The following is a 143,710-nucleotide window of genomic DNA, read 5'->3' as shown; positions in this document are numbered from 1 at the left end:
GATTGAGGGGTTTTGTTTTTGTTTTTGTTTTTTTGAGACAGAGTTTTACTCTTGTTGTCCAGGCTGGAATGCAATGGTGTGATCTCAGCTCACTGCAACCTCCGCCTCCCAGGTTCAAGCGATTCTCCTGCCTCAGCCTCCCGAGTAGCTGGGATTATAGGCATATGCCACCACACACGGCTAATTTTGTATTTTTAGTAGAGACAGGGTTTCTCCATGTTGGCCAGGTTGATCTTAAACTCCCAACCTCAGGTGATCCGCCTGCCTTAGCCTCCCAAAGTGCTGGGATTACAGGCACGAGCCACTGCACCTGGCCAGATTGAGGTTTTTACTTGCCTTTCATTAGCCTTGATAAAGGGGCCAGGAAGTGGACCACATGTGGAGAGTATAGATCCTTAGTTGCTGATGTACATATAAAACATGCATTTTGGGCCGGGCGCGGTGGCTCAAGCCTGTAATCCCAGCACTTTGGGAGGCCGAGATGGGTGGATCACGAGGTCAGGAGATCGAGACCATCCTGGCGAACACCGTGAAACCCCGTCTCTACTAAAAAATACAAAAAACTAGCCGGGCGAGGTGGCGGGCGCCTGTAGTCCCAGCTACTCGGGAGGCTGAGGCAGGAGAATGGCGTAAACCTGGGAGGCGGAGCTTGCAGCGAGCTGAGATCCGGCCACTGCACTCCAGCCGGGGCTACAGAGCGAGACTCTGCCTCAAAAAAAAAAAAAAAAAAAAAAAAAAAAAAAAAACATGCATTTTGATACTGCCATGAAAATCAAAGTCCACAGGGAGTATTTCCTGGCAGAAATGTCATTATAAACATTTAAAAATTTTTAAAATTATAAATGTATTATAAAAATGACAATTTAGAACATTCTAAACCAGAATGACATTCTTTTTTCTTTCTTTTTTTTTTTTTTTTTTAGATAGAGTCTTACTCTGTCACCCATGCTGGAGTGCGGTGGCATCCTGTGGCTGCTCCTGCTAGGGTGTCACCATGTGTCCCCAAGCTGATGTGATGCTGTCAGTGTCCTGCCGGCACCTCCTTGGCCTGTACCATTTCGGGGCATGCTGGCTGACATTCCAACTGCCAGCTTCCATATCACTTGCCTGAGGCCTTTCTTTGCCTGCTGCAGCCTGCTTTGCCCACATATGTGGTAAACCAGACGTACCAGGGAATTCATGCTCCTAAAGCAGCCTTCAACCAATGACTGATGGGAGTTGGTATATAAATACCCCAGCTCCCTCCCCGCCTCAGGTAGGATGATTCAGAGGCTATTCAACACTTCCAGAATTCCTCAATGGGGGTGGGCTCTAATTCCCTTAGTAGGAACTAGCTTGGTAACACACCTTTCTGGGGGCTTTTTTTCCTTTCCTGTCTCACTTGCCCACTCTCCTACCAGTTTACTGGGATCAAACAAATGACTTGTATTTGAATCCCTTTTTCAAGGTCTGCTTCTGGGGGAACCCAAACTAAAAATGGATGGGTTATGCTTGGATCAAACTAAAACGATACAAGACTATTCTTTTGGGCTATTTTATCTTGTACCCTCATCAACAGGAGTCTTATTTCTGTAGGCTGTCAACTAAAGACATTGCCAATCCTGTTACTCAGCACTGCCTACACGAATTTCATTGTGAGAAATTTGTTCTAAAACTTACAGCTGGAAAACATTTTGCTTAGCCTGACAAGCTGGTATATTTCCTTCATTCTGGTAAAGAGAATTAGATTCCAGACATCTGTCTGTCTGTCTGTCTCCTTTTTTTCCTCTCTCTTTTCCTCCCCAGATTTGCCTTCAGGGAAGCTCAGAAGCCAATCTGGAGTCCAATAACAGTAAATATGCAGAACTTTATCCCCCATGTATGTGTGTTTCTCTTCCCTAGTCTTAATTTCATTTCATGTATATTTTCTCTGATCCTAGTTATTCATTCCCATTTGGACTTACTCGTGCTTTACTGCATGCATCTTTTTGCAAGCCGCCAATGCTCTGTGGAACTAGCTGCCATGTGAATAAGGTGTTTAAGAAGCACTTATTTAATGAATTATATTTGGATGCTAACTGTGCAAAGATACTGTTATGAAACTAGAGAAGTATAAGCCTCCCCTCCAGAGCACTTCTCACCTTGTAGGACAGTGCTTTTCCAACTCTCTGGGTAATTGTCTCCTCGGATGAAAACTTACATGGAAGATATGGCAAGTCAATAAAAAGAAGCTGCTCTGGTTGCGATGTGTGAGTGAGGGGATAGGCAATCCTTTCACTCAGCTTGGGAATCCTCTTCCCCTACACCCCCTACACCCTGTCTTTTGGTCCCCCAGGCACCAGCTTCTAAACTTGAGGTCTTCGTAGAGCACTGCTTGACCAACAACTTTAGAGACATAAGCAGGGTGTGGGCCTTTGATGCCAGAGCAGTGCTGGGGACAGCAGGTGCGCATGGAGCTGTTCTGCCGCCACCCAGAAAAGGGGGCGCTCACTGCTGCAGGCTGTCTACCCACTGAACAGGGCTGTTCTCCCCAAGTTTGCCTTATCATAGGCACTGACCTACAGGTCAGGAAGCAGCCTCGGCCAGGCACGGTGGCTCATTCCTGTAATCCCAGCACTTTGGAAGGCCAAGGTGGGCAGATCACAAGGTCAGGAGTTCAAGATCATCCTGACTAACATGGGGAAATCCTGTCTCTACTAAAAATACAAAAATTAGCTGGGCGTGGTGACACGTGCCTGTAGTCCCAGCTCCTCCGGAGGCTGAGGCAGGAGAATCGCTTGAACCCGGGAGGCAGAGGTTGCTGTGAGCCGAGATCATGCCACTGCACTCCAGTCAGTCAACAGAATGAGACTCTGTCTCAAAAAAAAAAAAAAAAAAAAAAAAAAAAAAAAAAAGCAGTCTCAGGGCAGGTTCCTCCCCATCCCCCTCTGTGTCACTCCATATCTCTCTGGACCCTCTTCTGACCCTCTTGACACCTTCTCAAGTCCCCTCCTCAAACCTGGTGTGGATGGGCAGGAGCAGGCTAGGACAGAGATGAAGAGCCAGGGGCTGGCTCGGTGGGGGAGGCGAGTGTATAAGGAGACAGGCCTCTGGCTCTGCCTCGTTTTCTGGAAGCTATCAGTCCTAAGCTTAGACACCAATATACCCCCCACCCCCAGCCCACACTGTTTGTCTAATAAGGAAACCTTTTTGACCTAGCCAGTTAAAAGTCCCGGCCCTTCACCTCATTACTGCCAAGCGCAGAACTAAAGAGGTGAAAGCTGGCAGCCTTGGGCTGCCTTCAACTTGGCAACTGCCCCTCCGGGTCTGTGTCTCAAAGTCCCAGCCTTTCAATAGGGTTGTGTTTTCAATCCTGCTTAAACAAAGCCGCACGGTCTCCCTCCTGGGCCTGAGCTCGCCGTTCTCATCTTTCTATGGGGGATTAAGGGCTGCTCTCTTGTTTGGGTGTCACTCTGCCTTTGAACCACTGTGGCTTCATCTGGTTTCAGGCTCAGCTTCCTGCCAGGAAGTGGATTTACCTCTGATTTGTTGTTACTCTCTCTGCAGGATGATGCTGAGGGGAGTGAGTTCCTTTCTCCCCAGACACAACGACCAGCTCCCCCCTTCCACTTCCCTCCACAGCTCTCCAGCTTGAGCCCTTGACATAGCTCACAGCTACCTCCTCTTCTTGTGGAAATCTCCTCTCACACAGGGAAAGCAGAGACTCTAAAGATAGGGGAGCCCCAGGTTGGCTCACTGGGGTTGCGGGGCAGGTTGGAGGTGAGGGAGCTGGAGCTGGAGCTGCCTGAGAGACTGAAAGTGCACCTGCCAGGGCTGTGGAGGAAGGTCCTGGATTGAGTCGGAGCTGCTTTGGGTCTCTCTGGGGTGGCAGCCTGGAGCTATTCTCACTCTCTTCCTGAAAACTCCAGAAAACAGATGAGAAAGATACTTCTGCCCTGGATGCTAAGCTTAGACTGGAAAGCAGATCTCTTGAATACAAACCTAGAGACATTTTTACCTTCTCTGTGGGGGGGGGTGTGTGTGTGTAAGAGATGGAGAGAGAGAGGTAGGAAGGAGAACAAAGGTCAGGTGATTTTAGGTGCACTGACATCCAGGCAGAGGAAGAAGATTCTTCCTGGAGGGAAGCCAGTTGCTCTGCTCTGAGAGAGATCAAGAGAAATACCAAAGTATAATTAGGTTGGCATTGGGCGCCATGTGCTGAAAGCAGTAGTTCGGTGGCCTACAAAATATCCTCGGTTTTATTAATAACTGGGGGAGGGTGAGTTGTGGTGAGAATCCACAGTGGCCCCTATTTCTGGAAATCCAGCTCAGGGGTCTGCGGGCGGAGTTGTTCCTGGATTCTTTCTAGATCTCAGGGGAGAGAAGCTAAAGAGCGGGGTGATCTTGCCCTGGGAGAGATACCATCTCCGGATGAAGACAGGTGTGTTCTCGTGTTTGCTTGTTTTATTTTATGTGCCATCCTCCTACACTACCAGTTAGAGGAGAAAACTGCGCTCCAAAACTGGGAGTCAAGAGTCTGAGGGGCACTGAGATTGAGCCAGGTGTGCATGGGTGTGGGGGGACTGATAGAAAAAGGCTCCAAACATCCTTACGGGAGGAGGAGGATGGTGTAATGCAGCTAAATGCCAATGGCGAAAGAGCTGAAAGGGAGGTGTAGCTCCAGCGGACAGAGGCAAAGAGAAAGCCCTTGGCCGGCGCCTGCAAACACCACCCTCCAGGGCCTGGCCCTCCCCTGTGTGCCCTGTTGTGGGCCTCAAAGGGCGCTGGCCCAGGCCCTGTCTGCCATTCCCCTCACAAAGCCCGGGTTGTGTTCTTGGCAGGGCTGGGCCTCCCTGCCTTTGAGATCCCGGCTGGGGCTGCCTGCCCTGGGAGCCTCCCTTCCCAGCCAGAGGCCCTGGATTTGTCCAAGTGCCAATACCTAATGAGGAGCTCATTTGAATCCATGCAAAGTACCAGGGAGCAAGGAGACATGCTAATTAAAGTGATTGCTGTTCTTTAATTAAGCAATAATTCCCCCAAAGAGGGCATTATCATGCAAATAGAGCCCTCTTGGGTGAGATAAGGGCTTTGGGCAACAGCTGAGGTCTGTTAATAAGGCCCCTGAGCATCAGAAGGCAGGCATCCAGAATGCCCCATTGAGCTGGGTGATAGAGCAAGGGAAATAATCATCCCTGTGCCGCGCTGCCTTTTGTCTCTCCAGGCTTTGGCTGCGGAGCTGTGGGAGGCAGGGACCCTGCACCCCCTGCTGTTCCTTTCCCTTCCTCTCCCTTTGCCTTCTCTCCAAGAAACGTTTTCAGAGCTGTGTGAGGTGGAGAGGTTTGTAGGACAATGTCTAGTTTGGCCCTTCACACAATCGATGTCCCAATTATCAGAGCATCAGCCCAGAAGGGTTGGAATGGGGCCTCCTGAATGTTCATAAACAAGGAAGATGCTGCAAGAGGCTGAGCTCGGTTGGGCCACTGTAATAAAACGGAAAGAGCACTGAAATGAGCCATCGACCTGGGTGACTGTGGACAAGCCACTTTCCCTCCTCAAGACTCAGTTTCCTCATCTTTAGAATGGGTTGCTAGTAACTACCTGACACAGTTATCATGTGAGTAAATGACTGTGAACGCGTAGGGTATTGAAACCCATGGTTCCCAACCTGGAATGATTTTTGCCCGCAGAGGAAGGCTGCCAGATAAAATATATTTTGATATCTTTATTTGCTAAATCTGACAGCCTTACCCCAGAGGACACTGGTAATGTCTAGAGATATTTTGTCACAACTGGAGGAGTGGGTGCTACTGGCATCTAGTGCGGGGAGGGCCAGGGCTGCTGCTAAACGTTCTCTACTACTCAAGAGAGTCCCCATAACACAGAATTATCTGGCCTGAAATATCAATAGTGCTGAGCTTAAAAAACTCTGACCTAGGCCGGTCGCGGTGGCTCACGCCTGTAATCCCAGCACTTTGGGAGGCCGAGGCGGGTGGATCACGAGGTCAGGAGATTGAGATCATCCTGCCTAACATGGTGAAACCCCGTCTCTACTAAAAATACAAAAAAAAACCCCACAAAACAAACAAACAAAAAAAAACTTCTGACAACTACCTGAGTTAGATGAAAAAATACATAAACAGATAGTAGATTTTCTGGAGCAGGACCATAGTAGAATGGTTCTAAATCCCCTAAGTTACTTCTCTTTTCTTGAAAGAAAAGGTTTTAAATAGGCTAGGCATCCCGTGGCTCAAGCCTGTAATCCCAGTGCCTTGGGATGCTGAGGCAGGAGTATTACTTGAGGCCAGGAATTTGGGACCAGCCTGGGCAACACAGACTCCCATTTCTAACAAAAATAAAAAAGAGAGAGAAAATTAGCCAGGCATGGTGGTGGGTGCCTGTGGTCCTAGCTCCTCAGGAGGCTGTGGCAGGCAGATCACTTCAGACCAGGCATTTGAGGCTGCAGTGAGCCATGATCATGCCACTGCACTCCAGCCTGGCCACAGAGTGAGACCCAGTCTCTAAAAATAAAATAAAATAAAATTTTAAAATAAACAAATCATGGAACAGACTGAGGCTCAGTGGCACACTGATACTGGCAGTCCCACTTGAGAAGCAAGACCAAAGAACACGCTGGCAAGGTCTAAGTTGGTTATGAGTCCAGAGACATACACAAAGCCAGCTGTGACATAAGGGGAAGGTGACTCTTCATGCAGAGAAGAGAGCCCTGGCAGAGGCACCAGGGCCCAGCGTTGAGGGCAGAGCGAGGCAGTTGAGAGCAGGTGTCAATGACTCGCGTACTGTGAAGCTGAGAGTACAAGAGGAAACTATACTCCTACTTTACCTTTGACAGTAACAGTACTCACATAACTAACACCTATGGTGAGCATGTTGCTCTAATTCTCACAACAGCCTAGGAGAAAGGTGCTATGATTATCCCCATTTTGAAGATAAGGACATTGCAACATGGGAAAGATAAATAACCTGCCCATGGCTACATACCTAGTAAGAGCCAGGATTTCAACCAAGGCAGCATCTGAAGGCCGCACAGCTGCGGAACCACGTCTGGGAAAAGGAGACTTCTCCAGTGATCACAGATCTTGATATACACTCATTCTGCAGCATGGGAGTTAGACCCTCAGCAAAGGGCCTGCTATATCTGCCTAGCTGTGGGGTAGGTCTCCAAGTGGTGTCTGCATTTGGGACATCCATCGCTCGACTTTTGCGTCCCTAGACAGACAGCTAGAGGGCAAAGCCACCAAGTGCGGAAGGGAGTTGCCAAGCCTGGCTTTGTCACTCACAGCTGACTCATTTGCTGAGTATTGGCTGGTCTTCTCCCCTGGCGCTGGGGTGGGGGTTGTTTGGTGCTTCCAGAGCTGCCTTTGTAATGGTCTGTGTCTTAGGTAAGGCTGGTGTGTGGCTCAGGGGGTGGCAGAGGCAGAAAGTCAACAAACCGGGCAGTCCAGCCAGGGTGAAAGCCAAACCTCCTGCTCCCAGGAATCTTGGCCCCTTTTCAATTTTGTGTTCACTCCCAGCAAAATAAATGTTTTGTGTTACAAGGAGACGGAGATAGTATCTCATCAGCCCTACTAGTTTAGCACTGCCTCTGCCAACCTCTCACTCTACATTTGGCAGGGGGAACGAGCGAGGAGAAAAACAGGACCAGGTTCTGTTTGCAAAATATTTTCACCAGTCAAAAAACTGCCGGGGTTGTGAATATTAAATAAACCCTGACTCATGCAGACATATACCTTGCTTTGCTTTGCTGATAGGTGGGGTAACAGACAGCGTTACGTTACTTAGAAGTGACAGCTCTAACATTCTGCAGACTTCTCAAAACTGCTCTGGCTTTTTCTGAACAAAGAACAATCCACAAAAACGCCCATGGATTGCAGTGCATAGGAGTCTGTTTACAGGATCACAGACTCGCCCTCTCTAAAGGGACCGGGTGAGATCATCCATTTAATCACCTTCCACCTCCAGGTGGGGCTGGGCGGCCCAAAGGTCTTCCGCCAGAGGGTTTAGTGAGAGCATGGCCCAAGTCTCAGGCCCCTGTAGTGAGTTCCCTAAGGGCCGGCTCCATTTTTTCCATTGCAGAATTTATAAGTGGGATTGAAATGAGAGCATAGTGTTGCTTTGCCAGGAACAAAGATTGTCAGTGTGTTTCAGTCACTAACCTAAGACACCATAATATAAGCCAGCCCCCCAACCCCCACCTCTAGCCAGTCCCGCAGTAAAACAGTTCACCTAAGAATGAAAATAGTAGTAGTGTAGTGAACACTGACATTGAGCTTACTACTTCCAAGACACTGTTCTAATCCTCACCGCCGCGAGGCAGGCAGTAGCGTTACCGTCATTTTGCAGAGAGGAACTTGCCTAGTTTCCCTATTCCTAACTCAGGCGAGGTTCCCACCCTACCCCTTAGCTTCCTGTGAGTCTATAGGTTGTCCTTCCCATTCTTCATGAGAACAGTTTCTTCCATTAGTCTTGAAACAGTGGAAACCAACCCTTTCTTTCTTTTTTTTTTTTAATTTGAGACGGAGTCTCGTTCCGTAGCCCAGGCTGGAGGACAGTGGTGTGATCTCAGCTCACTGTAACCTCCGCCTCCTGGGTTCCAGTGATTCTCCTTCCTCAGCCTCCTGAGTAGCCGGGATTACTGGTGCCCACCACCACGCCCGGCTAATTTTGGTATTTTTAGTAGAGACAGGGTTTCGCCATGTTGGCCAGGCTGGTCTGGAATTCCTGACCTCAAGTGATCCACCTGCCTCGGCCTCCCACAGTGCTGGGATTGCAGGCATGAGCCACCACACCTGGCCAATTTTATTTTTTTTTTACCAACCATCAGGCTCCATGACTTTGGGGACTGTGTGTACCCTGGTAGAGCTCATGAGGCCCATCCCCTGCCTCCATGCGTGAGGATGGTATAGAGAAGACTGGTCCTTATTCTACTTTTCCCTCTCACTTGTCAGCGTCTTGGCTCCTGGCCACAAGGCATGGAACCTTTAGGGCCCCCTCCAGATACAGAATTCAGCACCTGTAATCCCAGCTACTCTGGAGGCTGAGACAGGAGAATCACTTGAACCCAGGAGGCAGAGGTTGCAGTGAGCAGAGATCACGCCATTGCACTCCAGCCTGGGCAACAGTGCAAGACTCCGTCTCAAAAAACAAAAAAAGAAAAAAAAGGAAAATTATCTCACTCTGGAAAAGATTCCAAAGTCCCAATATTTCATGTTGGTTTGGTTTTTTTCTTAGTGCTCAACACCCCCACCTCCATTCCTCCCTCTAGGGTAAGGCCCCACTGCCTCCTCCCTCTGGCATTTGTGAGCACAGCATCTCCTCAGGCACAGTCCTTTAATCAAGGTGGAAGCCCTTTGTGAAGGGGCGGTGGAGAAGCTGGGCTGGTAATGGCTCAGTGGTGAGCTTTTGACAAATCCATGAAATGAATGGAACAGCGGGGTGGGAAAAGAGGTGTTCCTCAGTGCAGGCGGGGGTCTGAGAAGGATGGGAGGAGACATGTAAGCAGGCCCCTCTGCAGGTCTTCCCATGCCCCCTCCGACTCTGGGACCATTCACACAGGTCATAAGCTGCTACTCTCAGCCCCTAGAGCTCTTGCTGGTCACCAGGGAAATTACTGACTTTGAGACAAGCTGTGAAAAGTGGCTGGACCTTAAGTGTTAGTAGCACAGAGAGTCAAGTGCCTGCTGTGAGCCGAAAGATGAAAAGTCAAGATCCCCAAAATTGAGGGACCTACTAGAGTATCTGAAAATCTGCTGCTGCATAGGGATCTCCTTAGATCCCCGGAGAACTAATTCTAAAGCTTTTCTCCATTATTGACACCTTAGGTTGAATTCCTTCACTCAAGTCTTTTCAGTCTGAAAACATGCAGAAAAGGCTATGACCAGTTTACAGTTATGACCAGGAGAAACCGTGAGAAAATTGCTGTCTTTTCCTCCATTCCACTCCACTCATTGAAGAAGGCAATCCTTGATGCAAGGAGGCAAGGAATGGTTGGTAACAACTTTTGTTTTGTTTTTTGTTTTGTTTTGTTTTGTTTTGTTTTGAGATGGAGTTTCACTCTTGCTGCCCAGGCTGGAGTGCAGTGGCGCAATCTTGGCTCACTGCAAACTCCGTCTCCCGGGTTCAAACGTTGTCCTGCCTCAGCCTCCCAAGTAGCTGGGATTACAGGCGTACGCCACCATGCCCGGCTAATTTTTTTTTTTGTATTTAGTAGAGATGGGGGTTTCACCATGTTGGTCAGACTGGTCTTGAATTCCTGACCTCAGGTGATCCACCCACCTCAGGCTCCCAAAGTGTGGGATTACAGGCGTGAGCCACCATGCCTGGTGGGTGGGTAACAACTTTGTAACACCACATCCACGAGGAATGGATTGAAGGGGAAGGGAAATGGCCCTAAGTTTAAGTTTTCTCCATCCCTGCCACCTTCCCTGTAAACGTCCCTCATTCGGGTATCTCGTTCCTCTGTGTGTGTACTCTCCCTACTTAGTTTCCCCCCTTTTCTGACATAAATGTGAATGGAACGTCTATATCCAAACTACTGTGAGAAGATGTCTGAGTCCATTAGAGCTGCTACAACAAAATACCTTACACTGGGTAATTTCTAAACAGCAGGAATTCATTGCTCACGGTTCTGGAGGCTAGGAAGTCTACAATCAAAGCACCAGCAGATTTGGTGTTGGGTGAGGGCTCATGATCTGCTTCAGAGATGGTACCTCTTTCTGTGTCTTCGCATGGCAGAAGAGTAAAGAAAGCTCACTTGAGCCTCTACTCCTACTCATGAGGGTGGAGCCTTCATAGCTTAATCCCTTCCCAGAGGCCCTTACGTCTTCACACTATCACACTGAATATTAGGTTCTGACACATGAATTTAGCGGGGAACACCAACATTCAGACCATCGCAGAAGGGCAGGCCAAGGCAGGAGCCACTAGCTTCTTTAGTCTCCTACCCCTGCCCCAAGATGCCAGAGTTCCAGGCACTCCTCTCATGGTGTCCTCTTCCTGCCCATGCCCGGTCCAGCCTCTCTCTGGCCCCCAGGGAAGGGATACAGCTGAGATGGAGGCAGAGAGTCAGTAGCGTGGTTTCCATTTTTTCCAGGAAATTTGGTCCCCAGGACCCCCAGAATGGGACAGACAGTAACTGGGGAACAGGCAGGTAGTAAATAAGCTGGTCAAAGATCTGGCCAAGGGGAGAGAGAAGATGAGGCACAGAAGAGGGAAAGTGGGAAGCGTGAGGCTAGTATGAGGACATGATTTTGGGGAAGACACAGGAGCCTGACTCCAGAGGGCTCAGTGCAGAGCCATTGTCTTTTTTTATTCTTATTTTTTATTTTTCTTGAGATGGAGTCTCACTCTGTTGCCCAGGCTGGAGTGCAGTGGCATGACCTCGGCTCACTGTAACCTCCACTTCTGGGTTCAAGTGATTCTCCTGCCTCAGCCTCCTGAGTAGCTGGGATTAGAAATGCGTGCCACCGCACCTGGTTAATTTTGTATTTTTAGTAGAGACGGGGTTTGCCATGTTGGCCAGCTGGTCTCGAACTCCTGGCCTCAAGTAATCTGCCCACCTTGGCCTCTCAAAGTGCTAGGGTTATAGGCGTGAGCTACTGTGCCAGACCCAGAACCATTGTCTTTGAAGGGCTGTCAGCATCGATGCTATTTATAAGTAATTAATTTTTTTCTTTTTTTTTTTAAATAGATAAATAGAGATAAGGGTCTTGCTACATTGCCCAGGCTGATCTCAAACTCTTGGGCTCAAGTAATTAGCCTGCTTGAGCCTCCCAAAGTGCTAGGATTATAGGCGCCAAAGCGATGGGCCAAGAGAAGAGGAAACACTTGGTTAGAAAATGTAAAAGCAAAACTAGTAACAGATTCAAGAGATGTTCATGTTCTTTGAATATATGTATGTATGTGTTTATTTTGTTGACAAGCACTTACATAAGCATGGGCCAAGCTTATCTTAATCCTCATACATCTTCTAAAGCTATGGCATTTATGAATAAGTATCAATTTGTAGAACAAATATTCTCCATATTACTAATATGTAATAGATGACACTACAAATCAGTAATTCATGTGTGTTCAAACTTTCACTGCTAATGCATGATAGTTGCTAACAACTGAAAAAATAAGAGAAAATTTTGACCTATGGGGTAGAATTCGCAATGATTTTTACCACAATGATGATGGTGATGAGAAAAATAATAACAGTTGATTTTTATATTGATTATGCACTTGTTAAATGTATAATAAATAATTAGTTATTGTTGGTTATGTCTGGGCCAAGTACTTTATATGCATTATTTCACCTAATCCTCAGAACAGATATAGAAAATAGGTACTTGGCCGGGCGTGATGGCTCACGCCTGTAATCCCAGCACTTCGGGAGGCTGAGGTGGGCGGATCACGAGGTCAAGAGATCAAGACCATCCTGGCTAACACAGTGAAACCCCGTCTCTACTAAAAATACAAAAAATTTAGCCGGGCGTGGTGGCAGGACCTGTAGTCCCAGCTACTCAGGAGGCTGAGGCAGGAGAATGGCCTGAACCTGGGAGGCGGAGCTTGCAGTGAGCCGAGATCATGCTGCTGTACTCCAGCCTGGGCGACAGAGCAAGACTCCGTCTCAAAAAAAAAAAAAAAAAAAAGAAAAAAAATAGGTACTATTACGGTCTTTCTTTTTTTTTTCTTTTTTTTTGAGACAGGGTCTCACTCTGTTGCCTAGGCTGAAATGCAGTGGTGCAATCACGGCTCACTGTAGCCTTAAACTCCTGGGCTTGAGATCCTTTTGCCTTAGCCTCCTGAGTAGCTGGGACTACAGGTGCACATCACCATGCCTGGCTAATTTTGAAAGTCTTTGTAAAGATAAGGTTTCACTACATTGCCCAGGCAGGCCTAAACTACTGGCCTCAAGCAATCCTCCTGCCTCAGCACCCCCAAAGTGCTGGGATTATAGGCTTGAGCCACCGCTACACCTATTACTGTTTCTTAGATGAGAAAATTGATGCACAAAGCCCGTTAAGTGATTTGTCCAAGATGCGAGTTAGTTTTAATAGCATTCCTTGCTTCTGATACAGAAAACATTCACAATTGATAAGGAACTGCAGGTGTGGAAACCAAGCTGATGAATAATAATGATGCCCATTATGAGTGAAGCACAGTACCAGGTGCATTTTATACATCTTAAATCCTCAAAACAACCTGGCAGCCTACGGAGCATTTACACCTGTTTTACTGGTGAGGCAATCTGCCCAACTTCCTACAGCTTTTATGGACAATGGACCAAACAGAAGACCTCTGCTACCTCCAGGGACTGGTCATTATATCCAAATCTTGTTGGTCCAACCTGCACTAGGGCTGTTAAAGTTGTCAGAACTTGCTCTAACAATGCCAGCCCCTTAGAGACTCTGACAGACTGTAGTTCATTTTTCCTTTGGAGAGGAAGAAGAGAAATTCTACCATGGAGACTTAGTGATTGGCCCAAGTCCACACCGCAGACAGGAGGATAATGAGGGAGCTGGGATAAATTATACTGGACAGGTTCCCCAATTCTCAGCTTGGTTTTTTTTCTATGAGACCATCCAGCCTCGAATAACTCATTCGTTAGCTCCCTATCCTTTGCAAATATCCCCAACTCCTTGCCATTCTCTTTCAGGCCCTTTGCTTTCTTTCATATCCCAGACAGGGGCTTCTTTGCCACATGTACCCTAATGACAGGGAAGGTAGCATTGTGTCTGCTTAGCGCCGGGCTCCCGTACAGGCCTTTCTCTTTCTTGTAAAAGGATCTCCACATTCTTTGCTAGTGCAAAGAAGATGTGGAAAGTCACTTTCTCCTGACCTGGTATATGGGTAAATCAATCTAGCATCACAAACCCAGTAACAGAGTTAGGTGATCTGTGTGTAATGGGTTTAGGCAGTGAGTCTCCGGAGCTTAGCCAGTTCAGCATAAAAAAAGCCATAGAAATCCCTCTCTCCGTGAAATCCTCTTGCACACAATTCAGGAAATGTACAAGACAGTGAGAATACAGTCAACCTATTGGAATTTCTTTTTCAAAGACAAAAATAGATTGCAAAGGAAAATTGTTGATTGCCAACCTTCCAGCCTTGTCAGGAGAGTTATCCTGCAGTCAGTCACTAGATATAAAATTCCTAAGGCCTGGGGGATGGTCAGGTCATTTAATACCATGTCAATATTAAGTTACATCATAAATAATTGGAACTTCCTGAATATTTAACAAGAACTTTGTTGTGTAAATTTGGAAATCATCCAAATTGAGACAACTGACTTACGTTATTGTTTAGCCCTCTGGGTCTAACTCATTGTGGGAATTTAGTTGTTTTGAACTTTGGTCTTTTTAGCAGAGAGTAGAAAGAAAGGAGTTACACCAATTGACTTTTAGATAGTCAGTTTCCCTTCCTTTTTTGGTTTTAAATTGATTATTGCTTTTTTCTCATGTAAATAAGATCAAATAAAAATCCAAAGTCATAACCAGGAGAGAAATGTGTGAAATCGCTGTTTAGTTTGCAAGCCTTTAGCAGACTAAGTCAGCTTGGTGATGACCAACTTTGACCACTCTTGCAGTTGCTAAATGGGCACTTTCTGACATTTGCTACAATTGTCAGATCATTTCTAGTCCAAGAATATTCTAGAGGCTCATAATGCTCATTTGAGTTGGCATCAAATTCGAGACAATAAGATTTGAGTTTCTTCTGGATGGGAATCTGTAATTAAGGTTTCATAAACCATGAGACATAGTACAAATATAAAGATTAATTATTATTATTGTCACCTAAAGAATAAAATCCCAAGTTCTTATCTACCATTCAAACCCTCTCCCATGCAGCCTCATCCTATCTTACTAACACTGTCTCCCATTGCTTCTCCCAATCCCTCCTTGGCAATGGTCTCCACCTTTTTACTTCTCTCTCAGTATTTCCCAGCTTCTAGACTTAGGCTAAGTTCTCCTTCCTCCTTGAAGCCTTCCTTCCTCTACTTCAGTTGCAAGTTATTTCTGAAGCTACCATTTACTGAGATCCTACTCCATGTCAGGTACTGTGCTAGAAATGTGATGCATTATTTCATTTAACTCTTGAAAGGTAGATGTAACTTTCACATTAAATTTTTTGTTTGTTTTGGATAAGTAGCCTATTTGCATGGTTCAAAAATCAAGACAGTATAAAAATCTACACTTTTTTTTTTTCTAAGATGGGGTTTCACTCTGTCACCCAGATTGGAGTGCAGTGGCACCATCTCGGCTCACTGCAGCCTCGACCACATCAGCCTCCCAAGTAGCTGGGACTACAGCTACACACCACCATGCCTGGCTAATTTTGTATTTTTTGTAGAGATGGGATTTTGCCATGTTTCCCAGGCTGGTCTCAAACTCCTGGGCTCAAGAGATCCACCTGCTTTAGCCTCCCAAAGTGCTAGGATTACAGGCATGCACCACTGCGGCCAGCCAAAAGATTTAAGTTTAAAAGTATCTTATCCACCTTCCACTATAAGTAATCATTTTTAAAGATATTCTTTGAATAGCTGGGTATGGTAGCATGTGCCTGTAGTCCCAGCTACTCAGGAGGCTGAGATGGGAGGATCACTTGAACCTAGGAGGTAGAGGCTGCAATGAGCCGTGATCATGCCACTGCACTCCAGCCTGGGCAACAGAATGAGACCCTGTCTTAAAAAAAAAAAAAAAAAAAAAAAAGTGGAAAGAGGTCTTCTTTGGTTCCTTCTAGTGGTTGTTTACACACACACACACACAAAAATCAGTAAACACAAATATATACTCTTATTTTCTACCTCTTAGAAATTAGAGCATAATACTGCCCGTAAGATGTCCTGTACCTCTCTCTCTCTTTCTTCCTCTTTTCTTTTCCATTTATTCTAGAGTACCTTCCATAGCAGTTCTCTGAGAACTTCCCTTTTCTTTTCTCAGTGGCACAGTATTCCATTGTGTGGATGTAGTTCTTGATGGTGGACGCCTGTATTATTTCGAATCTGCTATAAACAACAATACAGTGAGTGGATTTTTCATATGAATGCAAGAGTATCCATAGGGCAAATTTCCAGACTCGAGCTGCAGGATCAAAGGGTAAAAGCATGCTACATTTTGATAAATATTGTCAAATTTTCTTCCCTGGAGGTCATACCATTTTTCATTCCCACCAGCAATGTATGAAAGTGCAACACACATATCACTATCTATAGTTTATATATGAGAAAACTGAGGCACAGAAAATACAAAATTAACTGGTTAATAACATTCAGGCTGGACCTCAAACTTGTGCCTGGCTGTATTCCTCTCATTTGGTGTATATCAGCTAGTGACTTGCACTGTTACTTGTTTTATATATACATAGGCCTAAACTTTCTAAAGCTTTATTATAAACTCTTTAGGTTTATAACAAAGAGTTTCTAATAAACAGAGGCTGGTCAATCACAGGTGAGAGTAAGGGAAAAAGGAAATAGCATAGAAAAAGTTGGGAAACAGATGCAAGGCGATGCACTGTTATGAGGCCATTGCATTTGACAAGTCACATGACACCCATCTGGGCCCTCAATAGGTGCTTCTGCTTGGCCACGAGGGATGGTTACAGACAAGTAGTGTGGACAAGCCATGCCTTGGAGCAGTCCATGGATAGAGAATGGGAGAAGGAGTTTATCTGTTGCCCTGCCCCCCTTCCCTCCTCACATAGGGGGGATAACACACTGCACTTTCTTTCTTCTTGTTTTTTTTTTTTTTTTTTTTTTTTTTTTAGTAGAGATGGGGTTTCTCAATATTGCCCAGGCTGGTCTTGAACTCCTGGGCTCAAGCAATCCACCTACCTTGGCCTTCCACAGCACTGGGATTACAAGTGTGAGCCAAAACGCCTGGTCTCACACTATACTTTTGAGTTGTGTTGCTCAGCCCTCTCAGAAGCTCCTGGAGGAGCCAGATTTCAAGCTCTGCAGTGCCTAGAAATGGTGCGAGGGATACTGAGTGGGTCACTGCAGGGTCTTGGAGACAGGTGAAGCTAAGAGAGTCTGATGAGGCCACATAAGATGTTTTTCTTTTTCTTTTTTCTTTTTTGAGATAGGGTCTCACTCTGTCATCTAAACTGGAGCACAGTGGCGCGATCGTGGCTCACTGTAACCTCTGTGTCCTGGGCTCCAGCGATCCTCCTACCTCAGCTTCTTGAATAGCTGGTATTACAAGTGCATGCCATTACACCCGGCTAATTTTTTATAATTTTTGTAGAGACAGAGTTTCACCATGTTGTACAGGCTGGTTTTGAACTCCTGGGCTCAAGCAATCTATCTGCCTCGGCCTCCCAAAGTGCCGGGATTACAGTTGTGAGCCGCCACGCCCAGCCAAGATGTTCTTAATACAGGTATTTCCTTGTATGTCTTTAATTTTGGGCCTTATACCTAAAACGTGCTCAACAAAAGTTTGTGTGGTTTTTTTTTTTTTTTTGCAATTTATTTATTGAAAATTTATACATATATTGTTTGGCTGTAGAATTCTAAAATCATATTTTCCAAAATGTTTTTATTCCAAATCATAGAATAATTATAGCAAAGGAATACATAAGTCATTCAATTTGCTTCTCAATGTGTTAAACACAGAGAGAATTATTTGCTCATTTGGTAAACATTACCTTGTCTGCTTCTTCACCTTCTTCATCATAAACACCATCATCAACTTCAATAGCTTCTCCAGTCAAGTATGACACTGCTCTTAGGATTATACACTCACGTAAAAAGTGACCTATTTTTGAGGTCTGTGCATCATCTCCACTCTCAGGAGCTTCAGGAGGGGCAAAAAAATTAAAGAAAGAGTCACTGGAAACTGTGTTAGTCACAGTACGAACTGTCCCACTTCCCTTGTTTTTCTGCTGCTTCTTAATAGTTTTCAAAGTGACATCCTTTCCTTTTTTCCAATCTGTCTGGCACTCTGTACAACCCGTAATTTCTCATCCATTAAAAGAAAAGGGATCAAAATCATCTGGTCCTGACCTCATCCTGTATGTCTTTGTTAGCACTTCATTTGTAAAATAGTCATTGGGTTCACAGTGAAACTCTAAGACAAAACTCATAGGCTGGCCAGCAGCTGAGAGCTTCACTTTAGTATCTTTCAAGTGTTTCAGAATAGGTTCATCATGTTGCTGAACCATATCACTGAACAAGTCAACATCCTTTAAAACAGTTAACCAAAATTCAGGACTTCCTTTGGGGTCTTCTTTTTCTTCATCCTTTTTCTCATCTTCGATCTTGGCCTTTTCTTTCAACTCCTCCAAAATCTCATCTTCTTTATTTGATTTCCATTCACATTCTTCTTCCGTGGGTTCATCAATTGCATTAATAATCTCAAATCGCTTATCAAGTAGAGGCTGATAGAGAACAGCATACTTCCTTTCAAGACTGTGAACTTCCTCATAGAATTTGGTTTCTATCTGTGCACATTTAATTTAACTTGCAGGTTTTTGAGAGTATTCACTCGTCTTTTAACTACCCTAGGCAGGCTTTCAATATATCCTGTTGGTGTTTCTACCAGACCATCAAGTCTTTCTTGAAGGGCTGCAAGAATCTGAGGATTTTTGCATCATCTGAACAGTTAGCTGACATGCTTTGATTTTTGTTTCTTCACTCGTTTCTTTTTCTTTTACTTCTTCAACATCATCCAAATCTTGATCAAGTTCAGATTGTCAATGTCTGCCATGTTGTAAGAACTCCAAATATCGGCGGCCAGTATGGGGAGCCAGGAGACCTGAGCTGCGCAGGCAGTGACTCAAGGCGGCAGTGGTGGCAGGAGGAGCAGGAGGTGGCACCGCGAGCAGATGGTGCTAAAAAAGAACCAAAGTTTTTTAACTCATCAATTTATTTGAAGTGATATTAATAAAAATACTTCCCATTATTGTAGGGAGACATTAATGTGTAATAATTAAGAGTTCAGCCTCTAGACACAGACTACCTGAGTTTTAATATGAGCTCTGATACTGATTGTCAATGCACTTCATATCTCAGTTTTCTCATTTGTAATAATGGGACTAATGCTTAAAATAATACTTAGTGCACAGAAGGAACTTATATATATAAGCAGTAACTGTTATTATTATAAATAGCTTTTATCCAGTGTTTGCTACTTGCCAGTCACTGTATTAAGTGCTTTGTGTGTATCATCTCAATTAATCCTCCCAGCAAACCACTGAAGTAGGTCCTATTAACAACTCTATATGAGGTATTATTACTCTTTACAAATGATGAAGCCACTTACTACTTTACAAATGACGAAATCAAGACTCCAAGAGTTTAAGTTATTTGACTGACATCAAATAAGGTACAGTCAGAATGTGATACAAGTTTGTGGACTCTAGTTACTCTATTATGTTATTCTTGGAGAACCAATTTTAACATGTATTTAGTATTATAAAAGCACCTACTTCAGGCCTGGAATGTATTAAATGTCACTTAGTATCTAACAACCTTCCCACCTCATCCCTGAGGACTTGAGTACTTGGCTCATGGTATTTCACTTATCAGTCTCTCAGTTCCTTCAATATGTCCCCTGATGGCATAAATAGCTACACCACATCATCTACCAGCACCGGTTAGCATACTAGATCCAATCATTTCCTGGAACTATTCTAATGAAATGGTAAACTCTGGTTATTATCAAAGACCTCTTGGTTCTTTCTTACTCAATCCTGTAACAACAGCTCTTTAATCTCATACATATCTCCTTTTCTTTAATCTGTCATTTCTTCCAGTCTATTATACTTCTCAAACCTCTTCCACCTTTTCCACTGCCTGGATTCTATGATTGATGATTTAAATATTTTCTTACCAATACCATGTGTTATTTTCCTTCTTGTACAACCCCCAGAAAAACTTCAAAATTGGGTTGGTGTTATGCTTTTCCCCTTCTACCTGAATGATTACATTTTGATGGAGAAAACCACATAATCATGCAAGCTCCATCACTATACACTAATGGTCTCCAACCTCAGCCAGGACCTCAGCATCACTTATCAATTCTCTGATTTTTCAACTCTCATTTTTCCTAATGACTATTCCAAACCTTCACCACCTTCTTCAAGCATCCTTCTCAAGTCCCATACCTTGAGTTCAGTAAACAACGTTTGCTCCAAATTCATCAAGATAATTGGGGGCGTTAGTTATTGGAGTTTCAGAGATCCATCCTTGGCTACAACTTTCTGGTTCCATATTCTTCTTGAGAGATCGCTTCCACTTTAATGGTATAAATACTACTTTATGCTGATGACTTTTAAATCCGTATTTCCACTTGGAGTTCTCTACCTAGTGGACATCTGTGGTTGGAGGCCCCATAGTGTCTTAGTCTGTTTCTGCTGCTATAACAAAATGCCTTAGATTGGGTACTTTTTAAGCAACAGAAATTTATTTCTCATAGTTCTGGAGGTTGGGAAATCCAAGTTCAAGGTGCCTATAGATTCAGGGTCTGGTAAGTGCCCGCTCCTTACAGATGGTGACCTCTCTGTGTCCTCCCATGGCAGAAGGGACAGAAGGGGCTAGCTAACTCCTTGAAGCCCTTTTATAAGGTCATGAAGCTTGCTCATGAGGGTTGTCCTCATGACTTAGTCAGCTTCTAAAGTTCTCACCTCTTAATACTATCATATTGACAATTAAGTTTCTTTCTTTTTTTAGATGGAGTCTCACTCTGTCACTCAGGCTAGAGTGCAGTGGTGCAATCTTGGCTCATAGAAACCTCCACCTCCTGGGTTCAAGTGATTCTCCTGCCTCAGCCTCCTGAGTACCTAGGACTATAGGCATGCGCCACCATGCCCGGCTAATTTTTTGTATTTTTAGTAGAGATGGGGTTTTACCATGTTGGCCAGGCTAGTCTCGAACTCCTGACCTCAAGTGATCCTCCTGCCTCGGCCTCTCAAAGTGCTAGGATTACAGGCATAAGCCACCACACTGGCCAACAATTAAGTTTCAACATATGAATCTGGGGGAACACATTTAGATAATAGTATACAGGTACCTCAAATTCAAAAGGCTCCAAATTGAACACATGATTGTTTCCCTGAAACCTGTATGTTCTGCAGGACATTACTGTCTTTCTTGGTGCTGTGGGGGTAGGGAGAGTAACCACTCTCCATCAAAGCTAGCAGGCTGGGCTCATCCTTGAGTCCTTTCTCTTCTTTACCTTCCACATGCAATCAGTTTCAAGTCCTGCCAAAATTTCCTCATGTTCTTGAAGTTTATCCCCACTTCTCTGTCCTTATTACTATCTTCCTAGTGCACTCTCTTGATTGAATTAAACTGCCTGCACTGCTTCAAAGCTTCCAAATTTTTTGACCTCAGGCTTGGCTCCCTCAAATCTATCTGCAAAAGATCACTGTTGCTAGGCGATCTTTCTAAGCACAAAGCTGACTACATCATATTCCCACGTAAAATCCTGCATGGACTCCCCATTACCTGCAGGATGAAGTCCAAGCTTCTTGGCATGACATACACGGCCATCTGTGACCTGGTTTCAGCTTCTTTCTGCAGTGCCTTCACTTACCAATCCCTACCTGACCCCTCACACTTAGGCCACAGAGAAGAGCTTGCAGTTCCCTTGATCTACAGTGTATTCATAATTGCTTGCCTCTATGCCTCTATTACTTTTCTTTCTTTCTTTCTTTCTTTTTTTTTGAGACTGAGTTTCACTCTGTCGCCCAGGCTGGAGTGCAGTGGCGTGATCTCAGCTCACTGCAACCTCTGCCTCCCGGGTTCAAGCGATTCTCCTGTCTCAGTCTCCAGAGTAGCTGGGATTACAGGCACCTGCCACCATGCTCGGCTAATTTTTGCATTTTTAGTAGAGATGGGGTTTCACCATATTGGCCAGGCTGGTCTCAAACTCCTGACCTCATGATACGACCGCCTCAGCCTCCCAAAGTGCTGGGATTACAAGCGTGAGCCACCGTGCCTGGCCACGCCTCTGTTACTAATGTCCCCTCTGCCTAGACCATCTTTCCACTCCTTCACCTTTATCTAGCCAACTCCTACTATCCTTTAAGACTTAGTTCGTGGGTCACTTTTGGTAAGACTTTCTTGGCAAGCCTTTCTCGCAAGCTCCATACAGGGTAGGCAACACTGACCTTGTGTTCACACAGCTCCCTGTTGATTGCACTGAAGGCGTCTCCTTGTACTTATCCGTGTGTGTGTCTGTATCACAGTTAGATTGTGAGCTCTTTGAAGCGTGGGACGGCACATTGTTTCTTAATGTTGAACAAATGGATGAATGATTCATTAACGAAAAACAGTTTTACACCTGAAATGATTTCTCCGCTTTACAAAAAAAGGGGGAGAGGAAGTAATTAGTGTCAACAAACATTGTAATTATTTCTCAGTCTGACTATGATTAACAGCAGGTATAGTGAATTCAAATGGCACTGTGAGATCTGGAGATGCGCAGAGTGCACTGTGTCCCAGGAGAAGAACCTGGAATTCTCTGTAGCCACAATAAACTTGCAAGACTTCTATTACATCCACACAAAACTCTCATTTGAGTTAAATCCTCTATGTTCATAGAAGGTCTTACTTGCTGAATGAAAAATCGTTTACTACACCTTGTTAATAACATATAGATTCTTGGTCTCAATAAGTGAACAATGGAACAGTGGAGAACAAACTAGAGTTAAGAGTTATTTTCCGGCTGGGTGCCCTGGCTCACGCCTGTAATCCCAGTATTTTGGGAGGCCGAGGTGGGTGGATCACCTGAGGTCAGGAGTTCAAGACAAGCCTGGCCAACATGGCAAAGCCTCGTTTCTACTAAAAATACAAAAATTAGCTGGGTGTGGTGGCACGTGCTGTAATCCCAGCTACTCGGGAGGCTGAGGCAGGAGAATCGCTTGCACCTGGGAGGTGGAGGTTGCTGTGAACAGACATCGCGCCAGTGCACCCCCAGCTTGGGCGACAGAGTGAGACTCCGTCTTAAAAAAAAAGTTTTGTTTTTTTTTTTCCTTCCTGTACTGTCTTTCTTTCCAGGGGCTTCACAAAATCCCTGAATCTAGCTAATGCAGAAAGCTAACCTGCTTGAACAATACCACACTTCCAAGTATTTCTTTTTAAAATTCTTATAAGAAGGTAAGGGAGGACTGGCATATTTCTCCTGAAGTTCAGTATCGAGTATTTATAAACTTAACTATTATTAAGGCTCCTTTTGTAGTTAAACTAATAGTAAGCAATGATGATGGGAAAAAAAGAGCTAACTGCTAATAATAATAATTGATAAAGAAGTTACAGTCCTTGAATGCCCACTGAGTGGCAGGTGCTTTTCACGAAGTATCATATTTATGCCTTACAGCATCCTTTTGAATAGAAATTTATTTTTCCTTTTTCTGTTTGAACAACTGAAGTTCATTGAGCTCAGATAACTTGGGGCAGGTCCAACGGACGAGTTGGGAAGACTCTGGGGCCAAAGGCCACCAGGCCACACCACGCCTCTCCTAGCCCTGAGTTTTGCTACCTGCTTACGTGCATGTGCAGGCAGGGCGGGTGGGTGGTGGGTGAGGAATCAGATGAAGCCGCCTAAGGAACTAAACATGTGGAGTGGTGGAAAGGCGAAGGAGGTATAAGCGGTGGGCCGCTGGAACCCTAAGAGAGACTAGGCAAGAACCGGCAGAAGGGATGCACCCGTTGGCGGCTCAGAGATCTTAGGTAGAGAGGCGAGGGGCGGGGCCGGAGCGAGACTGGGGCGGGGCCTCGGGGACGGAGTCGACCATTTGGGGACTTGCCAGAAGAGCCGCCTCTCCAGAGGAATGAAAGGTGAGGGGAGCGTGAGTACAGGCATGATGGGAATCTCCGTGACTTGCTAAGGCAACTCATCCTTACCTGTCCTACACCCAAGAATAGGCCCTTTTATGCTCCCCTGGGGTATCTCTCTTGCAGAATAGGCAGGTCAACGACGGGCAGAGGGTCCTGCAGATAGCGTGCCCCCCTCCGCCACTTGGTACGGCCCGTGCCCCCGCCGCTGATCTGGCAGGCTGCGCGCGCACCCTTCGGCGGGGCGCGGGCCGGCGGGGCGCAGCGGCCTCTACGGCCCGCCTCCGTCTGCTTCTCCCCGGTCCCTCCTCCCGCTGCTCGCGTGCTCCGGGCCGGCCCAGCACCCGCCGAGTTACGCGCCCGCGCTCCTCGGCGGGGAGGAGCGCGGCCGCGGGGGCGCGCCCCGGTGACTCCGCCCCCCCAGCACCCCTCCCCTGAGCCCGGGAGCCCGGCTCGCGCGGCTAGGTGCGAGGAGACCCGGGACCCCACGCCCGCCCGCCCTGCCCAGCGCCCCCGTCCCGGCGTGCGAGGCGCCGCTCCCTCCTCTGCCCTGCGCGGTGCATGGAGGGGCCCGTTCGGATCGCAGCCGCCGCCACCGTAGCCGCCGCCGCGCGCGCGCGGGGGGATGACCTGGGGGTGGCTTTCCGAGCCGGCTGCCGCGCAGGAGGTCTGGAGGCTTAGCCAGCCCCGCGGAGAGGTGCGGGGGCGGGGGTCCCCCCGCAGGGTTGGAGGGGGGGTGGCGCGCGGGCACTGGGCTTGGGGGGCCTTGGCTTAGGGGGCGGGAGGTCCCGGGGACTGGCGGGCTGGCGTTCCCGGGAGGGCGTGGGGGTCCAGGGCTGCGCGCGGGGTTTGGATGCTGATGCGTGCCGGGCGGGGAGCCCCGGCGTTCCGCGTCCTCGGGCGCTCGGAGCCACCTCGCGGGAGGAGGCGGGGTGAGGTGTCAGTGACACGACGAAACCTCTTCTTGACGATGGTCCTCGGGGGCAGGTGAGATGCCGCAGAGTGGGGAGCTAGGGCGCCCGGGCGTTTTCCCAAGGGAGCAGGGTCCCTGGCCTCTCTCAACCTCCATCCCCGCAGAGCGCCCGCGAGAGACAGTGATTTATGTGTAGGGAGAAGCAGGAGAAATTTCCTGCACAATGTATCTTTCTCTGCCTTCACAACACTCAGTGACTTCCCAGCCCCAGGGAGTGTATTTTTCCTTCTCCTCTGTAAAGCTTTCTGTGGATTGCATTATCATTTGCTAAATACATTACAGCTCGCTATTTATTTCAGTCGGCAGCTTCCAGACCTTTGTTGCTTTCTCTCCACATCTAGGAATTTCAGCAATAAATCACTGAGGGGGATAGATAGACTCTCTTGCCCTTCCCTTCATTGTTCTCCCTAACCCCACCAAATCAGGTGGAAGGCTCTCCAAAAGGAGCTGTTTCCAGAGTGCCTGCCCTTCCTCATCAGGACGACAGAGGGTGGCAGGTGCTTTAAGGGCAGACTGCTTTGCAGTGGGAATCCAGAATTTAGGGAACCTCATCAACAGAAAGTCAGCCTTTGTGTCCCAAACCAGACACCTTGAAAAACGGGAGGTTGGACTAAAAGCTCACATGAGATTTATTTTCAGGCCTATGCCAGTAAAGATGAAAGAGGCCAAGTCAGAGAATTCTGATTCCTTTCTGCACTGATGACATAACCCTCACATTCCCAACTGACACTTGGCATACCTAGTGGACAGTGTCTCCAAGGAGAGGAAGGTGGGGAGGATGTTAGAAAATGAAATGAGTTTATTGTCAGCATAATTCTGAACATTCTATGACATTTTATAGTCACCCTCAGTCTGTTTTTAGCTGAAAATTTGGGGATAGTTCAACTTTTAGGATAAGATGAAAGAAAACCTTCAAAAAATATTCTAGAAATTTTAAATTAGTGCTTAACTAGATAGCATTCTTCGGAACCCGGGAAGCATCAAATACTGCAGTCTCTGTTACGCACATGTTGAAATGAACTGCCTCACACTTGAAGTTATATGAGAAGGATGGAGAAAACCTGTTTCATTTTGTAAAGACGTGCCCTGGGTGTGTGTCTGGCAGTGTGTAGAACAGAAACATTTATATTGCTATTAAGAAACACACAAATGTATATTGTTTAACTTTCATGCAAAAACTTCCCAGTGTTTGGGAAATCTGTCTGTCTTTGAATGGTTTAGTCAGCCAGGAAAATCAGTTACTAGAGGTACTGTGCTGTTGTTTGTGTAATAACTCACTTGGGATGCTTTGATTGATTGCCATGGTTCTCATCAACCTCCTCTTCTGTGCAAAGTACTTAAACAGCTCTGACTCTCAAGCCTTCAAGTACAAAGAACCCTTAGGACTTGGATACTGATCTAGCTTGTGTAGCTTGGCTTCTAAATCTGTCTTATGCCTTGCTTTCTTTGCAGGTGGTTTGACTTTGCAGGAAAGGAATTAAGTTCACTTTAAGATAGGACTTTCTGCCCCAGATCGTCGAGGTATATACAGATGAAGGCAGTAGGTGGGAATAGGAACTTCTGTCCTAGGGCTTTGCTCTAAAGAGGGCAGGTAAAAATTTGTTGACTATTTATTTCTTGGGCTTTCTTCTTCTTTTCCCACTTTGCCCATCTGCCTTCATGACTTTGTAGACAATTTCATGTATGGTTTTGTCGAAATGTAAGTTGAAGTAAAATTTTCCTTCTGTAGAATTTTTTTATTTTCGCGAACATTTGGACTAAAATTGGTGATTGTTTCTAAGTTAAATGCTAGGGAAATGATTTCAGGAATTAAATATTATCTTAGTAAAAATCAGGGAAGAGTTAGAAAATAAATAATGAATTGAAAAATGTGTTGCTTTAACATGTAATGACATGAGCCAGTGCCCTGTGATCAGCTGTGGCATGATGTAGAAGTATGGGTAAGGCAACACAGTGGAGCTGTAGATGAGCTGTGTACATGGTAGCCCCCCCCTTTTAAGTAAATGAACTTAATACAAACTAATTAGATTAGAAACAGAATTTGGAGTCTGGTTGCCAAATATGTTGCTTTGAAGGACTTGCTTTCTTACAGTATTTTTTTGATGGGGAATTTTTTTCAAGAAATTTCGTGAACTTGAATTCGAGAATGTTTTTACTTAAATTTTTATATTGTGTGTAAACATTCCATGTGATAAGTTGTTGTTGTGTATTTGGCACTCATTGACTTTCAACAGCACAGGGGAGGGCTTTACTTGATTCTCTTCTATTAAAAATAAGGGATGGTGTATGGAATATTCTTAATGTCCCTTGAAAAATATTGGATTCCAATTAAATGAAAAACTGGTTTGTTGGTTTTTTTTTTTTTAATCCTTCAAGTTTTCCCTCATTGTTTGTGCTCTTTCCTCCATTGTCAGGCTTAAAACATACAGTATCATTGTCATCTGTCCCCTGAATAATGGTCCTGAGGTGATATTATTAATGTGGCTTTTTAAAATCAAGCTAATTATACTTGCCTAAAAGAGCCACATGTGTGTGATTCTAGCTGCCTGGTGCCTTTTGAGAGCCCTGGAGACAAGCTAGTGAATAGAGCTGAAAATTCATTCTGTATTTGATTAAATGGAACAGACTCGCTGCTCCTTACCCCAGCAGGGGCTATGAGATCTCTTGATCCCCGAAGCGGCTCCAAGACCCTGGGAATTCCATTAGCGAGCACCTGAGGAATTTCTGCCCTGCAGTGCCTTTTTTGTATGTGTGTATGTGTGTGTGTGCAGAGGGAGTGGAGCAGAGCGGGGATTGGGGGGATGTGGGCAGGGGGGAGTTGAGGGGGTGGAGGGAAGGCTACATTAGAAGACTCCATATGTTGGCAGATCTAAAATCAAGGCATGACTTAACAGCTTATCTTGTAAGAGAAAAGCCCAACCCAAAGGCAGATTGCTAGTCCAGACTTTATTACAAGCCGGACTGCAGTGATGTGTGTTTAGCGCTGAAGTGAACTCCAGTGTAAGTACAGAAAGTGGCTTCTCTGCTTTCCCTCCGAAGCACAAGCTTATACACGTTGCAGACTTGGTAAGTTTTCTTTGAATGATCTTTTGATAAATATGTAAAATTATCTTACTGTTTGGTCTTGCCTGTAAAGGCTGATGTATCGTTTTAGTAACTTTCAAACTGAGAGCAAAATCAGACTTCATGTGAAACAAATTGTTTTGCAGTGATGAAATGCTTGTTTGAATAGGCATATTTTAGTTTACTCTTGATAGAATTTGATTGTTTCTGTTACATTATTATTATTATAGAATTCTAATTTAGATTGTCTTTTCTGTTGTCTTTTTAAGAATTCTATCATTTCTAGTGTTTTTGAGGCATTACTTTGCAGACTTGCTAGCAGCGCCAAGTAAATGAAAACGTATCTGCCAAAAACATTCTGTATAATCTTTGGAGCAACATTTTTGAGAAACATTAGTGTGTCTTCCTTCCCAAGTCTCTCTTCCCGTGCCTCAAATAATGTTTGGGCACAACCTTTTTTTCAGAATATTAGCCCAGTTTGTTTCTTGTGTACTTTTCAAGGAAAACCAGTTCCGAATGGTGGATAGTGTAATTAATTGGTTTTCGTCTACCAAGAATGTGAATTCCAATGCTCCTAGTTCTCAGCTAATGCAGAAAGCAGTAGCATATTTGATGGTTCATTTGATATATTTTGTTTCCAAGTAAAATCATGTTGTAAATAGTGCACAGCCTTTTCCGTCCTGCTCCCATGTAGCCCTCTACCAAATTCTCCTCACAATACAGTGTGTTTAGAAAATAAAGAAGCCTTTTTGAAGATATGTTTAGCTTTTTTTCCACCTTAATCCTGGGCGTTTCTCCTACTACTCTGGCCAAATTGAAGGGACCCTGGATTGGATTGGAGTAAACACTGCAGTTTGTGCCTGTCGCACTCACAGCTGTTTAGTCGCTTTGCTGTGCGGTGTATTTTGATGGTCAGAGAGAATGAAAAACTAGCCCAAAGAACTTTTTGTTCTGCTGTGTATCTGTTGGAATGTGAGTAGGGACTCCAATGCTTAAGAGCCACTGATGTGCCTTTAATGTTACGTGAGAAAAAAATATATGGGTTATATTACTGAACTTGAGTTACGTATTTTGTTGATGTTTTGTTACTTGGAACTGTGAGGCCGATTTTATTTTGATATTACCCTAATACAAACAGGGAATTCGGAAGCTGACGCAGAGCGTGCTTTTCAGCTATTCTCGTTCTAGACCAGCTCACCTCTTGTTATTTATGTGAGCCTGGGCAATGATCTTGACTTAAGCCTTGGGGGTCTTTATCTGTACAGTGGGGATAGTAACAGAAATTATGTCTTACCACTGTTGTGGGATTAAATGAGATAATGAAAGTCAAGCACTTGGCATATGGTAAAACCTCTGTAAATGTTAGCTGCTGTTATTTTTATGAACTCCTCCTGTACGTGTAAGTGTATTACTTTGATCCAGAAGAGATCTCTTTGAAATACTCAATAATGAGGAGTTCTCAGAAGCTAGTAATAGTGCCAGCACATGGAACACTACAGCTTTCTTAAATTTGCAGTTGAAACTTAGAAGGCAGTTGGACATCATATGTTATTTTTTTCCAGTTGAGGTGTAACATAGTAATATACACAAGTGTACAGCTAATGTATACTAAGTGAACAGCTAGATGAATTGTTACATATGCACATGTCTGTGGTAACCAGTACCCAGATTGAGATATAGAACATTTCCTTGGCCTTAGAAGGCTCCCTGGTGCCCATCCAGGCAGCCCTCCCTCTTGCTAGCAGCCAGCAGCTATTCTGACGAAATAGAATACATGAGTTTTGCCTGTTCGTGAACCATATGAAAATGGACTCCGACAGTATACAGTCTATGTCGGAGTTCCTGTGCTGCTCAATAATGAGCACTAGAATAGACACAAGCCTGCGAGATTTATCCATGTTATTGAATAGCATTTATTTATGTATACAGTACTAATGCATGCTTTTAAAATTGTTGTAGAGTCTTTTGTGCAGTTTGAAATTCATAGTAATTCATTTTATGGGCACATTGGAGGAAAAAAGAAAATAACACTTCTTCCTGCATTACTAGAAAATCAGATCCCAATGGCTATCTTAGGAAAACAACCATGACCTCATTTTTATTCACAGAACTGGATTTATTCACTACTTGAAGGTATAATTACCTTCAGTTACAATTCCATAAACCAAATGCTTTGAAAACTGTATTCATTTTTATGTGTGTGTTTTTAGGAGGGAGCCTCAAAATAGGGGAAAAGGACCATCTAAGGTAGCTTATAGCCTTTACGCTTAGGATTAAATGCCATAATCAACACTTAGCGTTGTACAGAAGTAACCACCAGCCCAGCATTAGTGTAATATTCTTTGAGTTTAAAATGAAACACCACAATGCTTTTCTGAAGAAAAAAGAAGAAGTCCACCATAAAAGGAAGAAAGTAGAGCTAGGATGTTATACTGCAGTGAGATTGTGAAGAACAGGACCAAGCACTTATATCAGGATGAAGAGTGTTGGCCACTCACCTGTTAACAATTGCGGCCAGGCTGTGCCTATACATTTAGAATTTCTGTTTGTGTTGTTGAAATTCTCAAATAGGCTAAATAAAATTTATTTCACAAACAGACAAGATGATTCAGTAGATGAATCAGAAGGGTTTTTGTTTGTTTGTTTTAAATTTTGGAAGGGACTTTGGCTGCGGTTAATAGCTTGTATTTCTGTTATTGGAAATGTTGATTAAGGATTTTCTGGGTGTTCTGCTTGAACACTAGCCATTTTTCTCTCAGGGAGACATTGTATTTTTCAACATTTATAATTGTATTAAATCTGACTATTCGTAGCTCTTGACACAAGGTCATTCTTCACGTACAGCCATATGCAGGGATGGGTTCTCCTGGACTGGAGAGGGGCAAATTGTCCCCTTTTCTTCCTAACTCAGACCATCCGTGGCCAGGATTTCAGTGGGGTTGGGAGTGTTGAAATAGTGATACATGATTCATCTTTTGATCTATAGGCGCACTCAAAGATGCAGATTATATTTCAGAAGAAAGAAGAACTATCCAACAAATAGAGCTGCCTCATGTGAAACAGTGCTGTTTGGAAGGGACATGGGCTCCTGATTCCTGAAAGTTTTCTAGTGGCATTTGCAAAGGGTACTGTGGGAAGAATCTCTTCCTTGGGTGCGACATTGAACCAAATAACCTCTAAGGCGTTTGTAGGACTGAGGCTCCATGAAATAGGCTTTTATGGTGTGCCTAGGCTACATACCCACCACGTACATGGTTTTGGAGGTAGGAAATATGTTAAAAGTTCCAAACAGCCATTGGATAAATACATTTTTTTAAACCAGCTCCAGTTTAAAGTTGGAGATTGCCTCGACTTGCTGGCTGTTTTCACTTTGAATGTAATCCTTAGTTTATCACTATAACAAGTAAATGTCAAATATTCTTTCCTCCTTACTTAAATAGGGACTTTTCCAATATTCTAAGTGTATCAGTATCAGAAATGATAATACTTAAAAGTATAGCATATATTACCTTTTTATATAGGTATACATCTGAAGCCATTTGTTGGCCCAGTTATTTATTCATTCCTACAACACATTATATGTAAACATTAATAAATGCCCCTCTTGTTCCTCCTCCACTGCAACTTTTCTAAACTTGAGTTACAAGAGAGATAAATAACTCATATAGGGGGAAAAGGCCAATATCAGTGACTTATCCAAGTATCAAAACCATATTCAAGATATTTTCTGGGATCCATAGATATTTAACCATGTACACATCTTGTATCCGTAAATATAGTACTTTATGATATTTTAAATGATGGAAGGAACTGTGGAATCCTGAATCACCAAAATAGTATTTTCTCCATTTTATAAAACAGAAAAGTATATTGAGTTTTTACTGTTTTATATTTATGTATGCCCATCAATACCAATTCCATCCTCCCTGTAGCTTAGAAGTGGGCCGCCTTTATCTCTTCTCTGTTACCGTTACTTTACCCCTCCATTCTCCTTCTCAGACTTTGGGAGAGGGACAGAGGAGATTCAGCACGTGAGATGAAAAAAATGCCTTTGCAACTCCTGCTTAAACTGCTACTAACTCATCCCCTTGTCTTCAGTCTTGGTTTGTCCCCTTCCAGATCATCGATTTTTCTTACATTTTGCCTGAGTACTCTTTCTGAAATGTAAATGTGGTCATGTGACTGCTTTCGTTAAAATCCTTTCAAGTCCCTGAAGTGCTCACTTATTGAAGCCCAGGTCTTTAATTGCATATACAGTGTTATATGCCTACTGGAAGCTTCTCCATCCCAGCTACTTTGCCTTCCACGAATATGCCATGCTTTCTCGCAGGCTGGAAACGCATCTCTCCTGGCACTGATATGGCATCATAATTGCATACATGTTGGTCTCCCCCTTATTCCTTAAGGACAATGTGATTTTCCCCTATGTACATTGGCCCGCCCACGCCTTTCTTTGCACTCTGCGGAACAAGTCCTAAACACTCAGATATCCTGGATGGCATTAATGTGCATTGGAATTTCTGGGTCAGGGGGTGTGCTCAAGTGCATGCTCTGATTCAGTAGGTCTGGGGTGAGGCCCAATATCCTCCCTTTCTAACAAGTTTCCAGATAATCCTGATGAGCTGGGTGGAACACACTGAGTAGAAAGATGCTGAACCGTCTTCTCTAGGTCCGTGAATGATTTCAACACACAATGTTGCTCTTAAAAATTCAGTGACATCAATGACTCTCAAGTTCGGGGAGCGATACCACAGCTTCAAGTAGTGAAGATGAACGAAAGCTTTAGATAAAAAAACAGTTACATGTGGAAGATACTAGGACATGCATTATCAGGCTATTACTGGAATCCTTGTCAAATATTTTGAATATTTTAACAATTTTGTATATTTAAAATGTATATAGTTGTTCTGTGCAACATTATTCAGTGCCCAGAATGCTGATGCCATGTTTTGTCTTTTTGTGTTTTACAGGGGTTCTTCTGGGTATGTAGGTACTAGAAAATATATTCTGGATTGTGTTTCTTGCCAGGGAAATTTCTGACAGTTACTGGCTTTTTACAGTATCAGAATAAAAGTAATTAGAATTCTTTATTTTACTATAGTTTGATATCTATTCAGTGAGTAATTGTACACACTGCCTGGTTAGAGGTAAAATTGGCAAGGGGAATGAATGTTTATTGGATAAAATACTGCTTTTATCAGGCCATGAAATTATTGTAGTGACATCAGAACTTGGCAGTCTCTTATTCCAATAAAAAGAAAAATAGCATTGCAAGCTGGGGATAAGACATTTTTCCTGCCCATTTAATTTGGCTTCTTTTCATGATTTTGGCCTTAGGGTGTGTGTATAACAAAACAGCAACGCAGTGAATAACAGGCAGTAAGAATTAGGGAGTGAGCATGGTTTCAGCTGGAATGGACATAGTGTTTATCACTAAGCTCTATCTCAGTCATTCTAACGGTCTCTCTCCTGTTGGTGACTATGAGAGTGTGAGAGGGGGTATGGGGAATCCTCATTTATAAAATGGGGTTAAACGTCACAATTTGGCTTGATATTACATAGCTTGCAATGTAGTGAAAGCATCTGATACTGGCTCATAAAATGATCATGTGGCTGAATGTCTGAATGTGATTATGTATGTGACCGTACAGTTTTGCTAGAAAGGTGCTATTTATCTCTCCGTGTAAAAACACCAGTCCAATAATATCAGATTACCAATCAGAGCAGTTTGATTTGATTTAGTGTTTCCTCCTTCCCATTTCATCCTGTGCACTGTTATTGTGAAATTAGATTTCTAGATATGACCATGATTTAATGACAGCTCGTTATCAGGATTTTGGTCTGGTGTCCTAACATCCAAGCAGTAGTTCCAGTAAACCTTGAAACTACTAAACCTGGAGGAGGTATTTTTATAGTTCTTAATAGATTATTATACTCCTGAGTAGAGCCACACTGGAGTCTTAACTGCTATGTTGTGCCCGTGATTTACCTCCTGGGTGCATCTTACTGTGTGATCAACTTTTTAAATGAGGTCATTTTATTGTTTCTTCCATTAAATCTTGGATGTTCATCCAAAAGGAAATGGCAGGTTTTCTTCTACAGTAATAAGAATTATAGCGAGGTTCTGCTGAGTTGGTTCTGGTGGGTAAACGTATATTTTACACCTAGTTGTAAATACAGTCGTCCCTCAATATCCATGGGGGATCCATTCCAGGACATGATACCCCCTATTGCCTGTGGCTATCCAAATCCTTAGATGCTGAAGTTCCCTGTATTTGCATATAACTTATGCACATCTTCCTGTTTAAATCATCTCTAGATTACTTATAATATCTAACACAATGTAAATAGCTGTTTTACTGTATATTTTAAAGGTTTTTTTGTTTGTTTTTCTTTTTTTTGAGACAGAGTCTTGCTCTGTTGCCCAGGCTGGAGTGCAGTGGCGTGATCTGGGCTCACTGCAACCTCCGCCTCCCGGGTTCAAGCAATTCTCCTGCCTCAGCCTCCCAAGTAGCTGGGATTACAGGCACCTGCCACCATGCCTGGCTAATTTTTGTAGTTTTAATAGGAATGGGGTTTTGCCATGTTGGCCAGGCTGGTCTTGGACTCTTGACCTCAAGTGATTCACCCACCTTGTCCTCCCAAAGTGCTGGAATTACAGGCATGAGCCACCACGCCTGGCCTGTATTATTTTGTATATTTTTATTTTCCAAATATTTTTGGTCTGTAGTCAGTTGAATCCGTAGATGAGGAACTGTGGATACCAAGTGTCGAGTGTGTATACTCTACTTAACATATTTTCAAGTCATATTATAATTTGATTAGAATTGTTGTGATCTCTAAATCAGTAGTTTGATTTCTATTTATTGAAAATTAGGCATACTTTCTTTTTTATAGTATGAGCCCTTTTTAGGGTTACAACAGAAATAAATAGATCAGATTTCTACCCTGAGTTCCCAATTCCAAGCTCTAGTCACCATGTTTTAAATTCTTTTATATTTTAGTTGGGTTTCTCTCTTAAAAGAAATTGCAGTAATCATGTTTTGACTGTATATAGGTCTTTTGTATAATTTTCATAATACATTTAGAGCTAAATTTTTTTGGTTTGTTTGTTTTGTTTTAATCCCATGGCTAACTAAAGCCAATTTTGAGTCATTATGAGATTGGCTGTTAATCATGGTCTCCTGTTAGGCTAGCAAACACAATTGATGTTATTTGTTATTTCTTTTGTGTTTGAGGATACATTTTAAAAGAGCTATTGTTGGCCGGGTGCAGTGGTTCATGCCTATAATCCCAGGACTTTGGGAAGCTGAGGCGGGTGGATCACCTGAGGTCAGGTGTTTGAGACCAGCCTGACCAACATTGTGAAACTCCATCTCTACTAAAAATACAAAACATTAGCTGGGCATGGTGGTGGGTGCCTGTAATCCCAGCTACTTGGGAGGCTGAGGCAGGAGAATTGCTTGAACTTGGGAGGCAGAGGTTGCAGGGAGCCGAGATTGCGCTGTTGCACTCCAGCCTGAGCAGGGAGAGCAAGACTCTGTCTCAAAAAAAAAAAAAAAAAAAAAAGAAAGAAAAAAAAAGCTATTGTCATAGTGGTTAGGTCTTACACTAATTTCACATTTGTTATTATGACAGCAGTCGCGGTGGGGGTTTTAATTATACAATACAGCTTGTGCAAAGATTTCATATCAATATTTTGTGGTATCAGATAAACTTTAACTCAGGGTTTGGACTGCATGCATCTTAGTAATGTTAATAGGAGTCTTGTAGCTAACTCCCAAAGTGGACTTCTAAATGTGAACCTTGGTAAATCCAGGCGAATGCTTTCCACCCCCCTTGAAAATAATATCCGAAATTATCTTAAAGAAAACACTGTTAGTGTTTTACTTGTTATTTTAGGGTGTCTCTTCCCAGATAGGCAGATTGTTAGGGAAAAGATAAGGAAGTGATTACCCTTATAGAGCAGAAACTATAACACTTGGCTAGATTCATGTTTCCTTAGCCGTACATGTATACAGGACACTTAATTAGTTGTGATTATAGGTGTCAGCTGGCCATGGACTCAAAGCAGCAGCCACCACATCTCAAATGCTATAGGCCTTTAACAACCAAGAATGAGAAACTGATTTTTGAGTTTTTCATTTGTGCAATTAAGGGTTTTTTTTCCTTCATGTTGAAATGTTGAATTTTTCCTTCATGTTGAATTTTTTCTGGAAAAAAAATTTACATTGAGTAGGCGAAGTCCCCATTCGCTCATAAAGGTTCTTTCTAATTCACTGAGAAATACTAGTGTCTTGTTTCCGATTCACCTAGAGTGAATGTATGCTGCATGTGTACTTGGGCAATTTAACAATAACTAATATGGTGTCAAAGGAGTGAAGTATTGCTTTTTGCAGAGCCAGGCCCTTGTCTGTGTGCCCTGCAGGCTATAAGAATGGAGCCTCCCGGGGACTGGGAAAGAAAAGTCCTGACCCAGGCTGTGCGTTGCGTTCACAGACAGGCTTAGGAGGAGCCACAGCACACCCCATCCTTGGAACCCTGCTGAGGAGTTTGTATTTCAGCAATTACAAATCTTGTTTTGTGATTTTTTTTTTTTTATTCTGTATACAGAATAATTTTCTCCTTTCCTGTTTCCGATAATGATCATGTCTTAAATAACTTTTATAGAGCCCTTTGTATAAAGTTTTTTAAATTTTGCAAAGTATTTTACAGACCTTTTTTTTTTTTTTTTTTTTTTTTTTGCTGCTTACAGGAAATGTATGAGATTGTAAAGTTTTTGTTAGAATGAAAATCATGAAGACTAAATGATCGAGCATTGATATCAGATATAAAAGTTTTAATCTAGTTCAAAGTTAGGTGTCCTTTAAAATGTCTCTTTCGCATGTTGGAGAAAAGTGTTATTTGGAACTTTAGTCTTTCTTTTTAGGTTTATTTTAGGTTATAATTGCACAGTTGTATGTGTTTAGGAATAGATTAAAATAGTTAAATTCTAAGGGTGCTTTTTTTTGGTTTTTTGGTTTTTTGGTCTTTGACATTTCTAAACCACAAGCTCTGCGTTCTAGATACTGTTGACCTAATGGAAAACATTGAAGCACATTTTGCCTAAGGTAAAAGTGACTCCCTGGTATCTTGTATTTTTAAACTTATTCTTCTAAAGTTCTTCTAAAGAAGTCATTTCATTTTCTTTTCCCCTAGCTACTGGGATCCTTGCTTTTTAACACTTTTCTTTAGAGCAGGCAGAATCCTTGGATGCTTAGAAATTCTTTTAACAGTATATCCTGGCTGAATATGAAGTATGAAAGCCCTTTCCAATTATATGTAAAGAAGTTACCAAGGAGGATGTTTTAGTTCATTATTTGTGTCTTGGTTATAGAATGAATACAAAATCTGAATAGGGATGCTGTTTTTCTTATTTTAACTGTTGTTCCGTGGTGCCCCTGTGGCCAAAATGTGACCGATGGTATTGAAACAAAATTTTTCAATTTCTTGGATATGTTACAACATGAATTCAAGCTTTGCAGTTTTAAGTGATTCCTTTAGTATTGCTTCTGTCAGTTGTTAACTATTTCTGTTTTGTTTTATATCACTGTGTAATGCAGGCCAAAACAAATGTTTTGGCGTTTAATGATAGCTAATTGGTGTTATTTTGGTGTAGATTCAAATAATTATTAACTGTTAAATGAGATAGTTTAAAAATGGTTTTGATGACTTCTGATGACCATATTGAGAAGGAAGGAAAGAAAAATAGATGTTCTTAAAGCCAAAGGTTCCTCCTCGTCTGTTGAAATGAAGACTGAGTTGTAATAGCAGGGGAGTGCAGCTCCCAGGACGAGGTGTGAGGCTGTTTATTTTCACTCTGGAGATGTATATACTACAGAAGGAAAACTCTGGCCTTGCTTAACCTAAGCAAGTCATTACTTATCTACGATCTGTCAAGCAATTTGATTAAGGTTGACAGAGCTCGTATAATATCAGAACCAGGCCCTCTTAATGATTGATGATGCTTGTCTGTAAGTTTTTCTTTTTTTTAATTTGAAAAGAGAAAAATTGAACAAGAAAGACTACTTGTTCAGATGTCTAATTGCCCAGTAGAAACTGTCTGTAATGTTTCTATCCATAGTGAGCAATATGCATTAATTTGTGTGCTGTTTTTTAGGTTATAATTAAATGGCTTAAAAATAATAATGTTTTCAGATCTGCAGGTTAACTTGGCTTTTAAAGAATTAGATTGGGCCAGGCGCGGTGGCTCACGCCTGTAATCCCAGAATTTTGGAAGGCCGAGGCGGGCGGATCACCTGAGGTTGGGAGTTCGAGACCAGCCTGACCAACATGGAGAAACCCCATCTGTACTAAAAATACAAAATTACCTGGGTGTGGCGGTGCATGCCTGTAATCCCACCTATTTGGGAGGCTGAGGTAGAAGAATCACTTGAACCTTTGAGGCATAGGTGGCAGTGAGCCGAGATTGCACCATTGTACTCCAACCTGGGCAACTAGAGCGAAACTCCATCTCAAAAAGAAAAAAAAAAATAAATTGTTGAAATTTTAGAGAACCTGCTTCATATCTTAATATCTTTCTTAATATGGGTTTCTTTGATGCTATATATTCTTTACGATAGTAGAATTTTTTTAACCTCTAGGAAATTTTCCTCTTCGTTCTCTAATGAAATTGAATTATTTGGAAGTCTTTGGCTTTAACTTAAGGGATTTTTGACCTTTGCCTTCTAACTATATTTGGATGATTTAATGATTTGGATGATTGTAATAGCATATCTGGGGCATTGAATGTTGCTGCTGACCTCTTTGCTAGATTGTTCCTTATCTCATTCCCATTACCAACAGATTAATACAATGTGTGATGGGAATGTGCCAAATGTTCTTGGCAACACTGTAAATCATTCGTCTGCAAACACTGTTGAGTCCAACTGAAGACCATTTCTTTTCTCTTTTTTTTTTTTGAGACAGAGTCTCACTCTGTTGCACAGGCTAGAGTATAGTGGTGCGATCTTGGCTCAGTGCAACCTCCGCCTCCCAGGGCACAAGCGATTCTCATGCCTCAGCCTCCCAATTAGAGTAGCTGGGACTACAGGTGTGTGCCACCATGCCTGGCTAATTTTTGTATTTTTAGTAGAGACGAGGTTTCTCCATGTTGGCCAGGCTGGTCTCGAACTTCTGACCTCAAGGGATCCACCTGCCTCAGCCTCCCAAAGTACTGGGATTGCAGGCAGGAGCCACCACGACAGCTGAGGACCATTTCTTGATTTTTATCATTTATGTCATTCATATACTACTCTTTGGAAGTAGATATGGGACTGAAAGACATCCACATCCTTATTTTACATAAATTTAGCATGTGGAATTTGTAGATTAATGAAATGATTGAATTTAGAATGAATTTGTGTTACATACATGGGAGCTTTAACCTAGGCATTTTTGAGCAGTGTATTATAGCAGTTTAGAGTAGGATAGGTCCTGGAGTCAGAGGCCTGGGGTCAAAGCCAGGCTCCACCATATTCTAGTGATGTGACCCCTCTGTGCCTTGATTTCCCCATCTGTATATGGTGGTCCATGGGGCTATGGGATCATCACATTTAGTCTTTACAGGCAAAGTGAGGACACAATAACTTGGGCTAGTGATTGGCACTTGCTAGGTACTTATTGCATGTGAGCAGTTGCTGTTGCTGTTCCTGTCGTTGTTCTGTTTGAGATGGAGTGCTTTTATTGACAAATGTGATATTATTGTGATATAGCTTACTTAGAGACTGTCAAATCAAAGTAAAATGAGTAGGATTAAAATTTAAGGAGCTCTTGACGTGGGAATAACTACAATTCATTGTATGTGTTTGGGTTGGTGAGGACATGGCTCCTAGGAAAGAGAGCAGTTGGGGAGTGCTGTAATATGTGATGATAAAAGTTTGGGTAAATTCTAATATCCTCAAGGAACTGAACACCGTCTTGATTTTCTTGCTTTAAATTTTCAATTTTGTTACTCTCCCTTTCCCCCTCCATCTCCTCAAGCTTAATGTAAACTAAACATTCTTCAGTTTAATACCAGGTAAATAACATTGATTTTTATAAGAGATGTACTTCATACCGAGCCTTACTAGGCTCGGTATGAAGCAAGGGATAGCTAAAAGTAAGGGGATAGCTATTGTTGGAATCCTTTGCTAACTTTTCTAGTAATAGTTTTCCCCCACAAGTGTGAGTGTTGTCATCGGTGGGAAATCCCAGTGCTTCCTAGAATTTTTAAATGTATACTTAAATACTGAGCATGATTGTCACATCTGTTCTTTCAGGTTTCCTACTTTTCTTTTGGGCTTACATATGGTTGGAGCAGATAAACACTTAACTGTGATTGGTAGTATTAAAAACCACCAATAAAGTACTATCCTCAAAGTGCCTCACTAAAAGAAATAGAGTAGAAGTGGGGTCACCAGAGCAGAGATTTGCCTGGAGATAGACCCGTGTGCACACTGTCGGCTCCACCCAGACACTCCCCTGTTTTGTTTCTAGCTGGCCAGGATAGGTACAGTAGAAGTTGACCTCAAGTGGCCATCGAAGGTTGGGATTTAGTAATGGAGGGGGATCCAAAAAACTGGAGCCAGAAGGCGTTGTAGAATCGGAAAATGACAAGGGGCCACCATCATCCCTTTTCAGCTGGCTTTTCCTTCTGTCTTCAGCAGTGACAGTAACAGTGCTTCAGAAAGTAGATGCTTTTCTTAAATATTTTTAAAAACTACGATTTAGATAAGTCTTGAGAATCTCATCCTTTTCTTTGACCCTACAGATTGGAGAGATTACTGAGTTTTTGTCACTGGACTACAGGTTTTCCGAGCAGCACAGTAATTTTTGTAGCAATATTGAACATGAACGCGGGAGGAAACATTGTACCACAGCTCTAGAAATGCCTGGACTTTACCATGTCTATGTGGGTCCCCTAAAATAGAGGATAAGTTTATTGCATTGCATTTATGGAGTTTTGTTAGGGTAATGGTCTTCATAGCTAGGGTAGCATTTATAAGATTCTTACAGCTTTTTTGATTCTAGGGAATGGGAATCTTGTATTTGAAACTTCAATTCTTATCCTACCATCCCAACACCATTCTTAGTCCAGATTTGTGAAGATGTGTGATCGAGGAAACAGCTATGTGTTTGGCTAGTTACAACGCCATTTCAGTGAATATGTCTTAATTGAGATGATAATATCCTGTGTTTTGCTAAAAAGGGGCTAGCACTCAACCTTGAATGTGTGACTTTTTTTTTTTCCTGACATGGAGTTTCGCTCTTCTTGCCCAGGCTGGAGTGCAGTGGTGTGATCCCGGCTCACTGCAACCTCTGCCTCCTGGGTTTAAGCAATTCTCCTACTTCAGCTTCCCAAGTAGCTGGGATTACAGGCATGTGCCACCACGCCTGGCTAATTTTGTATTTTTAGTAGAGACAGGGTTTCTCCATGTCGGTCAGGCTGGTCTCAAACTCCCAACCTCAGGAGATCTGCCCACCTCGGCCTCCCAAAGTGCTGGGATTATAGGGGTGAGCCACGGTGCCCAGCTGAATTTGTGACTTTTTTGAAAAGGAAAAATTACTATAAAATCTTAATGTTGATTAAATAATTCTTACTTTTAATCTCATAAAATTATGTATAAAATAAACTAAATGGAAACATCTTATAAAACTAAAACAAATTTCCAAAGTAAATACTGGCTCCAGCCTGGGCAATGGAGCAAGACTCCGTCTCAAAAAAAAAAAAAAAAAAAATTATTATAGGTACATAATAGTTGTATGTGTTTATGTAGTACATGTAACGTTTTGGTGAAGGCATACAATGTGTAATGATCACATCAGGGTAATTAGGTTTTCTTTGTGTTGGGAACATTTCAATTCCACTCTTTTAGTTATTTAAAAATATACAATAAATTATTGTTAACTATTGTCACCCTGTTTACCATTGAATGCTAGATTTTATTCATTCTTCTGATTATTTTTGTACCCATTAGCCATCCCCACTTTATTCCCACCTCCCTGCTGCCCTTCTGAGCCTCTGGTAACCATCATTCTATTCTCTGTCCCCCTGAGTTCAATTTTAAAAAGTTTTTAGCTCCCATATATGAATGAGAACATGTGAAATTTGTCTTTCTGTGCCAGGCTTGTTTCGCTTATCCTAATGTCCTCTGGTGCCATCCGTGTTTTTGCAAATGGCAAGATTTCATTCCTTTTATAGCTGAATAGTATTCCATTTTGTGTGTATACTACATTTTCTTTATGCATTCATCCATTGATGGACACTTAGGTTGATTCCATATTTTGGCAATTGTGAATAGTGCTGCGATAAACGTGGAGATGCAGATACCCTTTGATATATTATACTGATTTCTTTTCTTTTGGATATATATCCAGCAGTGTCATTGCCAGATCTTACTGTAGTCTGTTAAGAGTGAATTTATTTTTAACAATCCATTATTTTGCAGGGCAGCCAGGTGTAAAAGTACACTCCAATGTATAATACCGAAGTATGATGAAAACCCATTCAATGAAAACTTTTTGTTTTGTGTTAATATTTACTTTTTGTTGTTGAACCACATTAACATGGGATCTGTGCAATATGTGTGTTCCTGCTTTGTGTAAGGTCGTCTCCTGTGTTGTGCTTTTCAAGTTTGACACACCCATGCTGCCATGAGCTACAAGATAAATCTCCCACTTTTCTTTTCACCTGTTTCAAACTTTGTTTGTACAGCATTCTATAATGTCATGTGACCTTCAGATGTCATCTCTGTGATCCAAAAATGCAAATGCAATTGGGCACTGAAATTTTGGGACCTGTCTTTGGTTGATGTTCCAGACTTTGCTGGATCAGATTATCACCATAATTTATTTATCGGCAATGCATAACCACAATGACCTTTTTTTTCAGTGAATTTCATACCTCCTGAAATCCATCTGCAGATTAAATAGAGAAAAAGAACTAAAACGTGGTAGGTTTGAGAATCTTCCAGAATGAGACGTGGCCATCGATTCGCACTGAAGTGAGTGGATGTAAGCGCAACTGTGTACTCAAGGCCTTTCTTTTATTTAGGAAGCTGTGTATGGAGCGGGTGCAAACCTCACCCCGTCTTTATATGCTGTGGTCCCTTGGGGAGGCTATCTGAGTGTTCTTTGTGTTCTCATTTGTAAAATGGAAATAATACCTATCCTTAAGTTTGTTTGAGGATTGGTAACAGTGTCACTGGTAGAGGGTCGTGACTGCAAGTTGTCCAGGTTCTTGGCATTTTGAACAAAGGATCAGACAAAACGCCCAGCAAAGCAAAGAAAGAAGGAAGCAGCAAAAGAACGAAAGTGAGGATTTATTGCAAACAAAAGTACACTCCACAGTGTGGGAGTGGGCCAAGCAGTGGCTCAAGGGCCCGGATACAGAATCTTCTTGGGTTCAAATATCCCCTAGAAGTTTCCCGTTGGCCACTTCATGCTCATCTCATGTAAGTTAAGTGGTAGCCCGCAATCGGTCTGATTGGTTGCAGGAAGGAGCCAACCAGAGGCCAAAGTGCAGTTACAAAGGTAACACTTCTGTGCAAACATCTGATTGGTTGCTTTTCACACAGTTATACTTCTGTGCAAATGAAGACTCAGCCCGAAATCAGTCTGATTTGTTGCTGACAGCCAGTTTCCCACCTGCCATGCAGAAAAGGTCAAAGGGAGTAGCCTCTGGTCCTTTTGTTACTTAGGTGTGGAAAGTTAGGGTTTTCCTTTCAATTTAGCTCTAGGAAGTCTGTGTGAAACAGCCATAGGTTCCCTGCCTCCAGACCCTATTCTCCTGCCTCAATAATATATGTAAAATTGGCCAGGTGAGATGGCTCACGCCTGAAGTCATAGCACTTTGGGAAGCCACGGCAGGTGGATTGCCCAAGCTCAGGAGTTCCAGACGAGTCTTGGCAACATGGTGAAACCCGGTCTCTACTAAAATACAAAAAAAGAAGCTGGGCATGGCAGCGTGCGCCTGTAATCCCAGCTACTTAGGAGGCTGAGGCAGGAGAATCGCTTGAACCGGGGAGGTGGAGGTTGCAGTGAACCAACATTGTGCCATTGCATTCCAGCCTGGGAGGCAGAATGAGACTCCTGTCTCAAATAAATAAATAAATAAATAAATAAATAAATAAATAAAATCTTTGAACCGTAAAGTTAATAATTAGTAGTTATAAACCTAATAATTGTTAGCTGTTATTCTTTGAATAATCTCATAAAACAGATGTTTAATAAGATGCATATATATATGTTTTTGCACAAACCAATTATTGTCTGCTTTGTGGAAGCAAGAGGTGGGGGTGGATTAGAGTATCAGAATTATTTGGCAAGATTTTTCATACTGCATGTGTCCCATCTTCTTATCACTTACAGGTGACCCACAATTACCCCTGGGAATGTGGCATAGCTCTGCTGTGCTGAGGCAGAAAAATGAGTGCTATCGACTCAAAACAGTTCAGTCTTTCTCAGGTAGCTCTGATTTAAATACTGGTACAATATTTTAAAATCCTAATTTTATAATTGCTTATGAAGATGAATTTATGTAAATAAATCAGCAAATTGGCTGGGCGCGGTGGCTCACACCTGTAATCCCAGCACTTTGGGAGGCTGAGGCAGGCAGATCACCTAAGGTCGGGAGTTTGAGACCAGCCTGACCAACATGGAGAAACACCGTTTCTACTAAAAATACAAAATTAGCTGGGCGTGGCGGCACATGCCTGTAATTCCAGCTACTCGGGAGACTGAGGCAGGAGAATTGCTTGAACCTGGGAGGTGGAAGTTGCGGTGAGCCGAGATCACGCCATTGCACTTCAGCTTAGGGAACAAGAATGAAACTCTGTCTCAAAAAAAAAAAAAAAAAAAAAATCAGCAAATTGATACTGCCTGATATTGACAGGGAATAACTCACATGCGAACTGGATTAACCTCACATGTATGTGCAGGTTAAATTAGCATTGTGGCAGATTGTTTAAAAAGTGTATTTGATTTTCCTTAAGATGTTTACCAAATTTAAGACTTAAAAAGTGTTGGCAAGAGGCGGGATAGATTGACCTGATGGTTTTAAGAAGATTTATGAAACTATTTGTGGTTTGACCTAGTTCGTTTGTCCAATACTGTTAAAATCTGCTTAAAATTTATCCTAAGAAGTTACCCTGTTTAGTACTAGCGTTATGTGGTAGAATTTCATTTTAACATAGTTTGCTATTACGTGATTTTGACTATACAGAAGTTCATATGTTTCAGGAAGCCTATGTACAATAAAAAACGGGTAGTTTAGCCAGTAATGCCTGGGTGTGTTCAAAGTGTGTGAAGAGAGTCTGTTGTGTTTGTTTTGGCTACAGATCCTTAGAGCATCCTAAATGTAGAGATTTCCATTTACCCACAGTTGGTCATACGCCTTTTAGAGCTTTTAAGATCATAATAAATGTTTTGCAGCCCACCAAGTCATTTCTATTTGTGAACAAAATAATAGTGCCTTTGGTGGTGTTTGTGGTCTTTTTCCCTTAGGTTTAAAGGGACCCTTTTGTTAAACTATTTTAATTTTTGCCTTTTTTTTTTTTTTTTTTTTTAACAGAGTCTCACCCTGTCGCCCAGGCTGGAGTGCAGTGGCGCGATCTTGGCTCACTGCAACCTCCTCTGCCTCCTAGGTTCAAGCGATTCTTCTGCCTCAGCCTCCTGAGTAGCTGGGATTATAGGCATGCACCACCACGCCTGGCTAATTTTTGTATTTTTATTGGAGACAGGTTTTCACCATGTTGGTCAGGTTGATCTCGAACTCCTGACCTCGTGATCCGCCTGCCTCGGCCTCCTAAAGTGCCGGGATTACAGGCGTGAGCCACCGTGCCCAGCCTGCCCATGTTTTTACTGTAGCGCTGCACCATGCTCTTGGTTAGTTGCCTTGACTTTAGTACCTATTTTAAATTATATATCCTATAATCACTTTTTAAAAATTGTTGTAGTAAAACATAAGTCGGTGTGGTTAAGTAACTTCATAATTCCCAGAAAACATTGCTGGGTTTCTCACAGTGGAAGTTCTTTCATTTATCACAATTTACTAAGCACTCATTTCGTGCAAGGTGGTGGTATCTGTACAGTGATGAGCAAAATAGACAAGGTCCCTTTTCTCATGGAACTGACAAACTAGTGGTTCATCTAGTTCCTCTAGAAATGTTTTAAACAATTATTTTTAGAGCAATTTTAGATACGCGGCAAAACTGAGTGGAAGGTCCAAGGATTTCCCATATATCCCCAGACCCCTGTTCCCAAAGATGTTTTTTGCATTTATGTGACCTGTGAATAAACTAGTCTCACTCTTTTACTTATTTATTTATTTTTGAGTATAGTGAGTCAGGTAGGATCATCTGCTCTGTCCCTTCATGACTCTTCCTTGTCTATGCTTTTTACACACAAGAAATCAGATTAAAATGAAAATGAAGGCCATGAGTGTGGAAGGAAAACAGTTTTAAAACGTGACATTGGGGAGCAGTGTGCTGAGAGAGCGAGGGGGCGATGGGGGGGTTTGGGTGGAATGCAGGGCTGCTTATGATGAGGGTCCTGCCTCTGAGACATCAGCTTCCCAGCAAGGTCTAAGAGTTCGGCTTATTTTGGAGGGGAAGCTTAATCATGAAGACAGAGATGGGACTCTGGGACACATTGGGTCTTTTTGAGTGGCAGAAACCTGTCACTGCTGAGAAGAGTGATAATGCTGCTTTAGGGAGACTGTCGCTGACACTGAGGATGAAGAGCTGTGGAATACCTGTGCATACAGATGACTCAGCCTGTTTCAGAGCCAAATGTGTGGTGTTGAGCAGTTGTAGCATAATCCTACTGATTTAAGACAGTGAAAACGTTAAGTCTCTAGATTAGTTGTTTTTTGACACTGATCTTTGAACCAGCATGATCTCTAATAAAGATTTTATATTCGTCTGGAGTAAAATGAGAAACAGCTAACCAAAAGTCATAAGCTGCATTTATACTGAAATTACTTCTTGCTTACTACTTTGTTTTCTAATGAAATACCAATAGTAGATGGCAGTTACTAATTTTTAAAAAATGTTTTCAGGGCAGATTTTGGAAAGCTTACATAGGACATACAGGTATTTTGTTTGTAAATTTTCTGTTTATTGAAATCCCAAAGTTTGGGAACCATTGCTGTGATTTCCATTGAGTACAATGACCTATGTACAGTTATCTATCTTGAGAAATGGCTTCTGTGCTGTTTCTCATGCTAGATGTTTCTTCATCTGTAAGATTTATGCCCAAGTTTTTATGATGCCTCAATATCAAGTAGGGTTCTCTCTCTCCAGCCATGGACTTAAGTTGACTATTCTTCTCCAACAGAAGTGGAAATAGTTCACTTCGTTTTAGGGGCACATTCATTGTTCCATGTGCTGAGGTTAGGAGGCAAGTACCTAAAAGCCTCTGTCTATATAAAAACTGCTTTGTAGATGTTTTATTAGTACTACTATTGGTTCTTTTAATTAGTAGTATGTTTTATTTGCACCCTGAGGCTGTTCAAGCACAGAAGGTAATTTAAATCAACAAAATCATTTCTTCTGTTTTGGAATACTTACATTTGCCATCTGATCCTTTACTCCTGAGGTACTTACTTAGGTTGGCAGGGAAACTGGGAAGAGAAAAAGATGATTATGTGGAGTTATGAAACATCTTAAAACGTAAGTTCTTGGAACACTTTGTAACTAAATAGTTTTCAAATTGGAAATGCTCTTTTGTTCATAACCAGAGATTCTTTTTTTTTTTTTGAAGATGGAGTTTCACTCTTGTTGCCTGGCTGGAGTGCAGTGGGACAGTCTCGGCTCACTGCAATCTCTGCCTCCTGGGTTCAAGCGATTCTCCTGCCTCAGCCTCGCGAGTAGCTGGGATTACAGGTGCCCATCACCACACCCAGCTAAATTTTGTATTTTTAGTAGACACAGGTTTTCACCGTGTTTGCCAGGCTGGTCTCGAACTCCTGACCTCAAGTGATCCTCCTGCCTCGGCCTCCCAAAGTGCTGGGATTGCAGGCGTGAGCCACCATGTCCAGCCCGAGATTCTTTTTTTGAGATAAATACTGAGTCTTCAGGAGAAGACCTGTCTCTTCTACTGTATATGTGTTTCTGACAGTCACCAGAATTCTACGGATACCTCACTGACTGTTTGACAGTGGCCGTGACGTTCACAAAGTAAAGTTGGCTAGGGAAATTTCTCCAAATTCTTTACTCAAATATAAAGTGAAAGGCCCCCCTCTCCAGGTTCTTAGAATGAAACTGTGAACTTCACGTCTTCTACTGTTTGTTTTTTTTTCTTTTCAACTTAGCTTTTTGTTTTTTTGAGTGAACATGAACACTCTTTTTTGCTTGCAAACTGAAGTGATGAACTTAAATGTTTGGAGCTGACATTTTGTTGATTTTGGATATCTTTGCAGTTTTTTCCCTCCTTTCCTCTTAGTGCAGTCATTTTTGGAGGCTGCCATAGATGAGGCAAAACTATAGTGTAAGATAAACTTTTAAGTGTTTGTATGTTTTTTCGTTTACACACAGCAGTTGTAAATATTGTCATAGAATTCTAAAGCTGGAAAAAACTGTGGAGTTTTTTTTCCCTTTGCAGACAGGACCTAAGCCATACTAAGTTAGTAAATGTTCTGCCTAACATTCTCTAGGAAAAGGAGATGAATCCATTTAGACCACCAACTAATAATTTTGTTTTCAACATATTGTTTTAAAAAATTAGGGATCCTGTCATGTTTTGAAACTTTTTTATACCAAAAAAATTTAAAATTCAATTGCTTATTAATTGCTATACAAGAGTTAAAGATGTCAGAGATTGAGTGTTTTAAGAAATGAGGTCAAGGTCTCTGTTATTTTATTCTACTGTATCCCCCCACCCATATTTTTTCCCTAACTACCTTGAATATAGGAGCTCAGTATGTTTTGCTGCATAAATGAATGAAAAGCTGCTCTTTGCAGTTTTAGGTTGTAGATTCCCACCCCACTCCGTCTGTCCTTAGAAAATGGGTTGAATGGGCCGGGTGCAGTGGGTCACACCTGTAATCCTAGCACTTTGGGAGGCTAAGACGGGCAGATCACTTGAGATCAGAAGTTCGAGACCAGCCTGGCCAAGATGGTGAAACCCATCTCTCCTAAAAACACAAAAAGTAGCCGAGTGTGGTGGTGCACGCCTGTGGTCCCAGCTACTCGGGAGGCTGAGGTGGGAGGATCACCTGAGCCCAGGGAGGTCAAGACTGCAGTTAGCCATAATTGTGTCACTGTACTACAGCCTGGGCAACAGAGAGAGACTCCATCTTCCAAAAAAAAAAAAAAAAAGAAAAGAAAGAAAATGGGTTGAATGAAGAGATTTTAAAAAATTAAGGTAAGGATCCATCCCCCAGCATTCTTATAATCCTCAGACCCAAATTAGTTTACATGATGTTACATAAAGAATAAAGTTGTAGGCTGGTTGTGGTGGCTCACATGCCTGTAATCCCAGCACTTTGGGAGGCTGAGGCAGGCAGATCGATTGAGCCAGGAGTTTGAGCCCAGCTTGGGCAACATGAGAGACCCTGTCTCTACAAAAAGTAGAAGAATTAGCCAGCTGTGATCGCTTGCACCTGTGGTCCCAGCCACTTGGGAGGTTGAGGTGAGAGGATCACTTGAGCCCGGAAGGCAGAGGTTGCAGTGAGCCATGATTACACCACTGCACTCCAGTCCGGGCAGCAGAGCGAGACCCTGTCTCAAAAAAATATGAGTGAAGTTGTACGTTTTAAGAAAACTCACTGAAAACAAAAGAAACCCTCATGTTGTGCACAGAAGTCAACAATGACAAGTCCTTCAGGAAGAGGGAGGCCTACAAGGATATATACAGGTGGAAGTGTATTCTGTAAACATAAGGTCTGTTATTGTGTAACTATGAAATATGAGTATAGTATAATACAGAAGCTTTAAGAACTAGGCCAAGACTTATACATGAGAATTGTTTCTTTAAAGAAGTCAGTCACCTTGGGAAACTGCATATTTACTCTCGTGCTGCTGTTATTGTGCCAAAAAAATTGGAATTCTTTTGGAATTACCTTTATTGGTTGTGGTACATTAAAGAAAGAAAGTGTTTGATGACTATAGTCATTAATGAATAAATTGGGTCATAATGTTGGAGTTAAGACTATATGTGTTTAAAAATCAGATGTAATCATAATGAGAATGATATTCATGCCTGCTTTATACATTGATACTGAAAATAATTAATTAGGGATTAACGAACTTCATTGGAAGTTCACGGATTGACAAAGTTTGATGACTATGGCCTGCAATGAATAATTAATAAGGGATTACGTTTTGCACAGAGAGGCATCATTGGAATAAGTTTTTCTGTGTTCCAGGTTGGTTCTATCTGCGGCTGTGTTTTTTGGTAGTATGTATACATGTGTGTATTTATGTGTGTGTGTATGTACTTTTTCTGTATCAGTGTCTGTGAATTTTCTTTGACCATCCTGCCAGTGTTATGTTACAATCCAGCCGCTGCTGCTTCATGCATATGTGGCCTAGCAGAGTTGTTCCAACAAACTTTGCTTTATTTTTGATAGGCTGGACCTGATGCCAAAGGCCACTTCTCGGGCTTTTCTAATTGGATTAAAACTTCATGCTGCGTCGTGTTATGTTTACAAAGATATTGTGATCCTAATTGATTTGTTTTTCTATTTTCTAGTTCATCAGAGCATTGTATCCTGATGGTTACTGTGGTTTTAACTGCCTGACACTGATTTAAAGTTTTCGAGGGTGCAAGTTTTCCTGGCATAGGCCAATGTCTGTTTTTACTTAATTTTGGACTTATCAGTCAATTGGTGCCAGTTACGTACTAACTACATAGTAATCCGTGATTGACTTGTACATCAGCTTATGAATGTGCTTGAAGAACCCCTTTATCAATGCACAGCCTCTCTTCCATGGTAGGATGACAGCTTTGATGAAGCTGTGTCTGACCTAATTCCCATTACCAGTTTGAACCAAGCAGGGGCTTATAAGAAATCTAGATTTCTTCCATTATTGTATGTGGCCAAGTTTAAAGATGGAATAAGGTACTTGGAAACTAGTATTAATACGTTCTAGGTCTCTAGGAAACTCATAACCTGACAGTAAGATAATGTAAAAGTCATTGTGGCAGAGACCCAGTGTTCAGCCAGCATTGATTCAAGTTTATTTGCAGCAAAGATCCTTTTCCAAGATTTCTGTTTTTTCTTATCTGCCTTTTCAATGTTGACTGTGTGTATTTGAATAATGTACTTCATGGAAATGAGTTTCTCCTTGAGGAGTTTTTCCTTGTTATTAAAATGGAATCTAAGCCAAACCCCATGAGGGTGAGTCTTTTGTAACTGCCGGGGAAACTTGTACTTAGGTTAGCCCAGTGCATCAGTCAGTCAGGTCTAAGCAAAGCGCTGGACCTGTTAACAACTCCGTTAGTTACATTACCTAACACCCGTAGGGAGCTCTTTTTCAAATGTGTCCATATTCCTCCTCCTCATCCTCCATCAGAAGTTAGTCAGATGTGTCCATATTCCTCCTCCTCATCCTCATCAGAAGTTAGTCAGATGTGTCCATATTCCTCCTCCTCATCCTCATCAGAAGTTAGTCAGATGTGTCCATATTCCTCCTCCTCATCCTCATCAGAAGTTAGTCAAATGTGTCCATATTCCTCCTCCTCATCCTCATCAGAAGTTAGTCAAATGTGTCCATATTCCTCCTCCTCATCCTCATCATCAGAAGTTAGTCAAATGTGTCCATATTCCTCCTCCTCATCCTCCATCAGAAGTTAGTCAGATGTGTGTCTGCATCTTTGCAATAGCTAGTTCTTAGCAAACTTAGCTTTTAGCATTTGTTTTGTGGTTACCATAACGGCTATTTTTTCCCAGGAAGCCAATTCCAGTGACAAACTTGAAAATCTACCAAATGCTGGATTTGTGGCAAGTGCTGACTCCATGGGACTTGCAAAATAATCCCCTTGAAATTTTCTGTATTTTGTCTTTTTAATGATCTCTCTCACAGTGCTTTTTAGAATTTCACCATTTGTATGCAGCTATGCTTTTAAATATTTATAATGCTCCTGTACAAGCCACTGTGGATGCCAGGATTATCTTCACAATTCTTGGCTTCCTGTGCTCTAGTGGCAGGAAGAAATAGTCTCTTAGAAAGAGAGTGGAACAGGAACACTTGACTTTTTTTAAAAAACACAAATATTGTGAATAGAACCTAACTGAGCTCTTGTCCCCTCTCCTTCGGTGTAATTAGGACCACATTGATTCCTGTTGCAGCTGGCAGCCCCTCACTGTTGCCTTTTTCTGCGTGTGACCCTTGATCTCAGTGACCTTTCCTGGGGTTCGTCCTGGGCCCTTTTCATTGTGTTGGAGCTGAAGTGGCTCATGTGGAGTTGATTATTTCTTTGCTCATTTGGCCTTTTTGGTGCCATAACTCCAAGTCACTTCCATTTTCTTCCTCTACTTTTGGCAGTCCACAGTGAAAGGAAATGCTTTTGCAGGCAGCAGGATCGTTTGTATGCTTGGCTGACTCGATTGAGACTTGGGAGAAGTGGGGGAAGAGTTGTGAAGTCTGTAGGTGTGAACTTTTTTTTAAGTTGATCTGAATGATTGCACGATCATTAATAAGTGCTTATAAAGTGAGTACTGTGGAAAGCTGCGTTTCAAACCCAGGGGGCTTCGTTCTGGCAGGAAGAGAGCGCTCCCAGTGATTGACAGTGGGCCTTGGTGTCTGAGATCCTGCAGCTTTACTTTGATAAGATTTATATGTTCCTCCTATGGACTGGGAGCTATGTGGCAGGTCAGAAGATACATCATTGTTAATTGCACATGACTGCTTTAAGAAATTCTTTAGTTTCTAAAGAAACCCCCATAAGCCCCAGAGAGTAGCATGCTATTAGATAGTATGTTTGTTGCGACTAGACTTGTAGCACTCTGCTTCTCCTTTCCTCCTGTAGAATCGTGGAAGATGTATGCCAGCTGTTACTCTCATTTTGGGAGACCCCCTGTGGACAGCATGAAGACTGTCCTGAATCAAAACATGAAGGAGTCAACGATTAAGGAATGTGTCTGATTACCCTATACTGTAGTACCTTGGAAAGGTATAACAGTGTGAAATGTGAAATTAAATCACATTAAGAAACTCATTTTTAAAGTCTGAGTGTTTGACTCCATCCTTGGAATATCATTTCTGTCTTTTCCTTTTTTGTTTTAAAATTTTTTCTTTAGTAGTATTGATAGTGTGGTTTATTTTGAATGAGGAGTTCCTACCCCTTCAAGCATGGTAGTTTTGGGATTCAGTCTAAGCCATAGTTCCGTGTGTCTGCTGTTGCCTGCCAGAGTGTCATCTGCGACCCAAATCTCTCTTAAGAGCTTCAGGCTTCTTTCTGCTTGCCTGCCCGACCTTCCTTAGAACCCACTTACATCCAGCTCATCTCGTTATCTCCACACCTTCAGATGCTCTCCATTCCCTCCACCACCTCAAACAGCGACAGCAGCCCACGGAAGACCCTGCCGCTCCTTGCACATTTCCCATCTCAGTAAATGCACATCATCCACTCACTCACTTGTCTAAGTCAGAATTCCGGACAGCAGCCTCGATTCCTTATTTATAGTCACAGCAGTGGGGAAGCAGAGCAGTGGATAGATGAATGGATTCCAAAGATGTCCTAGGTCCTATTCTTTTCCAGTCCAACTCATTCATTGTCCAAGTCCTGTTGATCACAGAGCCTCACTCTGTCACCCAGGCTGGAGTACAGTGGTGCAATCATAGCTCACTGCAGTCTCAACCTCCTGGGCTCAAGGGATCCTCCCACCTCATCCTCCCTAGTAGCTGAGACTGCAGGTGTGCACCACTACGCCGCGATACTTTTTGTATTTTTGGTGGAGATGGGATCTCCATATGTTGCCCAGTCTGGTCTTGGAATTTCTGTGCTCAAGTGATCTACCCACCTTGGCCTCCCAAAGTGCTGGGATTATAGGTGTATGCCACCGCTCCTGGCCTCTTACATCTTTTAAATATGACCGTGTCTTACAAATTTTTGAAAAATCTTTCAAATTTATTCCATGATATTTCTCCAGGACAGGTCCCCATATCTTTCACGATAACCTTCTAACTTCTCTTATCCTCAGCCATTTTCCACATTGCAGTGTCAGTGGTTTTTCAAAGGTGTGGGACTGATCATGTCCTTGCCTGGTTAAAAGCCTTTAACACCCTCCTCTCAGAATAAAAGCCAAACACTTTAACATGATTTATATTGTTCTTTCCACTCTTGTTTCTGCTCACCTATATTGCTTTCCTCTCACTGTGTCTTATCCTTCTCTTCTTACTGTATTCTCCAGCCCATACTTCCTTACTCTGATTCTGCAAACACACTGTTCTTTCTGCTTGGAATACTTCCTTCTTTCTCTTCCTCGCTTCCTCTACTGCATCCCCCAAACGTATCCATCTGATTTCACCTGGTCATTGTTTCCTCTGAGAAGTCTTCCCCTCTCCAAGTCCAAATCTAGGCTAAGTGAGCTTTCTCTTTTTCCTGGAGCACCTACCTGTATTTGCTTTATTCTGTTGCTCACCTGTCTCTTTCTCATGTAACTGCTTTAATCTCTGAAAACCTTTGTTTCCTAAAAATTCTGCCTTTTAGTATAAAGCATGTCCGTTGCTTTTCATGGAAAGAGTCATGATATGTTCTTTCCCAATCCAAGATAGCCAGATTTCGCAGACAGAAAAGCATATCAATGGAGCAGTGAAAGCACATTTGTAGAGACGGTAAAAGATACTTTAAAAGTAAATAAATCCAGTTTGTTCTTAAATAAAATGCACTGATTTTATTATGCTTGTGAAAGGAGGAAGAGAAGCCTTGAGGCTGGTGAAAGAGGAATGGTGAGGAATTCCTTCACGGGTGGTGTAGAGTCAGGAAATGGGTTTTTGGACACTGGAAGTCTTCTTAAGGCTCGTAGTTACCTCGCATTCAAACTGCACTTAGAAAATAAAAGCACCTAAAATCACTTTATGGCAAAACAAAAGCTCAACACAAGAGTGTTTCACAACTCGCGGAAATGGTGCACACACACTGCAGACAGAAGATTACAAGAATCTCACTAATTAGTGGAATCTCACAGAAGATCAGTAGAATGCCCACTGTCCTCCCCCTCAGTTGGCATCTGAACACAAAGCACAACGTTTGGGGTCATCCAAACATAGCATGCAATTCACTTTTTTCTACATGACGTGGTGTAAAGTCTAAAAACTGTGGTATTATATAAATTGGTGTGTGCAGCTTTGCCTGAAGCTATAATATCAGAGTATCACTTTTTAGAGTGTTTTTCTTTAGTTTCTGATTGAAAAAGTTGTTGTACTGAATAAAACGAAGCTATGTTTTTTAAAAAGTGGAATAACTTTCTAAGAGCCATTATAGCAAAAAGTTGCTATCTGCGCCATTCCTATGTTAGATGAGTCTGTATTTTAATTGCTTCCTTACTTGTCACCTTTCCTCACCTGATTGTAAGCCTCATGCGGGCAGACACTATGTCTCTTTTATTCATGGCTGAGTTTCCAGGATAGCTCAGTGCCTGGTATATAGTAAGCATGCACCAAGTATTTACTGAATAAAAGATGAATTCCTCTATTTTGAACTCTTTCAATACTTTTTACTCTCTTATTGCATTTAAGACTTTTTTCTTTTTTCTAGAGATAATTATGTTCATACCCTTGTTTCTCAATTGAGCAGTGTCCTTTAGTTCGGTGGATCTTTGTACCCCTTATAGGTTCTTGCCAAAAGTAGATGTTCTGTGTATTAAATGGATTGATTGAATGAATGCTTACTTGAAAAGTAGAGTTATTTGAGAAGTTTCTGTAGGAAATGATGTTAACTTCTTAGTCAAATATTCAGAATGAAGAAAACTGACAGGAGATTTAAAGTTGCCTGTGGTTAAGGTCAAGGTAGCCCAATGGGTTAAAATACTATATTTGACTTCTATAATTGAAATTGGACTGCACTAATCTTGATAGTACTTAATCAAGAATTTTTAAGTAGACATGTTTTTGTTTTTCCTTGTAGTTCTGAAAATAAGTTTTTCTTAGTTGATCAATAGCATATTTTGAGATAGATTGTTTGAAAATAGAGATCAATCATTGTTTTAAAAAAGGAAATTACCATGTTTCATACAGAATAAGATTCTTTTTAAAAAGCAGAATCTAACTTAAATAATTTCTTATTTTGAGGAACTATACTGATCTCAAAGCCAAGTTTTTGCTCACAAATTAATCACAGTTATTTCCTAAGCTTGAAAGAAAACTACAAGAAAGTTTGGAATAGGAGGCTAGGAAGAGGAATGATTCAGAAAGACAGCCTTGATCATCCTTATGAAAGCAAAGGCGTTGCTTCAAAAACAAAGTAATCAAATCTAGAAATTCAGGAAAGACTTTTCCCAAAGGATTATTCTGGCAGCATGTTGAAAAGGGGTTATAAAAGCAATAAGTTCACAACCTGAACAATAAGTTAAGTAAACGTTAGGAAAGTATTTCCTTTCTTATTCTAGGATGAGGTATACCTTTAGCTTCCCTCTGCCCACAGAAATGCTCTAAGCTTGGAATGGCATATAAAGTAGAGCTTATAGGACAGACTGCCTCCTATGTGGATGTGGGAGAAAGGCGTAAAGAAAGCCCTGTGACTTAGGAAACACCAGCTGTTGCTTAGTGACATTTGGACTTTGGGAGCAGTACTTGTGCCACACAAGACTGGGGAGCCTCCAGAGATTTTTACAGCATTGAGGAACAAGTTGTCCTGCTTTGTAGATGGGTTAATGGTTTTACGACACGTAGCTGCATTTTGTGTGTTTGTGTGCATGCATGTTCTACAGTCTTTCTCTGGAGAGACTACTGCCAGGCGCTTTCCTGAGAGCAAAGTGACCACTAAGCATCTTCTCAGACAAATCACCCACTCAGCTTGTCAGTGAAAAGAATGCAATTATGTGGGCCACTAGCTTTATATGAAGATGGGAAGGAGATGGAAGAACTTTCTCGTGGTTGTGCTAATTCCATTTGAGACCACTGGGTTCGATGAGCCCACCACTTCTGTTTTTCACATAAGGAATCAAATTCTAACCTCTTTACTGATTTTATTACCTCTAGTAGATTAGGGAGGGGTACATATATATACACACATATATATGTGTGTGTATATGTGTGTGTATATATGTGTATATACATATATGTGTGTGTGTATGTACACATATATGTACATTTAATATATATACACACACATATATATATAAAACGGACAAGAAAAGCAGTAGGAAAGGGAGAATACGGTTTTGAAATGAATGGCAATTTACTGTTTTGAATGTCAGCAAATATTCCCTTAAGGTGTCAGCAGTTTTTGCATATAAATTTGAGAAATACGTTTGATGAGTTAAAACCACACAGTGTAACAACAGTAACTCCTTATTCTACTATATAATAGATTATGGGTAAAAAGCAGAGGTTTTGTGTCCACATTGTTTTTTCGTCATTAGACGTTCACGGATTGACCAAGTTTGATGAATATGGCCTGCAATGTCCATGCCTTACATTCTTTTTCCAGTTACTTTTATGTAACTTTAGAATATTGTTTTAAAAAATCCCTCATAGAGAGTGAAAGTCACTTTATGCCTTAGCAAGTATTTTAGTTCATTACTCAAAGTCATGATTTATATCCACACTTTGCTTACCACAGTGTGAGTATCTAAACCATTTGCCAGTGATGGGGAGTTACCTTCATGTGCCGATTTTTGTTGTGAGGGATGGGGTTGGCTATTGGGGGCCTCTTTTTGGAACACAGCTTGACAATATGTATTAAGAGTCTTGAAAATGTTTGTATTCCCTGATCTAATATAATTCTACTCCTAAAAATGTCCTAAGGGCATAATTAGAAGAGTGGTTTAAGATTTATGGACAAGGCAGGGCGCGGTGGCTCAAGCCTGTAATCCCAGCACTTTGGGAGGCCGAGACGGGCGGATCATGAGGTCAGGAGATCGAGACCATCCTGGCTAACACGGTGAAACCCCGTCTCTGCTAAAAAATACAAAAAACTAGCCGGGCGCGGTGGTGGGCGCCTGTAGTCCCAACTACTCGGGAGGCTGAGGCAGGAGAATGGCGTGAACCCGGGAGGCGGAGCTTGCAGTGAGCTGAGATCCGGCCACTGCACTCCAGCCTGGGCGGCAGAGCCAGACTCTGTCTCAAAAAAAAAAAAAAAAAAAAAAAAAAAAAATTTATGGACAAAATGTTCATAGCAGTATTATCTAGAATAGCAAAAAAGTAACACACATATATACACACACACACATATATACACACACACACACATATATATACACACACACATACACACACACACACATATATATATACATACACGCCCCCATATATAAAAATGTAGCCTAACTATCCAAAAGAGAATGGTTAAGTAGACTAAAATACGAGACATCCATGCAGTAAATTCTCTGCAGCTGTTAAATGGTTTGTTTATGAAGAATTTTAATAAGGGCCAGGGGCAGTGGCTCATGCCTGTAATCCTAGCAGTTTGGGAGACTGAGGCAGGCGGATTACTTAAGGCCAGGAGTTCGAGACCAACCTGGCCAACATGATGAAACCCCATCTCTACTAAAAATACAAAAATTAACCGGGCGTGGTGGCACACGCCTATAATCCCAGCTCCTCTGGAGGCTGAAGCAGAGAGTCACTTGAACCTGGGAGGTGGAGGCTGCAGCGAGCCGAGATCACTCTACTGCCCTGCAGCCTGGGCAACAGCAAGATTCCATCTCAAAAATAACAAAAAAAGAATTTTAATAAGGAAAAATGATCATTAAATAGTAAATTAAAGCATTTAAAACCCTAACATGTATTACCACAATTATGTAAATACAGTACACCGCTTATATGGAAAAGATGAGAAGGAAGTGCATCAGAATATTGACTTGTTTTCTATAGGGGGCGGGACTGTCGTGTTTACTTTCCTTTTTATATGTTTATGTATTTTCTGCACATTCTATATTGAATGTGTACTTTTTTTGGATGAGTATTTGTATAGAAATTTAGCAGTTCTTGTAAAACTGACATGTAAAATATGCGAAGAAAACTTGAATAATTTGTTTAAAATATCACTAGGCATTATGCTGACAACATAGAGTGCTTTAAAAAAATTCAAAATGAAACCTGAAGTAAAAAAAAATCCCTGAAGTAAGAAAAAAAAAAAGGCAGTGTGGTTTAAGTCAGAATTCTATTCTATCTGACATGATTTAAATCAGAATTCTGTTTTTAATTTTTACACGAGGAGATTGGAATGTTATGTTCACTAGAACAGAGGTTAAGCACCTTTGGCAAGTAATGTGCCCACGTTATGTGTGGAATAGAGTGGGATGGTTATCCTTATCATGGATTTTTTTTCTCTGCTGGTCATTATTTCCAGATTGAAAGAAAAGGTAAGGAGGATGGGATAACAACTATGTAGAAGAAATTAGGGTTATTGTCCCCTTTGCCAAGGTCAGTTTCTATAGGTGAGAAAAATGACATACACTTTAAGGCCACTGACTTGTGAATAAGAAGATGGCAGAAACCTTGTTTAGTTATGGTGAACTTTGTCAAACAAAATTGTGTTTATTTGCCAGAGCAATGTAGGGGAACTTAAATACACACACACACACACACACACACACACACGCATTTGCATGTACATATACACACACACGAATAAATTACATATATATTTGGTTTTCTAATAACTTACTAGTTAAATAGCCATAATACTAATGTTAAGGGTTTCTTTTTTGATAAAGATAGTAGTTTTGAAAATGACATATCATTGAAAGATTTTCCAGTAGTACTAATGGATATACTGTGATTTATACGTATCTAATCTTTGTGTGGTCAGTAATGTTTATTTGTGAGGTTGGGCCTGGGGTGCTGTAACTAGCTGTTGACTATAATGTCAAGCTACCCAACTCCATAAAACAGCAGAGTCCAACTCCTTGTTGTCATTATCACAGTTCTTTAACAAACTGAGCAGGCTTGCCTTAGATAAATACAAACCAAGCCAACACGTATTTAGTAAATGCCTTTTCTGGCCATAGGTTCTTTCCAACTTCCAGAATCAACTGAGAGCATGTAAAGAGTAACCCAATAGAAAGATAGACTCAATAAAGAAGATTCCTGTGTGATAATATTTAGGTAGCTGTAATGAACTGTGAAACTTTCAAGGACAACTATACAGTCACTCAGTAGGTCATGCACTAGGGTTAAAGTTGACTCTGAAATTTGTTTCAGTACTTTTTAACAAATAAATAGCTGAAAGATTTGGCAAAAGGAAGAAACAATCACAATCCTTCTTGTCGTCGTTCTCTCAGGAAAATGTCTCCTGTTAAGTTATTTGAATGTTTACTTTGCCTTGACTGCTTTCCAGTGTTGTGTCAGTTCTTACCCTTGAACCAAGTGAGAATTCAAATAAACCAAAAAAGTTTTCACACAGCTGGCCTCTTCTGCCGTTGAGTCATGCCGGTAGTCTCTCTCCCACTTTTTAAAGGAGGTCAGCAAGAAAAAACTGGAAAAGCGGATTCATAACCTGATATCCGCGAGCTAGAGAAACTTGAGTTTGCACCTTTTAGATTTTGGAGTACTTGGCATAGAGAAGGTGAGCAGATTCTGGGAGATACTATTTGATTTATTAAAAGCTGTACTTAAGGTGCCTTCCTCTGTATTACTACCTAATTTTATTAATGGTTAGCGTTCATCTTTCTTTGCATAAATGAAAATGCACGTAAAATTCTCATTTCTAAAATGTCATTAATGTAGTACTGTCATTAGATTTTGTTGTATTCTATAGTCATAGATCCAGTGTCTAGCCCTGGCTAAGCAGGAACATGGGGCATGATTCGCAGACATAGTAGCCTAGTCTAGCATAGTACCTGGGATATAGTAGGCACTTACTGTATTTTTTGTTGATTTTTTAAATTATACATATGAATGAATAAGTGAGTGAAGGAATAAACAATACAGCTAGAATATACCAAATTCAGATGAGATGGCAGTTCTCATTAAACACTACTCCTTAAGGTACTTCTTGGAATTGCATTCTATTGTATTCCTTTCATTTTAAGAAACATTTTTGAAATACCTACTTTCTGCTAGGCACTAAAATTTTGCAAAGCTAAATATGATGTCATTCTTGCCTTCAAAGAGGTCACAGTTGTGTCACTAGATAAGTTACATAAGAAAGTATTGAGTGCTGTGGTTACGCATGTCCCAGGTGTAGAGGAAGGATAGAAGAGAAAGAATTGGCCATATCTGGAGAATGGCATGGACATTGTTAATTTTGCTAGTTTTATTTATCTTTTATATTGTCCATCTCTCCTACTTGAATATATGGTATACATTTTTATGTGTTACTTAGTTTTATGTATACAGTTTTAATTGCCCAATTCCACCTCTTAGGATAGTCTTAGCATATGATAAGTATTCAATAAGTGTTTGTTGCATGAACGATTTTTGATAGAAATAGCAGACTGCCTCCAAAAAGTATGTACTGATTTTATTTCCACCAGCAATATGTGATAATGATTTTTGCTCACATTCTTGCCAGTGCTGGGTTTTGTGAAACTTTTTTAGTTTTACCAAATGTGCTATACTGTCTCTATAGTAAAATACACACACACACACACACCCCCCCCCCACAAACAAACCATCCCTTGACTACCATCTGTCTTCAGCAATTCTCCCTGTTTTTCTGCTGCCTTTGTATAGCAGAACCCTGGAAGGAAGTGTCTGTGCCTGCTTCCTGTTTCCTGTCTTCCCATTCTACCCTGAACCCACCATCATGCGTTTGTCTTTTCTCCACTGAAACCACTCTTGTCAATATCACCAACGACCTTCAGTAGTCCTTTCTGATGGTGTCTCATCTTACTCTGCTTTTCATTGATGTTTGAGACTGTTGATCACACTCTTCTTCTAGAAATATTTCTTTTTCTTATTTTTTAAATGTATTTTTATTTTTTTGATATGGAGTCTGGCTCTGTTGCCCTGCCTGGAGTGCAGTGGCACGATCTTGGCTCACTGCAACCTCCACCTTCCAGGTTCAAGCGATTCTCCTGCCTCAGCCTCCCAAGTAGCTGGGATTACAGGTGCACGCCACCAGGCTCGGCTAATTTTTGTATTTTTAGTAGAAACGGGGTTTCACCGTGTTGGCCAGGCTGGTTTCAAACTCCTGACCTCAAGTAATCCTCCTTCCTCAGCCTCCCAAAGTGCTGGGATTACAAATGTGAGCCACTGTGCCCAGCCTAGAAATATTTCTTATGTTCTCCCTAGACAAATAGATTTTTTTTCTATTTCATTAACTACCTCTGCTGCGTGTCCTTGGCTACTTCCCGTCTCTAAAGGTTGGAGTATTCCAAGGCTCTTCTGTTTTGTCTCTTCCCCTTTCCTCAGTCCTCCAAACATATTTTCCTTAGAGAGAGCCCATCTAGTGCCAAGGCATTCATACTTTTAAGATCTACATTTCCAGCTCTGATTTCTTCATACAGCTCCAAACTCATACGTGCAACTGTTGACTTGACAGTAATACTTGGATGTCTAATAGATAGCTCAGACTTACCTTGGCCAAAACAGAACTAGTGATGAACCCTCTCTCCTGTCTCTCCCTCTCTAGTCTTCCCCATTTCAGTAAACAGGGCTATTATTTATTTTGTGTCACCAAAACCCAAGAGTGATCCTTCACACATCTCTGTCCCACACTATATCCAAGCCTTCGACTTGTCCTATTGGGTCGACCTTTATAATATATTCTGAGTCCAACTACTTTTCTCCACCTCCACGGTTGACTCATTGCTCTAACCACTGTCCTCATCTGTCTCCAGGGTGATTACAGTATGTCCAGCTTAGTCTCCCTTTTCCACTTCAGCCAGTGATCTTTTTAAAGCATAAATAAGATTACATCATTCCCCTTCTCTGTGTCCTCTAAGGGTTTGCTCTTTCATTTAGAATAAATCCCACAATCTTTACCATGGCCTTCAAAGCTGAATATGTGATCTGGTCCAGCCTTCCTCTCTGGCTTCATCCATTACTATCCTTTTGGCTTATCCCACTCTCACAATGGTGCCAAGCCCAATCCCAACACAGGCCTGACCTTAATATTTGTGCTTGACCAGTCCATGAGCCAGGAGTCCTCCATCTGAAAAAAAGGGACAAAAACCAGCAGTACCTATCTCACAGGGTTGTTATGAAGATTAAATTCGTGTATTAAAGCACTGACACGGTGTCTGGCACATAGTAAACACTGCGTAAATGTTAGCCACTATTTTGTTATTTTCCTTATATTTACTATTTTGGGGGATGTGGAGGAGGAATACATGTTGGTTGCATTGAGTTTTGTATGTATGTGAGATGTGTAAATAGAAATGCATTATAGGCAGTTGAATGTATTCATTCAGAGTGATTAGTTCTGTGTAGTAAGAGATATCCTAGGACCTTGGAAGAATGAGCAAAACTTCTAGCTCTAGTGTCTAGAGATCAGTTTGTGAATTGGGAAGATCTGGATCATTAAGTGCCTAGTATTTGACGTACTCTACACAGAGCTTTCAAAATAGATGGCCGCCATCATGCTCACAACTCCAGCTGCTCAGATGAAAGATTTCAATGGTTTATATTTTCTTTCCTTTTTCTTTTTTAGTGAACCAAGGCCTGGGTTTTGCTCTGGAAGCCTGTCTTGCCTGCTTCTGTCATCTGGCGCTATGCATCCGGATCTTGGAGCCTTATGTACACTGCTATATGTTACTCTTACAGCGCTGTGCTCTTCTGTGAGTTCAGGTAAGAGGAGAAGAATTGGGGAGGGGGTGGTTTGGCCTTTACTTATCTTAATCTTATAGCAAATAAATTTGTACTGCAATGCTTTGTGGTAATGGTGCTATCTAAAGATGTTTCTAAGATTGGTTTGACCAACTACTTGATTTAAAAACTTGATAAATTCAGCAATTTAAGGATCTCTTAGTAGTGCTTTGGACATTAGCAGGCCTTCCTGTCCTGGCCCTTGTAATTTATCCCTTTTTTTTTTTTTTTATACGTATTTTCCAATCATGCTTTTTTTAAAATAAGGGGATATGTTATTACTAATTTCTGATTTGGAAAGAACAGGAATAAAATGTGGACTATATATGCCAAAGAGAAGTTTTAGAATCAGCATGATACTATGTTCAATTGGGAGTGAGAGAACTTGGTTCAAATTCCAGGTCTGCCACTTTCTCTTATGACCTTGCCTAATTTATTGTCTGCCTCTTTGGGTTACTGAAAAGCATAAATGTGTTTGTTGTTAAATATGTGTGTAAGCCCCATGCCTAAAACATGGTTCACGTGCATTTCTTTTTATTTTAGACTTGTGTAAACATGAATACATAAGTAGATACAAATACAGTGATGTTTATTCATTGAGTACTGTTTTTAATATCTGCTAAAAATACCATATAGCTGTATTAAATTTAATAAGGGGAATATTGGTTTTGTGGTTTTATTTCTGTTTTGCTAAACCACCACCCCAGATTCAGCCAGAAGAGATACTTCCCCTTAACTTCGTTTCTGATTAAATATTCTGTAGGAGTAGATTCAGCAATTTATTGATTTTTTTTCTCTTTAAGTATTTTATTCCACCAAATTAACAAATATTTCTTCCCCCTTCCCACTTCTGAGTTGGAACAGAAGGATCTGCATGGATACTTTGGTGCAGGAACACCCCTGCCTTCCCATGTTCCTGGAGTAATAGAAATAACAGATCAAACAATTTCAAATCCCAAATAAAAATACTAAGCCCTATATTTAAGAAAGGATAGCCTTTGTATTTCAGTTGTGGCTTCCTAACTTTCTATTTCTGTTTTCTTAAAACTTAAACATTATTTTATATTGAAGGGAAGTAATAAGAAAGTACCACAGCCCTCATTTGTAGAAAAACTTGCTCTCATAAATCAAATCCTGTTGGTAAAATAGGGGAGAATTCTTTTTATTGGGAAAGTCATCTTCACTTTTTCAGGTTCTTAACTTCCAATTCTTCCAAGTCACTTTATTAAAAAAGCTGTTTGCCATATCCTTCCTTCTTTCCTTCCTTCCTTCCTTCCTTCCTTCCTTCCCTCCCTCCCTCCCTCCCTCCCTCCCTCCCTCCCTCCCTCCCTCCCTCCCTCCCTTCCTTCCTTCCTTCCTTCCTTCCTTCCTTCCTTCCTTCCTTCCTTCCTTCCTTCCTTCTTTCTTTCTTTCTTTCTTTCTTTCTTTCTTTCTTTCTTTTTTTTTTTTGAGACAGGGTCTCCCACTGTCGCCCAGGCTGGAGTGCAGTAGTGCAGTCATGGCTCACTGCAGCCTCCATCCACCTCCTGGGATCAAGCAATCCTCCCACCTCAGCCTCTGGAGTCGTTAGAGGTACAGGTGTACACCACCACATTGGCTAATTTTTGTATTTTTTGTAGAGACAGGATTTTGCCATGTTACCAGGTTCTTCTTGAACTCCTGAGCTCAAGGATTCACCTGCCTTGGCCTCCCAAAGTGCTGGGATTATAGGTGGGGCCCCAGGGCCCAGCTGCACTTTGCTATTTCTTATTAATAGGATTGGTATTGTATCTGATTTATATCATCAGCATTCTTGTCTTTTGTACCCTAATTGTTAAGTCCTAGGCTAACATGTTGCCCTTTTTCACTTCCAATAAATAGGCTCATAAGAATTTTGCTAGAACTTTTACAAGCATCAAGAACCATAACATACATAAAATAAGAGATTGCCTTTAGTTATAAAGATACAGATGAAATGTGTTTAATGTAATCTTCTTTCTCTCTCCTCTTATCTCCTGTGCTTTCTTTGCATATGGGGAATATTCCCTTGTAGACTTGGCACCTTATTTTACTTCTGAGCCACTCTCTACTGTCCAGAAACTTGGTGGACCTGTAGTACTACATTGTTCTGCTAAACCTGGGACCACTCATATCTCATGGTTGCATAATGGAAAAAAATTGGATGGAAACATGGAACATATTAAGATTCATCAGGGGACTTTGACAATTCTTTCTCTTAACTCCTCCCTTTTGGGTTACTACCAGTGCCTTGCCAACAATAGCATCGGTGCCATTGTGAGTGGCCCAGCAACAGTATCTGTGGCAGGTGAGTTTAATTTTGTCCCTGTTATGTATGGGTTTTCTGGAAATTACTGTTAGTGCTTGCATTTCTGAAGAGGGGAAAGACTATGGACTTTGGTGTAAGGCACATAGGAGTTTTTATCTCAGCCTTGGCTCGTGCTGTGAGTAGAACTTGTGGAAGTGCTCTTAGACCTCCGTGAGCCTGGCCTGGTGTCCTCATCGGTGACAATGATATGGAAATGATTGTTTTAAAGTTATACAGTTAGGACAGTTGTTTTTTTCTTTATAATCTCTGCTGCTTTGCCAGGGAAGGACCCTTTTCTAATGTGAATTCTGAACAATTTCTTTATGAGTACTTGGAAGTCCATGATATCATTAACAGCAAAAGCTGTTGTCTACTCTGACACTTAGTTATTTCCTGGAGTCCTTTGTCTTTCTTTCACACCTGTTTTATTTGCCTTGATTACTGAGTGATTTTAATTCATTTAATGGAAACCATGATTAAAAAGCAGGAAAAAAGTAACTGTAAAGAAAGGAATGTTGAGTATTGAACTTACGGAAAATCCGGAATGCGTGGTTTTTCTTAGTAAGTTGGAGCCATCTGCCTTTCAAATGGTGATGGCTTCCAGTAATGGAAAACGTCTTTGTAAGGGCACCCCTATTTACAGAAGAAATCTGGATTCCCCAGGAGTAGTGAGTTTGTCATAACTGAGAAGAGTAAATGTTTTTGTAGAGCTGTGACCCATGGACAGCTGTAAGACACACACGGGCGGGCTGAACTCCTTGTGGCAGGCTGCTGAGTGCTTTGAGCCCTGGAGATCATAAAGAGTTCCCCCGCAGGCTCCATCCATAGTGAACTGAGACTGAGAGGAATTGAGACCAAGTTCGTAGATTCAGATAATCTAAATAATGATATCCTTCTTTATTTTTTTGGTGTCCTAGGTTCGTTCCAGAAATCATTTTACATTTTATTGCAATGTGAATAACTACAAACAGATTAGGGATCTGTAGGGAAAGTGAGTTTTGATGGGGGACTGGATTGAAAAGGATTTGTCTTGACCAAATGGGAATAATTATGCTTTATAGTTCTAGATGTCTTCAGAGCAGTTTATATTTATTCTGGTTCCCTAGAAGCATTGACTTATGAAAAAGGGTGCCATGACTTAGGTCTTAGCCCTCAACCATGCACATCTGCCCCAGCTGCTTTCTTTTTTTTTTCTTTTCTTTTTTTCTTTCTTTTTCTTTTTCTTTTTCTTTTTCTTTTTGAGACAGGGTCTCACTCTGTTACCCAGGCTGGAGTGCAGTGGCACGATCTTGGCTCATTGCAGCCTCAACCTCCTGGGCTCAAGCGATCCTCCCACCTCAGCCTCCTGAGTAGCTTGCCCCAGCTGCTTTCTGAGATGGGAAGATCATGCAGCCCTTTGGACTGGGGTCAGCGGCCACAAAAGGCCACGCTGCAGATGTTGTTTCTGATTTTTAAACTTCCTTTGGGAAAAAGAATTCAAATCTGCATTTATTTATTTACTTATTTATTTATCTGTTTCCTTATTTCTTTCAGTTCTTGGTGATTTTGGTTCATCCACAAAGCATGTTATTACGGCAGAAGAAAACAGTGCTGGTTTCATTGGCTGCAGGGTACCAGAGAGTAACCCCAGAGCTGAGGTGCACTATAAAATCCGGGGAAAATGGCTGAAACATTCCACAGGTGAGACCTTTTGTGAAAAGCTGGTGGCACACACAGAACAAATGTTCATTAAATAAGCTGCTTCTAAGCTCTGTGTGCTAGAGATGAACTGTAGATGCAAGAAGGCATGAGTGGAGAGGACTAAAACAAATGGTTACAATATACATATAATTACGGCCCCATCCCCTGAGGCCTCACTCCCTCGGTTCCTTCAGACCCCCATCAGATTTCACTTCCTTGGAGAAGACAGCCCTCATGGTCCTATCTAAAATAATATACCTGGTGCTCTCTGGCCCCTTTATTTAGTTCTGCTTTTCTTCATAGAATTGATCACACCTGATACTGTGTTATTCATATTTCTGTTAGTTTATGATTATATTTCTTTTTCTCTGACCTCCCCACATACCCCTACTGGAACGTGGGCTGCATGCATGCAGGGTTTTTGTCTGCTCTTTTCCTTGCCATAGCACTTGTGCCTGGCCATTGTGGGCGGAAAGTAGCCCCTTAATATGTATTTGTGGGAAAAAAATGAGTGACTAGACAATGCAGAAACACCATGTGACCAGTGCTGCAGGTAGAGGTTTGCCAAAGTCGGAGCATGTTTCCTGTGCTTTGAGATTCACTATCATTAAAATGCTTCTGCCGAGTTTGATTTGCTGTGCTAATTCTGTTGACCTTTTTTTTCTATTCTGCTTTGACTTTCCCTTTCCTTCATTTAAGAAATTTTCCTTGATTGCTTCTTTGCCGCTAATCTCACGTCTAAACGTAATGCAGGCTGTCTTGTGGCTGACGCCTGTAATCCTAGCACTTTGGGAAGTTGAGGCAGGAAGATCACTTGAAGCCAGGAGTTCAAGACTAGCCTGGGCAATATAGTGAGACCCCATTTCTACAAAAAATTTAAAAATTAACTGGGTGTAGTGGTGTGCACCTGTAGTCTCAGTTACTCAGGAGGCTTAGGTGGGAGGACCGCTTGAGTCCAGGAGTTCCAGACTATAGCAAGCCGTACTTATGCCACTGTGCTCCAGCCTGGGTGACACAGTGAGACCCCCATATCTAAAATAAAATAAAATAAAATAAAACAAAATAAGATGGAATAAAGCATAATGATCAACCTTTGTGAGTTTTAGTTGTGCTGTGGTGTCCTTCATAAAGGGAGAGGCCTAACTGCACTCCCTTCCTTCCTCAGAGAATTACTTAATCCTTCCATCAGGAAATCTTCAGATTTTGAATGTATCCTTAGAGGACAAGGGATCATACAAATGTGCAGCTTATAATCCTGTCACACATCAATTAAAAGTTGAACCTATTGGCCGAAAGCTCCTTGTGAGTCGTAAGTATTTGGGAGAAGAATGGTAACTGGTGGAAGAGGAAGAGTCCTCATAAAAATTTGGGCAATGATAGTTCATTTTTTTTCAAATCCTGTTTGTTTATCATGAAAAGTCTTACCAAAAAAGGAAATACAGGCTGGGCATGGTGGGTCACCCCTGTGATCACAGCACTTTGGGAGGCCGAGGCAGGTGCATCACCTGAGGTTAGGAGTTTGAGACCAGCCTGACCAACATGGCGGAATCCCCGTCTCTACTAAAAATACAAAAATTAGCAGAGTGTGGCGGCGCGCACCTGTAATCTCAGCTACTCGGGAGGCCGAGGCAGTAGAATCGCCTGAACGTGGGAGGCAGAGGTTGCAGTGAGCTGAGATTGCACCACTGCACTCCAGCCTGGATGACAGAGTGAGACTCTGTCTTAAAAAAAAAAAAAAAAGTAAGTACATTAATGCATTATAGAAGAGTACTGTACATGCTTCAAAAATGTAACTTACAGAAGGGCATTTTGGCTAAGGTGACAGAGTGAATACATGTGGAGGATTTTGCCCTTTGTTCAAACAAGAAGAAATAGAGGAGATATAACTTTATAGTAGTGGTCATTAAATTGGTGTCTGTGAATTTTGAAAAAAAAAAAAAAAAAGAGATATGTCTGTCCTCTTTCTTTCAGATGTGATGAAAATCACTGTTGAGTTTTAGGTTATGGCGGTTGCGTTGAGGTAGCACCAATAGTTAGAGCACAGTAAAGGTGTGGCTTCTGAACTTGTTGGGAATTCTGCATTTCCAAACCGCCAATTCAGAAGTAGCCCTAAAAGACCACAGAAATCTTTTAATTCTCAACTAAAAAGGATTAAACTGCCAAATAGGACCTTGTAGTATAAAGAATAGATGGGAAAACAGTGATACCCACAGCTTTGCTAAGCAAGAGATTAGAAACGAAGACTTACTAATAATCTCTCGTCTCCTTTCCTTTTTCAGGTCCTTCTTCAGATGATTTTCACATTCTTCACCCCACCCATTCACAGGCATTAGCTGTTCTTTCTCGTAGCCCCGTAACCTTGGAGTGTGTGGTGAGTGGGGTCCCGGCTCCTCCAGTGTATTGGCTAAAGGACGGGCAGGACATTGCACCAGGAAGCAGCTGGAGAAGGTTGTATTCTCATCTTGCCACAGACAGCATTGACCTAGCGGACTCTGGAAACTATTCCTGCATGGTGGGAAACAAGTCTGGAGATGTAAAATATGTGACTTACATGGTTAATGTACTTGGTAAGATGTTAGTTTTTAATTTTTTTCAAATGAAGCCATTTTTCTGGTCTAACTGATATCTGAAGGAAAGATCCATTTGTGACATTGAAATAGGGAATATCTAGAAATATCTACACCCTAGCCAGAACAAGTTTCATTTTTATAACGGAATTAGGCCATTTTTCTGGGTGGCATAGAGCATTTCGCATGGAATATTCTTGGGAACCTCACCCCCAACCTAGTTATGCAATATAGTGATTATTCTCTCTTCTTCATAACATGGAGGAAAAAACTGGAAATCAGGAGAATGGAAGAATCTAGCTGATATCCGTGTGTAGTATCTAGTAGTAGTAACTAAGACAGAGTACTAATGAGAAAATGTCAGGCCAGGCATGGTAACTCACACCTATAACCCCAGCACTTTGGGAGGAGGTCGGAATACTTGAGCTCAGGAGTCCAAGACCATCTTGGGCAACATGGCGAAACCCCATCTCTACCGAAAATACAAAATTTAACTGGGTGTGGTAGCACAGGCTTGTAATACCAGCTACTTGGGAGGCTGAGGTGGGAGGGTGGTTTGAACCCGGGAGGCGGAGGTTGCAGTGAGCTGAGATCACGCTATCGCGCTCTATTCTGGGCGACAGAGCCAGACCCTGTCTCAAAAAAGAAAATGTCATCTCAAAAAGAAATCAATCTATTTAATTTAATTTTCTTTTTTTGGATGCTTTACCAATGCCTGGGTGACAAAATTGAATTATTTCTACCCACATTTCTATATTTATACTTTATTTCAAAGCTATTCCTTTCTTTCTAAGCAGCTGCTTACCTCACTATCGTGTGTAGCTGCAGAAAATGCTTTCCTTTATTGAAACAGATTTTCATGAAAAAAATAGGTGGAAAGTGGTTTAATAGTGAATAAAATTGTTGTAAACCCTTTGCATGTATTTATAATATTTATAACCATAACCTGCTATAGGTTAGCGACACTGGAATTAATGTAAGTGTATGACAAGTGGGCTTTGGAACTCAGTGATTAGGACTGGATTAATATGCATAATTTAGACATATGCTACAAATTCTGATAAATGATTTACTTTTTCTGGGTAATAAGTGACTTGAAGGATCCCTAAAGGAAGTTTCATTTTTTTGTTTTCGCCTGTTATACATCTAACCTCAAAGTTGAGTTGACCGTAAAAATAATTTAACCTCTGAATAAACATTCTTCTGTTTTGGCTCCTGTTTAGTGTGAGATCCAGGGAAATTGTTACTGTATTTCAAACTAATCACCTGAAATAAATGCTAAGAGAAGCCCAGGATTAGAAACTCTTTCTGTATATATGTGTATTCCCATATGTTGTGGGGAGTTAAGTGGGTGGAGTATTCTATGAAACGAGATGATATGTTATTAGTAACATATGGTTTATCCTATTAGTGGAACATTTCCAATTTTTTTCTTGATTACCAGAGCAGACAGAAGAATGTGAATAAACAGTGCAACTTTGTTTCAACTGGTTATTGGTAGAAAGAAGATTTTTATGACTTGATAATTTAAGAATTCCATTTTGAGGGCAGAGTTTAATTTGTGTGTTTTATTTTCAGAACATGCTTCCATTTCTAAAGGACTACAGGATCAGACAGTGTCTCTGGGTGCCACAGTACACTTTACCTGTGACGTTCGTGGGAACCCAGCCCCCAACTGTACCTGGTTTCACAATGCACAGCCTATTCATCCTTCCGCACGACGTCTAACTGCTGGAAACGGACTGAAAATCAGTGGGGTTACCGTGGAAGATGCTGGGATGTATCAGTGTGTAGCAGATAATGGGATTGGATTTATGCAGTCTACTGGAAGACTTGAAATTGAAAATGGTAGGCTTTTAGCTCATGCCAGTCTTAAGAACTTTTATTTTCCAGGTGGGCTTTTGTTGTGGTCAAAAATGAAATTATTTTTACTGAAAGAAAATAACCCTAGCACCATACAAGAACGGTGTTCATTTTCCATGTTCCTTGCTAGTGACGGTAGGCATTTCCATGAAGAAGTAATCTTATTTAATCAAGCTCATTAAAAAAAAGTTTTTAAAAACTTTTCAACAGATTCTTCATACTTTAAAAATCTATATGGTACAATCTCTCTCTTAATCTTTTTTATTTATTTATTTATTTTTAATGATGGAGTCTCAATCTGTTGCCCAGGCTGGAGTTCAGTGGCACGATCTCGGCTCACTGCAAGCTCTGCCTCCTGGGTTCACGCCATTCTCCTGCCTCAACCTCCTGAGTAGCTGGGACTACAGGCGCCTGCCACTATGCCCGGTTAATTTTTTTAAAAATATTTTTAATAGAGATGGAGTTTCACCGTGTTAGCAAAGATGGTCTCGATCTCCTGACCTCGTGATCCGCCTGCCTCGGCCTCCCAAAGTGCTGAGATTACAGAAGTGAGCCACTGCGCCCGGCCTCTCTCTTATGCTTATTCCCTAGACAGTCAGTTCCTTTCTTTAGAAGTAGTTTTGTCAGTTTCTTGAGCAGCCTTGTATGTAGTACACATACAGGTGGTTTCATACAACATGAGAGAGTGTATGTGCGTTTTATAACAATATCTGTTTTTGTTTTTGTTTTTTTACCTAAATAGTGGTAGCATTCTTTACCATAATTTTTTTACTTAACATCTTGGGATATCTTCTCACATGGTACATAAAAAGTATTTTCATTCCTTTTTAAAAAATGGCTGCTTAGTGGTCCATTGTATAGCTGTAACAATTTGACTAGTACCTGATTGATGGTTGTTTTTAATCTTTTGCTATTACAAGTAGTTCTATAAGGAACGCCCCTCTACAAAGATTATTTTGCACATGTGAGTATTTGTAAAAGAAATTCCTAGAAATGAACTTGCAGAATAAAAGCGCATCTGTGGTGGTAATTTTGGTAGAGATTACTGAATCACTCTCCATAGTCATTCCCAGTGTTCGCTCCCACCAGCAACACTTAACTCTCCTTGTTTCCTGAAACCCTTGCCAACATGGGGTGTTGTCAATTTTTAAAGTCTTTGCCAATCTGATAGGTTAAAAAAAAAAAAAAAGAACCATTTAATCTGTATTTCTTTTATTACAGGTAAAGTTGGGCATCTTTTCATGTTTTTGAGCCCCTTAAATTTGCGTTTCTGTGTATTGACTGTTCTTTGTCTTTTGCTTATTGAAAAAATTAGGTTGTTGGTCTTTCTTCTTCTTGATTTATAAGAGTTCTTTATTAGGGAAGTCCATTGTTTATGATATGAGTTATAAATATTTTAAATTTCAGAGAATCAATATCATATGGACTGAATGTTCTGACATTAGTGGAATTTATTTAGAAGTTAATAGTGAAAACATAATTTTTAAAAATGGGCATGTATTTGGACATTTAAAATTATACTTCTCAATGGTTGGATCAAAAAAGAAATCATAATGGAAATTTAAAATACTTTGAACTGAATGATAATGAAAATGCTACAGTCAATTTTGTAAGAGACAGCCAAATAGAATTTAAAAGGAAATTTACAGCCTTCTGTGACTGTAAAAGAAAATTAGTAAGACTAAAAACTACTGCGTGAAGTAAAACGGTAACAGAATAGATTCAAAGAAAGGAAAAAAGATCATAAAAATAAGGGCAGAAATCAATTAAATAGAAAACAAAGAAAAAATAGAGAGGATCAATAAAGATAGAAGTTGGCCCTTTGTAAAGTCTAAGAAAATGGACACATCTTTGGGGAAGATGATCCAAAGAAAAGAAAGCAGGTACAAATAATATTAGGAACAAAAGAGGGCTATAAATACAAGTCTTACAGCAATTAAAGATAGTAAGATTAAGCTAAATTTTATGACAATTTATAATAAAGACAAAAATGGACAGATTCTGAGGAAAAAATGTAACTTAGCAATGCTGACTGAAAAGAAATAAACTTGAGTAGTCCTAACCCTATGAAATAAGTTGAATTAGGAGTTAAAAATCTTCTCACAAAGAAAATAAGGGGCCAGATGATTTTATGGAGGTTCTACCAAACTTTGAAGGATAGACCATTTCAAATATTATACAAACTGTTCCAGAGAAGAGGAAAAGATAGAAACTCTCCAGTCTTGATTCTAGAACCTCAGTAAGATGGTGCAAGTAAGGAAAATCAAAGGCCAGTCTCATTTATGAACATAGGTGTAAAAATCCTAAATAATATATTAACAAGCCAGGACAGTGTAAAAAAGAAAAGACGTCATTTCCAAACAGTTATCCCAGGAATCCACTTGAAAATGTAGAGTGCCATTCACTCTATTTATTGAATAAAGGAGAAAAACAATATGATTATCTCACTAGAGATGGAAAAACATTAGACGTAATTGAGTACTCATGTTAGACACTTAGAAAAGTAGAAATAGAGTTGAACTTTCTTAATAAAGAGTGTCTAACAAGGACTTACAGGAAACATTGCATTTAATGGTGAAATATAAGAAGCACTCCCTTTGAAAATCTCTTCTGGCCATCATTATACTGGAGATCCTAACCAGCACAGAAAGACATGAAAAGTAAAAGAAGGAAAGAACCCAGATCATTGTTAATTTACAACCAATATGATTGTCAACACAGACTATCCCAAATAGTTTGCTGGCCATTATTATGGCTGTTGTATGTCCTATTATGACCTGTTATGATAAATAATAACATTTAGCAAGGTGGATGGATGAAGACCAGTGAACAAAAATCAGTTGCCTTGGCTGGGTGCAGTGGCTCACGCCTGTAATCCTAGCACTTTGGAGGTTGAGGCAGGTGGATTGCCTGAGCTCAGGAGTTCGAGACCAGCCTGGACAACATGGTGAAACCCTGTCTTTACTAAAATACAAAAAAAAAAAAAAAAAAAAAAAAAAAAAATCGGCTGCGCTTGGCGGCGTGCGCCTGTAGTCCCAGCTACTCAGGAGGCTGAGGCAGGAGAATTTCTAGAACCCAGGAGGCGGAGGTTGCAGTGAGCTGAGGTCATACCACTGCACTCTTCATCTCTTAAAAAAAGAAAAATCAGTTGCCTGTCTGTATACCAGCAACAGAAAGTATAATTTAAAAACCACCTTTTAAAATATTATAGCAGTAAAGCATAGCCAGTTATATAAGAAGATATACCAGTTCCTCAATATTATATATTGTATTCAGTATTATATAGTTATCTGGTCTTTCTAAAAATTTTCTGTGGATTCATGCAATTCTAATTAAAATCCCATCATAGTATTTTAAGGACCTTGACAAACTGATTCTAAAATGTATATGGATAACCCAAGGCCCAAGAATGGCAAAGGTACTCTAAAAGAAGGAGAAAAAGAACGTGGGAGACTTGCCTTAAACATCTAAAATATCTGTAGTAATTCAGAAAATATTATATTGGTACAGAAACAGATAGACTCTGGGAACAAGACAGAGACTTTCAAAAAGACATTTGCGTGTAAGGGCTTGACTGAGCCGGCGCTGCACATCAGCAGGGAGGAGACCGATTTCGCATTTTGATGTGGGATAACTGACTATCAACATGGAGGTAAAAGTGAAACTCAGTGTCTTACTCACATTATATAAAAGGTACATTCTCAGTGGATTCAAGATCTCAATATGAAAGACGAGATGAAAAAAGTTTTCAAGAAAACATTGAAGAATGTATGATCTGTGGGTAAAACTTTTTAATAAGACATTTTAAAAGACTGATTTTAAAAGATATGACCACATTGAAATGAAAACATCTTCCTAATAGATACTGTGAAAAGCTGAAAGGACAAACAGGACATTAGGAAGGAGGTACTAGTCACATACATACCTGAACGAAAGAACAGAATCTGGTATATACAGAGAATTCCGAATCATTACAGAACAGATTCATGACCCAGTAGAAAAACTGACAACCAAGGCGGGCGGATCACAAGGTCAGGAGATCGAGACCACAGTGAAACCCCGTCTCTACTAAAAATACAAAAAATTAGCCGGGCGCGGTGGCGGGCGCCTGTAGTCCCAGCTACTCAGGAGGCTGAGGCAGGAGAATGGCGGGAACCCGGGAGGCGGAGCTTGCAGTGAGCCGAGATCGCGCCACTGCACTCCAGCCTGGGCAACAGCGTGAGTCTCCGTCTCAAAAAAAAAATAAAATAAAATAAAATTTAAAAAAAAACTGACAAAGGCCATTTCACAGAGTACAAAAATTAATAATGTCAAATGATCACGTGAAAAGATGTACAGCCTCATGAGACCTCAGGAAAATGCATGTTCTGAGCAGGGAGATAGCATTTTACACTCAGTAGCTTGGCAAAAATCCAGAAATCTGATATCAGTTGTTGGGTGGTTTTGTCAGACATCGGAAGGAGGACTAGAGAAAAAGAGACATACTGGAGAAAATGTCATTTACTTTGATCAATATTCCATTGTAAGCTCTCTTAAAAATGCCTTCAGAGAATACTAAGACCCAAAGGAAAGACTTGGTGCCACTTTAATTTAGAAACAAAAATGCTGTTCATGTCTATGGGGAAAAAATACAGGTATCATCAGTATCAACTTTTATTCAGAACAGGTTTTTTTCTCCCAAGCTTTTTATAATCAAATTTCTGCCTCCCTTCCCACCCTACCCCACAGAATTGACCATTTTCTTGAAGGAAAATTATCTGCTTTTATACTTATTTACACATTTTCCTGTTAAGGTCTGAGGTTTCAACTTCATATGTTCCATATTTGCAGTGGTCAAATATGTATAGTGTACCTTCAGAAAACTCTCAAAAGATTTCTTTGTATATATTCCTTTCTTTCTGAAGGACAGGAAATTTATGTAGGAAATGTTTAGGAGCCTACAGCTATGAAACAACTCTACCATTTATTGACAGTTTTACTTGGTGAAAGTTGCGAAGGGAACTAACAAGGAGGTAGCTATCTTGGTTTTAATCATTACTCTCACATTTACATGATAGAATGAAATTGTTTTGCATCGTAGATACTACAGTGTTCTTAATTTTTCGTATATCAATTACTTTTTTAATAGACAGTGGATTCAAGCCAGTTATAATTACGGCACCAGCAAGTGCAAAGGTGGCGGACGGAGGCTTTGTCACTCTGTCCTGCAATGCCAGTGGGATGCCGGTTCCGGTCATTCGTTGGTATGACAGCCATGGATTGATAACCAGCCATCCATCTCAAGTCCTGAGATCTAAATCCCGAAAATCACAGTTATCAAGACCTGAGGGCTTGAACCTGGAGCCTGTGTACTTCGTCATGTCCCAAGCTGGTGCAAGCTCTCTCCATATTCAGGCTGTGACTCAGGAACATGCGGGGAGATACATCTGCGAAGCTACAAATGAACATGGTAGCGCACAGTCGGAAGCATCTCTCATGGTTGGTGAGTTGCCATTATCGTTTATTTTTAGTTGAATAAGTTCCTTTTATAATATAAGTTAAACCGACTTGAAATGTTATTTTAATGAATCCAGCAATCTATATTTTTTCCTGATGACAGTGAAATGTAGAACTGTGTTTCTTGGTATTTCGCTTTATGTGAATCACGTGAATTTTGGTCTCTGTTTCTGATGTGTTTGTTAAGATTGTAGTTGCAATATAGAAAGCTCTCATTTGGGAGCAGGCCCAGAATATAACCTGTCTCTGGGATGAATGCTTTTGGTTTTCTAAGCTACCGAAAATGATATTGCAGACATTTTTTATGCCCTTGGTAACTACAGTATTGGGTCTAAAGGACTGGCCTTCATTGAGAATGTAGAGTTGTGGTACTATTAAGTAATACCTGTTTGTATATATTCCCTCTGTCTTATCCAAAGTTATTTTCTAATGGGATGTATAATATTAATTCTTCCTATTTTACTGATTTTTTGTGATGATGACTTAAAAACTGTATATGATTTTTGATGTACTGGTATATAGACTATTAATATTCATGGAAATGAACTCAAACATGACTTCATTCAAATTCAAGCCTTCCATCAGTAGGCATTTAGAGCAGTGTTCCCAACAACTAGTCAGTTGGCTGTAGATTGTCACCTTACTTGTCCTGTGAGAGGTCCAATATCAAAGGCAGTAGTGCCTTCAGTCTCGGGTAACTGAGGTCTCTGACCCTGGCTTCTGCTTTAAGGAGCTTAGCGTGGCTCTCTTCTACCTGGGGCCATGGTTCCACGGGTCAAAGAGCCCACAGGATCAAGGAGCAGTGCTTATGCTGAGCTCAGAGCCCACGTTCCTCCTTCTAGACAGGTCTGGGATCCAGCATTCCCTGCTTTAGTGAGTTCACAGTTGTCCCCACAGTTCCTCTCCCCTGGCCCAGTGTGCTCCCACGACTAGTGTGTGGGCACCCTTAGCCAGAGCAGTGGCCAATGGGGGGTCCTTGGCAGAGGAGTGATGGTTGAAATAAAAAGAGTTTGTATGTGCACATACGATTTCCCTTCACGTGCAAACAAGGATGCTCTTGCTCTGAATGAAGGTGGAGGCGGAGGAGGAGTGGTGGGGACCAGGGACTTCCCCTGATCCTCTTGTGCATGTTAGAGATGGGAGAGATGTGGAGGCCGAGCACAGGGGCTGTGTCAGAATCCTGGCTCTGCCGCTTAGCAGCTTTGTAACCTAAGGGCAAGTCACTGAACTCTGTTCTGTTTCCTCATCTGTGTAACAGGTATAGTGAAGGTGCTCGTAGGGTTGATGTGAGGGTTGATGTGAGAATCAACTTCATAGGGTTGATGTGAGAATCCAAGGAGTCAGTGCATAGTAAGCGCTTAGAATGGTGTCTGGCAATAGAAAGCCCTCCATTGATACTAAGTATAAAGTTATGATTATTACTGTCTAATATTATTAAATTATAGTGATCTCTTGTGGCAGTGTTAAGGGAAGGAAGAAATAGTTACTGATTTTAGAAACCGTAAGAATCCTCAAATGAAGAAAGTAGTTCAGTGTTACATAAATTTGCACCTACAAATGAATATGTGTGTGTGTTTTATATTTCTATTCCTCTAGGCAAAAATAAGAGTGGCTCTGCTCGAAATTGTTAGCTGCATGGCAGGTGTAGTTGCAGGAGCTTCTTGGGTAGAATTTAGCTGAAGGGATTATGTGAATACAGGGTGTAGAGAGACAGATGTCATAGTTATGGCTGATGGAACTAGACATTTTGTCTGACTTCCTCATCTTAAATATGAGAAATCGGAAGCCCTTTGAAGTTATATGAACTAACTTGAGAAGATCTTTTAAGATTCCCGTGTGCTCCAGGATTTTATGTCTTGATAAATACCACTTTTGTATATGGTAACCCCATCAGCTATATTCTACCAAAGAGGTCCTACATTGTCTTTTAAAAATTTTCTAGTATAATTATTAAGATCCAACTGAGTTTATTAAAACTCAAAACAATACATAACAACTCACTTCTTTGCATAGGAATCTGAGCCTTATGACATTGTAGCATCCTGACAATTCATTTACTTTGTCTACTGTACTGTAAAGGGGAGAGTAAGCTAGGTTAGAGAAAGAGAGAACTTCCTCCCCAGCCTTTGTTCTTTCCAGAGACCTTGGGTTTTGAGGTCCTGGATGTACAAATATTTGTAGAGTGTGTGGTACTCCTTAAAACTATAATGGGAGTTGGCGTGGGTTTCCTAAATAGTTTGGGTGTGAGTTGCTGGCAGCAGTGGTCACAGTGGGAGCATCTTTGGCAGATATGGTTGTACTCCCTCCCTATTTAGAGTCATTAAATTTATTTACGTTGCCATAGTTGCATCAATCTCTTTTCCAATTAGAAAAACATTCCACCTTAAAAGATGCCAGATGCCTGTTCTACCCATTTTGTAGAGTTCTGAAGATAAGTTGAGATAATACATGCAAAAACACTGGGGAAGTACTGGTAAGGTCTTTTCAGTTGTATTGAATGTATCTCTCAAGTGCCCAGATTATATCATTGAAATAGAAGAAGAAAGTTAATTGAATCCCCCTTTTAATAAAAATTCTGGAGAGGTCTCATTGCATCTTAAATCTTACAGAAATGGAATTTTGATACTCAAGACAGTGGAGAAGCTGCAGCATAACATTTTTCTCATGCTTCTGTATAAACTGAGGCATGTGGCATTTAAACTCTTTTACAGCCAGATCCCACTTCCCAGTGGAAAACTGCCCAGAGGATCCACTAAACTTCTAATGATAGAAAGATCCTTCTCCACTACCTCAAGCCACAGTTAATTACCTCCACTTGCTGAGTCCGACTCTCTGCATTAGCGGCACCAGATCACACCCTGAACATCAGTCTGCAGTCTGACTCACTAGATAAACACTGCTGTTCCAGGAGCAATATTTTGAAGTTGTCTCAGTGAACTTAGTTTTCTTCTACATTATTTCCTCACTAGCTTCTTGTTTTCTCTGAAGCATCTTCTGGGACACCCTCTCTCTCTTTTACACTAACAGAGAACTAACCTTACACTGTTAGTCCTATTTCTGTTGGTTCTCTACTACAGTGCAGCCCTTCTCCCAAAAACACACCCACCTTTTACCAGGAATCTGACTTCATTTTGGAAATAAAAGTAGTACATTGTTTCCTCTGCACTCTTCCTCCACAAAAGGAGTGAAAAATAGAATTTTCTGTTGCCAGTATTAATAGCAATTTAGAGAAACCAAGCTGTCACTCCTTCGGTTTTATTGTACTGGCAGTATATTTGTTTTCGTAAATTGTTCCTTCTTATTTTTTTTTTTCACAGCAGCACCATTAACATTCTTCCTGGCCGCTGTCACTTAGTCTCTCTGAACCTTAATTTCTTCACCTGTAACATGGGAGTATTACCATCTACCTAAGAATGTTTTGAGAATTAAATGAGATTATGTTTATAAGATAGCTCATACAATGCTTGGCACATAATATGTGCTCAGTAATTATCTTTGACTATATGCAACCTATGTATTTTTTCAGTGCAAATAAATTATTTTTATCTTCCTCTGTATATTCTGTATGCTGTTAGTAGTAAGTGTTAAGGCTGCCTGCTTGTTTTATCTTTTGTTAATTTTTTTTTTTGAGACAGGTGTAGTTGCAGGATCCCCTCGGGTAGAAGTTAGTTGGCCTGTTGCCCAGGCTGGGGTGCAGTGGCACGATCATGGCTCACTGCAGCCTCAACCTCCCCAAGCTCAGGTGATCCTCCCACTCAGCCTCCCAAGTTAAGCAGCTGGGACTACAGGTGTCTGCCACCATACCTGGGGAATTTTGGTGTTTTTTGTAGAGATGGGGTTTCACCATGTTGCCCAGGCTGGTCTCGAACTCCTGGGTTCAAGCGATCCACCCGCCTCAGCCTCCCAAAGTGCTGGGATTACAGGTGTGAGCCACCATGCCCAGCCAACTTGCAATCTTCTGAGGTTAAACTAGCAAATTATTATTACTAAAAAGAATACTCTTAGAGAACAAGGAACAAATAAAAACATTTAACTGCTACACTATTGCATCATATAATTGGTTTTTCAAGCAATTCGTTTGCTCCACCATGAGAAAAGATTGCGACTAGAGGTTAAATGTTTCCATGAATTATAGATGGCAGTGTTACCTGTTTTAACTTCCAGGGCTCAAATTGTGCTAACAGTGTAAGTGAGGGCAGTCACGTCACAAACTGGGTAAAAGACACTGAAATGAGGGTTTCTTCACGCTCTCTTCTCTCTTTCTCCCTGTAGTTCCTTTTGAAACAAATACAAAAGCAGAGACAGTCACACTTCCTGATGCTGCTCAGAACGATGAAAGAAATAAGAGAGATGGTTCAGAAACTGGGTTACTGAGCTCATTTCCAGTGAAGGTCCATCCCAGTGCAGTGGAAACAGCGCCAGAGAAAAATGCCAGTGGCATCTCAGTTCCTGACGCCCCCATCATACTGAGCCCCCCACAGACCCACACGCCAGACACGTACAACCTGCTGTGGAGGGCAGGCAAGGATGGTGGGCTGCCCATCAATGCTTACTTTGTGAAGTATCGAAAGGTAATATCTTGTCGTTTATCATCTTTCTCTGCTCACACCTGAACATTCTTTGTATGACATACACTGTTGTCTTTTCCATTTGTGGAATGGCAGGAAACAGAACAAGAGTGTCCAGACTGATGAGTTTGTCAGAGAGATCCCAGTCATGCTGGATTTACCAATCCTAGGAAAGCACTGAGAATGAAGTATAATTTCCCCCCAAATTGGAATTCTAGGAACCCAATGATGTCTTTACATGTTTAATCAAACGTTTACTTCAATATAAAGCTCTATAACCACTTTAGAAATACAAACTCCTTCCCTCTCTAAGGTAGTAGAATACTATTTATTTAGCAAATAAAGCATTTTTTTATTAAAAACAACTGTTTGAACAGAGTCTGTGGAATAATTTATGTCAATTGTTTGTGTTTCAAGTTGGTTTGTTAGTTTGTTTTGAGACAGGGTTTTGCTCTGTTACTCAGGCTAGAGTGCAGTGGTGCCATCTCGTCTCACTGCAAATGCCACCTCCTGGGTTCCAGCAATTCTCGTGCCTCAGCCTCCCAAGTAGCTGGGATTGCAGGCATGCACTACCACACCTGGCTAATTTTTTTGTGTTTTTAGTAGAGATGGGGTTTTGCCATGTTAGCCAGACTGGTCTTCAACTCCTGACCTCAAGTGATCCACCACCTCATCCTCCCAAAGTGCTGGGATTACAGGCATGAGCCACTGTGCCCAGCTTCAAGTTGCCTTTTCAAATGTATTAAAATCATACATTGTTTGATCATTTTTTGGGGTAAACCTTGGGCCTCTCTCAGTTAACTCTTCAAATACTGTTTTCCCCATGGGCTTGTATTGGAGCAGAATGGAAAAGTTCCTCTGTTTAATGAGCCCAGTAAATGAATGAAATGGGAGGGATGCATTCATATTTAAAATCTTTTTCTTTGTTCAAGAAATTTTAGTATACATTGTTGAATGGTAATGTTTTTAATGACTAGGAAAAATAACATGATGACATTTTAACATGATGATATTTTAAGGTTTACATACTGTTTCTAACCTAACGAATGATTCTAGATGAGGAAGTTTGCTAGTAATCTCATCTACCCTAAAACCTCCATGCAATAGTGTTTCTTGGTTCCATTAATCAAGAAACAACTGATTAGATCTTTTTATTTCCTCTAACACATATTGAACAGTGTCAAGACATGAAGCAAGAATGCTGGAAATATATAATACATAATTATATAATTAATATACATGTAATATAATATCCATCTTACATTACCATATATCTATTATGTACACTATATAATTACCAGTGATACCTATTATTTTATACTTATTTTATTCTTCATTAGCCCAGGAAGAAAGAAGGTATTGTCTCCATTACAAGTAAAGGAAACAGAGTCTGGGAGGGCAGTAACTTGCTTGAGGCCACACATTAGTGGTCAGATGCAGAGCCAGGAGTCTTTCTACAGTGAGAATTGCAGTGTTCTTGCAACAGATCTTGTATTTCTTAATGTGAAGAAGTATTGTGTCTTTTTTACTTATCCTGGTGTCTTACTTCTTAAAACTCTTCTAGAATTAAATGAATCCTAGTTTTGATCAAATGTGACTGAAAGTTTTCCTATCCTCCATCTCCTGCTTTTCTGGTGTGTTTTCTCTTGGGCAGCTGGATGATGGGGTTGGCATGGTGGGAAGCTGGCACACGGTTCGAGTCCCAGGAAGTGAAAACGAGCTCCATTTAGCTGAGCTGGAGCCATCTAGTCTTTATGAAGTCTTGATGGTAGCAAGAAGCGCAGCAGGTGAAGGCCAACCTGCCATGCTTACCTTCCGAACCAGCAAAGGTGAGTGAGGGCTTCCTTTGGAGGAACGAGCTGGCTGCCCTGATGTCAATTTACCAGTAAGAATTCTTTCTTTTTTTCTGGGGGGGGCGGATGGAGTCTTGCTCTGTTGCCCAGGCTGGAGTGCAATAGCGCGATCTCGGTTCACTGCAACCTCCGCCTCTCTGGTTCAAGCAATTCTCCTGCCTCAGCCTCCCGAGTAGCTGGGATTACAGGCACCCACCACCAGGCCTGGCTAATTTTTTGTATTTTTAGTAGAGACGGAGTTTCACAGTGTTAGCCAGGATGATCTTGATCTCCGGACTTCGTGATCCGCCTGCCTCAGCCTCCCAAAGTGCTGGGATTACAGGCGTGAGCCACCGTGCCCAACCAGAATTCTTTTGGATAGTAGAAATTCCTATATATAAATACACTAAACGACCCTATTATACCCTCCCCCTTCCATTTTGGGGTGACATTTAGGTGCTTGTATTGTCCTGTTCCATCGAATATTCCACAGATGTTTTTGAAAGCTTATGTTATATAAGGCAGTGAGGATAGATAATATAGGGAAAATGAAGATGGTCAAGATGAGATCCATCCCGACAGAGCTTGTACTTCGATAAGAAAGCTAAGATGTGTAACTTAATACCAACTACAAGACAGTATTCAGTTCAGCTAATATTTATTGAATGCCTTTTATGTGTCAGGCAAGAAGCAAAATAGGCAAAACTTGTGGCCTCATAGAGCTTACATTCTAGCTGAGAGAGACGTATACGTAAGTTATAAGTACATTAGAAGGTGTTAACAGAGATACAAGTTGGGGTGGTATAGGAAGTATATGGGGTAGGAGTTAACAGTTTAAGCAGGTGGCCAGAGAAGTCCTCAACAAGCAGTCAACATCAGAGCAGAGACATGAAGGAGGGGAAGTAGAAAGCCACATGTCCCTCTAGAGAAAGAACATTCCCAGCAGAGATAGCAAGTGCCAGGGCCCAGGGTGGGGTGTGCGTGGTGTTCACTAGGAGCACGAGGGGGCCACTGTGATGGGAGCAACGTGGGTGAGGAGGCTGTAGGGAACAACGGGGTGTCCACATCACACAGCACACCATCCACCTTGGGAGGACTTTGTCTTTACATCTCAGTGAGCTGGGAAGAGCTGGAGCATTGGAACTGACTGGAGTCTGGATAGAGTGGGGGCGGGCAGGAGTGCAGGCAAAGACACCAGCATATGCCAGGTACCACAGGAGATTTCCAAGGACAGTGCTGGGGAAGCACAAAGGAAGGATATTTTTTTCTGCGGGGCAGCTTGTGAGGGAATCCTTGATAAAAAAAGATGCTGTCATGGCTTGGCTGTAAATGAACAAAGAGACGTCAGTGGGTAGAGAAGGGAACTGGGTGGAAGAGTATTTCAGTATGGCACTGTAACGAAAAGGAGGTGTGAAGATTGAGAAGAAGCCAGCTAGTGGCTTTTGAAAAAGACCCTTTCAAATAATTACTAAGTCTGGCCAAAAAAATAACAGGTACTTTCTATGTTAAATGTATCTTGAGTTAATTTTCATCATCAGTCATTAGGTGTTCATAGAGTCTGACTTATAAATACTGAGTAATCTTGCGTTTCAGTTTTTAACAAATCACGCAGTTTCACTTTTTGCCTCTTGAAATATTAAAACGATGTGACACTTGTCCTTAGAAAACTTAGCAGAAGCTCTTTAATGGTGAGTTTTATGGCTTAGAATTAAGAAATATATACAGTAAAAAGAAAAATGGACGAATAATTTGAACCCCTAGTCATTTGGCTTTTTCACCTATGTTTTTTGGATACGTAAAGTTAGAATGAAGAAAGGCATATTTTAGCTTTACTTTAAAGATACTGGAAAAAGACAAAGTAATTTTTGGTCAGTTCCTCAGATCAGCTAAATATTTATGAAGCAGGTCTTACATGTGGATGCTGTGGCAGATCAGTTCATAGATTTATAACCACATACCAGGTAAGTTTCACAGTACTTTTTTTCCCCACTTCACATGCGTATAAGCTCATGTTACTGTATATGGTTTTTTACCTTTCTAGAAAAAACAGCATCATCAAAAAACACCCAGGCATCCTCTCCACCCGTGGGCATCCCTAAGTATCCTGTTGTTTCAGAGGCTGCAAACAACAATTTTGGAGTGGTACTTACAGATTCCTCTAGGCACAGTGGAGGTAAAAAGAATAATATTTTATTGTTTCTTTACAAATGTAACTGACCTGCTTCAGATTTTGGGAGGTGGGGTGGAATAGGGTGTTTATTTTCATATCTTACCGTACAGGTCTTTTAGGTTCTGTTTCAGCCATTTTAATGTCCTATATTTAAACTTTGGCATCTCAGTGTCATGATTAGTACTTAACTTCATTAACTTTGACTCAAAATGTTCTGGTACTAAGTTTTTGGAACTCAAGGAGTTTTGTGGCTAGGCACTGTGGGAGGCTGAGGTGGGCAGATCACTTGAGACCAGGAGTTTGAGACTAGCCTGGGCAACATAGAGGGAGACCCTGTCTCTACTAAAAATTCAAAAAAATTAGCCAGGTGTGGTGGCACACACCTGGAGTCCCAGCTACTCAGGAGGCCAACGTGGGAGGATTGCTTGAGCCTGGGAGGAAGATGTTGCAGTGAGCTGAGATCGCACCCCTGCACCCCAGCCTGGATGACAGAGTGAGACCCGGTCTCAAAAAAAAAAAAAAAAAAAAAAAACAACAACAACAACAAAAAAAATGAGTTTTCTGTTTCTTCTCTGGTAAGAGAAGGAAATTTATATTCTGAACTCTGAAAATCTCACTTTTTATGTGTGTGACTCATCAACATGTATAGTGGTACCTGTGATAAGTTGTTTTACTGAAGGATTACATGTTACATTCCCCTTTCTTTTCTTTTCTTTTCTTTCTTTCTTTCTTTTTTTTTTTTTTGCTATATCTAGTTAATCTTATGGTTTTTAAAGGTCTTGGCTATATAATTTTCAAAAGACTTTTTTAGTATTTAAATTTCGCACTTACATGAGCTCTACACTTACAGCCAGGTGTGCTTTTTGTGATTGTTCTAAAACATCAGGACATCTAGGGAAGACTTAAAATTTCATTGCTAAGCTCTGAGAATTTTCAGACTTCTCTTCCATATTTTTACCATTTTTCATGAATTGATCTCAGACAAAAGCAGGTTGTAACACTTTGAACTCCCTCCGGAACACCTCTGTATCTTCAGTATCATGAATCTCTTCTACTTGAGTGCTCTGATCTCTGAGGCACCTTTCAGCTACCTTAAGCAGATTATGTATGAGAGTATTAATTTCATGTGAATAAAAGTAACGTCTGAAAAACAAAAACCTTGCCATTTATTTTACACATCCTCTGGCAGATACTATATGAAATGCTGGAACAGCAAAGATAAAATAATCCTTGCCTTCAAGAAGTTTACAATGTAGGCCTAGCATGGTGGTGCACAGTGGCTCATGCCTGTAATGCTAGTGCTTTGGGAGGCTGAGGCAGGAGGATCACTTGAGTCCAGGAGTTTGAGAACCGCTTGGGCAACATAGTGAGACCTGGTCTCTACTTATAAAGTAGCCTTGTGTGGTGGGGTGCACCTGTAGTCCTAGCTACTCAGAAGGCTGAGGCAGAAAGATCGCTTGAGCCCAGGAATTTGAGGCTGCAGTGAGCTATGATTGTTCCACTGCACTCCAGCCTGGGTGATAGAGTGAGATCCTGGTTTTTTTTTTTGTAAATTACAGTATAGTGGATGATACAGATAGCTAAACCCATAACAATATGTGGATAATGTAGACAAACTAGTAACGATTTTGATTGATTATGCTTGATACCCTTCGTGTTACGGATTCACAAGAGAACTATCTAAGTCAGTCACTCAATGTAGACAAGGGTGAGTAGATAAGAGAGGCTTCTCTGCATCGTAAGCTAAGCGGCAAAGGACAAAGACGATACAGATAGATGAAACAGGAAAGGAGTTTCTAGCAAAGGCATCTTGTGCAATAGACAACTGGCTGACATGTTCTATTTTGTTTAGAGATTGAGAGGTTAGAGATTTTATTTAGTGTGACTGGTTGCTGTGGGGAATGATGCTATAGTGGGCAGGCAGGTAGGTGCCTTGTGTGATACGCTTCAAAGTTGAATCTTTCCTTGAAAGCTATAATGAACCCCTAAGGATTTTACAGAAGGAGAAGGGAGGAATAGCAAAAGAAAAGGCTAGAGAAATAATAAGGCGAGTGACAGTGTGGATGGAGGAGGGGGAGGACCTGTATGAGAGATCAGGGGAATGGAATCCACACTGAATGAGAAGGAGAAAGATGATGGATTGGGCGTGGGCGCCAGGAGACCATTTACCAAGATAAGTAATAAGAGTTTTTAGGTGAAGATTATGGATTCAGTTTTGGAAATCATGAGTTTGGAGTTGTCCAAGAAGAGATAACCATAAGAAATGATTTATTTAATATTCATAACAACCTAATGAGGAACAGATTTCCGTATCTGTTTTACAGATTAGGAAAGTGACACATGAAGAGGTTATGCACGATGCCTCAGATCATCCAGAAAGTGGAGGAACTGCTTGCTATTCAAGTCCATGTCTAACTCCAAGTGCTGTCTTCCTTTTATATCTTGTTGATAGTCACATGCTATTTCTCTTAGATATTGAAGATATTCTTTTCTGTAGAGACATTTTCCCCAATAACTTTATTTTTCCTGTTTGATCTGTGGTGTTAGGTGAATTTTGATTTCAGATGAGTCAACATTAAGGAAGTCGTTTGGTTTTCTAGTATTAAAAAAGAGTCACTAACCATTCTATTCATTCTGTTTTCATTGCTTTCTACCTTGAAAGGAATACAGTAAGTATCACTCAGCATTGCCTGCTTTGAATATAGTCCTCTTTTATCCCTTAAGCAATTTGTTTTTTAAAATGCTACAGTTTTTTCCATACAAATACCACATTGAACGTTATTTTCTTCTCTCTTATGTATTTGTATGGCGGGTTGAAGACCTGTTGAGGTGGAAGGGTGTTGCTCGGTTGAGGAGCATGGCATAGGCTAGAGGTGGGGCTCCCTGTTGGCTTTCCCAAAGTAACTACTGCCACCGTGGCCCAGAGTTGGCCCTCCACGTTCCAGCTCTAGAAACTTGATTGGCAGCATGCCGGAAGATCACTGGTTTCTTGAAAACCGGCTTATGTCTACACAATTCACAGATGATCAAGGCAAACCAGAATGGCACTTACAAGTTTGCAATGTCACTGTCATACAGACTGGATTATTTCTATCCGCATTCTTTCCTTGTAGGAACCCAGTGGGAAGCCAGTTACAACCACAAGATTGCTTGTTGTGTTGGTCTGTTTGTGTTGCTATAAAGGAATACCTGAGGCTGGGTAATTTATAAAGAAAAGAGGTTTATTTGGCTCATGGTTCTGAAGGCTATGCAAGCATGGCACCAGCATCACTTGGCTTCCGGTGAGGCCTCAGGTTACAGTCATGGTGGGAGGTGGAGCGAGAGCAGGCACATCACATAGTGGGAACGGGAGCAAGAGAGACGCCACATGCTTTTAAGTCACCAGCTCTCCTGTGAATCAACAGAGTGAAAACTCAGCTACTACCATGTAGGGGAGGGCACCAGGCCACCATGAGGGAACTGCCCCCATGACACAAACACCTCCCACCGGGCCCCACCTCCAACACTGAGGATCACTTTTCAACAGGAGATTTGGAGGGAATAAGTATCCAAGCCATATCCCTTGGTCATCAAGAAGAGTTAGATACATGGTTTCAGTGGCTGATGAGCTTCTTCCTCATGTTTTCACCTCCTGCAGGGTCTAGACCATGTACTTCGTGTGTCAGGGCATCCCCTTTCCTCGGCAGTGCCAAGTGAAAACTGCTAGACCCTAGCTCCCTGACCCCCTTTCTACATGTTCACGTGGATCATGTTTTCTGCTAGCACTTTGATTTAACGACATATGCTGTCTTCCCGTATTCATCCTGAGCAGCATTCTCTCTCCCCTTTATTAACGGTATTGATTTTATCAGTCAGATTTTATCTCTGTTTGCCAACTTCTAGTCTGTATTTTGGAGTAACCTTCCTATAGCCATGAGGTGTATTAAGATAATATGGAATAGTAATAGTATTAGAATTAGTAGGTTGCTGAATGCATTTTGTGTAGCTTGGATAGATGAAGAAAAACATATAAACAAGATAACACATAACTGTGAAAGTTTATTATAAATTTTAACCACAGTCAAACTGGAAGCATCAAATAGTACTTACATATTATTTTAGCCATGAATCCGAATAGCATGGTCAAAATGATCATACTTGTTAGCTTTCAGTTTTTCAGAGCTAATTATCAAATTTATAGATTGTTTTACTTTCTCTTTCTTTTATTTCCTGTATTCCCATTAGCTTTTCACAGAGGACGGGAAGATAGCTGTAAATGTTATAAACTCTGGCAAAAAGTTTGGTGAAGAACGTTTAATAAGAGGAAGTTTGGGACTTAATCCTTTTCATTTGTCTATGTAATTCTTGTCTCTGACATGGTGGGTTATTGAAATGAACGTTTCCGTGTTTAGTTCCAGAGGCACCAGATCGGCCTACCATCTCCACTGCATCAGAGACGTCGGTCTATGTCACTTGGATTCCTCGGGCAAATGGGGGGTCTCCAATCACTGCCTTCAAAGTCGAATATAAACGGATGAGGACCAGCGATTGGCTGGTGGCAGCTGAAGACATCCCTCCTTCCAAACTTTCAGTGGAAGTTCGTAGTTTAGAACCAGGTAGTAATATTCAAACATTTCCTTTTACCATCGATGTGAACTTTAGATACATACATTTATATATTTTGAGATGGGGTCTTACTCTGTTGGCCCAGGCTGGGGTGCAGTGGCATAATCATGGCTTACCTCAGCCTCCCAAGTAGCTGAGACTACAGGCACTCACCACCGTGCCTGGCTAATTTTTGTATTTTTTGTACAGACAGGGTTTTGCCATGTTGCCCAGGCTGATCTTGAACTCCTCTGCTCATGCAATTTTCCACCCTCGGTCTCCTGCTGAAATGCCAGGATTGCAGGCGTGAGTCATAGCACCTGGCAGATGGAAATTTTTAGTAGTCTTATATTTTTTTCTGATTGTTAAAGTAGTCATGCTTATTGTATAAAAATGTGTAAATAAAGAAAATATAAAGAAGAGAATGAGTCACCTAAAATCCACCCATTCAGAGATAATCATTGTTTATATTTCGTTGTATTTTTTCGTAGCCTTTGTCTCTCTCTCTCTCTCTCTTTTTTTTTTTTTTTTTTTTTTTTTTTTTTTAAGACAGAGCTTTGCTCTGTCGCCCAGGCTGGAGTGCAATGGCACGATCTCGGCTCACTGCAACCGCCACCTCCCATGTTCGGGTGATTCTCCTGCCTCAGCCTCCCGAGTAGCTGGGATTACAGGCACCTGCCACTATGCCCGGCTAATTTTTGTATTTTTAGTAGAGATGGGGTTTCACTGTGCTAGTCAGTTTGGTCTCGAACTCCTGACCTCAGGCGATCTGCCCGCCTCAGCCTCCCAAAGTGCTGCGATTATAGGCATGAGCCACCGCAGGATCATGCCATAAATACTGTTTTATTATCCCATGTTCCCCATATTTTATCATATATGTTTTCCAGTATCATTAAAAATTCTTCACAAACTCAACTTTTAGTAGAGATTTACCTTTTGTATAAATAAATATAGCATAATCCACTTAGCTATTCTTTATTTCTGATCTTCAGAGTATTTCTGTTTATTTGGAGTTAGAAATACTGTGGTATACATCTTATATGTGTGTGTGTTTTGCTATGACTGAATGCTTTGAGAGGAAAATTGCTTGTTATTTGACAAAAATTACTGGATCTGCTGAATTTCAGCACAGTTGTAATACTCAGTGCTTCGTGTTATGGACGTGAGTCAGTGATGAACACCCGTTTGTTCTTTAAGTTTTGTTTCAGCAGAGAAACCCTCCCCTCCCCACAAGAATCTTGAGGCTATATGAGAGAAATTAAACCATAAAAGACGAAAAGCATAAATCAACTTTCTGTACTTTCGTTTAGGTTTCATGGCGATCTTTTTCTGGACTTTTAAATGTCCAGAAAAAAATTTGCTATGTTAGTAGCAAATGCCTATGGCTGTTAAAAGAAGCAACATGCGCAGCATAGGGTCAAGTAGGTATAGTTGGGAGAAGCATCAGTTTTAAATGTGGGTGAAGCTAAGAAACATTCCGTAGATTGAAAACACTGTCTTCAGAAGCTCAGTAATTATTTTTGAGCTATCGGGAAACTTACTTTAGGATTTTAATTTATTCTTTAGGTTCAGATTTTCAGAAATTCACAGTCCTCAACATTTTTTTAAGTTCTTAATATCTAATTCAAATAATTCCTTCCCCAGTAGTTAAATCTGCTCCCTCTTACCCTGTTAGCAGTGAAGCCAGAGTGACATCTGTGGCCGCCCACACAGTGCCTCTGTATGAGTGTATTCACCGGATTAAACCGTGCTTCAGTTGTTTCTTTTAAAGTGAAAAGAACCTAGTTTTGGGGACAGATAGTTCAACTAATACTGTCATTGACGGGTATGACTTAACAGGATGGTGAAAAGAGTGGATGTCCTCTTTCCTATTCTCTACCTGCTTCTTCCCTGAGATGTCATTAATCTTTTTCAACCCTCTTTCTTGGTGACTCCTAAGAAGGTCTTGGGATCTTGAACGCAATGCATGGAGCAGCCACTCCCAGTTGATTGAAATTGTCAATTGGGTTGAAATCTATTTACCATACGGGCTTTAGATACTTTATTATAGATAGGTACTTAAGCACAATTGCCATATTTTGACTATTCTACCTTTCATTGTCTTATTACAGCTTTTCTTAGTTATGTTTTGTTGTTGTTGTTTGTTTGTTTTTGTTTTGCCTCAAAGGTTCAACATACAAATTTAGGGTCATTGCCATCAACCATTATGGTGAGAGTTTTCGGAGTTCAGCATCTCGCCCTTATCAGGTGGCTGGGTTCCCCAGTCGCTTTTCCAACCGTCCAGTAACTGGACCCCACATTGCGTACACAGAGGCTGTCAGCGATACTCAGATCATGCTAAAGTGGACGGTCAGTAAACATCTTCTGGAATGAGATCTTCTGGTTTGGTCATGTTAACAGTCAATTTAATATTCTCATGACACAATACAGTAAACAGCAAATTTTGAACTTTAATTGAGGGGACATGCAAGGGCACCAATATTTGTCTAAATAAGAGCACATATTTTGAGGAGGGCAGGGTTAAAAGGAAAATTATTGTTTCCTCAGCTCTCATCCAAATGTTGTTAACTTAATTGCCATCATGGTTTATTCATTTGGAACCAAATGTGCTTTTATGCTTTTGAACCCGGGGAAATGTACTGCCTTATTTCTGTTTAACTTTGCAATAAGCTAAATGCTTTTAATACCTTTGAAGTAAATTAAAAATGGCCATTATTGGTATGTTTGCAAAACGAAACTAGAAAAATGTGACCAAGTAGATAAAGAAACCTTAATGAATGAGAAAGTTGTGTTTATTTTTCTCTTTGACAAGTCTTTGCTTCTATTTTTTAGTACATTCCATCCAGTAACAATAACACTCCCATTCAAGGATTTTATATCTATTACCGACCAACAGATAGTGACAATGACAGTGATTACAAGAGGGACGTTGTAGAAGGTAAGTCCGCCTGGCCTACTGGAGTCCCTGTAAAGGAGCTTTGGAGAAAGGAGGTTGATGAATGTAAAATGCATCATCCCAAGTTAAGACAGTACAAAGTGGAATGGTGTATGTGTTATTGCTGTTGAATTTGTCCCAAAGAAAGCCACCTTTTCCCATTTAATATATGCAGCACCTTATATTTTGGTTGCAGAAACTTGTACAAACATTTGGGGGAAATACGATTAATCAGTAGTAGTTCATCTGAAAGAACATTTTGATTTCTGTTTCACTTAAATGAACAGTGACCTGAGTTTAAAAATCCATTGCAATGTTTAGCTACTTTTAAAAAATAATATCTCACTCATTTTCGCTGGAATCTGTCCTAGAAAGATCACGTCTTAAGCCTCTTTCTCGCTTGTAGAGATGCTGAGAAACTGGAATGCATGTAGAAAAGAAAGAAAACAGCTAAGAAGATGGTGCTGCTTTTTTAACTGCATCTAAATAGAATCCACAATTTTGCCTATGGCCTGAAGGCTCCACCTGACCTGGCTGGCCTCTGTCTACACCACGTCTCTTGCACCTCTCCCTTTCTGGCCCTTCTTTCAGTTTCCTTGTGTGCACTGAGACATTTTTGCCTCAGGACCTTGGCACAGGGTAGTTCCTGTTGCCTTTACCTAGTTGCGTGCACAGAAAAATTGTCCCACTTTTGAAAATGTTTGACAGTCAAGTTACGGGGAGTCGGATCTTCCCCGTAACTTCCTCTCAGGTAACTTCCTCTCATTTACATGAGAGGGTACCTTGCCGTAGTTTCTAACCATACCCTTTATGTTTATTTCATAGCAGTTATCAAAGTTTAAGTACATGGTGGGTGTGTGTGTGTGTGTGTGTGTGTGTGTGTGTTTGTGTTTGAAACTGTTTGCTTAAAGTCTGTCTCCTCTACTAGATGTTAACTCCCTGGTGAGCACGGGACCTTTTCTCCCACTGCTATGTCTCCAGAACCTACAATGGTGAGGTGGCCAGTATTGAATTAATGTATGAATGGAGTCCAAAAAGAACAAGGGAATGTCTAACAATATTCGGGTTGAAAAAGACTAGCAGAAGCAACCTGATCGCCGCCTTCAAGTATTTAAGGACTGTTATGTGGAAGAGGAGCTGAGTCAGTTGGGTGAGGGGAAGTTGCAAGAAAGCAGTATAAGAAAGAACTTTCTAACATAGCATTCCTAACATAGGTTCCCCCACAAAGTCGTCAGCTCCTTAATGCTGGAAGTGCTCAGCAGAAGCTGAATGCCCACTTCTCAGTGATATCTTGGAAGGGATTCTTGCCTTTGGAGGAAGGCTTCTTCCAAGTTCTTTTTTTCACTTCAAGATTCTGATTCTTTGAAATAAGAAATGTGCTAGTGAATTATGTCAGAAAATTGCCATAGGCCAAGGTTATTTTCCATATGACTTCTTGACATCAAATACTGCATATAGTTTGTGTTCTAATAAATTACTTTAACTATGCTGTATCACGTTTCTTAAAATATTATAGCAGTCCTTTTCATATTTATCCAGTGGAATGACTTTTGTACTATAATGAGAAATTTATGATCCAGTTCTTAATGCTCGGCACATAGTAGGTGCTCAGTAAATATTTTTTGAATGAGGGAATGATTCTTTCTTTTCTGCCATAACTTTTAGTGGCAAAACTATTCTGTGCTCTTAGGACTCACCATAGTAGCTGTCTCACGGGAAAGAAGAGCCTGGAAGGGGCATGAGGGGATGTTTGGGTTGGGGGCTTTCCTGTGTTCTCTTTGTTGACTTAGGTATGGGTGCCATGGGCATGTCCAGTTTGTGAACGTTCATTGAGCGGTACAGTTATGTGGACTTTTCTGTATGCATACTTTACATCAGTAAAAAAGCTATTTTAAAAAAGAAAAGGAAGGATAATATTTAGGTTGGTGCAAAAGTAAAAAGTAATTGCGGTCTTTGCCATTACTTTTAATGACAAAGACTGCAATTACTTTTGCACCAACCTAATAGTGCTTGGTCTCCATTTTGGGCCTGTCTAGGTCTTCCTTTTATTTCATTGACTTTAGGGCAGTGGGGATGTCAGAATTTTATTTTTAAAATTTTTTGACAGAGGCTAAACATTTGCCATAAAATAGTTCTAAATAAAATGAGTATCTGTCTCTGTCTCTCTGTTTTTCTCTCTCTCATCATCACCCTTCTTGGTTCTATGCTTTAGAAATATCCACTAATAAACAGTTTTAAAACTATATTCTCTAGTCAAATCTTTGAGCTTTTACAAACTTCTGAAATATGCATATTGAGCATGGAACTTGGAAATTATTTAAAGAAGCTTTTATATCTAGTAGTGTCTGCAAATGTGAGTTTTGCTGTAGGTTCACAGAGCACTTGTTTATAAATGTAATATACTGAGCAGCTAGATGTTTAAGTGGGCTTCACTATGCTGTGTAATTTGCTTATTCTATATTTTCAAGTTTATGCATTTGAAATTCTTTTTGTGGCAGTTGGAAACTATTGGTCTGTTCTCCAAAAAGCAGGAACAAAAGTATTCATCCTTTGTACTTAAAGTTTTTTTTTTTTTAAATTTTAGATTACTTCTGTGAATTGACCCAACATTTAAACTTTGGAAAACAAAATTAAAAGTCAAATTGTAAGAGAATACAGTAAGAGAAGGACAATTAAGCTATCCTGTTTTCTGAATTAGGTTCCACATGTAGGTAAACTGTACATGTTTCCAACACACCAGTGTTTTGGTGTTGAGTATTTTTATCTTTTAAAGTTAAGTCAATTCCAAATAAAGTATCAGTCATTCTGATCTTTAAGTCTGTGCTTTGCTTTCTCTCTGAGGTAAATCCTTACCTTTTCTAAAATATCCTTTGGGAAAATAATTGCCTGTTAATTCAAGGATATGTGCTGGTTGGTTGATTTTAAACCTAATGATGTACTTAGTTGTCTTATTCATCAATGATCAGTAAAATTCTTTCTCTTTGCTGTTATTTCCTATAATTTTAGCCAGTGGAAAAATAACTATAACAATGGAATATTAATCTAACAAAATATGTATCATTTTAACGATTTTTCTCTTATTAGTAACATATCCGAAGCCTAGTTTAATTCCATTTTTATGAACGCTATGAAAGGAAAACTTCAAATCTAGTGTAGTAATTATTCAAGAGAATGTAGTGTAGGTGAGTGTAGGGCCAGGTTGGGAAAGACCCAAGGCTAGAGAAAAAAAATAAGTTTTTTGGAAAGCCTTTGGATTTTAGAGACAGATTTATTCCATTTTCAACCAGTTTTTGAGTCAGTATCTTTTGGGGGATCCTTTTTACATTTGTAAATGGGGCATAGAACTCCTCACTTTTGAGCCTTTCAGAGACGATCCTAAAACAAGCAGATTTTCTTCCTTCGAAACCGTGGGTCTGTACAAGTGAAGGGTGTTGTACTGTTGACCTGGAAAGAGGCTTGTACTTCCAGATTGAAATATTTTTGTCTGCATTGAGTTACAAAGGAGTCTGGTGATATTGGTCCTTTCAGCCAAGTAGATTTAACTTGCATATGTGGTTTTGTTTTGCTTTTTTTCTCCCCCTTTAATTAATTCTTAAATCAGTCGGGGGTATGCTTGAGTTTCTACGAAACAGTGGAGACAGTCTGAAGAGATGTTTCTACAAGGGATTAAGGGTGCTTGAAGAGTTAATTTAATCTGGCAAAAGTGTCCCTGCTTATGAAAGGTTGTCACCAGTCCATGGAAGTCAAAATGAAGAGTGATTTCTACTGGAGTGTTCAATTTAGGAGTGTTTCTAAATGAAATGTTGGCTGTGTGCCACGGATAACAGAATCATTCTACTGGAGATACTTGTGTGGTTTGGAGATCTTGACTCAAAAGAACGCAGGAGTGGGGGTGGCGGCCAAGAGTTTCCCATAGTAGATTTTGCTTTTTGGTGATTCTCAGCAGTTTATTCGGGCATTCAGTCATATGTCAGTTCATGTTGCATCCATGACAATGGAGGTGAGAGCTTTGCTCGGGCCATTCTCATAACTGGTCAGTTGCTCTGGGTAGTGCACCATTTGCTGGTCCCAAATGTACTGTTGCTTTTTGGTGGAGGAACATAGTGGATTGACTTGCTGGGTTAAGATGGGGATGAAAGAACTTGAGGTTTCTTTCCTATGCATAAAATTAACATGTATTTTATGAAAGACTCCCCACTAATTATTTTTAGTGAAACAAGTATTATTGCCAACACACAGATATAGTTTTAAGTCAGCTTATCTCTTCTCTTTACTTTTCCTTCATGCCATGTAATAGAAATGCTGTTTATCTGTGGTGCATTAGTCAAATACTTACTGTTAAGGACATTTTTATTGCACAAACTACTAGATGGTGGTGGATGCTGCTCCAGCCTCATCCTGAAAACATTAACTAATTATATCGATATTATCATTTAGGCTGTATGATGTGTAAAGCCTTTTATTTTTCCTTTTAGGTTCAAAGCAGTGGCATATGATTGGCCACCTCCAGCCAGAAACCTCCTATGACATTAAAATGCAATGCTTCAACGAAGGAGGAGAAAGTGAATTTAGCAATGTGATGATCTGCGAGACTAAAGGTGGGAGAAGTTTTGCTTTTTCCCTGGACAGTGATAGAATTCCAACCCTGGATTACTGCTTCTGACTGTTGATATATTCTGGGTTTTGTTTTGTTTTGAGACGTGGTCCCACTCTGTCGCCCAGGCTAGAGTGCAGTGGTACAATCTCAGCTTGCTGCAACCTCCGCCTCCTGGGTTCAAGCCATTCTCCTGCCTCAGCCTACCAAGTAGCTGGGACTGCAGGTACACACCACCACACCCAGCTAATTTTTATAATTTTAGTAGAGATGGGGTTTCACCGTGTTGGCCACGCTGGTCTCGAACTCCTGGCCTCAGGTGATCCACCTGCCTGGGCTTCCCAAACTTCTGGGATTACAGGCATGAGCCACCACACCCAGCCATGACTATTGATATATTTGCCTAAGGAAATTTCTGCTTTGGACCATTTTCTAGGTGCATACACTTACACTGTCCAGACAAATGTATAACATGTGGGCTCGAATACTTGTCTAAAAAGTAGTTTACATAATCATTAATCCTGTTTGTTAATTTCTGTGTGACTCTTAAGTAAATCACCTCCCTTCCCTTTTCTTTATTTTTATTTTATTTATTTATTTATTTATTTTTGAGACGGAGTCTCGCTCTGTTGCCCAGGCTGGAGCGCAGTGGCCGGATCTCAGCTCACTGCAAGCTCCGCCTCCCGGGTTTATACGCCATTCTCCTGCCTCAGCCTCCTGAGTAGCTGGGACTACAGGCGCCCACCACCTCGCCCGGCTAGTTTTTTGTATTTTTTTTAGTAGAGACGGGGTTTCACCGTGTTAGCCAGGATGGTCTCGATCTCTTGACCTCGTAATCCACCCGTCTCGGCCTCCCAAAGTGCTGGGATTACAGGCTTGAGCCACCGCGCCCGGCCTATTTTATTTTTTTTTAGAGAAGGCGTCTCACTGTGTTGCCCAGGCTGGTCATGAACCCTTCCCTTTTTCTTTACAAAGATGATAAAAATATTTGTTGACTACTTTCTAGATTGCTGTGAAAATGAGAATACTAACAAAAGTTTAAGAATATTAAGAAGTGAAACATATGTTTAAAGTAGTTTCTTGAGTGACAGATAATGTAACTTCTATCTACTTGTTTAATTAAGTGTAGTAAAGTTTAGAATTAGCAGTTGCTAATTCTAAATTGAACATTCTCAACTCTGCCTGCATAGGTAGATGCACTGTCAAGAGTGTTGCCATGTTTAAGAAGAGAAGATACCATAGGGGAATAATAGAAATAGCTCATGTAGATGTTTACAAACAAAAACACTCTTGTCCACAGTCTCAGTTAATCTTCACAACAACTTTGAGGATACTGTCAACTGCAAGGAACACAAAAATCTCCTCTCAGTAGGCTTCAACAGTGAAGAAATGTGTTATCCCAAAAATAAGCAGCCCAGAAGTAGGTAACTAATTCCAAGGTTGTTTAATTCAGGAGGCTGAGGCAGGAGAATCGCTTGAGCCTGGAAGATAGAGGTGGCAGTGAGCCAAGATCAGGCCACTGCACTCCAGTTTGAGCAAGAGAGTGAGACCTTGTCTCAAAAAAAAAAAAAAAGAAGTTCATTGTTTTCTGTCTTTCCTGTTTGCCATGTTCCCGTTGCCAGCTTGGCCCTAAGACTAGCACTGCTGTTAGCTCGCCTCAGTTCTGGGCATCACCTTTAAGGTGTTACAATGTCTGATAGTGTTTGTTTTCAAGAACAAGGAAAATTTCCCCCAAAGTCCTCTACTAGATCTTCCCACAAGTCTCATTAGTCACAATTCAGCCACACACTGCCCCCAAACCATTGACCAGATTTATCCCAGAGTTCTGTGGGGTTGAGGTAGACACTCAAACAAAATTGGAGCTCTGATAACATGGTAAAGACGGCTGTTGAGTGAGCTGGGCAGCCATCAGTGTCTGTACAGGTGATCTTATTATTCCTTTTTAAAAATGAGGACATGAAAAAGTAGGTTTTTTAAAAATGAGGAAATGGAGGCTCCAAAAGATTGAATGATAAGCCAAGGCTTAGTTCTAGCTTTTAAATTCTAAATCATGTGTGTCTGCTGCAATACTCACATCTTAAGTCCATACTTAAACATATATCCACATACCTTTAGACTTACCTTGAATTTCATTTGTTTAGCATATATTTGAGTGCCTTTTTGTACCAGACACTGTGATGTGTTCATGGGATACTTGGAGTAAAGTTAAATAAAAATGAAATTTATCATCTCTGCCCCCAGGACATTTAAGAATCTAGCCAGACGAAACATAAAACATTATAACTGTTATATATAGTAGTATAATAGTATAGCTGTGATTACAATAGTATACCTCATTTTCTGACATCAGTAGGGAATGAAAAGCTTCTACCTACAGACTTTCAGATCAGTGAAAAACAAAAAACTTCTTTGAAATGTTAACTATTCATGTTGAATGACTTTTATGTAATTATGTATTACATAATTCCCAGCCTGTTTAGATGGAAGATCTCATGTATACTTCAACCTTTAAAAAATGACTCTAGGTTCTTGTGAACAATGATGGTTTTATCCTGAGTAATTGAGGAAGGTTTTCAGGGATGACAGAGGCGCTGAAGGCTGGCTGTTTTCCCTTCCCACCGAAGATCAGAGACTGCTGTGATGTTTCTTTTAGTTCTTTGGTTTCTCTCTATGTTTTTCATCTCACCTTTCTTATTTCAGGCTGTTATCTGTCTCTTCCTATCAGTGTTAATGGATCTCACTCACCCTTCAATGCAAGCCATCTGTCCTCAGTTTTTAACTTTAGCAAGGGGTTGGAAACCAGATCATGAAGGTTGATAGAATTACAAATGAATTAAGAATAAATAAAGAGTGATTAAACCTGACCGACTTCCCTATGAGTAATCATGATCTTTAATATATGATATGGAACATCCATTGTGCCTCAGAAACTCTTTTGTTTTCTTTAGGGTCGGCCAGGACATAAAATTGTATAATCTAACGTACCACCTCAAGTAGAAATTTCCTTTAGCATCTCTGCCAAGTATTCATCCAGCTTTCAATAAGAGAGAACACCTTCTCTTGAAAGATGACTTCTTTTCTCATTCCCAGCTCTGTTTGGTGTAGTTGATGCTGCTAGAAAATTGAACCCCAATTTAATGTTGTTTGTTGAATAGATTTTTTTTTTGAGACGGAGTCACCCAGGCTGGAGTGCAGTGGCGTGATCTCGGCTCACTGCAATCGCTGTCTCCTGGGTTCAAATGATTCTCCTGCCTCAGCCTCCCGAGTAGCTGGGACTACAGGCACGTGCCACCAAGTCTGGTTAATTTTTTGTATTATTAGGAGAGACAGGGTTTCACCATGTTAGCCAGGATGGTCTCGATCTCCTGACCTCATTATCTGCCCAGCTCCGCCTCCCAAAGTGCTGGGATTACAGACATGAGCCACTGCGCCCAGCCAAGTAGATTTTTATTTTTTATTTTTTTCCTGGTTTTTCCTCTTTTTTTTTTTTTTTTTATACTTTAAGTTCTAGGGTACATGTGCACAATATGCAAGTTTGTTACATATGTGTACATGTGCCGTGTTGGTGTGCTGCACCCATTAACTCATCATTTACATTAGATATTTCTCCTAATGCTATCCCTCCCCCATTCCCCCACCCCATGACAAGCCCCGGTGTGTGATGTTCCCCGCCCTGTGTCCGAGGGTTCACATTGTTCAATTCCCACCTGTGAGTGAGAACATGCGGTGTTTAGTTTTGCTCAGAATGATGGTTTCCAGCTTCATCCATGTTGCTACAAAGGACATAAACTCATCCTTTTTTACAGCTGCTTAGTATTCCATGGTGTATATGTGCCACATTTTCTTAATCCAGTCTGTCATTGATGGACATTTGGGTTGGTTCCAAGTCTTTGCTATTGTGAATAGTGCCACAGTAAACATACGTGTGCATGTGTCTTTATAGTAGCATGCTTTATAATCCTTTGGGTATATACTCAGTAATGGGATCGCTGGGTCAAATGGTATTTCTATTTCTAGATCCTTGAGGAATTGCCACACTGTCTTCCACAATTGTTGAACTAGTTTACACTCCCACCAACAGTGTAAAAGTGTTCCTATTTCTCCACATCCTCTCCAGCACCTGTTGTTTCTTGACTTTTTAATGCTCACCATTCTAACTGGTGTGAGATGGTATCTCATTGTGGTTTTGATTTGCATTTCTCTAATGAGCAGTGTGATGATGAGCATTTTTTCTCATCTGTGTCTGTTTAGCTGAGTAGATTTTTAAAAAGCTGCTTTGCTTCTGTGGTTTGTTGGCACCGTAACAGGAAATTCAGTATAACCAATAATAACAGCAGAACTGATTGACCACCACCCTTAGCCAGGCTCTAAGTGCTTTCCATGGCTTAACTCGTTTACCCTTCATTACCACTAGATAATTGATAGAGCTCTTATTAATATCCCCATTTCAAAATGTAAAAACTGGCTGGGCACAGTGGCTTACACCTGTAATCCTAGCACTTTGAGAGGACAAAGTGGGTAGACCACTTGAGGTCAGGAGGTTGAGACCACCCTGGCCAATATGGTGAAAACTTGTCTCTACTAAAAATATTTTTTAAAAATCCAGGCGTGGTGGCATGTGCCTGTAATCCCAGCTACCTGGGAGGCTGAGGCGGGAGAATCGCTAGAACCTGGGAGACAGAGGCTGCAGTGAGCCGACATCATGCCATTGCACTCCAGCCTGGGCAACAGGGTGAGACTTTGTCTCAAAAAAAAAAAAAATAAATAAATAAAAACTGAGGTTTTGGAGGTAAAAGTCATACAGCTAATGATAGGTGGAGGTGAGGTATAAACATAGGCTGTGTGCTTCCGGAGACTGGCTGCCGACCACTTTGCTCTGCTGCTTTTCTGTGACATGTAGAGACGTAAGAACATACGATTTGGGGATGAGAGAATGAGGTTTGAGTCCCACCTGTTACTAGTTTTTGTTATTGCTATTACCCAGAATACCGATGAACCAGGTAAGAGTACTGCACCTACATGGGCTCCAAAGGCTTTGTTTTTGGAATGCTTAATACTATGTGTGAGATTTTGGAAGGTCATTGTTCTAGTAACCCAAAGCCATAATTTCTATTATTGGTAGTGATTTTTATATACATGGTAGAAGCATAAAATATGTAATTCTGAGTCTTGTTTAGCTCAAAATATATCTGACCGAAAGGAGTTTGTGTTCCATCCATAAGTGGAAATACTTTTTTTTTTCTTTGAGGTGGAGTCTCGCTCTGTCGCCCAGGTTGGAGTGCAGTGGCACGATCTTGGCTCACTGCAGCCTCTGCCTCCCGGTTTCAAGCAGTTCTCCTGCCTCAGCCACCCCAGTAGCTGGGATTACGGGCACCCGCAGCCATGCCCGGCTAATTTTTGTATTTTTAGTAGACACGGGGTTTCACCGTGTTGCTCAGGCCGGTCGTGAACTCCTGAGCTCAGACAGTTGCTCGCCTCGGCCTCCCAAAATGCTGGGATTACAGGCGTGAGCCACCGTGCCCGGCCTAAGTGGAAACACTTTCATTTCAACTATTTGGGAGTCTTCTCCAAGTACAGTTAAGCAGATAATCATATAGCAGTTTGGATTAGACCAAGTGCATGTGTTCGTCTGCTCTTAGGATTTCTCTAAAGTTTGTGGACTAAAACTTTGGCACATCAGGTTTTTAAACTTTGGAGCCCTCTTTGTGACTCATTGGTGGTCAGATCATCTCAGTCACAAGAGTAAACAGACTGGCTTGCATTCCTAACCAGACCTCCTTCAGAGAGTAAACCATTTCATGGAGTCTGTATTCACTCTGACATCATGTTTTCCTTTATATTTCAACTAGTGAAACGTGTTCCTGGAGCTTCTGAATATCCTGTCAAAGACTTGAGTACCCCTCCAAATTCTTCGGGAAGTGGAGGAAATGTGGGGCCTGCAGCCAGCCCTGCTAGAAGCAGTGACATGTTATATCTGATCGTTGGCTGTGTGCTGGGCGTCATGGTCCTCATTCTGATGGTTTTCATTGCAATGTGCCTGTGGAAGAATCGCCAGCAGAATACCATACAAAGTAAGTCACTCATAAGTGTTTCCTTCTCTTTTTCTAAAGATGGGTGGACAAATATTGTCAGAATAAATACTGATTTCTAACACTGTTGTGTGTTGGTGTCATGGTACGAAGCACATGAGATACTCTTCATTCAGAGTAGATGACTTTAAAACTATCCTAGCTGTCAGCCAGAGTAAGTGGAGCATCAAATTAAATTGCCCAGCAGACATAAACACCAAAGCCAAAACTAAGCAGGTCTCTAAGTAAATAGCTGACTTATTGCTGGGAAACTCCAGCTTTGTTGGACCACCAAAGAGGAGCCTGAGCTCTGGAATTGCTGTAGGAACACCTTTACACTGGTACAGAGCTTGCCAACAGGGAATAGAAAAGCCATGATGGAAAGCAGGTAGTGAAAACTTCTCTAAGTCACTGTCACTGAATGACACGTAACCAATGGGGATAATGCAGCCCTGTTTCTGTGCCTGATGGACTCAAGACTGCTCCAGCGTGGCATCCTCTCCCTGGAGTGTATCTAGGAATATGTGTGCTTGAACATCGACGATGGCTCTGCTTTGAAATAACAGTGAAATAACCTAGAACCCCCTTTCTCTTTTCACTTCCTTCAGTTCTCTTCAGCACACTGTCTTACTTTTCGTATCATCTCAGCTATTATAAAATAGGATCATCAAATCAAGCAGAGAGTTTAGTCTTTGGTGGGAGGAAGTTTTTTGGTTTTCCCTTTGGCTCCAGAATAAGGAAATGAAAGGAAAGTGAGGGACGACCCCAGCAGGCACTTCCAGTGGCTGTTAGCCAGTTCTCACGCATGCTCCCCTTTTAGTTACCGGTTCCGGAAGAAGGAAGTACTCTGTTTGTATTGAATGGTGCCGTCCAAGAGAGAGGGGGAGAGATGGTGGCTGCATCAGGCTGAAAGGGATGGTGATCATTTGATTTTCTAAGTGGTTTTAATGCCATTGCCTTTAATTGTGTGAGTGCGTGTTGAATCATTAAAAGAGAAGTATTAATCTGAAAGGGATGGTGATCATTTGATGTTCTAAGTGGTTTTAATGCTGTTGCCTTTAACTGTGTGAGTGCATGTTGAATCATTAAAAGAGAAGTATTAATCTGGTCATCTGAGCTATATTAATCGGATTAAAGTCATCCTACTTTGTGACCTGATAATATGTTTAAAAATGGATAATTCTCATGGTGGTGTTCATTCAGTCATTTATTCAAAAGATAATCATTGTCTTCTGTATACCAGGCACTGTTCTGGACAGTGGAGATGTAATGGTAAATAAAATAAACGCCACGTCTGCCCTCTCAAAGTTTATAGTTTAGTGGAGACCACAAGCAGGTGTACTGAGATTACACACCTGGGCAAGAGTGCACAGTAATGTGGGCAGCTAAGGAAAGGAGGGACACCTAATCCAGCCTTGGCGAGCTCTCGTGCCTTTGAAGATTTTATCCAAGTTCCAACAACAAATCCTGTACAGTTTGGACACTTTAGTTTCTAAGAGATACTTTACTTTTTCTACATATATCTGGTAGATGTGCCTCTGGAAATCAGAGTTTTTGAGACAGTCATTTATATGCTTTTAATAGAAGAAAATCGAAGGCCAGGTGCAGTGGCCCACGCCTGTAATCATAGCACTTTGGGAGGCCGAGGCAGGCGGATCACGAGGTCAGGAGATCGAGACCAGCCTGGCTAGCATGGTGAAACCCTGTCTCTACTAAAAATACAAAAAATTAGCTGGGCATGGTGGCACGTGCCAGCTACTTGGGAGGCTGAAGCAGGAGAATTGCTTGAACCCGGGAGGCAGAGGTTGCACTGAGCCAAGATCATGCCATTGCACTCCAGCCTGGGCAACAAAAGCGAAACTCCATCTCAAAAAAAAGAAAGGAAAATAGAATCACTTTTTGCCTTTGTACCCCACACCTTCCAAATGGGTTATAATGACTAAGGAGCTGTATGAATGGTCAGTGACTGTATGTACAGCTCCATCCTTTTACTTAACAGAGTTGTTTATTGCTACTGGAAATACCCCACCTAAAGCTAGTCTTTTGTTGTCATTTTATGCCGTTGTTTTCAGCACTTTGAAGTATAATATCTAGGAGTTTAAGCACTTTTTCCTAGTGTTGCCAGTACTCTGATAGTTTAGCTTGCCCAATATATTCGTTCTCTTTTGAGTAATTTCTCCTGAGTTAATTTTTCTTCCCGTTAACAGAATCATAATTAACTCAGAGTTCACAGCTATCTCTACATTCTATGGAAAATAATAGCAATAACTTTATTAAACTATGTCTTACAAGTAGGCTTTAAGTGAACATTTTTCAAATGTTTTTATTTTAGTCTATTTGTAGTCTCTTAGAGATTTTATCAGTAAGACCTTCTCAGCAAGAAGATTGTCCTTTTTAGTGTCTTATTTTGTGTGTGTGTGTGTGGCTTTTTTGTTCTCTTTTAACAGAATATGACCCACCAGGATATCTCTACCAAGGATCAGATATGAATGGGCAGATGGTGGAATACACCACTCTCTCGGGAGCGAGTCAGATAAATGGAAATGTTCATGGAGGCTTCCTAACCAACGGCGGTCTTAGCAGTGGCTATTCCCACCTTCACCGTAAGGTCCCCAACGGAGTCAATGGAATCGTGAATGGGAGCCTAAATGGAGGGCTTTACTCTGGGCACACCAACTCTCTAACCAGGACACATGTGGATTTCGAACATCCTCATCATCTAGTGAATGTAAGAGACTTAACTATAAATAAAAACCCCTCTGTCCCTCAGGGTGCCAAGCACCAGAACGGGGACAGCACGCTGGGCTTTGTTCAATATAGAAACCTCACAGGTTCCCTTGAATGGAAGCAGCATCGATCACTGGCAGCCCTTTGATCCCGGGTAGTCTTTGTAAGTTGTTTTCTATTGCCAGGTCATAGTTATATTCATCAGTTTAGTTTCATTTTAAAATTATTAAACACTGAAAGTGGAATACCGGCAATGAACAGACTGGAAGTCGTTCTTTAGATGAAATGGAAATACCACTGGACGTAGACTAGACCAAATACTTTAAATTTGATTTATTGAGAGCAGGGTCTTAAAAATGCAAATGCCGAGAAGAGGCAGGCAGATCAGGACATCATGGGAGTGAGATGGTAGCACTGCAGGCGATGGCCACCTGGAGAGCACAGACTGTGTCTTTGGGAAGCAGCCGCAGTTTGACACTTACAGTTGTCATAGGCTGAGGGCCCAGTGTTGCCAAATTTTCTGATTTTTCAAAACCTCTGTAAATCCAGGTGAAATTGACCGATTTTTACATGCTGGCACCTAATTCAAAATTTGAAAACATCTGTAGGCCATGCCAAACATCTCTGCAGGCCACCGGTTGTGACTTCTGACCTTTCATGGGCTGCTTTTGTTGGTTTTTGCCCAATGTGTTTTGTTGTTGTGGCTGGTAAGCTTTTCACATTTTACAATGTTAGTATTCTTTAGCCACAAAGAGTGATAATCCCGTAAGACAACCTTATTTCAGAGATAACTAGTTGATACCGTTTAATTTTCGAAATGGGAGTAGAATGACTAGCATATTTTAGACTTATGCTGGGGTTGTCTGCATTAGAAAGTTTGATTCATGACATTGTTTGGATGCACATCTCTATTACTTTTGATTACAGTTTTTGGCATTGTTCTGATTACAAATAAATTTACCATGACCCACAGCATGCTACGATTTGAAGAAGCTTAGAGGTTTTCTTTCCCCATCTTCAGTTTATTAAAGATTTGTTAAAATCTATTTGGAGAACAAAACTAATGTGTACTCATATTTTAAAGCTAGAAATTGAATGGCTTTTGTGTGACCTGGCTTTTGTATGTTGTGGAAGAAATATTAATTTGCTTTAATGCATCTCATTACTAAAAGAGAATAATGATTTCGTTGTTGTGTGTGGAAAGATACAGCGTGTATTCAGACTTCTGAACTTTTTTGGTCACCATTCCTAGTCCAAACTACTACCATTGTCCAAGAAAACTGAAGGAGAGAGTAGTAACGTTTGACAAGCACACACTGTTTCCATAAGAAGAAAAATAAGGCCAGTGTTTGCTTTAGTGTTTGAACACGGAACCTTGGGTTTTTTGAACAATGAATTTCTGTTTAAATAATAGGTGCCCCATTTGGTGTACAATGTCAGAAGTTATCTGTGATTTTAAACTATTAGATTGCTTACTTTTCTGGGTGGGGGAAATAAAGAAATTTTAACAGTGTTAGTGACCCTAAAAATCATTGCACTAACTTTAACATGTTTAGGGATTCAGAGAATCCCTAACCCACAATGTTACCCTGCAGGTTGGGAAGTTCATTTTCTGAACCTTTCAGGTTTGCTCTCAGACGGAATATAGTATAGGAGAGTTCTTTCCTCTTGATATGTTCTTAATCATTCCTATTGCTGGTTGGGTCAGAAACACTGAAGGAAATTTTCAGCACTTTTGGTCTGCTTAGATTCTGGCTGCTGTTACGAAATGAATGGCAATGGAAAGTATTCTAGGAAAAACAATTGCCTGAACTTTTCCTAACCTTGAAGGCTTTGGGTTTGGGTACAGTGTGACAGCCTCTCCCACCTTGTATCAAATTCAGTTCTGTTTTTCTTCTGAAAGCAGAATTCTGCCTCTATCAGGCTAGTTTAATTTTTAACTTCATTTTTGAAGAACCTTGCTATCGTTATCTGTCAAGTGAACATTTTACAATGAGGTATGTGTTAATCTGGGCATTTTTCTTAATTGCTGGGCAGTTCCGCCAAAAGCAACATCCAGATATTAACACGCCCCCTCCAAGTCATTGCTGGCCGCAGATCCCCTCCATCTGGAAAAATATAGCATGCTTTAAAACTCAGCATTGTCAAGTGAACAGACCTCATCGAAATAATTACAGGAAAATGAAGATGAGTTTATCATGTGACATCATCCACACAGGTTTTACACCCTGTTTCTCCAACTGGCATCACATGAAATTCTTCCCTGACTGCCGAGAAAGGAAAAATGAACAAAGGCTATAACGTATAATGTATTTTGAGCCCACTAGATTTGAAGGGAAATGACTAAACCTTTCCCTTCATTTATTTGCTTTTGTCTATTACAGAAATACATAGAAAAACCTGGCAGTGAAGTTTTTGGAATACAGTTTAATATAGTGCAGAACTCTCATTCACTCCTTTGTGAATATGGGTCAATGATACTGACAATGACATTGCTCTGGGACTTGGTTAGAATATACCGTGTGTCCATTTATGGTTGACATGGCTTATGTGTATTTGTGATTATTTGGCTACTGGTCTGTGGGCACCTTCAGCATTCCTTCTTCTTTTCTTTTTCTCTGACCCTCCTTCCTGTCCAGGGTGGTGGAATGTACACGGCTGTGCCTCAGATTGACCCTCTGGAATGTGTTAACTGCCGAAACTGTCGAAACAACAATAGGTACGTTAATGATGTATCTGCACAAGCTGTTGTGAATAAGACATATGCATCCTTTTATTTTTCCCTTCAGCAAAGGAAGTTCTCGGAATTTTACCTGGGATATAAAGTTCAGGATTTGCAGTCTTAAATTTAAGGCTATTACTGATTTTTTTGCCTCTGCTTTCCAATTTTTACCTTTTTGTGCCTCGGTGTCTTTAGCTATATAGAAACAATCTTAAAGGGTCTGTTTGTCACAGAAATAACTATTATAAGTCTTCATGTTTTTGAAAATTTTAAATTAGGGTCATTCTCTGTTATAAAGACTTTATCTTTTCTCACGTTTTATTTTCTACTCTATGTTTGGGATGTTATGAGGATGAATGACAGTGTGTCCGAGTGCTGGGGGGAGGCGGGAACGCTCTGTATATAGTAACGTTTTTTTCATAGTAATATTACTGAAATTTTCCTACCAGATTAGCCAGTGTGTTTTTTTTTAATTCTTAAAATCTTAAGAAGATTAAGTAGCAAAACCTTGCTTTGAATTTTGTATTTTAGTTTTAAAAGTGATGTGTACTCACAATATTTCAAACAAGATAGAAATATGTAGAGCAATGTACATTTAACACACAGGATATTCAGCACACCTTCCTACTATCTCTATATTAATCCCAAAGGATTACCAAGCTTTTTGTTGTATTAAAGTTGTTTCAGAAATCTTAGTTCTTTCTTTTACATAATATTGTTATTGAATTACATGGTGTCAAAAGTCCTTCCTTCTCAGTTCTTAAACTCTACAACCAAAAAGATTATATCATAGTTAGTACATAAAATAACTGGCGTATGGGTGGGAGTTTAGATATTTTATTATTGAAATGATGTTTGGCCTATATACTTAAAATGAATTAACAGTTAAGAGTTGTCTCTGGGAGTTATTGAAACCAGAACTTGAAGAAGGATCAGGCCAACCATCGAATTAAAAGTACATTGTTTCAGCCTGCGTTTTGAGAGTTGCAGAACAAAAGCAACGAAGCTTCTTGGAGATTTTTTGTTATCATTTACTTAACCCATTAATCATTTACTTATAGTGTGTCTATAAAAGAGCCATCTGCTTATTTTATGTGCTAAGGTTTACTTGTTACGTATCTCAATTGTTTATGACCCTGGTTTTGAAAATGTTCATCACATTGAAACCACATTTTTGTCTTGAGCTTTTCATGGACTTTACCATAGTTTGTTAGGCAACATGCTAAAGACCTGGTAAAGGTGGCTCATGTACCTGGCGAATAATCAGATGGATTTAGTTACAAGCGGTTTTGTTTAGAAAGATAATGTGTTTTCTTTTATGGTTCTTGGTCATCAGCAGATCTTGATTCTCCCTGGACAATAAAATGGTTTAACGACGGGATCTCTGGTCTAAGAATAAGTAGACCTGGGCTCTGATATAACTTAAACCTGTGATCTTGTGAAACTTACATGATGTTTCTGAAGCTATTTCCTTAACCGAAAAGGGGAAAATTGTCCTAGGTAATGTAAAATTGCTCCCAACATAATGTGATGGTAGTCTCTGGCAATTTCCTGCCAATCATGTCTTTATGATGAAGTATCATCTTAATATCAAGAATACATCCCATTTCCTTAGAAGGACTTATATGACCTCTGCCATTTAAATGACCTTGGATTTGTGGCTATTTGTATGTGTAATGGGTGTGTGTGTGTGTATGTGTGCACGCATGTGCGTGTGTATGTAGTATTTTAGTATTTGAAAGTTTTTATTATAATAGTTTTTTTTTCCCCTTTAAGACAATGGACAATTGTATTTCTATTAATTTTCAAGTTAATGACTTACTGCATTTCATGTGTGTGGGTTTTACTGTTATCTGGGAATTTAGGTGAATTCTCTTCAGCTTGGAACACCAGATTCTTTTTCTTCCTGATTTAAATTTTCTTCCTCATGAGAATCTACCTGTTTAGGGCAAGTCTTTACTTGCCTGCATTGCCTCCAAGGTTAGCCAGTGTCCCACCTGGCTCCCAGGAGCAACTGCATGATTTTGACACTTAGTAATTGGACAGATAAGTATCAGTAAGTACCTACCTTCAGCTCTGGAAAACTTGGATTATTAAATTTAAAGATTTTAAGTCTTTTCACTTTGGAATTGAGAACAGGTATCTCCTCGTAAGATCTTACAAATGACAAAATTTGTAAAAAGCTGTGAACGCTGAAAGGTAGATGATACGTGGTTTACTCTCAAAATGTAGAAAATCGTAGTAAGTTTATGCTTTTGGAATATCCACATTGTTACTATGAATGAGTTTGCATTTCTGAATGTCAGCTGAAATAGTGTAAACATAAACAGAAGCATGATTTCAGTTAAGTTATATGAGGGCTGTCAAGTGGGCCTCATAGGGTTTTTGGCTATTCGGTCAAACAAAGCAAAACAAACATGAGAAATAGTAGACTAGCATAGTTGTAGGGAGAGAAAGAAGAATTTTGAGAGATTTAGGATTTAGAAAGAGATGAGTCTGAGAGATTAAAAAAAAGAAAAGACCAAGTAATCGGTTGAAGAGGCCAGTGGAAGAAGCAGTTGAAGGTGATGTCTAGGTGTCTGGGTGCAGCCTTCGAGGCCGAAAACACTGCGGGAGATGAAGAGCTGCTGCCCCACAGTGTACTTCTGGGGAGTTGCCCTCTGAGATCTGGTGGTGCCTCTGCAATTCGCCTTCTTTATTCCACAGATACTAAGAACTGGAGAAGTCTTGCGTGGGGCCTTTTCTGTATGGACTTACCTGCCCTGTGCCCTGCCACTCCAGGTTCTTTTTTCTCTGCCTTCTCCGTTGTAAACTTAAGCATATTTCTTAGAGTGAGCTTTTAAGAAACAAGACATTGCCAACCCTTGACCCCTTTTATCTCTCCTTCTGGAGAGAAAACGTTGCCTCTATTATGTATATGAGAGTATGATATGAGCAGTTGAGAACAGGTGAGGGGAGGGGGCACTATATAGATCTGTGGGGAAGTTTTTCTTGATTCTGGGGCTCTTGTGACATGCCATAAATGACCGCTTGCCTCACTGTGTTCCATTACCTTGAATCCTTTCTAGTTTCTTTTGGTTTTCTTTTGTTGTTTTGAGACAGAGTCTCACTCCGATACCCAGGCTGGAGTGCAGTGGTGTAGCCTTGGCTCACTGCAGTGCTGCTTCCTGGGTTCAAGCGATTCTCATGCCTCAGCCTCCCTGGTAGCTGGAATTACAGGCATGTGCCACCATGGCTGGCTAAATCTTTTGTATTTTTAGTAGAGATGGAGTTTCGCCATGTTGGCTAGGCTAGTCTCAAACTCCTGGCCTCATGTGATCTGCCCGCCTCGGTCTCCCCATGTGCTGAGATTACAGGCGTGAGCTACTGCGCCTGACCCCTTTGCAGTTTTTAAGAGTAATAGGTAAAGCTCACTATGAACACCTAGAAAGAAGCATATTTAATGCAGCTTTGCAGAGAGCCAGTTCCTTACACCAGAGACCTAATCAAGAAATCCTTGTGCTGTTTGGGCATTTCAAGAGTTAAACAGATTTTAATCAAAAAACATCAAAAGCTTTCTACCCTTCTCTTCTCCTCTCCTGAATTCAAAAGGCAGTAATGCAGCTCTGGATATGTAATCAAATGTGGCTTCTTAGTTGCTTGGCTAGTTTAATGGAAAGGGATTGACATTAAATCTGGTCTTTTTTAACATCAGCCTTGATAATTTGTAAGAGAGAGTAGAGGGGACACTGATGAAATTCACAGATGAACAAACTGAGAGATCCCATCAGGAAGGAATGAGAAATTAAGAGTCTTAAGAGAGACTGGAGATGGACAGGAAGTCTCCCAGCAAAAATCAGCTTGGAAAAATTATGTAATTCATCTGGGAAAAACAGTACAAGTTACATGGCTGATAGTCAAGAGAAGTAGTAAAACGATTGGGAACAGTGCTTTAGAGAACAAAGATACTACAGATGACTTCCGAGTTTTATATATTGACAACCTTAAAAGCTGTGTCTTGGATTTGGGAATGCTCTTTCACCAACCTGAAACCCTCCATGGATGTCAGATGTCCTCTGATGACAAAAAAATGTAGAGATGAATATGAGAACATTAATTATAATAGTAGTTCTTTCAGGCCTAAGGTTTGATCTACCCAGTTGGTTTGCTAAGTATGAAAACAACAAGTTGTCCAGTTCACCTGAGCTTTTTCTTCCAGCAGAAAACGTGCATTCAGCTTCTCTTCCATCTATGGTCATCTCCCTATTTCCCTAAGAAATTCAGAGTGCTGTGTTGAATTTTAAAAATTGATCAGTACCGCCGGGCACGGTGGCTCAAGCCTGTAATCCCAGCACTTTGGGAGGCTGAGACGGGCAGATCATGAGGTCAGGAGATCGAGACCATCCTGGCTAACATGGTGAAACCCCGTCTCTACTAAAAATACAAAAAACTAGCCGGGCGAGGTGGCAGGCGCCTGTAGTCCCAGCTACTCGGGAGGCTGAGGCAGGAGAATGGCGTAAACTCGGGAGGCGGAGCTTGCAGTGAGCTGAGATCTGGCCACTGCACTCCAGCCTGGGCGACAGAGTGAGACTCCGTCTTAACCAAAAAAAAAAAAAAAAAAAAAAAATTGATCAGTACCTTCCTTTTGGGGAAGTTATGTATCTCCCCAAATCTGTCTCCTACTTCTAAGATGGAGACCTAGGGCCTGTTGTCAGGAAGTCAGGGAGTCCAGCTTTTTGTCTTTCTTTATAAGCTTGTGTGTGTCTGTCAGCTTGCCATGTTCAGGAATACACTCAGTCATTTGTTGTCACTCAGCATTTACTGTCATGTTTTATGTGACGGCTGCTGATAAATTAATTCCCAAAAAGAAACTCCCACTCTAATGCTGCAGTCCTTGCAGCGTCCAGCAGAGCAGACAGCGACAAGGCAAGACAGCTGTGGCCTGGAGCGGTGCCTTCAGGGTTCTTTTTATTTTATTTTATTGATTTATTTGTTTTATTATTATTATACTTTAAGTTCTAGGGTACATGTGCACAATGTGCAGGTTTGTTACATATGTATACGTGTGCCATGTTGGTGTGCTGCACCCATTAACTCGTCGTTTACATTAGGTATATCTCCTAATGCTATCCCTCCCCCGTCCCCATTCTCCACAATAGGCCCCGGTGTGTGATGTTCCCCTTCCTGTATCCAAGTGATCTCATTGTTCAGTTCCCACCTATGAGTGAGAACATGATGCTTGGTTTTCTGTTCTTGCCATAGTTTGCTGAAAATGATGGTTTCCAGCTGCAACCATGTCCCTACAAAGGACACGAACTCATCCTTTTTTATGGCTGCATAGTATTCCATGGTGTGTATGTGCCACGTTTTCAGGGTTCTTTAGGTAGTAACTGATAAGCTCCCGAAAATAAGAGCTGGGTCAGCAAAATGGCACAGTGACAGGTGGAAACAGCAGAGGTGAGTGGAATTTTAAGATAAACTACCGGCCGGGTGCAATGTCTCACACCTGTAATCCCAGCACTTTGGGAGGCTGAAGCAGGCAGATCACGAGGTCGGGAATTCGAAACCAGCCTGACCAACATGGTGAAACCCCATCTAAAAATACAAAAATCAGCCGGGTGTGGTGGCGCGTGCCTGTAATCTCAGCTACTCTGGAGACTGAGGCAGGAGAATTGCTTGAACCCCTGAGGCAGAGGTTGCGGTGAGCCGCAATTGCGCCACTGCACTCCAGCCTGGCGACAGAGCGAGACTCTGTCTCAAAAAAAATAAAAGTAAAAAAAACATAAACTACCACCAAGATGTAACTATTTCAGAAGTCCCAAGAATATATGCATGAGAATAAGTATCACACATTCAGGAGATTCACAGATAGTTCTTTCCCTCTAGGCATAATCAAAAGAGGAAACTTAATGCAAAAATTATATAATCATCTAATCAAAGTAATTCTGTACATAATCATGCTTAACAAATATTAAACTGTGTAATCAAAAGTGGAATATTTTGGATATGTTCTAGAAAATATTTCAGAGGTGCTGTATAGTTTTACAAGAATATCCAAAATATGTTTAGTCAGCTGCTAAAGCACCTTATTCTTCCAAGCACAATCCTACCCTACTCTTCCAATCTCTTATTTCCTAGTCTGTGCTATTCAGAGTGTTGCTTAAAGAATATTTTATTGTTTTTTGTGACACCACAATAGAGTCATTTTCCTATCTTACAGATTGGTCAGACAGGCCTTTCCTGTTTTACTAAAAGTTATCTTAGTAAACTAACAGGTCCCAGACCACCTGAGGTTTTACAGAACAGCTTAGATTTCTGTATGTGGCAAGATGCATAGAGCTCCATTTACTCAATGTTTTTAAACTTAAGATTGAACAAAGTAGTTTCATTGAGCTAGAGACAACTCAGTAAAAACTTTTATTCCACCTTATGCCAGGAATAACTACATTTGAAAGACCATTTGAAAAGCCTAAGAGAGTGAAGTGACAAACTATTTGCATTGTATAAACTGTAAAATGTGCGTTGTGAGAGCATTTTATTGAATGTCATATGTTTGCAGACATTTGTCCTGTCTTCTTATTTACTACTTTAGATTTGTCTCTTAAGTTTGCATAGGTACAGATATGATTTTTGTGATCATCTAATTGCTTTGGAAATTTTAACTAAAGCATTATTAGTAAAATAATAGTTTTCATGGGCCAGGCATGGTGGCTCGTGCCTGTAATCCTGGCACTTTGGGAGACTAAGGTGGGCGGATCACCTGAGGTCGGGAGTTCAAGACCAGCCTGACCAACATGGAGAAACCCTGTCTCTACTAAAAATACAAAATTAGCCAGGCGTGGTGGTACATGCCTGTAATCCCAGCTACTCGGGAGGCTGAGGCAGGAGAATCACTTGAATCGGGGAGGCGGAGGTTGTGGTGAGCCAAGATCATACCATTGCACTCCAGCCTGGGCAACAAGAGCAAAACTTCATGTCACTAATAATAATAATAATAATAGTTTTCACATATCATATCTGGTTATATTCAGAACAGACTATATTCCTTTTTAGCAGACGATGTTCTTTATGCCTGTATTTCAACATGTAACCCCTAGTTAAAGCCATTTTTTGTGCTGACACATATAGATATCCGGAATTGAACTAAAAGTAATGTAACTGAATTATTTACATTTGGTTAGCTAATTGGTTAATTACTGATGATTATGAGTTAAGATTCAGTGTACTAGAAAATTTTAAATCAATGTGGTTTATGCTGAAACTCAGGTTACAGTTGCTTTACAAATCTAACTCCCAAGTATGTTACTGTCAACACCACTCTAGTAATTGAGGGTCATAGTTCAGAATAAAGTAAACACTGCTATGATTTCCTGTTTTAGTTCTCTGAAAAACAGATGCTAAAGAGTAGGTAATAGGAAATTGTACTTCTCTCTTGCTAAATATCTGTAATTTCTTTAAGGAGTTTGTGTATTTCATACGCTTGTTAGCGCCCAGCACATAAAGCCTGTGTCAGCACGCTGATGACCACACTTGTGGTTGGCCCATGTGCCTCTGTCTGGCCCGCTCCTCCACTCCTGCCCCATCCATAAAACTTCACTGTCACTCTGACAAAAGTAGTTTACAAACTGTTAGTCTGCCTTTTAGACGTCATTTAAAAAAATCTCATTCTGTAACTTGGCTTTAAATTAAAGAGCAGAAAAAAATAAATTAAACGGAAGGAAGCCAGAGGCTTTAAGGGCATCTCATTGTCTGGCGAGTCATCATTGTTTTGTTATATCAACATTATGAGTTCATTCAAGTTCGATCTATATAAACAACTTATTAATTTCTAATATTTTGTAGGGAGCTGTCCTAGGTTTTCAAATTCCGGCAAATATGTGTGTGTGTGTTTTTTTCCTACATTTTAATTTTACTTCTCTTAAATGAAAACTTTTCTTTCTGATCTGATACTTCTACATTTTTAAAATACAGGTTTTAGCCAGGCGTGGTGGCCCACACTTGTAATTCTAGCACTTTAGGAGGCTGAGGTAAGAGAATTGCCTGAGCCTAGAAGTTCAAGATCAGCCTGGGCAACATAATGAGACCCCATCTCTACAAAAAAAAAATTAAAAAATTTTTCAGGAATGGTAGCACATGTCTGTAGTCTGATTGAGTCTGATGCAATCAGGAAGAATATACTGGGACTAGCCTCTGCCTAGAATGTGGGAAGTGCCCTATTCTCGTAGCCTCAGCTACTCTGGAGACTGAGGTGGGAGGATCACATGAGCCAGGGAGGTCAGGGGTGCAGTGAGCCATGATCATGCCCAGCCTGGGCAACAGAGTGAGACCCATAAAGAAAATACAGGTTTCTAGTAGCTTTTTATTACCTCCAGATTCTTGGGGTTTTTTTGTTTTTTTTTTTTTCTGAGACGGAGTCTTGCTCTGTTGCCCAGGCTGGAGTGCAGTGGCCAGATCTCAGCTCACTTCAAGCTCCGCCTCCTGGGTTCAGGCCATTCTCCTGCCTCAGCCTCTCGAGTAGCTGGGACTACAGGCGCCTGCCACCTCGCCCAGCTAGTTTTTTGTATTTTTTAGTAGAGACAGGGTTTCACCGTGTTAGCCAGGATGGTCTCGATCTCCTGACCTCATGATCCGCCCGTCTCGGCCTCCCAAAGTGCTAGGATTACAGGCTTGAGCCACCCCGCCCAGCTACCTCCAGATTCTTGCAGAGCAATGCGACATCAAGGCAGAAGATCACTTAGTACATTTTAGGCCATCACTGTTGAGGTATTTCATTAAGTACCTGACTGTACTGTGTGTCCTAAGGCATCTGACACCGAGAACTGTCATTGCCTTTACTCCAGGAGACTGAAGTGTAAGTCAGACAACTTTGAAGCTGACAGATAATAGAAGAACCTTACAGATCCCAGAATCAGTATTGAACTAGGACAGAAATAACTACTATCGTGATACAAAAACTCAAAGTGTATCCATTCATTCTCACTTTAATATATGTGTCTATCTTACTGTTGGGCATGGGCTGCTATAAGGTACTTTGACTATTAGTTTAATTGTTGCTCCCTGATAATTAAAAAAGGAACCAGTCTGGTGTTCTAATGTTTATCATTTTTAAAAAGCATTTTTGAGGTCCTATTGTGTGTCATTTTCTATGTGCTTGGTGCCAGCCATTATGACATTAGTTAGAGTTTAATGTGAATTGGGACTTTTACTACTTTTCAGACAATACAAATACTTTAAAACATTTTAACTCCATTTCCCCCTCTAATGTTTTGTGTTATTTTCATCATTTGTATTCTAAAAATACTTAAAATCCTCTAAGACATTAAAATTACTGCTTTTGCAATCCATATTTATTCAGAATTCCCTGGTTTCCTTTTTTTGTTGCTACTCATTCCTTTCTGTATTTCCTTTTTTTAAAAAAATCTGTTGCTAGTCATTGTCCTTCAACTTGAAGAACTTCCCTTAATATTTCTTATAGTACAAGACTGAAGGTGACAGAGTTTCCCAGCTTTTTTGTCAAAGAATATCTTTAATTTGTCTTCCTTTTTGAAGGATTTTTTTTTCTTTTTTAACCGCTTATTGAATTCTAGATTGGCAGTTACTATCTTTCTGTATTTTAAAGACATTATTCTGTTACTTTATTGCTTCCATCATTTCTGTTGAAAAATCATCTATACAGCTATTGTTGTTCCCTTTCAAGGTAATACGTCTTTTTCTTCCGGCTGCTTTTTTGATTTTGTCTTTGTATGTTGCTTCTACCCATTTAATTATTGGCATTGATAGGTGTAATTTTCTTTGTACTTATTCTGCTTAGGATCCACAGAGCTTGGGTCTGCAGCTTGAGCTTTCATCAGGCTTAGAAAACTCTTAGCCTCTATGTCTCCAGTGCGGCGTCTGTTGCATTGTCTCTTTTTCCCCTGCAGAGAGACTCCAGTTACACATAGAGTTTTTCGCCATGCGGTGCCTCCTGTGTTCCTTCAGCTGTTTTCATATTTTCCATCCTTTGTCGTGGGAACCGATGTGCTTCATGATCAACAATCCTCTGTTCGCTTGTGCCCAGCTCGCTCTTATCCCCATGTGTTGAGTTCTTAAATTTCAGTTACTCTACTTTTAATTTCAGAATTTCCAAGTGATTATTAATATTAGATTCTAGTTCTCTGTTAAAATGATTGTCGTCTACTTTATTGAATGTATTCATCCAGTTTTTAAAGTCTTTGCTAACTCCCTATCCACGTCACTTGTTTTTCTCTTGTTCTTGCCTCCTGATGTGCCCTGTACTTTTTATTGACTTTTAGACATAGATATACAAACTTGCAGAGTTTCTGGAAGATGTTTTCCCCCTCTAGAAAGGATTTCCTTCTGCCTTTGGCAGGCAGTTGGACAAGGGCCAGATCACTTTAAGTCATTCTGGGATTGACATGATTTGGTCCTGAGTTTCAGTCTTTATAAAAGCCCTCTCTACTGTCTTTCTGCTTCACTCTTCACTCTTTCAGTGCCTACCACGGTGTCTAACCTATGGAAGGTATTTAGCAAATGCTTTCTCAATAAAGGGTTCTTTCAGATAAGGTTATTTATATAGATGGATAATCATTAAATTCTCAGTAGTAGTAGTTCAAATTCACAAAGGCTTTTCTCCCCCCGACCTTGCCCCACATTTCACCCTGTTTAGAGTCTGTAGATTCCATGCATTGAATACATTCAGGGGGACTTGAGGGTTCCCCGAGTATTGGGAGACTAACGACAAAATGCAGGAAAGGAAGACACTGATCACATGGGCATTTTTAAGTGGCTTTCAGATTAGTGCTCACCTTTGCCAGCATCCAGAAAAATTTTTTGTAAGTTCAGGGTTGAATAAAATAGACAAGAGAATAAGTCAGGAATGCCCTACTCTTCTGCAGTCATGACACTTCTAGACCAGTGCTCTGATTGTGGCTCCAGTTAATGTGCTTCCGCACCAGGGTTTTCTTCACTATTTATTCACTGAAGACATGTGTGGAAACACATAGGTTATATCTAAATTAGGCTTTTTTTTTTTTTTTTTTTTTTTTGCTATAGAATTAAGCATTAAAATTAGAGTCATATTAGATAATTATTCTGCACAGATGAATACTTGTCTTACCTTACTTACCAGGTGACTGGTCTCTGAATTTAATTATCTATATAGTGAGTATATTTCTCTATTTGAAATTAAAGTTGGAGTTATTTAAAGATTTGGTTTACTGACAGATATCTTATTCTCTTTCAGGTTTATGTCTGTCTTCATGCTTAAGATTTGGTATTTCCAATAACTTGAACCAGTGTAACTGCTAGCAACAGTTGATTAGACTTTTACTGATTTTTCTTTGCCCCAGAAACATATCAGCCCATGTTTAAAGGATGCAAATCCAAATAATTCTTATCTTCATTGCCTAACATTATCTAGCTCCAGGATACTACTGGTCAGTCCTATGTGTTTCCTACCTAACATGTCCAAATCAAAGCCCAGTGCAATGTCATCTCCAGACTTTTCTTACTCCCAATTTTAGGGAAAAAAATGTCTCTGAGGCTCCAACTTCCAGAATGTTGGAATAGCTTGATCATCAACAGATAATAATGATAAAATCTGGATTACTTGAAATTATTGGAGAATAAACAGAAGCAGGCAGAAACAATAAGAGTCTACCCTTGTAATAAAATATGTGAGATTTATGAGTTTATGGGTTTTTGTGTGAAAGCGTTCTCCAATCTCGGGGCAAGGATGCAAGCAGAAGCTATCAGAGCACTGAGTTTGATGCCAACAGAGCAACCAGAAAATTAAAAGGAAAATCCAGTTTAAAAAAAATTACTATACATGTGAAGAAACAGGAAAATGTGATAATTAAGGGGGGAAAAAAGTCAATAGAAACAGACTCTGAGATGACCCAGGTGTCACAATTAGCAGATAATGACTTTAAGCAGCCATTATAAATATGTTCAAGGACTTAAAGGAAGGTATACACATAATAAATGAACTTATAGGGAATTTAACCGATAAACAGAGCCTATACAAAAGACCAAATGGAAATTCCAGAGCTAAAGAGCTCAATAACTAAAATGGAAAATTTACTAGATGAGCTTAACAGCTATTGGAGACAACAGAGGAAAAAGTCAACGGACAAGAAGATAGATCAGTAGAAATTGTCCAGTCTGAAGAACAGAAAGAAAAAAATTAAAATGCACATTGTAGGTAAAGGCAAGAATTAAAAGTAGAGCAGAATTGATGTGAAATGCTCCGTGGTAATAAATTCCAGTAATTAATTATGTGAAGAAAAAAGTTGAAAAATTAAAAATTCCTGGATTTTGAATGTCTAATCCTTAGTGTTTCCTCCAAGAATGAGGGGGAACATATCATCTGATTTCAAAGCAGTGTGTTTTTGGTTAACTTTCCTAAGGTCGTTTCTTTCATGTGGCCATACATTTCTTAGCTTCCTGTCCTCGTCTTCCTCTTTCATTCCCTCATTCTTCCCAGTAGCTAATGGCCTTTTCCTTCTGGGTGCTACTTTTGGGAGCCAGTTAATAATGAAGTAGATGACTTCTGACAGTAGACTAAGACAAAGGAAGCCTGTGTGCTGGGACATTGTATAAGGATGCATTCTTAAGTCTTCTTTTGATGTATTCTCCTGTTGTGTGGCACTTTCACTATCATTTTCAAATTCTCAGGATTTCAAATCATGATGAATCATTTAGTTGTTTTTAAGCATCAGTCTTTCTTAAGAGTCTGTGAATACAGAATACCAAATGATATTTCAAAATAGGCTTATTTTAATTATTAGTTCCTCTAGACACAATTCTGTTTCTTTTGGTTTAAACTCTGCAGGTGTTTCACCAAAACCAACAGCACTTTCAGCAGCAGCCCTCTCCCTGTGGTCCCTGTAGTAGCACCTTATCCTCAGGATGGTTTGGAAATGAAGCCCCTCAGTCACATGAAGGTGCCTGTATGCCTGGCTTCCGCAGTCCCTGATTGTGGTCAGTTGCCTGAGGAGAGCATCAAGGACAATGTGGAGCCAGTCCCTACTCAGCGTACCTGCTGTCAGGACATCGTAAATGACGTCAGCTCTGATCGCGCAGAAGATCCAGCAGAGTTCAGCAGAGGTCAGGAAGGCATGATCAACCTTGGGATTCCAGATCGTCTTCAGTTAGCTAAGAGCTGTGTATGGGAAGGTGATGCTTTCAGAGTTTCCTCTCTATTAGTTTACATAGTTCTTGGGAGACTGGGTGGGGTGCTGGGTCCTTCAAGAAAAGATAGGACTCAAGTTAAAGGATTCTTTGAAATTCTGTTATTACTCATGTCCTTCATCTCAGGCTGTCAATCCCATCACACTTGGGAAAATCTATTTGGAAATAGGCTTTGATTTCATTCATAGGGTAACAGAAGACGTGGTGGAAGAATGCATTTTGTGAACATGAGCCCCTTTTTGATTTGAGTTGGTTCTGGAGTGGTAACCTTTCTTTCAGATGGTTATTTTAGGGCTTTTAAGGGGTTGCTTTAATCCTCAGGTGAATTGTATAGCTACTCATGAGAGTTCAACTTTATTTAAACCTTCTGTCTCCCTCAAATTCAAACACAAACCAGGTTCTACTTGCGCTCGTTTTTCTTTCTTCATGGCTCAAAGTGTGAAGAAGTTTTTAGACTGCTTTGTAAAAATCCACCTTTATCATTTGATAATGCTCCCAAACCTTTCTGTGTTTCAGGAGACAGCTGTGCCCATTCAGAAACAGAGAACAACATTGTAAGTTGGAATGCTCTTATTTCGCCACCTGTCCCAGAGGGCTGTGCTGAAAAGACAACGTGGTCTCCGCCTGGCATTCCTTTAGACAGCCCGACAGAGGTCCTTCAGCAGCCCCAGGAAACCTGAGGATGTGCAAACAACCAGTCATTTTCTGACTTCAAGCCAGTAACTGCACAAAACAGGCCTGGGAGTGAACTGTGTGAAGGACCTTAATTCAAATCAGAGAAAATCATTATTTATTTTTTGTAGTAGTAATGTCATATGAATGTATCTTAAAATGTGTGCCCTTTTATATTATTTATGCCTTAAATGTTTTCTTCCCCATTCCTTCCTGCCCCTCAGTAGGAAACAACCTTGTTTTGCATAGTATTCAGTCACCTGGAGGGCCGAGGGGTCCTTCCATGTTTTCTAACAGCTACAGTGACAGCAAGAGCTCCTCATGCAAAGGATCCCATCTCTTGGCTGTTTTGGCTGAGAGGGAATGCAGGGGCCAATTGAAGGTTGCCACCAGCTGGGTTTTCAGGTAGAAAATGGTCTTTTAATAGTGTATTCTCAGACTTTTTTTTTTTTTTTTTTGAGATGGAGTCTTGCTCTGTCATCCAGGCTGGAGTGCAATGGCTTGATCTCGGCTCACTGTGACATCTGCCTCGCGAGTTCAAGCAATTCTCCCGCCTCAGTCTCCCGAGTAGCTGGGACTACAGGCATACAGGCACCTGCCACCACACCCGGCTAATTGTTTTGTATTTTTAGTAGAGACAGGGTTTCACCATGTTGGTCAGGCTGGTTTTGAACTCCTGACCTCAAGTGATCCACTGGCCTCCGCCTCCCAAAGTGCTAGGATTACAGGCGTGAGCCACCATGCCCGGCCTGTATTACCAGACTTTCTGAGAACACTTTGAAGTCAACTGCAGTTGTGACCCATGTTTATAATAGCAGACCTGGCTGGCGAATTTTACAAGAGTGCCTTCCACAAAAGTGGTGATGTGACCTGTTGACTTTCTATCTGCACGTGGGCACAAGTGATGTTCAGTTTGCTAGGCACTAGTCATGGTGTTGTGGACATGGTGGAGTGTAAGGTCTTGATGAATTACGGCAGTATGCAGAAAAGAAACCAAGGCCAGAGAGACAAATAATGCCTAATGTCCCACTGCTTTAAAATTACATTAATTTATCAAATGGCTACTATGGGGCTCTCTTTGACCGTTTCTAGGAGTAGGAACAAAATAAGACATTAAGTGGTGGCTTGAAGAGAAAGATACACATTTTTAGAAGAAAGAAAGGGGAAGGCTGCAGGGAGCCCGTCTTGGTGGGAGCTCTCCAGTCTGTTGGATTAGCGTAGGAATATGCTCATGGTGCCCTGACGCTGAAACTAGTCATCCCCCATCTCCAACACAGGCAGCAGCCTGCAGGGGTGAGTGTCAGAAAAGACTTACGTTGGAAGAAAAGAGTTTTTTGGGTTTTTTTTTCTGAAATTTCCTGATACCTCTTTCAGAATGTCACCCTTGTAAACAGGCACCCAAAGCGTTGGTCAGCAGAGCTCCTGACCACGGCTGCCTCTGCGTGACAAGGACATTTGCAGCTGCCTTTGGAAGGCTCTTCACATTAAAAAGCAATAATTATATCAGTGTGTTTCATAGCTTGAGTCAAGCTTTCAAGGATCACTGCTCCTTTTTGCATTATGCATCCGTTTGGGGAAAGAAACAGAAAATTATTCTCTTTATATAGAGTCAAGCAATTCCAGCAGAAGTGAAGAAATGTTAGTTTCCCAGAAATCGCAGTGAAATAGAATATAATACTATGTTAACCAACTTTCTGTATAAATGCATCAGTATTCCCTTACATATGTCTATATATTTTATAATAGAACTGTTAGTGAAAATGTGCTTGTTTAAGCTGGGTCACTATGCAAGAGTTACTTCCAGTAGAATGTAGTGAATGTAATTCCCTAGTCAGATATTAGGGATGCTGTAGACCCAAGTTCTACATTCCAGATGTCCGTGCCTTTAGTATACTGGATTTATTCTTCATGTTGCTTAGATGCAATTAGCTCTGGAGGGGGATAGCTGCATCCCTTATTTCTGGGACTAGCAAAGGACGAAGTCCCAGCACACAGAATATGAAAGCATACCCTGTGTTAGCCAATCAAGTTACAGCAGTGCTGTCACAAAGGGAGTTTTAGAAAACAGGCGAGTCAATGTCCATAGACAGCCATTTTGATTCAGGAAACAGGTGTATTAGCATGAGCCTTAGGTCATGAACTGCTTTTAAAGTTGAGTTTGAATATGGGATCTGTCCACGAGGAAGAGAAAATGGCTTTACCTTTAGGACAATCTCATTGTGGACTGCTTTATTTATATTATTAGTAACGCTGTTTTAAGTGTTATTCTTTTTATTGTATTTTATTTATAAAAAATGCCTTTATATATTGAAATATATAAATATATATATATACACACACACACATATATATATATATAATTGCCTTTATGTTTAGGCGGTATGAGTTCTCCCTAAGCGTGAGTTGGCTCTGAACTTTTCTGCCCTGCACAGGCACCCAAACAGTCCTACCTAATGTCACTTCACCAGGAAATGAGAGGGCATGGTACGGTATGAGAGAGAGCACTAACACGTGTTGAATAACTGCTGTGTACCAGGCACTGTGCTCGGTGCTTGTTACTGTTAACTCATTTAACCCTCACAACACATCTACAAAGTTGGCATTAAAATCCCCAAGTCACCCAGTGAGCCATGGGACCTGAATCCGAACCCAGTTTATCTGGAGCCATAATCTGGGCTCCTCCCATTTTTCCATCCTGCTTTCCACAAGCATGGCGGTTCACTCTTTGGATAGAACCAGTCCCGTTCCGTATGCTGTGATCTGTCCCTGCTGTGCAATTCCTCCGAGGCTCCAGCTCCGCAGCTGAAGAAGCTGCCCTCTGGCCTCTGTGGGCAGAGCTCTGCCTATGACTTCGTCTTCCAGGAGTCCACATTTCTCCCCTTGATGCACCCGTCTGCCACCTCCACCTGGAAATTTGAGCTTTACTGTGCTCAGTGATCAGGAAATTGGTCAAGCCTCTTCATGTTCCTTCTCATCTAGAATTCTGTGTGATTGTTTTAGCGTTAAACTGCCCTGCTCCCACTGTATCATTTCACTATCTCCTTTTAATGTTTTCCTTTCAGTTTTGCACTGACAGTCTGGTGTCAGGTGCTGCCAGGGTGCAAGTGAAGTGGCAATGTTCTAAACCTTTGGAAGTGTTCTTAGCAAAAGCCTTTCTTTCTGGGTTTTGTTTTTGTCAAATGAGTCTATGAAGACTCAGTGCATCCATCTTGGGCTGAGCGTGCCACAGATCTCATTCCAGCTCCAGCGCTGCCAGGATGTGAAGTTTATGATTGAATTTTACCTGTGTTGCTCTCTTTTAAAGTAATGACTTTGAGATGCATGCTTTGTATCATATTGAAAAGTATGTTTGATTTTCCTTAAAGTTGTAATGTTATGTGTGAAACTGTACATATTTTAAATGATGTAGCTTTGGCAGGTTTTATTTGGTTGACATGATTTTATATTAAAAGAGAACGCTGCTTTCATATAGCTTAGCCCCTGAAGGCGGGGCTACTCCCTGTTTGTACAACGCTGCTTATAGTTTGTGACTGGGGTGGGCGAATGTCTTCCTCTGAAATTCTTTGGAGCCTCCACCCCTGTCCTCCCCTGAAACTCCCCTGTGCACACCCCTTCTGTTCTGGCTGCAGAGATCAAGGCCCCGAAGGAGCAGGATCTTGGGCAAGTGTTTTAGGGGAAGCTGAGACCATGCCTGAGCCTGGGGGGCGATGTGGAGGCAGGCCCAGCTCCTCCGGGCAACTTTGCATTTGTTTGGAAGGAAGGGAGGTGGGTAGGAGAGGAGCTTGGAAGGATGAGGAGGAGCGGTCCTGCCTCACACATTGTCTATTTTTACCGTTAACCTAGGGCCACATTGTTATGAACTCCAGTATAGAAATTTAGCCTTGTGAAAAAGTGTTGTTTTACTGCCCTAAGAAGATACACATCTCTAGGCATCTCTGACCAGAAAGCCAACAAAGTCTTTTGCATCGGGTGTGGCCCTTTTGTATTTTATTTCCCGTATTTAAATCAGCCTTCCTTATACCCTAGCCCCAGTGCTGAGAGCTTTGAGGGTAGCTGAAACCCCTTATCTAATAAAGGCTAACTCTGAGAACCACAGAACCATCTTCGGTTTCTCAATTTTCTGTCTCCTTTCAGGCGCCACTTCCCTTGTGCTGGCGGGTCACCCGTTGGCTTTCTTGCCGTTTCTTCTCATCTGTGTCTCCTGCAGAGGCGGCTTGGAGTCTCGAGTCTTCTAGTCAGTTGAACAAGCATTCATTTGTGTTTTCACCCAGATTGCAGACACACACACAAACACACACACACACTTGGAGCTAGTGAGTCATGCTGGCAGCTGACATTGTGACTCTGGAACAGCCCCGGTGTTCTGTGGGCCAGCTCCCCCAGCCTGGGGGCGGGAAGCTACATCTGCAGTACCTCCGCTCTGTATCTTGTGGGCTGGGACTCCTGGAGTCGGGCCACTGCAGCGTCAGTGATGTTCTTAAGCTACGGTTGAGCGAAGGAACACACGCCTACACACCTTGTTTGTCCCCACTGGCCACACCTGGGACCCAGCCATCAGCCTCTCTCTGCGGGAGTTGCAATGGAAATAGCCCTCTGTTGGCATGGACATCAGCTCTGATTTATTTAGGAATTGCTCCATCCAGACTTTGTTCTGGAAGCAGCTAGCTTGCTCATACTTCTGTAGCACCACAGACGGTTCCCAGTACCATGGCTGTCACTTGCCCTCAGACACCCGGTGATCCTTCTCTCCCAATTGTGGGTCCTCCTCCTCGTCCTGCCACCTCTGTCTTCCACAAGCTGGGCCAGGGCTTCTCTTGTAACCATGTCACTTAGGGCCTTGCACCAGCTGGAAAGACTGGGTGTTAAGTGAAAGTGGTAGTTGGTGGCTTAGCTACGTTGGTTTTACGACCAAAGTCTGACAGAAACGCTCTTCCCAAATCCCACCTGCCTTCCCTAAGCCTATCTGCATCTTCCTCTTTGGACCTCATGGTGTTGCAGTCACTGTGATGGTGACATTCACTGGAGCATCCGTGGTTTCTTGTGCAGGATCCAAACCTGGGGTGGTGGTTGGTGTTTCAAGGCCTAGGAAAAGCGTATGTGGGCAAAGAACAGAGAGATGCTTTGGGAGTGTCCAGATGTTCCTAGAGCTCAAGAGAGACCAAGCGTCACCCTCAGCACCCAGCAGTGGTCGCCTTGCACACGAGTCGTCTTTTTCTGGATATAGTCGTGCTTACCTGCCTGCACCTCAGCATCTTCTCTGGAGCCCCTCTGTTGGTGCCTTTGCTCCCTGAGAGTGAAGTGGGAGAGTAAAGTTAGTGGCAACTCACTTCCCTCGCTTTCCTTTCCAACTGGAGGAAAGCCCTAGCCCCCAGGATGACGGGTTCCACACTCACATGGGAACAAGCAGTTGACCAAGGCCTGTAGGAAGGAAAAGAAAAGGAACATTACTTGGCCAGCCCAGCAGAGATCCCAGGAGAATGGCCCTCTTTTTCCCAATGGGTCTGTACTTGGGCCTCAGCAACCCAGAAGGGGATGGCCCCAGGTGCCTGAGTTGGGGGTTTGAGCCCTGAATGGCAACATCTAGCACTGGGGAGAGGGTCAGAATTAAGGAAGAGCCTAGATTCTTCTCCCCCGGGAGTGCTGCGTCTCTTTTGGATAGCTCAGGGTCTGGCCACCCTGTGGGATCAAGCAGCCCTTCCCTTCCCATTCCCACTCACAGGGGAAAGTCTCTGGGTGCCGGGCAGCATACTGGAACACCAGTAGAGAGGCCACTGTTGCCACCACCATTCCTGTGCCTGCTGCACCCAACACCGCTGGGTAGGCACTGAAGGGGGGGTCCGCTAGGAGGGGAGAGCACAGGTTACATGGTTTCGAGCCACTGCAGAACTTGGGCCACAGTGGCTTGTAGGGAACCACCAGGGTTCTGGAGAAGCGGTGCCCTGCTCATCCAGTTCCCCCTGCAGCTGACACGCGGGACCCAGAGAACCCGGAGATCAGGTCTCTCCCAAGGAACACAGCGCTCTGTCTGCCTAGTGCTGTGGGGTTTGACTCTCCTGCCAAGTCCCGTTTCTGGTGCAGAAGGCAAAAGTCTGGTTATCTTGGCGGCTTGGGGCTGAAGGGAAGTATGCCATAAAATAAGGAATTCCCAGGATGGAGAGGGGGCAGCAGGAAGCCGAGAGCCTGCCTGTAGCCCTGGAGGGGAGACTGAGGCACAGAGTGGGCTCCTGTTCTTAGTCACCGGCACCTTTTCCTTCCTCTCTATTCTGATCACATGAATTAGGGTTCCTAACCCTCAGCCTGGAGCCTCCTGAGCCCCCCAGGGAGGGACGGGAAAGAGCCGTGGTGATTATCTGAGGGGAGAGTGGAGAAGAGGACGGGCTGGGGACGGGAGAATTCAGCAGGACGGGAGCAAATGAACAGAGGAGGGGGTGCTCTGTGAAGAGGAAGATGAACCAGGGGCCAGTGCTTTGGAGAAAAGGTGGGTCCCTCCCTGGCATTAGCTGGCACCTGGTATCTTCACCTCAGAGGGATGTCCTGCAGTGTGGTGATTCAGAGCCAGGATGCGGAAGGCATAAAGGACCCCGGGGTCCAAGCCTCCCAGCCGCCGGCCTCGGCTCTCTGGCTCGATGTCACTAGCTGCCGTCTCCCACGCCCCAGCTCCTGGGCCCAGGGCACTGGCCTTCCGCTGCACCAGGAAGCCCGTCAGGTTCCCGGGGCCTGCGATGGCCCATTGAAGCTGCACCTCTCTCCGGTGCCTCCCGTAGGTCAGGCGGCTGATGGTGACGTTGGGAGGAGCTGGATATCCTGGGTGAGGGTGGGGACACAAAGAGGCACATGTATACCTACAACCACGTGAGCTTGTGCCCCCAGATTTGCTCCTGTCGAGAGGCAGCCTGGCTGTGTGGAAAAGGCACTGGATTGGGGTCTGTGGACCTGAGAAGCCCTGTCTTGTCCCATCAGTTTTTTCATGTATAAAGTGAAAGGGAGGCGATGCTGCCTGCATGGCGTTCTGTCTGCCATGAGTGTACCAGAGTCACGAACATGTTACCCATCTAGCTCTTGAGTCCTGCCTATGCCCAAGGAAGCTCAAGCGCTCACATTTTGGAGCGGGGAATCCTTGTGCCTTTCCACTTAAAGCACTCTGTGGCTGTTGGTCTCCCAGCCCCCACCTCACCACACACACACACTCGACCCCTCACTCACTCAGGACCTCCAGCAGCACGCTCCGACTGCTGTTACCCACGGCGTTGCGGGCCACGCATTGGTAGGTGCCCCTGTGGTGTGCTGGGTCAGCATCGTAGATGCCCAGGCGCAGCTGGGCACCCTCAGGGTGCAGCATGAATCCTGAAGTGCCATGGTCCACCTGCTGTTGTTGAGGCCCCAGCCAGAGGAGCTGGGCAGGTGGTGTGCCCCCGCGGAGCGAGCACTCCAGCCAGGCCTCTCCCCCCTCCAACACTGACACGCGGGGCTCAGCCACGTCCAGCTGTGGGGCTTCTGCGGGGACAGAGAGGAAGAGGCTGGCTAGTGGGAGGGCCTGGGGACAAGGTGCTGGCCAGCATTGGAAGGGATGGAGAGGAGATGGAGCGGGAGTGCTGCAGAGTTGATAATGAGGCTTGTCTGGGGCCAGTCTGCTTTCTCTTCACGTTCCCATTCTACGCCAAGTTCCTGTCGCAGTGTGCTCCAGGGATGGCTGATATAGGATAAAATCAGCAGTGTTCCTCCCTGCTCCTTCTCTGCCCCACCCTAGCCTCAGCTCCTGCAGGCAGGGGCCCTGCCTTACTGGTCTCTGCATGAACAGCCCCTTCCAGCACCTGTCCTCCCTCCCACTAGTGGCCCCCACCTCCTGGCTGGCTCCAGGCGTAGCGCTGGGCCCATAGCAGGCACTCAGATTTTATGGACTGACTTATTAAAGACCCAGACTCTCAGGTGTCAATGAATCTCCTACGATGGAATTTCCGGTCCTGAGACTGAGTAATAGGGAAGGAAATATTTGGGGTTGAGGCCTCCCTAGAGCCCTGAGAACATGCTAGTTACCAAGCCTTTGGAGACCAAGAAGTAAACCATTCTGTGAGAACTGTTGTGTGTGACAGCTTCTCTGTTTGCTTTTCTTACATTTTTTTTTTTTTTACTTTGATATGTAATTCTTTTTTCCTGGTTGCAGTAAATAGACTGGCAGAGCCAGATGAAGACAAGGAGGAACCAGACCAAAACCAGAGTAAGAGAGGCAAAGAACTGACTTTGGAAACATTAATGCAAATCAACAGTATAATCAGGCATCTCTCTTACGCAAATCCATGTAAATGAAGACTATGCAATTGACATTTCCACGTCACCTAGATCAGTGCTATCCAATATTGTAGTGACCAGCCACGTCAATATGGGAACTTGAAATGTGGCCAGGCCAGATTGAGATGTGCAGTAATTGTATATATACCAGATTTTAAAGATAAGATGTCAAATATCTAGTTAATAATTTTTATGATTACATGTTGAAATGATAACATATTGGATATATTGAGTTAACTAAAGTGTTTCACGTGTTTCTTCTCCTTTTTAAATGTGCCTGCTAGAATATTTTAGATCACATATATAGCTCACATTATATTTTTATTATACAACTCTGACCTAGCCTAACCCCCTCATTTTATGGATCAAAGAAAACTTGAGTCCCTGGGAGCTCAGCTCCTACCTACCTCCTAGCTTCTCCGTCCTCACTGACTCGCTTTCCATGCCAGCACAGCCACCCCCCAAGATCTCTTTCTCCTGGTTCCAAAGGGTTGCTCCTCCTGTCCCAGTCCCAGAACAAACTCGCTAGCCCCTACTCACCCAGCTGGAGGTGGCAGTGGGGGTCAGGGGTCCTGAGCAGGTGAGTGCCCCGGCAGGTAAACTCTCTGCCAGCCAGATCTTCCTGGGCCTGCAGGAGGTGAACGGCCGTCGAGGAGCTGCTACTGCCCAGGGGCTGCTGCTGTTCGTCAAGCCAGCTCAGCGTGGCGGGGGGCTCGCCGCCAGGCCACTCACAGCTCAGCATGATGAACTGGTGCCCCATTGTGGCTGTGCTCCAGCAGGTGGGCCTCCCGAGAGGCTCCCCTGGAAAGAATGATGGCTCAGCATGGCCCTGTGGAAGGAGGAAGGGCTTGGCACATCCGCCCTATCCCCCTTCCTTCATTTGTTCCTTCACTCCCTCCTTCCTTCATCACTTTGTCACTCACTCATTCACACACTCATCATTTATTGATGGCTGATCATGTGCCAGGGAAATGGTGGGAACAGACATTAAACAATTATTATGATTTAATGTGTGCTAGAATATAGACAGAAAGACAAACTCTCTGGGGCTTCCAGAAAGAGGACAGGATGACCTCTGAGCTCTGTCTTGGCTGATGGCTGGGGGTTTCTCTCTGCACACTTGGCAGAGAGAATGCTGAAGGCAAATTTCAAGCCCAACATGCGTCAGAGCGGTAGAAGGGCAGTGTAGGGGCAATGAGAGGCTGCTGACCCTGAAGGCAGGGACAGTGGGGAGGTGTCAGGGCTCCAAGGCCGAAGTGAGGAGGACAGAGCACAGTGTGGATGGGAAAGATGGGAGATGGGGACTGAGAGCTGAGTGCCGCCCACCTGCTTGTTACGTGGCATGTTTTGGAGCCTGCAGTCTGGAGCGCCACCCAGATCCCAGGCCCTCCGGCTCTCCCCTGACCTCTACCCACACTCTGCCTGGAATGTCAGAGCCCTGGGGTTTCCTGTGTCCACTCACAGAGCGTGACTGTGCAGAGGGCAGGCGGTGCCAGGGCTGGGTGCCGGCCAGTGCAGGTGAAGATGCTGCCACTGGAGAGCTGGGCGGCTGCATGACTCCAGGTGACGTTGCTGGGGGCAGTAGGGCCAGGTCCCTGGGGTCCTTCCCACTGCAGCTGTGCAGGCGGAAGCCCCTCAGGCCAGGCGCAGAGCAGAGTCACAGCCCCGGGGCTGGGATGCACTGCACAGGAGGGCTGTCCCTCAGGGGGATCTGGATGGGGAAGTGAGTGAGGCTGGGGCAGGCTCCACTGCCAGTGCCCTGCAGGCCCCAGGCCAGGCAGGGGAGTCTGGAGGCCAGGGCTGTCAATGGGTAGAGGAGTAGGGAGAAGTGGGTCAGGGGAAAGATCGAGTCTCTCTGAGGGGCTGGTGAGGAACAGGCTGAGCTCTCAGGTGAGGGGCAGGAGGTTACCAAGTGTACAGGAGTTTAGAGTCCCCAAGGAATCCCAGAGACCCCATGGAAGACCCCATCTCCCATTCTCATCTTTGCCTCTGGGCACCCAGGAGCCAGCACACCTTGCCTCACTGCCATCGCCCTTCTCTGTGCCTCAGTTCGGTCCACAGGGCCACGGGAATAATCACTTAGTGGCGGGAGGCTAGTAGTGTCGGTAGCTTCCCTGCTTCCCTTCCCCTCCCCATAGTTTTCTTATCCTCTTTCCCTGCCCTCCAACCCCACTTGGTCAGAGACGTCCCTCCAACAAGAGCAACTTCGGCACGCCTCTCCACGGGGCAGCTGGGTCTGCCTGAGAACAGGCCCACAAAGGCTCCAGCGTGAGTTGTCCCCAGGCCAGGTCTGGGCGTCACCCGACCCCACACTCACAGTAGATGGTGAGCTGGACAGTAGTCTGGGTGCGGGAGTCCAGGTAGCTGTTGTGGGCCAGGCAGGTGTACAGACCCGTGTGGACACGGCCTGCTCTGGCGATGATGTAGGTAGGCCCCGTGTGGACTTGCGTGTGGTCACGGAGCCACACGTAGTGACTAGGCGGGTTGGAGGCGGCCAGGCAACTCAGGGTCACCTCTTCCCTCTCACTGGCCCAGAAGCCCTCCTCAGCGAGTCCCAGTGGCTCCATGGTGATCACAGGCTTGTCAGGACCATCTGGAGAGCAAGGAAGGCCGGTTACACCTCCCCAACGTCATTCCTTCATTCACGCACATGCTCATCTCTGAATGTATGCATCAATCCTGGGGGCATGTAGTATGCTCTGGCCTGTGTCCACCCTGAGGCTAGGCCCTCCTGGAGCTCAGAGTCCAGGGATCATGGGCAAGTCCAGGCTGCTCAGGGCTTATGTGTGGAGGTGAGCGCCCTGGGCTGTGGGCGCTTCCTCGAGGGACTCCTGGGTTGGGCCAAGGTGGGGCAGAAGAGAGGAAGGAGACCAGTGTTCCCCATGCGCCTGAGACTGAGGGGCTCTTGGAAGCAGAGAGGCAGCCACTGTAGACTTCAGGAGTTAGATACCACAGTGGGATGATGCCCTGAGCCGGATCCCAGCAGCCGCCTCCTTTCACTTCCTGGGACTCCACCTTCCCCTCTCTCCTGTGTTCCAAGCTCGGGGTCACCATCTTCGAAGCTCTCCCTGACTCCCAAGGAGTTGTGAATTCTCTGCCTGCTTCTAGTCTGCTCCTGCCTCTTTCTCAAGAACTCTCCTGCTCACCTGCCTCCTCAACAGTCCTCAGTTCACGATTTCCACAAACCGCCACTGTGAAGACCGATCAATAGGACGCTATTGGTCCTTGCTCCTTAAAACGTCTAAGACCAGCACTGTCCAATAGGGGGATGCCAGCCACAGAATTTTTTTTTTAACATTTTCTAGTAGCCAAATCTTAAGTAAAAGTGACCAAACCCAATCAAGCAAAAAACAAAAACCACCAACAGGTGTTTTACTATTTAACCAAATATATCCAGAATGTTATTTCAATATATAATCAATATAAAAGTTACAGATGAGGTATTTTACATTCTTTCTTTTGGAATAAATCTTCAAAATCAAGTGTGCCTTCCATGCATACAGCACAGCTCCGTTTGGATTGGCTCCATTTCAAGTGACCGAAGATACACATGCGTGGCTGCCGTGTGGGACAGCGAGCTCTAGGCCACCCTGGCCTTCATCTTTCCCCCAGGGCTTCTGATTTCTAACTTCAGGCTTGCTGCCCTCTCCTCCCACTGTGGCCCCACCCCCTGTCTCCTCGGGGTCCCGCTGGTTTCTGAGAGCCCTCCAGGCTCAACCTAAAGGCAGAATTTCCAGGCCGCTAGTGAAATCACGAGTGAGATTGTAAGCATGAATGTATGCACATTTTCCTGGAAAAGGGTGTCCGTGACCTTAAAAAGGCTAACAGCCTGGGACTAGAGCTGCACTGGACACCAGGGGCACAGCACCCCGTGACTCTTGCCTGCTGAAGACTTCTAGAGGGCGGAACACTCCCGCAGAGGAGGGATTTGGAGAGTTCTGAGGTGTGGAACCTGAGTGTGGATGGGGAGGTGAGTGTGAGCCCTGACAGCCCCCCCACCACAGTCTGACTCACAAATGACGTCCAGGAAGGCCCCGTCACTGCTCAGCCTGTTCACGGAGTTGCGAGCACTGCACATGTACCAGCCTAGGTGCGTCCGGTTGACCGGGTCCAGCCGGAATAGTGGCTCAGTGACCCCCACCAGGGCCTCTCCAAGGCCTTGGGATGCCTGATGCTGCCAGGCAAAGGTCACAGGCTCTGTGCCCTCCCGCACTGCACACGTGGCCACCACGGAGGCTCCCTCCACAGGGGACGGGTTACTCAGTCGCACTTGAGGCTTAGACACCGGCACTGGCCAGAGGAGGGAGAGGCCCGCCGTGTTATTACAGACCCAGGACACGCCCAGCTGTGTCCGGCACCCCCACCCCTGCTGGCTGGGGACTCACCGGCCCACCCACCCTGACCATCCCGTCCTCATCACCCCGGCTTTCCTCAGTCCCTGGAGTGGGGCGCCCTTTAGAACCTGGACCCCCCCACACACACAGGGAATGGGCAGCACACATGCAGAGATCCAAAGCAGCCCGCGGACCGGCTGCAGCCGGGGCCAGGCCTCACCCAGCACGGCCAGCGTGACGTGGGAGTAGGCAGTGTGGAGCTGGCCACCAGCCACGTGCAGAACCTGGCATAGGAAGTGGCCGCGGGCACCCTCTCGAAGTTCCCCCAGCACCAGGCTGCCGTTCCTCAGACTCACGACTCCCAGAGCCGAGGCGATGGCCTCCACCTTGGACATGGCTCCATCGGTGACGGCCACAGGCCGGGGAACCAGGGAGCCCAGCGGGGTGAAGCTCCAGAGGACCAGCAGTGGGGCAGGCCCAGAGCCACAGGCCAGCTCCACGGAGCCACCTCGCACTCCCTGGACAGACACCACCTCCTCTGCAGGGGCCTCGGGAGTCGGGTGGGGCTGGCCTGGGGAGAGAAGGGGCATAGCAGGACTTCTGGGCTGCTCTGGGCTCTCCTGCACGCCCTGCCTTGCCTGGAGCCTCTCTTTTTGGTTCTGCAGTCCCGAGCGGCCCAGGCAGTGTTCAGGAAGACCACATAAAAGCTTTTCTGGAGTTGCTGGGCAAGAGACAGTTTCTGCGGGAGCCTCCGGCTGTCCTGCTTGGAGGCACTGAAGGAGGGGTTGACTGAAGTCAGAGAATGGACTGGAGCAGAGATCCCCACTCCTCATGGGCCACTAGACCATTCAAAAGGCAGATTCGTGGGCATCACCCCAGACTATGGGGTCGGACACCCGCCGCAGTGGGGAGGGGCCAGGGCCCAGGAATCCACATTTGTAACAAGCACCCCAAGATGAGGCTGATGATCAGTCCTGTGATGACAGTGACCCTGGAGATAAGGAGATCTGCATGGCCGCTGGCAGCTTGGGTCTGGAGTTCCCTGTGTAAGGATTCCAGGAGGATCCCTGGGCTCATCCCACCCTGTTCCAGTCGCATTGCAGCAAGGGGAAGAGGACACTGCCCGCATCAGCCCATCCAGCATTCATTCAGCTAAGGATAGAGTGCTGGGGTCACAAGGACAAATGAACCCCCCATCCCTGCTCTCATGGAGCTCCCAGTCCATCAGGGACCAGCCATTAAGTAGTTCCTGTGGAGTAAGTCACTCAACAGGTATTCTTGGCTCAGGGCCCAGCCCTCAACCGCAGCCTAAGCCCAAGTACCATGTTCCCTGCTATCCCCTCACATGCGGTCAGGGTGGGCCTCATGCCATAAAGTGCTGAGGGCCTCAGCAAATTTGCATGAAAATAAGTGCCTGGGGCCGGGCTCAGTGGCTCACACCTGTAATCCCAGCACTCTGGGAGGCTGAGGTGGGCGGATCACCTGAAGTCAGGAGTTTGAGACCAGCCTGGCCAACATAGCAAAACCCCGGCTCTACTAAAAATACAAAACTTAGCTGGGCACGGTGGCACACACCTGTAATCCCAGCTACTTGGGAGGCTGAGGCTGGAGAATCGCTTGAACCCAGGAGGCAGAGGTTGCAGTGAGCCGAGATCACACCACTGCACTCCAGCCTAGGTGACAGAGCAAGATTCCGTCTCAAAAAAAAAAAAAAAAAAAAAAAAAAAAAAAGAATAAAAATACGTAACCCGGAAACCAATTTCTTCCAACCCCATGGACATTGCTTTGGCCTGAGATGCCAGCATCTCTCACCTGGATTATGGCCATGATCTCCTGATTGCCCTAATCCCCCTCAAAAACTGGCAACTTTCTGAAACCTAGATCTGACCATGCCACTCCTAAGCTTACCACCTCACAGTGGCTCTCAGGATGACTCCAGCTTCTCAAGGTAAAGCAAAGTGCTATCACCTACATGGCACATAGTAGTCACTCAGTGAACGCTAGTTAAATGTCTAGCGGATGAATGACTGAATGGACTTGATGCAATGGCTACACAAGTGCAAAAGGAGGATCCCTCAGGAAAAGGCAGGAATAGTGGGATGGGAGTGGGAAATGAACCCCCGGGGGGATCTGAGTATCACTCACCTGAGGCCCTCAGGTGCAGAAGGCAGAGGCGTATCAGCAGCAGGAGGCTGACCGGGTCGTGCTGGGCCCTCTGACCCACCATGGCCCCATCTCCCCGGTGGCCACCCACCTGAGGCTCCTGCCTGACTTGTAGGCCCCTTCTACCCAGAGCAGAGCCCAGCCCTGGGAGGATGGTGGTCTGGCTCAGGTTGCCAACTTCAGCCCTGCCCATGCCTCCACTCCTGCTCTCCTGTTACCCTCAGTGCCTCAATGACTCGTGAATTATTTACGAGATGATTCACTCCATCCATAATGCAGAGTTGGGGAGGGCAGGACGTGGCTGGGGCAGACCCAGGGGAGAGGACCACCAGCTCCCTGCATTTTCACTCGAAGGATATTGTAAAATTAGAGTCACTGAACAGAGTTGAGAAAGACCCCAAACTCTTCTGGTCCAGTCACCTGCCCAACACAGGACTCCCGAACACAGGGATTGGGAGAATAACACCTTGTTTGTTGTAAAGAGTATATTATGAATATCAAACGACAAGACTTAAATTAGCACACGGGGGGCTTTTGGGGTGCTGAAATGTGCTGTTCGTTGAGTTGAGTGACAGTTACAGTTCCTCAAGTTGTACATGTATTTTTTATGTACTTTACAAATCTTTGGTATAATTCATGCACCCAGATGTGTTTGATATCATTCATGCCTGTCCACGTATGCACTCATGCACACACACGGGTGAACAGCATGCAGTAGGTGCACCATTCATGCTCCTGGCTAGATTTGAAATATCAAGTCTGGACCCCGGAGCTGGACTGGAGCCCAGCATTCCTGCTGTCCAGGACTCTCTGAATGCTCCCTCTCTCTAGCTCTCCGAGCATGTCCTGTTGTCTAGCTGTCTCTGAATGACGGCCCGAGAAGAGGTCAGATTTTTCCATCCTCTGGTGGCAGGGTTAGACGGAGGATGAGATTCCTGAACCCCAGTGAGAAGGGGGATCTGATGTCTGGTTTCAAGTTCTCCAAGGCTCAGCCAAGACAGGAGCTGTCAGACTTGAATTCCAGGTGACTCCTCCAGGGCCCAGAGATGTCACTGTGGCACTCTGGCTTCTCACTTGCCTGGGACAGTGGCTGCATGGACGGAGGCTGTATGGACAGACCCTTATCCCACCCTCACTCGGCCCTTCCATGCCTTCCTCAGGGTCTCGAGTCCCCGTTCCCTCCTAACTCAGCTATGGGGCAGAATGGCAGGTGGTCCCTGAGAGTCAGGTTTGACTGCCCCTGGTGACCAGTCCATATGGGCCACTCATTTTAATTCCCCCACTCCCCAAACTGGGAATCTCCTCAGAAGTCCCTTAGAGGTTCCTATGGAAATACAGTGTGGGGATCCGGCAGCACTGTCCAGCTCAGGGTGGCTGGCCCCTGTCTCTGGAGAGAACAGGAGAGTTCCAGCCGTGTGAATCAGGGGAGCTTTCAAGGATCCTCTGGCGGCGGCAAGAGCTTGTGCTGATGCAGAGTTAGTCTACAACGGCTGCGTTATCAGCCCCCCAGCCTTTTCTCAGCTGGGGCATCAGGAACATGGAACTCAGGTGGGGCTCCTCAACCTGCCCTTTCCCCTTAGGAAGGGGACCCTCGAAGGGAAAGTCAGGGAGGGAGGGTATATTAGTCAGGGGTCTCCAGAGAAAAAGAACCAAGAGCCTGTATTATATACAGAAAGGGATTTATCATAGGGAATCGGGTCATGTGATTATGGAGGCTGACAAATCCCAAGATCTGCTATCCACAGGCCTGAGATCCAGGGAGAGCTGAGGTTTCGGTTTGAGTCTGAAGGCAGGAAAAGACCGCGGTTCCGGTTCAGGCAGTCAGGCAGGCAGAGTTCCATCTTACTCAGCCTTCTTGTTCTATTCGGGCCCTCACCTGATTGGACGAGGCCCACCCACACTGGCAAGGGCAATGTTCTTTACTGATTCTATCAATTCAAATGTTCATCTCACCCCAGAACACCCTCCCGAAACACCCAGAGTGGTGTTTGAAATGTCTGGGTACCCCGTGACCTAGCCAAGTTGACACACAAAATAGACCATCACAGAGGTGAAGCCTGCCCCCCACCCTGTGCCCTGGCTCTGCCAGACCAGGAACCCCACGGCAGAGCCACAGCCCATGTCTGGAAGAGAAGAGACGTGTCTGGAAGAGAAGAGACGTGTCTGGAAGAGAAGAGACGTGTCTGGAAGAGAAGAGATGTGTCTGGAAGAGAAGAGATGTGTCTGGAAGAGAAGAGATGTGTCTGGAATGGGAAAACAGGCCCAGGGCTCTTGTACCTGCTGCCTCGGGAGCTGAGGAGCTGGGAGAGACAAGGTGAGCTGGTTCCTTGTTTTGAGAGACAAGAAAGCTCAGTAGTGAGAACACACCTGATCTCTATTACTGCGTGACCTCGGCATCTTACAGAACTTCTCTGAGCTTCAATTTCTTCCTTTATTTAATGGTTTTCCTGAGAGGAACGCGTAGGATTATGCATGTATAGCTCCTGCCTGTTAAACTTACTTATACCCCTTAACCGAAGAACGTAAACAATGAATTGAATAAATGTTTCTTGAGCATCTAAGTTTAAGGCACAGGGATGGGGTCAGATTTTTCCATCCTCTGGTGGCAGGGTTGGAGGCCTGACAAGAGATCCTCTCTTTCCCTCCTTCCTCACTTCCAAAGGAGCTCTAGCCAAGCCGATGTCACCGGGTGCTGTGGTCTGCACTGTGCAAGCCCAGCAGCTGGGCCCTGGAGCAGGTAAAGCTGTGGATTCCCGGGTTCTGGTGCCTGCTTCTCATCGTCCCCTGCTGCTCAGGGCCTGTACTCTCCACCCTCGCTGCGCGGCCTCCATCCCCAGCCTGCCTGGCTCCCCAGGGCCCACAACAGCCTGGAGGGAAGGACAGGCAACTGTGTGGACGAAGGGGCAACCTGGCGTCCCCGGAGTGGCCTCGCAGCTGAACTCAGAAATGAGGGGGTTGTAAGGAGGGACTCGGGACCTAGACTCCAGTAGTGTGAGGTGAAATTTTGCAGGACCAGGCTGAGGTTCCAAAAGGGATGGTGGGACCTTCCTTTGCACACAGGAAGCCCCTCTGCCACCTCCTAGAGAGAAGGCCCTGCAGCTCCTCCCGGGGGACGTCAGGTGGGCGCCGCAGGACCTTGGGTAAGCAACCCGCTCTGTCTGATCTTGTGGCCATCAGCTGTGAAATGAAGATAATAATAATAACTCCCTGTTCAAGTTATTGGACAAATGACATACAACCACCAGTATTAAGCTCCTCCCAAGCACCCAGCATGGCACATAGATACACTGGATCAGTGTTAGCTCTTGCCCTCCTCCTTAAGTTGAATGAAAATCTGCTTCCCTGACACTTCTATCCTTGGGAAATTCTTTCACGGAAGTTTTGTAAAATTACTCAAATCCCACTTTCAGATGAAAGTCATTCACTATTTGAAACTGCGTGTGCAGCTTCTCTTCTCCACCTAAATAAATAATACTAGTTACCATTTGTGGTACACTTATATACACCAGGCATGTGTCAGCGGTTCCCCACAACCCCATGAGAAAGCATTGCTATTCATATTTTATGAATGGGCTCAAATTCTCCATTTTCTTCCCGTGACTTGATTTTCTGTGCCCCAGGTGGCTCCCCATCTTTGGACATTCTCTGGTTTGTCCCCGTCCACTCTGAGACTGTAGCTCACTCAGGGGCCTGTAGAACTGCTAAGTCCCCTCTTTTCTGACAAGAATGCTCGAAGTCTTGCTCAGTTATTTACTGAGCTCCACGAATCCCCCCCAGCTAACATTTATCCTGTATCAGGGCATGTTTGCTACACCGCTCCCTTGGGGCCTCCCCTGGCTCCTGAGGACGACTGGGCACACCTGGCTCTTCTGAGAGGAAGCAGTGGCTCCCTGAGTCTCCCTGTGTCTTTGGACGAGGCAGTGGTGCGGCTGGAATAAGCACCAGGTGCCTGCAGCTGCCTCCTCTCCAGGACCCTCCGCTGTGCACGGGCAGCAGCTACACCAGACCGTGGGTACTTGGTAAGCTCAGGGACAGATGACGTTTGTCTTGCACCACATCCCTGTGCCTCTGAGCCAACCTACAGGCCTCTCCTTTTGTGCTGTGGGTTTTAAGCCAGCTCTCCGGCCTTGCGACCATTTTGAACCCTGATTCTAAAATCACAGGGCTTTGGCGCAGCGGCACGCGAAAGGACAGGGACAGCTGGGCTGGGGAGGGAAGCAGACGCTTCTGAAGCAAATGGCTTCTCCGCGTGTGCTGTTGGGCCAGCCCAGCCCTCCGGTACCCCAGCAGGAGACCAGTTGAGGGCTGCAGAGGAAATGGGTTAGAGGCTCCACAGGCAATGTGTCCCCGGCTGTGCTCACGGCTGAGGAAAGGAAGGAGGACAACAGGGACAGAGGACAGGCAGGGGCCACTGCCTAGTCACTTTATAAACTGATCCTTAGAGACCAGAGAGGAAATGAAGGAGGCCCTGGATGGAAGGGTTGGGAACAGGAGGTGAACGGATCAGGAGAGGAAGGAAGGGGAGGCAGACACAGGCCGAGGCTCAGGCAGTGACAGTCCTGGGAGAGCACCTGTTGGGGCCGTGGGGAAGGAGGCCTAGTTTCTGGCACCAGCTTTGCCTGGGAACTAACCCTCCTTCCATCTGCTTTCCATTCCGGGGGCCCTTTCTCAACCAACCCTATCTGGGCACATGGAGCAAAACACTCATGTTCTGTTTCCTGACTGGTTAAAAATATGATTGCAATGCCCATCCTGACACTGCTCAGGGCTGTTGTGAGAGCCACATGGTGGATTAGTAAGAGCATATAAGCCGCTGTTCAGACATGTGAAGAAAGAGGAGAGCTGGAGTCACATCAGGGTTCGGATCTTGGCTCTGTTATCCACTAGCTGAGTAATGATGAACAAGTTGCTCACCCGCTTCAAGTCTTAGTTTTTCCTCCGTGAAATGGGACTAAATGTTTATTAGACAATATTAGAAGCCAGGCATGGTGGCTGTCACCTGTAATCCCAGCACTTTGGGAGGCTGAGGAAGGCAGATCACTTGAAGTCAGAATTTCGAGACCAGCCTAGCCAATATGGTGAAATTCTCTCTGTCTACTAAAAATACAAAAATTAGCTGGGTGTGGTGGCGTGTTCCTGTAGTCCCAGCTACTCAGGAGGCTGAGCCATGAAAACCACTTGTACCCGGATGGTGGGGGTTGTAGTGAGCCAAGATCGTGCCACTGTACTCCAGCCTGGGCAACAGAGAAAGACTCAGTCTCAAAAAAAAAAAAAAAAAAGTTAGAAAATTAATTTTGTTTTATGTGAGAATAGTTTTTTTGA

General features: G+C 42.5%; 2 protein-coding genes and 1 pseudogene across 10 annotated transcripts; 1 reads left to right on the top strand and 2 right to left on the bottom strand.

Moving 5' to 3' along the window:
* Positions 1-17,462: 17,462 nt before the first annotated feature.
* LOC126936551 (nucleosome assembly protein 1-like 1) lies at positions 17,463-20,596 on the bottom strand (annotated as a pseudogene). Its single transcript, XR_007719442.1, has 2 exons — positions 20,581-20,596; positions 17,463-18,730 (listed from the first exon to the last, which is right to left on the bottom strand). The product of XR_007719442.1 is annotated as a nucleosome assembly protein 1-like 1 (transcript).
* Positions 20,597-24,198: 3,602 nt separating this feature from the next.
* CDON (cell adhesion associated, oncogene regulated) lies at positions 24,199-127,700 on the top strand. Of its 6 annotated transcripts, XM_050755664.1 has the most exons (21): positions 36,492-42,793; positions 44,160-44,255; positions 63,498-63,634; positions 65,685-65,957; positions 67,491-67,637; positions 68,803-68,946; positions 69,917-70,204; positions 71,783-72,052; positions 77,196-77,549; positions 81,836-82,134; positions 83,786-83,960; positions 86,005-86,136; positions 90,525-90,728; positions 92,885-93,066; positions 93,550-93,655; positions 98,128-98,250; positions 104,096-104,317; positions 106,762-107,042; positions 109,681-109,760; positions 122,575-122,918; positions 123,450-127,700. In XM_050755664.1, the coding sequence occupies exons 3-21, from the start codon at positions 63,559-63,561 to the stop codon at positions 123,611-123,613; spliced, it is 3,864 nt and encodes a 1,287-aa protein (XP_050611621.1). In that variant the 5' UTR covers positions 36,492-42,793; positions 44,160-44,255; positions 63,498-63,558; the 3' UTR covers positions 123,614-127,700. The 6 variants fall into 6 exon arrangements, with proteins under 6 accessions (XP_050611619.1, XP_050611620.1, XP_050611621.1 ...); XM_050755662.1 differs by lacking the exons at positions 36,492-42,793; positions 44,160-44,255 and adding an exon at positions 24,199-24,431; XM_050755663.1 differs by lacking the exons at positions 36,492-42,793; positions 44,160-44,255 and adding an exon at positions 27,544-27,773.
* Positions 127,701-128,201: 501 nt separating this feature from the next.
* On the bottom strand, positions 128,202-138,464 carry VSIG10L2 (V-set and immunoglobulin domain containing 10 like 2). 3 transcript variants are annotated; one of them, XM_050755678.1, is made up of 12 exons: positions 138,371-138,464; positions 136,446-136,796; positions 135,906-136,181; positions 134,209-134,484; positions 133,354-133,602; positions 132,432-132,692; positions 130,809-131,099; positions 130,113-130,409; positions 129,323-129,445; positions 128,999-129,023; positions 128,840-128,892; positions 128,202-128,687 (listed from the first exon to the last, which is right to left on the bottom strand). In XM_050755678.1, the coding sequence occupies exons 1-12, from the start codon at positions 138,450-138,452 to the stop codon at positions 128,590-128,592; spliced, it is 2,382 nt and encodes a 793-aa protein (XP_050611635.1). In that variant the 5' UTR covers positions 138,453-138,464; the 3' UTR covers positions 128,202-128,589. The 3 variants fall into 3 exon arrangements, with proteins under 3 accessions (XP_050611635.1, XP_050611638.1, XP_050611637.1); XM_050755681.1 differs by lacking the exons at positions 128,999-129,023; positions 129,323-129,445; positions 130,113-130,409; ... (4 more) ...; positions 136,446-136,796; positions 138,371-138,464 and having other exon boundaries at positions 132,432-132,716; XM_050755680.1 differs by lacking the exons at positions 128,999-129,023; positions 129,323-129,445; positions 130,809-131,099; ... (3 more) ...; positions 136,446-136,796; positions 138,371-138,464 and having other exon boundaries at positions 128,202-128,892; positions 130,285-130,409; positions 132,432-132,651.
* Between the last annotated feature and the right edge of the window lie 5,246 nt (positions 138,465-143,710).

The sequence above is a fragment of the Macaca thibetana genome, chromosome 14 (assembly GCF_024542745.1).
Source record: "Macaca thibetana thibetana isolate TM-01 chromosome 14, ASM2454274v1, whole genome shotgun sequence".
NCBI classification, from domain to species: domain Eukaryota; kingdom Metazoa; phylum Chordata; class Mammalia; order Primates; family Cercopithecidae; genus Macaca; species Macaca thibetana.
Note: the sequence above shows the minus strand (reverse complement) of the source record. Positions and strands in the feature narration are given on the sequence as shown.

Coding starts and splice junctions, on each gene's coding strand:
- CDON (XM_050755662.1), top strand. CDS start 63,559: ATGCATCCGGATCTTGGAGCCTTATGTACACTGCTATATGTTACTCTT. Junction 70,205..71,782: donor TTACATGGTTAATGTACTTG/GTAAGATGTTAG, acceptor TTTTATTTTCAG/AACATGCTTCCATTTCTAAA. Junction 93,656..98,127: donor CAAGAGGGACGTTGTAGAAG/GTAAGTCCGCCT, acceptor TTTTCCTTTTAG/GTTCAAAGCAGTGGCATATG.
- VSIG10L2 (XM_050755678.1), bottom strand. CDS start 138,452: ATGGTGGGTCAGAGGGCCCAGCACGACCCGGTCAGCCTCCTGCTGCTG. Junction 132,693..133,353: donor CCTCTGCACAGTCACGCTCT/GTGAGTGGACAC, acceptor CATTCTTTCCAG/GGGAGCCTCTCGGGAGGCCC. Junction 128,688..128,839: donor AGATGCTGAGGTGCAGGCAG/GTAAGCACGACT, acceptor CGCTTTTCCTAG/GCCTTGAAACACCAACCACC.